This window comes from Chamaea fasciata, unplaced genomic scaffold (genome assembly GCF_029207755.1).
Source record: "Chamaea fasciata isolate MVZ Bird 193981 ecotype frontalis unplaced genomic scaffold, bChaFas1.0.hap1 SCAF_4, whole genome shotgun sequence".
NCBI classification, from domain to species: Eukaryota; Metazoa; Chordata; class Aves; order Passeriformes; family Sylviidae; genus Chamaea; species Chamaea fasciata.
In genome coordinates this window covers 45,398,834-45,526,114 of record NW_027094089.1, presented here as the reverse complement: position 1 = coordinate 45,526,114, position 127,281 = coordinate 45,398,834, and the positions used below count along the sequence as shown (strand labels likewise).

Here is a 127,281-nt window from a genome sequence, read left to right as displayed (position 1 = left end):
GGCAACATGCTAACAGCAGAGTGGCTGAAGAGGTAAAGGGGACACCCCTCTACTGTGTATTTTAGGAAGGTCTCACTACAACATACAGTGAAGGCAACAGGAGCAAAGTAGGGATTGTATTTAGAGGTTTTACAACATTTGTGATTTATACTAAGATTACAATGGTGTGAAATACAGAGGTCCATACTCAGGCAAGGCACATCTACAATGTTCTTAGTGATTGTGTGTCCAACAGGAATTGTCTGAAACTAGATATTGTGTATAGGTGGAGGAAACCAAACAGAAAAATGCAGAAGGATCAAAGATGAACACAAAATCTGCATGTGTTATTGGTTGGTAGTTAGTACAACCTGTATTCTCTTTACTAAAGACAGTCTTTCAAGTCTCAGTGTGGTTATGACACCAACTAAGCCTCTCAGGCATTGTTTCATGCATATTTTCTGCACTTGCTAAGTATTTGTAGTGGTGGTTATTTTCTGTGAGCTCATTTGATCATGGATCTGAGGCATTTGTGTTTGTTTTTCTCCTGTGTATCCAGAACTGTGAAAATTTAGGTATTAATGAAATTCTTAATAAAAAACACAACAGGCTATTCATAATACTGACATGAGATTGCTGATAAGCTGCAGGTTTTTATTCTCTTGACTTCAGTAAGTGTTTGTAAATAGCTTGAATAGTTCTCTCCAGGATAGGTCTGCAGCTGAACAAAACTGCTCTAACATATTAGGCAGTCATCTTGAACAAAGTGTCTTGGGATTTGGGCATGGAGAAGCTAAGTGCTTCAGCACTGGTCACAGTATTTATTGCTCATGTGGCTGGTTTTTCTTAATGAATAGCAGTTTAACAAATTTTGAATAATACAGTTGAAAATATAATTTGTTAAGTCAAATAATTTGTGATGTATTTGTAGACTGAGATTTCTGATAGAATGCTAAGGCAACTCAATGAGGCTCAGGTTATCAAGTGTTGCATTCTAATGTAAAAGTTTAGTATATTCTGTTTGCTTGAGTGATATATACATTTTTCTTGTGAGGCTTACATATGGGTTAAAATATGGAGATCTTTTCAAGTGAGCATTTTTGCACATAAAATGAAGAATAACTGGTAAATGCACAATAATACGTTTTGTGTGTCCAAATGTCTTGACTTAGGCTAATGTTTAGCAATTTTTTACAATAGCACTTCAGTTATACATGGAAAACTACATTAATCAGGATATAAAACTGTACCAGAAACAAAAAGATGCTGACAGTGCTAGGAAGTGTTATACCCCATGAATTTTTGTAAGTGTCCTGAATAGGGAGAATTCATTGTAGCCTGTTCTTAATGGCTGGGATGACATTGATATGCACTAAATCATAGAGAATAACTATTAATAACTATAACAAGAATAACTATTAAATGCGATGATTTTTTCATTACAGGAAGGTATTTTTGGTGTTAGTGTAAAAAGAAGCACAGGTGTACTTAGAAACTGTTTGAACTTTTTGGCTATTGTAACTATGATGGAGCAGTTTTCCTGGATAAATGGAGTTTTCAGAGAATTTTGACAGTTCCCCTGGATGCTTTCTTATCACAGTCAGACTCAACATCTTCTGGTCTGTGCTGAAGTGAAGCCAAGTTGTTGACATTCTGCATACTAAGTTTGACAGGTAATAGTACCTTCCAGCTCTGCAAACCAGTTAACTACCAGATTAATGACAGGACTGTAATTCAGATACCATCTTAGGAGTTTCTACTGTGCTAACAAATGGGATTTACAAATGGGAGAGCAGGGGAACAAGTCTGAGCATTGACTAATTCCATGTCTGCTGCTGGAAGGATGGCTTGGTCTTTTTTTTGAGCACTTCAGGCAATAATGAGAAAAAAGAGCAAAATGAAATTGGTCTTTCTCTCTGACAAAGGAATCAGCAACCCCCTGTGATTGTTAGAGTGGAGGGCCTTGAATAAATACTCCTACTTGGAGAGTCTAAGGAAGTGAGAATCTGCAATGAAAAATTCTTTGTATTTGAGGTAAGTGTCTCAGTCTGTACTACAGTGGGCAGTGAGCAGGCACTGACATCATGATCTCACAATGACTAACAGCTGGTTGTGAATTCTTTTTTTATAAGCTTAACTGTTCACTGAATGCTTCCAGAATCCTAATGTGTTGACAGGTTTTTGGACATTATAATTCAAAACAAATGCTTTTTTTGTTTTGCAAGGCTGTGACATAATACATCAGATAACACTAATGGGCATTTGGAATGCACTTAGGAACTGTTATGTCTGGTATGTGGAAGGGCCTCTAGAAAATAGACTCTAAAAGATATGTTTTTTAAGAGCTAGAATGAGTACAGCTCTGCAATTAAAAAATTCAAGGCTTTGCAACAGCAGTGGTAGCTCCAAGAAGAGCTCAGTAGCAGTGTCTAAGCCCATATCTTCTACTCACCTGGAGACACCTGTACTGTAATTTTAGTAGTGGGGTCGTTTTTGTATTGACAGAAAGTCAGCAGGAGAGAGCAATTTTAGTTAGTAGGCTTGATCTCTAATTCCTGCTAATATTCCTAACTCCTGTCCTAGGCCTGCTTGGTCTACAATAACTCACTATAACTACTGCACTTTTTTTTGCTCAGGAAGGTCTAAACATCCATGTTCATAAATGAAGATGCTTAAAAATCAAATATCCTTTCCTTAAACTCAGGATCAGAAAAGTACCAAGGCTTGGACCCTCACAGCAGGCCCAGTAATACCATTCTGACATCCCCTTCTCGATGTTTATCCATTTCATTCATCATGTATAGTTTCCTTGCAATGCCACAGAGCAATGTTAAATTATAAAATTAGTAAATTATTTGAATGAGAAAGCTTCTTGCACTACATGATTCGTAGTGTACAGGTGTAAGAATGATACAGTCATGTAAGAAGTGTTTTGCATAACACAGGTGATGTTACATTGCATAACACAGGTGATGTTACACTTCCAAAACCAAATTGCATGTTCCATCAGTACTGCAGGGAAGACTGGAGTATAGTTACAAGACTCTGACATACTGTCTTCTGCAATGTTGATATGTCATGTCATGCTTTTGGTGCCGCACTCACTGTCAGAAGTTTCGAGACTGTCAGAATTTCCATGAAACTAATATGACATTGTTTATAGCTTTTGCATGACACTGGAAAATTAAGGAATGTTTTCATAATATGTGTTGTGTGGCCCAAGAGGAAGTCCAGCTGCATTTCAGTCCAGCCAGCTCTCCCTGCCTGAGCAGGGAGACAAGAGCAGAGAATATTGGAGAGAACTCTTGAATGGCAAAAGTATGAAACTAAAATTTCTGTACAGAGATGCAAACTTAACAATGTGTCATTTGTATTTTCATAACTTTAACAGAGAGAAGTAAGGTGAAAGTCCATATAGAGATATTTCTGATGTGTTTATTGACCTTATGAGTTTATCTAACATGAAGTGAACAGATAAGGACAGGTCTTTGGTACTTCAAATGACAGAAAAAATATAAAAACTTCAGGTTGTGTTCAATAAGCTGCATCACATGCCTGTGTCCTGTTTTGTATTCCAAAACTATGGCATTCTTTTCAAGAATGAGACTCTCAACTGTAAAAGTTAAGAGGCGTGCCTTGGTTATTCATTAACGCCAGACTCAGCCAAGGAAATTTCCTTGTTAGTATGTGCCATGATCTGAAATTAACAGGCAACACCACAGTATCAAACAGTTTTGTTTGGTTTTGGTTTTATTTTGTTTTGTTTTTCATTTGAATCATTTATCTAACTTTTACTTGAAGGAAAACTTACTGATCTTTTTTATTCTTAAAGCTGTCCTGTAAGACAGCAGGTAGTGAAGTGAGCCGAAAGGTTCCTTCTGTTCTTTTGAGGTGGATTGTTACACCCTAAAAATTCATGTTATGTAAAATGTCTTTTGGGACATTCAACACTTTACTGAAAGCTACAAGATCAAGATTGAGTAAGTAATCCCATTTATAATTTCTTTTGGCAGGCATCCAGAGGCAAAGAAGGAATTCATAGCTCACAGATTACACAGAACACAGGAACACAGAGGGAACATAGAGTCTTTGTTTCTGCTGGGAAAAAAAATCAAACCAGCAAAGACTTTCTTCAGTTTTGATGGTCATTTTCTGAGGGTAGCTATGTCCCTGCCTGCAGCTGGTGTTGGAAACGCTGAAATAAAAGAAAGCAAAGATAAAATTCACCCTTAAAAACAAGTCAGCTACTCCATTCCCTGATCTTCATGTCATCCATCATTGTGCTTTGTGCAGTCTTACATTGATATTGAACAAGCAATTTTTTTTTTTTCTCCCCTAAGATGAAAATTCTTGCTGTAGCTTATAATTGTTCTGGTGGTTGGAAGATATGAGTGTAAACCAGGGCACTATTATGCTGCACTGAGAATGTAGATTTCACAAGTGAGTGAGCTTCAGCTTCAAATGTGCTTATAAGCAAATCAGGTTTTGATTTAGTCAGGATCAGTATTATATACTGAAGTAATTACTCAGTAGGATCTTTTTCGCAGAGAGAAATATTTTTAATATTACAAAGCTGTTTGTGTCAATGACTCAGCTCCCAGTGATTCATACTCTACACTCACATTTCACTTAGTTTTCACATCCTGAAGTTCTGGGTCTTGAGATGACACTTTTACATAGCTGGAAGATTTATCACAATGCAGGACAAAAATAAGCCCATTTGTTTTTTTGCCTTGGCCTGCCAAAATCCACTCCCTCCTGCTCAGTACTTAGCTATGTGAAACTTGGTGATAAGGAGCTCCACCTCTGATTTTGTGACAAGTTTTGCATAATTCTATTATTGTCACTTAAGTGAACAGATAAAGGAAGTAATCCATCCCAAATGGACTGCAGTTTAGGTTGGATATGATCAAAAAAGATAATGAGAAAATGGAAACAGGATGAATGATTACTAGTGTAAGGCAATAGGCACCATGCTTAGTAGTATGCAAATATTAAGCCAATTGGTATCATTAATAGAACACTTTTTTCAGATGCACATTTTGTCTCACAAATTCATGCTGAATGGAGTTGCAATCCTTGGGCATTTCAACAGGAAACTGCTCAGGAGTTAGCAGGACTGGCTAATCTTGGAAATGTATCCAGCAATGAGATGTTTTGATTTTGAGGAGGCATTGTCTAAATCAGGAAAAGAAGGGAGTTTTAGAAAATGTGGCAGACAAAACAGAGAAACAAAAGTAATCAGTAAATCTGAAATCCCTATGAAATGAAACCTATGAAATCCCCATCTACTATATTAAAACATGTATGACAGATGTTCAAAACACCTGTTACCAAAAAGAAACGTCCACAAAGTCAGAATGCTACTGAGTGTATCATAAGAATCAGTATAAGGGACTGTAAGGCTGAGAGGGCTTTTTCTGACACTGTAGCAGAATTAAATCTGTAGCAACCAATAATCGTAAATTGAACAGGTCATGAATGTAGCAGTATGATAAAGTTTACTTCGTGCCAGGTCTCTTTCATGCAGAAATGTCATTATTTGAGCTGCACTCACAAAGGTTTCACAGCATGTTGACAGCAAGACTTTCCAGTACAATGTGTAAGAGCAGACCAAAGAGCAGTTTGCAGAGTGTTGGCACACTGTGCTTCACAGCTGTGCAGTCCACGTGTGCCATCAGCATGCCTGGAGTAGTCACTTAATTTTTGTTATGGACTGTACAAAAATACAAAGCCGTGACTTTGGTTTGCAGAGTGCTTACCCAGTCCCTGTTCCCTTAAAGACTATAAAGAGTACCTATAAAGATGAAGGATTACAGAAGTCACCATGGGAAACAGATAACTGGATTTGGGCTTAGTCCCTTCTTCACTGAATCATTTCCTTCACTTTTGTAAAAGGGCAAAGTTGGAAGGGAAGAGGGCAGGACTCATCTTCCCTGCTAAGACTGGGCTGTGAAGGGCATTTGCCTTGTGGCAGCACATCATTGTATAGCCTCAGACCTTTTTGGGGATAATACTGCTGGTCAGCCATCGGTAGGGCTTGTCCTGTTGGTGAGTGTGATGAGGATTTTGGGTAGTAGAATGTCCCACTGAGCCAAGACAGCTGAAGGTTAATGGACTGGAAAAATTAGAGCATGAAATTTGCTCACTGTCTTAACACTTGCAAGGATTGTCATCCCAGCTGCTGCTGCAAGTGAGCAACACACAAAAGGAGGCTCAGCATGGCTGGCTGTGAGACCACACATGCATGCAGCTGAATGGGGCAGCTGGTTTTTTCATGTGACTAAATTGCGGGAATATCTTAGAAACTTACTAAGCCTTGTACCACACAACTTTATTTAAAGATGATGAAGGTTATTTCATCATTAATTCATACCTAACATGAAAGCCAGGAAAGATATTCCAGGATTTTTCTTTCTAGGAAATTTTGGGGGCACTGATTATTCCTTTTTGATTATATTTAATAAAATTTTATTAGATATTATATTAGTTAGCATACATCTGCAGAGATGCAGCACATACACAATGCAGCCTCAGACTGGTTGGGGTTAATGTTGCTATCCTGTCGGGGCTTGTCCTGTGTGTGAGGGTCCTGAGGTTTTGAGATAGTATGGTCCCACTTAGCCAAGTCAGTGTCTGTTTGATATATATTACACTAAGGACAAAATAAATAGTGAAGTTTTGTTGATACCTAAACCTAAAACAGATGCATTTGACAGGATTTCTTTCTGGTTTTTCTGTGGAGTTCTCTCACTGAATGTCACAAATGTTTTCTGCAGTTCTAAGGCTGAGAAGGTAGAGACTTCGTGCGTGGAAGTTTAATGCTATGAGATAAAATCTTCTCTCGTAGGCTTGGAAGCATCCATAAATATGCCCTTTTGCCTTCACAATACACAAGATTGTAATGGAGTAGCCATTACCACCAACTAGGGTGGCTTACATGGGTGCCAGTGCAAACCTGGTACTCCATTTTTCCTGTCTTCTCAACATGCAGTGAAGCCACCTTGACCTTGTAAGCTAATTGCTTTGATGACATATGCCCAGATGATCCACTGGAATATTACCTTCCACCCTCAAAATGTATAAAACCAGCTGGTCATTCCAGTCAAACCTTAGAAAAATCATACCAGATTATAAATCTGCTGATGAGGTTGATGGATCATTTGAGCATCCAAGAGCAGACATCTTGGTATCACTCCTACCCTGTGGTGACAACCACCTGATGTTCTTTGTTTAGCTGTGGCCACTTGTCTAGCACTTCAGATAATGGTTAAACCCCAACCCACAGCCTCCCTCCTTCCCCCACATAATACATATGAAGTTGAGTGTGTTGTTCTCACAAAAACAAAATCATTCTAGGTTTTGGGGGGTGTGACTGCATGAACTTTTCAGAGCAACAAATTCTGTGGGTACACCTAAGGTGTCTTCCCTGACAGCTCTCTCTAGAGAAATTAGGAAGAGGTGAAGGAAACATTATGAAGATTTATGGGAATGTACATCTTCTCAGCAATATTTAAGACTGATGGCAGCGAAATAACAGTTCATAAAAGTGCTTTTTCTTATGCTGTTTCCACAGTTGTACAGAATAGACACCAGTGTCAAGGGATCAACAGTAGAAGAAGAACTGCTGGCTGGAAGTCAAAACTAGTTAGATTCAGGCCGAAGTAAGGCATGAATTTTTAACAATAAAGCCAGTTAATACCTGGAAATCACACTTGCTCAGAGATGCCTCATCTCCAGCATTGGAGGTTTGTTGAAAAGCAGTGCAGAAATACTCATGCAGGAGGTACAGATGCAGAAATTGCTGAGTATGTTTCTCTGAACTTTAAGGAATTCTGTTTCTGTCCTCAGAAGCTCTGTGAGAAGTCATTAATAAAACACTTCCTCAGTATGATATACCTCTCCTTAAAGTTATTACCCTCAGATCAAATACTAGCAAACCCAAACAAATTAAACCCATACTTGCTGACTCACATTCTGGTTGATGCTTTCTGATATCTGAGATAGGGTACTACTGTCATGTTTGGAGGGGTAAACAGTGCACAAAAATGGGAACATACTGAAAGAGTGAAGTGGTGAGATGAGTCAGTTTAGTAAGCCAAACAAGGATAAAACAATTCACTTACTTATTTGATAGGGCTGGTTTTATGTCACCTTAACTCTGTGATGAAGCTGGTTAAACAAACATCTATGGTGTTGGAAGAGGTGCAGCAAGCACAGAAGAGCGGAGAGAGAAGTAGGGCAGCTGGATAATTTAACCACTGTCTTCAGCAGTAGCTCAAATTATAGTTCGTGTGTACTGCACCTTAACCTGGACAGCTGCTTTTTTTAAGCAGACAAGGTAGCCACTTGAATACACTTCCTCTTACCTTGTGGAAAAAATGAGTTAGAGCTGGTGTTATTTTTGTTACTATTTATTGTTTGTATTGTATTGGTGCCTCATGGGCCATCTTATGTGACTGTCTATTACTTGGAATTATTTCTGCCCCTCCCATATTTGATTTCCTTATGATAGATAAAATGGCTGGTGAGTTCCATCCCTTAATTCTGGCAAGATGGAACATATGTAAGGCTTTCCAAATGACACAGTATTTAGACACTACAATGATGGGATGAAGTGTAAACACATAAACAGTTAGGGAAAACAGAATTGCTCCTGGAATTATCTGAGTCTCAGATAGGAAAAAATAGTTGATCCGTAACCAGGATCATTTCTTAAGCCCCCAGACAGCTGCATGGCAGGAATGTGAGAGGGCCCAAAAGTGACAAACAGCAGACCAAGAAAAGCAGAGAGGCGGGAGCTTCTCAAGCAAACTTCATCATTGAAGTAAAGGCACCACTGAGACAAGCTTTTGGGTTCTCCATTTTTGGAGAATCAGTAAGATCCAAAGTAACTTACTCTAATTTCTTTTGTTTTGAGAAGGGCTTGAACCAAAAGCCTGAGTACAGGCTTACAAATACAAAGAGTATTTTCACGTTTAAATTATGCTGTGACCTCATTTTAGACCTGAACTAAGCACCATACATGAGTGATAGGGTGGCTTACAGAGAGAGAGCAACTTTGCAATTACATATAAAAAGTCCCCGGACACGTATAATATCCATAATTTGTATTTGATCTCTAGCAGACAAACAATTTTTTTTTAGAATTATCCTCAAATCATGAAACTCTCAATCTCTAACACATAGGTGTAACTACCAGGTAAATCAGGAAGGCAGTAATACATAAAGACCTTTCACCATAGATGAAGGCAGAAAAATTAAGTAATGCTTAGTCCCTATCTGTCATTTCCCTATTTGATTTTTTTCTTTTGTATTCTTGTATTTTCAGGTAGTGTGTCATTGTTCTCTATGACAGCAGGTATAGATTGTCTAAGTGCATGCCAAATAATTTCAGTCTGCATGAAAGCTTCTCTCTTAGCCTAAATCAATTGCAAGTATATATTTTTCTTTCTATGCTTTGCATTAAAGAGCACCTGAAAGGTTATGGTAGAGATTAGATCCTAGGTTAATAAAAGATATTGTCATATCATTTAAACTAGCCTGAAATGGATTTTTTTTTCTGAACTTAAGTTCTTCAATAATATTTAAAGTTCTGAATGGAGTACTGTATTACTGTTTAAAAAAACGATGTTTTACCTAAAGAAGAGCATCTGTGGGATAGGTAAATATTTGGCTGAAAAATGATGTAGGGACACATTCAGGTATGGTCCATTGTTCTCAATATAGGTGTCATTTTAGCTGATGCTACCTCCCATTAGACACCCATTTTCAAATTGTTTTTCAAATGCTGCACTCTGAAAGCACAAACCAACTAAGTTAAAACAAACTGAGAGGCAAAGCCCCTTCTCTCGAACTCTTACATGTTCCACCTTAGCCTTCTCAACAAGATGGTTTGAAAGCACCCTGCCCCACTAATGTATTTATTTTCTGTTTTCATAACATTTTCACTTCACAGGTTTTTAGAAAATGAACAATTTTACATTCACAAATCCTCACAGTTAGGTAGTGTTAATATTCTCAGAGTGTGTGTGTATGTGTGTACATATATATATATACAAAAATAAAATTGTGGACAAATTCAAGCAGATATTGTCGCAATGAGGATAGCTGCAACAAACCTTTAGGTCCTCTGACTTCAGGGCAAGAAAATAATTAGGAGAGGGAACGACTGTTGGCACTAGAAAAAGAACACATTAACAACGAATAAAAGAAAATAGGGACGGTGCCCCAAAACCAAGTGCACAGTAGCCAAGAGAATTCTGTCGGGGTAACCAACTGAAGACCCAGAACTAGGAAAAATATGACAATACATAGGGTAGATCTGATGGCAAGGGTCCAATCAAAAACTCAGTCTAGGAACATAACCCTATTGGTACAACATAACTGACCATAACATAAAACCATAAACTTACATGGAACAACTTCATTAATATGCAAAATCCTATGAACCTTTCCTACTTGCCACAACTAGAAAGGGGTTTCCCACAGTTTAGAGTTGCTTCAGCTTGGCCAACTCCCACATCACATGGTAATGGAGCTTATCTTTTAAAACTCAGTGACAAAGTTATAAGATCAGAGAACCATTAATAATGAAAAAGATCTCTAAGATCACTGAATCCAGCTGTTAACCCAGCACCACCATGCTCAGCACTACACCACTACAAACATCACATCTATGTGTTTTTTGAACACTTCCAGGATGGTGATTCCACTTCTTCCATGGGCATTCTGTTTCAATGTTTAACAATGCTTTTCGTGAAGAAATTTTTTCCAATATCCAACCTAATCCTCCCCTAGCACAGCCATTTCTTCTTGTCCTGCCACTGGTTGCAAGGGAGAAGAGACTCCCTTCAGGCAGCTGCAGTGCATGATGAGGTCTCCCCTGAGTGTCCTCAAGGCTAAACACCCCCAGCTCCCTCAGCTGCTTCTCATAGGACTTCTGCTCCAGACCCTTTGCCAGGTCTGTTCCCCTGCTCTGGACTTGCTCAATGGCTTCCTTGTAGTGAGGAGCCCAGAACCAGAGACAGCACTCAAGGTGTGGCCTCACCAGTGCCCAGTGCAGGAGGACAGTCTCTGCACTGCTCCTGCTGGCCACACTGTTGCTGATACGGACCAGGATGCTGTTGGTCTTCTTGGCCATGTCTGGCTCATGTTCAGGCACTGTTCACCAGCACCCCCAGATCCTTTCCTGACAGGCAGCTTTCCAGCCACTCTGCCCCAGCCTGTAGTGCTGCATGAGGTTGTGACACAAGGGTGCTTCACCTTGTTGAACCCCCTTGAACCAGCTTTGCCTCCCCACTTCAGAATGAAAATTTGCACTGAGTATAAGACTACTTATCATGGGCTAAATGATACTTCAGATTCACATCTGTCATTGCTCCAAGCAAGGGCTACCTCAATGAGCTAACTCTTTACTTAAAACAGCCTGCTGAAGAGCATTCTCAGCTAGTATCAAACTGCACCAACACTTACCAGAGATACACAGAATGAAATGGCTTTATTTTTTTGTTGTTGCTCTTGTTAACAAATTATTAATCTCAAATACCATGCTACCATTGTTTCTTTGTTGATGCCCTTTCCCTCCAGCCCATGTAGGAAATAGAAGGCACAATTCTTTCCATTCGGACTGTACAGTTTATAGCACCTTTGAGAAGAAAATTTCTTCTCCTTCAAGCTTTGGATTTGCTCTTATAACTCAAAGTGGCTTTCTGTTTTCTGTGCTCAGTTTTTTTCAGTCCTACCTGTTAATTCTAAATTAACACTGTACCAACTACCATTTCATAGAAGAAGTAGCAGTTAAGCCTATGTGCAGTTCAGATTTCTAAATGTATTTGCATAATTATAAGATATAAAGGTACTCCCATGCACAATTATCAAACCTTCCTTGATTTCATTGTAAGATAATTATTTGATCTACCGAGATATCTTAGGAAATCCCCTTCTAAGGCTGCCAATTTTGCCTGTCAAGCTTTGCTGCAGATGTTAGCTGAGATGTTTTGGTCCTTTACTTTGCACATAGTGATTGAGAAGATGTGCCATAAATAAGTACAAGAATGGGAATAAGACAGTTTTGTGCACTTGTCTTTTACTCTTTTTTTTTTTTTTCTTTTTTTTTTTTTTTCTTTTTTTTTTTTTTTTTTTTTTTTTTTGGTGGTGGTGGTGGAAAGGAAAGAACAGGAAAGGTACTGACTTAATTAAGATAAATAGGTAGCTCTGAGCATAATGGCAATTTCACTGTTGGCCACAGGACTGGCTTTGCACTAAAAGGCCTTCTTTCAACTGAAGTCTGTACATTTAGATTTCATCAGGAGAAGTACTTTCTGGTGCAACTGGCTTGTAGTATTTTCATGCAAATGACACAGAGTATAAAACTGGATCCAAACTATAAGATCATCAGGCAGATTTGGTGTCGCAAACAGATTGCAAAGAATAATAATCATCAATGACAGGAACGAGCTGATTTCTTCCCACGTTGTGTAACACTTTTATGCAATATTCTTCCTCTTAGCATGTGATTTCTTCCCACATTTTGCACTGCTTTTCTGCAACATTCTTCCTCTTAACATGATGCTTTTTTTTCCAGAGATTTTTCCACTAATATGATACATTACAAAATAAAGAGAAGCTACATTGATATATGGTCAAAAGTTCCATTTAAGGAGATTAAAGGCCCTGAATGCAACTAGACACATTTTTTTTACTAAGAAAAAAACATGGACTTTGTATTTTTAACCCAACCATTATTTTAGTGTTGTGACTCATGACTTCAATTAAAATGGGACAAAATATATACACAGATGTATTTAACCAGGTCTTCATCTTTAAAGTGCAAAAGATAGATGATTTGTAGCATAGTGTGTTTGGGAAAACTGCAGCAGCTTGGAAATTGTCCCAGTTATGGACTTTCTACATTCTGAGTTTTGTAATGGCTCGTGTATACACACATTTGTGATTTTAATAGCAGCACAGCTCACCTAATGGTAAAGTTAGCTGTGGTCTGAAAAAATACAGATTTTTTCAAACTGTTAAGTCTCATTCAACATGATTTCCAAAGAAGACAGGTGAGGAACTTGAAATTTACAGACTATTGATATGTCAGTTATTATTATTTGTCTAACTTTTTTTCAACACTTTTTTATTCAGACTCTACTATGTGGCTTCTGCTGATGGTTTATATCTGGTCAGTTTGACAACATAGTTGTGTATCTGGAGAAGAGCTCCTTTTGAAAACAGTTATGAGTTTGATTCAGGAAAGGTTGGTCAGGAATTAGCAACACCCAAAGGAACAAGAAGGCAAACATTTGTATAATTTGTATGTATTCTCTCTTTAAGCCATAGTTATGGGAATGTTGTAAGCGCAGAAGGTGAGGCACAAAGAGATGATAGATCCTGCACAGGTATGCACCTCTGATTTGGACATCACAGCAAACTCTGCAGAAAGTTGCAGCATTTCTTAGGCCTTTGCTAAGATGGAAAATCTCAAAAAAAGAAGTAAAAATGTGATTTTAATTTTGAAATATTTGTTGTAATAAGAATATTTACTAAAATAAAACAAAGCAATGAAGGTATATACAAACATCTGGTCTTTTAGTCCAATAACTTGACATAAAACCTTCATTCACCTAGGAAGAAAATAACAGGGTGGTAATTCATAAATGAAGAAAAAATTGAAGCTTGCTGTCACCCTTCCTAAGATCATAGATGCTCTTTATTACCTGCAAATAATACTGCAAGATTCATCACAGCACACTGTTTGCCAGATACAAAAGACCACAGATGAAGATCACACAGTTGACTGTTCAGGATTTACAGAACAGCATAGTGAACGACTCCTCTGCTGAGGCACTCAGCTAAAAATATTTCTTTCCAGTGGAAGTACCCTTTTCTGATTTTGTACTGTGCAAAAAGCTGCTTCAGTAGAGGAGTGCACTTGACATCTCTCTTTTACCAAAAATCAGTACAATAAAAAAATTTAACACCAATGTAGCAAAAGAAACATTCTTTATTTGACACCAGAAGCATGAGGGGATATTTCCTTTGAAATACCATGCATCCTGAGTACAGAAAAGGTTCCTGTGTATATGCTATATTTTAGATACTATAGATAGGTTTTTCAGAAGAAATATATATATGAAAACCACTTCCCCAGAGTCATTACCATATATTTCTTCCCACTGGCAGATGTGTTCTCTTGTCCCAGGTGTCCCTTCAGTGGTCTCCAGTGGCTGGTGGTCCCAAAGTTATAATTGACTGCCTTATGAACCATCGTAAATTAGGAGAAAGGTTGGCATAACTGGACTAGTTCATTAACTTGCAAGTCCTTAGATCAATGAAGTATAGTTTCTTATTCCTTTCTTTGGTTTATGTTTATTGTAGTTTTAATTGTGTGGTTCCACGGGTTAATGATCTTGCAAAATGATCGTTATACTAACTCAGCAGGTGCAAACAATTCCTCCATCTCTCCCATATTCTTTCCTGTGTTGTGGTGGGGAAGTCATATAACAAAATAGTTTGAAATGTTGTCACTGTCCATGCAACTACTCTACAGTTTCTCTGCTTGAAGCGTATATAGCAACATGTCTCGACATGAGAAATATCATAGGAAACTCTGTGATCATCTATGGAACTTGAGCGAGCTGGACAATCTGCCGTTAGAATCAAAGATGTTTTATGTATCTGTGTCTGCAGAATCACAGGCTTCTGTCCAGTACACCTGCATGCACAGTATTAGAAAATAATTCTTTGCTTCTTGCAGACACCAGTATAATGTAGTTTTCATTAACCTCTCTTTTCTTGAAAAGTCCATGACATGTGTTGATACTTGCACATTTGTGACCAACAACTTTTAGAGTTTCCATGTGGAAAATCTCAATCTGAACCAGAAACTAATCTGAACCAGTTTGTCCTCTGTGAGGACTGCTCTGCTTACAAAACTCCAAGAAACACCCATTTGTGACAGGCCGCTGTTGGCTACAGCTAAATGATTTGATGGCCAGTCAGCACAGTAGGACTGCCTCACTATCAATCTTTGTGTAATGCAGGGTCACGGGACCTCAGAGAGTGAACAAAAAGCCCTTATCTTTTCTGTTTGAACTTTCAGTTCATTACCAGAAGTTAACAAGAATGTCAGTCCCCAAAACCCCTGACACCCAGACGCTTGCATTCCTCAGAATAGGGAGGGAATTACACAATACTGGCTATTTTCTAAACCCAATGCCAGCCCAATGCTGACCTACCTGGTCTCCAACAGCTGCAGATGATCTCTTACTCTCAGAGGACATGGGAGGATCACACAAAAAATACTAGACAGAGCATTTTTGTAAGCACATAGTGAGTAAAACAGTAGAAAGAAAAGATAGTTTCTCTTGATGTCTAATTTTAAAAGGCTGTACCCTGTTTTTAAGTGCAGCGGTCTCCTGCTTGAATAGCAATATATTTTAAAGCTATTTTTCACACCAAATAGGGCTTTTGTGAAACTTGCTGTGCTCCAAATCAAAAGGAAATGCCATAGAATGTTTCCAGAAATATTATTGTTGAATTATTGTGAAAAGAAAGACCTTTAACTAGAGCAGGTACAAACAGAAATGATCCAAGAATACTAACATTTTGTGTTAATTCCCATTTATTTCTTAGGTTACATCAACTACTTGAACTTTCTGCTGGATCAGAGGGAAGTAAAACACAGGACATAAGTTTAAAACAAGGCTGTCCAAGAAGACAGATGACTCTGGGTCATACTCCAGCATTAATTTCTGCTGTGTCCTTGGGTAAGTCAAACAGAATGATTAATCCCAACCAGCTGTTGTTGCAATAATACCTAATTAAAACTAATTGTGTAAAGTACTAATGAAAAGGGGGATTATTCACATGTATTTGAGTTGAGTTGTATGCTCCTCTGCAGACATGGCCCTCTCTCAATTTACTACAGAAGAAAACTATGGGCTCACTTAGATGTTTAGCTTGTGCCTTCTTCAGATATCAGTAACATGAATCTAGGTATTAGTTTTCTTTAAGTTCTAGTTTAGACTTTATTATTTCTAAACTCGTATGTTTAAAACCTAGTTATTCTTCTCTTCATCTTGTCTTCTACAGCTAAGTGTTTAGCTCTTTGGAGATGAGACTGTCCCTCAGTGAGTGCATGCAGTACCACACAAAATAGAATTTCTGGGGGGTTAAAGCACTACTGTAAGATAAACAGTATTAGCAACCCCTTCTCTGACTCTTGTAATGGGTGATATTTGACTTGCAGGCTGTAGTCCTGTGGTTACAATATGGTCTAAGCTTTTGCTTCAATCAGGAACTGAGTTTATTTACTGGTGAAGGTGACTAAAAAGTAAATAATCAGAAAGAAAGGCTCAAAAAACACATTTAGATCAGCTCTTTCTCTTTTTTAATTTTATTTAATCCCTTGAGTTTGAAATAATGTAGTACTCACAGACACAGTAGCTCTCAACTGGCTCTTGACTCTGATGAAGGTTTCACCTCATGTTGACAGAATAGGTGGATTCCAGCACCTCTTTAGATCCAGGGCAGGAACATGATTAGAAATTTGTTTTTTGAACAAACTTCTATTTGCAGATCTCTTCCTGAAGTACTTACTATTTTGAATGTCACAGAGAAGGGAGAGTATCTTCCTGCTCTGTCTGCTATCAACTCTGAGATCAGCAGGGCCTTGGTCACCACTAGCTGTGGGGAAAGACCATATAACTGCAATAAGTTGTCCATATAAAGGATGTATATGTGCTCTGGCATAAACACAAGACATCTTGTGGGAACATATCTACCCTCAGAACAGCCACTGGAGTTCCATCAGCTAGCACAGTCACCTCTGGTTTAGGACAGTCCTGTTTTAGGACAGTGGCAGGATAGAGGAATGCAGTGCATTCTTTAGAGCCTTCAGTGGGGATGGATATTTCTTGGGGAAGAGAGAAACTTCATGAAAATTAAATATTTTTATGAAGTTTCTCTCTTCAGTTTGTTGCCTGAAGAACACCTGCACAGATGTTTACATCTGCTTTTGCAGTGGGGCCCACACAGAGAAAAGTGCAAGGTGAGCAAGGTTTTGTGTGCCCCAGCAGCAGATGCACTATTCTGGCACTGCCACTGCCCAGCAGTCCAGACAGCAAGGAGTTGCATCCCAATTTTGATTTATTATCTTTGTCACTTCTTCCTGTGTAGAGTATTGCATAATAAACATTAGGATCTTTAGAGCAAGGGCTAGCTTTTCATTCTTGGTCAGTGTGACATCCATGACTGTGGCATTCCTATCCATACCTGAAGTTTCTATACATTACTCACAATGTAAATAGTAACTAAGAACAGTAAGTGACATGTGTGTGCCAGCAGCAGAGATTTTAAAGGTGTTTATGTCTGTAGTTCATAAAGAACTGTGGAATCCTCCCTCTTTAAATAGCACTTTATAAATCTCAAGTCATATACTTTTCAAAATTTTACCCATTTTTAAAAAATATTTTGGAGTTTTAGCTATGAATGATGGCAGCATTCTTATCCTGAACTGATCTGTAGATAAGAGTCTGAGTATTATAGAGCTTGGGGGGTAAGTTATGGGATAAGAATTAAGGATACCATGCACTGCATGGTCAGCTGATGCCACTCTGACAATGATGACCCTTGAACCCTGCAGCAGTCCATGACATAAACCTGATGTAAGCCATGGATGACCAAGACACCTCCAATCCTGCAGCTGCAGTCCTTAGGTACTCCTCTGTCAGACGAGTTGTGTCCCAGGTTTGCTTGTATGCCAGATGGAGTGGAAACCCAGTATCCATGAACTCACAATGACAAGAGTCTGCATTGAGCCAGCCCCTCTTTGACTGTGAGCCAGTGCTGGTGCAGAACAGGAAGACATAAATTTATTCAAGAAAGGAAAAAGAACTGAAGGATCCTAAGCTTAAATTTATTCAGAGGACATAGACCTGGCAGTGAGTTAGGACTTACAGGTGTCTTTGGTCCTGCCCCAGTCCTTGTAGCAGCAAAAAATGAAGACACCATTGCTCAGATTATTTATATGGAAAACATAATTGGATACATTTCTTTTTTTTTTTTTAAAGTGTTCTGACAGAATAATGTAATGGCTGGAAGGAGGAGGTCACATTGCCCAGTCTCAATAGCAGTTATTACATGAGGAGCAGAGAAGTATGGGCTACTTTTTCTTAACTGTTAGTTTCAAAAAGCAGCTTTTTGTGTAAAATCAACAGCAATGATGAATGAGCTGAATAGCTCAATATCATAATGGATGCTGCTATACAAATTATGAAAATATGCTTGTTCTTAGAATTACAAGGAGTCCCAGGAACTTTAAGGTCCCTTTCAATCCAAGTCATTCTATGATTCTGTGAACACAAGATAATAGCAAAAAACCCCCAATATTATGACCAGTCTCCTTAAGTGGTTCCATGACACTAGACAAAAATGTGTAGGCCTGTTTATTATTCTTATCCCCAAAGTCCGTCTGCTATCATTTACTTGTTCTCTAACAATTTACATGGTCACTTCAAACAAAGACCCTTGAACAATCAGGATACAAGTGTGAAGCTCCACTTACAGCTTGGGCTCAGACAGTTCTTCAGTAAGTTCTAGATTATTTACCCCATTGTTTCAATGGGAACCTTTAACTCTGCTGCTAGTAAAGCAGCAGAGAAAGGAAAGATCCAGAAAGTTCAGTGAAGCCAGTTCAAAAGTGCGGCTGTGCTAGGTGGCCTAGATGAGGCAGAACAAAGAGAGCTTTAGTAGGAGACAGGATGGAAGAAACTGTAGTTCTTAAAAATAAATCTGTATACCTCAAGAAACAAGTTATGTATTTTTAGCGTATTGGTTCCATCTGTCCATAAAGGGCAAAATTCAGGTGAAAGTATATAGCACACTTATAATAGCTTCAGGCATTATTGAAACTGCCATAATAAGGGCAAAATTTACTTGACTGAGTAAATTGCAAGCACCACACCAACCACACGTGAAAGTAAGATGCAGCAATGCTTCCTTAACTTTGGAGAGCATGAAGAAACTGGAGCTGACCACACTCCTGGTTTTGCCTTGCAATACAGTGTATTTCTTGGGCTCTTTAGTGCCAGGGGTGCCACCTTTGTGCATTATACTAGCTTCTGCTCCTTTATTGCCACACTAGGAGCATATTTTTTGCCCAGTAGAAGTGAAGGTTGGGGCAAAGCTTCCTGAGGCTCTGTTTGCCAGCAAGGCCTTCAGTACTACTAAAATTGATGCCAAATAAAGGAATGTTGCCCGTGAAGTACCAAAACCAATATATCATGACTTGTCAATAGACAAGGACAAATACCACTTTAAATGTATTTTATTAACAGAAATACATATATTAGTGAAAAAAGAGATCCATGGACAGAATCTTCTATCAAACTAAAAAAAGGAAAATTACCTTTTCTCAAAGGCAACTTGCTATATTTGTACAGTTTCTTTTATTTGTACAGTACACAGTTGTAACCTAGAATTTTATGAAGCATTAATTATAATATGAAAATTTGAAACCACTGTTCTTGATGCTGAGTTCTTGTAACATTCCTGGATTAGTCCTACCAAGATTAAAGAAAAACCTGCTAATTTTTGAGCACAATCATGACAATTTTCTAGTAGAAACTAGTTGCTAAGTTCTGGGGAATGATTTGATTTTTGTCTTCCTGGAAGGTCTCAACTTGGACAAGCTCAAAAAATATTCCATCTACTCTCTCTTATAAAGCTGCACTTCAGTGAACTTTGGAAAGGAATACATTTGGCAAATGCAGTTTGATGCTTTTGCTAGTACATGCAGCGGTGACCATTGCATGCTGGTATTTTTGATGATGGCTTGGTATGTTTGTGTTGTTTTGCCATGAAACTAAGGCAAGACATTGCAGTTCTACCTTACTCTATTGTTGATAAAATGGGAAGATGAAAATAGGAACAAAGAAGCCCAGGGATTTGGGGATTTCCTATGTCGGGTGGCTGGGTCTGTGAGAAGAGTGGAATTACTATCTTTAAGTAATATCTTTCTTCACTATCCATGCTGAATCACTGTGCAAGTGCTCCTATTGCTCAGTGCCAGGTAGCTTTAGAAGTCCTTCACCAGGGCAAAGAGAATCATAGAAGACAGGTTTACATTTAATGAAAGATTACTGATGGAAGGGTTTGCACTTATACTACAAACTAGCTTTCAAAGTGATTTACAGTAAAGCTTGTGCAGAATACTACTTTTGAGTGCAGCTGTCACAGAGAAGGATGATGGTATTGGTTCTGGACTTAACAGCTGGACTGTTAAGCAAAATTTAACCAACTGCTGATCTCCCTGGCTGACATGAAGAAAAGTAATTTAGTCTGGAGTCAATTAATCTCATTTACACCTGGGTGAAGTAAATTAATGCATTTGAGTTTCCTTTCTCTGAATTGCTAAAAAAAATGTAAAAAACCCGCCAAACCTTAATTGTATCACCTTAAGAAGTCCACTGAACTTTGCTTTTAAACTATACTTTCAGCAAAACGTAAAATTGCCTCCCTGTATAGTTGTGAGAATAAATTATTGTTCCTAAACTGCTTGCAGGTTGAAAAGGTATGAAAAAGGGAACAGTTAATGTTAACATTTAGGAAAAGAAGAGCAGAAGGAGGAAAAGGTCACAGGTAAAATCCATGTATGCTTTTTACTGTTTCTTCATCCAATATAGCATAGCAGTCTCTTCAGAACAAGGAGGCCAGGCACATAAAAACAATACCGAGACACTTCTGGCAGGATTTGCAGTGCAGGCCAGTACTGCAGCAATATCTGCTCATGGATCTTGAGGATCATCTCTCATCATATGGAAAATGCACACGAGAGTGGGGATTGATGTATAAGTGAAGGAAGAGAAGGCTGTTCATTTGTTTGCTATTGCATAACATGGGCTTGGGCAGTATTCTTCCCAGACTTTCTTGACTACACCCTGGTAGCTGGGAACACTTTCATGTGGAACAGTTATGAAATACTGTGGCTGATGTAGTTCTGATAAGAAGCTGTAGCAACATTTATAAACTGCTGAGCTCTATAGATAGTAATACACTTGGTAACAGGAAATGGGACATGGTTGCTTCACCTGTGCAATTAGTGAAGCAAGTCTCTGCATGTTCATACACTCTTATAAAACATGAACTGGATAGAAAGACCCTACTGGCACTTGGGGTTATCAAAATGCCATGGAGATAGTAAAGTGTAAGAAGGCACTGGGCAAAATTAAAGAGCTCAGAATGCATTGCCTTCTTACAGTCAAATTCTCTAATACCTGTATTGCTGTGTAAATAATTACAGCACTGAAAATGTTGACTGTTGGTATGAATGGTATACATTATTCTCAAGTTACGATTGCTTTTAGCATCCATAGAGAAAGGTTTTCATTTTCTAAAATGCCAGTCACATTAAGGAGCTTTACGAATGCTGGGCGTCTGCCTACAATCAAAGCCAAATAAAGCAAAATAAATGTAAAATAATTGAGAGAAATTAAAATCTTAGTCACAGCATCTTGTGTCAAAGTTGTGCTCATGTCCCGCAGAAAACAGATGCCATTTACTTTTTCCCAAGCACTGAGTTAAATGGCTTGTAAATAGCATTTTCCCAGCTCTCTCTCCCCTCTGCCAGATCCAAGGAATTTAATCTGATTGGAAAAAAAATCCATGGTCTCACTGGCCATAAACTCCAGATAAATATGGTCAGGTTTTGTTTAATCACTACCAAATTCCACACCATTTGAATTCATGTGATCTGACAGTGATTAAAATTAGCTTCTTTTCTAAGAGTTAAGACTTCAAAACATGTTGCATAAATAGGATCATCTTACTTTTAGGAAGTTTTGTCAAAAACCTACTGTGTATATGGAAGGGGAAGGCAATGGAGAGTTAGCACTAGATTATCACTCACCATCTGCTGGAAGAGCTTAGCACACAGTGGAAGACCAAGACTGAGCAAAAAATTTGATAAGTTTCTAAAATCTTTAAAGGTATTACTCTAAAGGCACTGAGACTACATAATTTCAGGACTTGTGGTTAATATTTGTAATGGGGAAAAGCTTCTGTGAAGTGACAGCAAGTGTGATATTGCTGATGGAAAACCACTGCCCTAACAACATGAATAGAAACAAAACCCTACTCCTCTCTGAACTGGCTGCAAATAAGTACAACATTTTAGTCCTGTCTGTTGTGCAAAAAGGAGGTTTTTCTAGATCTCATGTACCTAAAAATACAGAATAAAAAAATTAAGTCAAATAGATGGATATAAATTAGAAGAAAAAGTTGGAAAAACATGTTGAACCTTGGGGAAGGAGGAAGAGGTTTGCTTTCTGCTCTATGTATTGCTGATAGCATGATTGTCACTGTGTGCATTTTAATCACAGCCATTAGAGATACACAAGTGTTGCTGCAGATATTCTCAGTTAAGTTCTTAGCTAATAATGACTTCTACTGTTGCCTTTCGTTACATATCAGCAGAAATATATTATTCTGTGGACCAAACATTCCTGCACATTGCTGTGCCAGCTGGCAACTAATTCATTTCAGTGAGAAATCGAACTTGCAAAACACGATCAGGGTGTCTCTCTTTGGTAAGCTACACACACAATGCTTATTCCAAGCTAGGCACACACAGTATGCCACAAAACCACACAGCACATAGGAATGTTTCCAAACACTCTTGTCACCTATTTTTCTGTACCATCTTCTTAAAACATATTCTGGTAACTGTCAAGGTTTATGAAGGCCTGCCTGCATGTGTCTGACTTGACACCCTTTTTCTGCTGCTGATCCAGGCTGAACCATTTTTTTTTCTGGTTGATTTTTTTTTTTTTTTAAAAATAATAATAATAACATCACCTTTTTGTTTTGCTTTACCACAATATAATTTCATCCTCTTTTTTGTTATGGGGTCCCTCTTCTCAGATATGTGAGATCTTTTCTCCTTTACAGCAAATTTAAAGCAAAAGTGATAATAAAAGGAAAACTGCTTTATCTTTCCAGGAGAGAATTTTTTTCCATGCAGGCACTTCAGAAGACAGATCTCTCAGCTACAGACCTCCTTAGAAACCCTGCCTTGCAGTAGATTAAGGCTGGGATGGTGAAGAAGCTGGAACAAGCTACATGTGCTGAGAATGGTCTAAGCAGACCTGCAGCATGTAGAAACATGCCAGAAGGCTTTCTGGACTTCAGCTAGTCTTCCAGGACTACATACTTGGAGAGTTTACCACTGCCATGATCTTTGTGGGGGGTTTTTTGTTGTTGTTGTTCATTTGTTTGGTTTTGGGTTTGGTTTGGTTTAGTTTGGTTTGGTTTTTTTTTCTTGGTCTACATCTATGGTAAACAATCTCAAACCTGTATTTTAAGTATGACTTACCATGTACTTCATTTTACTGTCATTTTTTATCACTAAGGTGGGAGTGCCTTAATTAGCTCTCTTTAGAAGTTAAGAGCCTGGAAGGCATCTCAAATAGGAAATAAGAGAGATGAAGTTGGATTGAAATGAACGAATTACTCATTAAACAAAGTTTAGGAAGGTGTAGACTCCTGACTATGGAACACATAGCACTAACCAACTGGACTGCTGGAAATTTTGACATCAATCTATAGTGAGTAGTGAGAGCACAAGAGTCTATGTGCTGTGTCAGTAAATGCACATGTAAGGTTCTAAAAGTGAGCGTTGGAACAAGGGAAGTGCTTGGACAGCAGGGTCACTGAGAAGATGTAGGTCTTGTGGTTCTTCTGCCTCTGAATATCAAGATAGGTCTTTGAACACCTGGTTCCTCATTCCTGTATCACTATTCCAGGCATTTACATTAAACACAGCAAACAAACTATGCCAAGTCTCTTAAAGACTTTTGGAGCACTCAGTCTCATGTTGTAAACTAGGCGTCTCCTTCCCTCTTACTTCAAGATCATTTCAGCCCATTTCTCCAGGAATAGATCTCCTTCAGCTGTATAATGGGAATGATCTTCTGAAGGGAGAGAAAGAGGGGCAAAGTCAGAGCAGAGTGTCCACTACAGATATGGGGTGGGGCAGCACAGCCAGAGTGCAGGGTGGAGGAAGGCCCTTTGAAGTCTGATAGGCACTCTTCTCTTACACACACATGTGAAAGGATGAGGTTCATAAAAAAGAGAATCACAGATTCACGGATTCAATTAGGAGAAGTGCATAGCATACAAAAATGAGGAGAGTATTCAGGGAGCATTTACTTTGCTCAGGGACATCCAGATATTAAGTGTACTGAAGCCAAAAGTCGAATCCATAGACAGTAATCTATATATGACACAGCAAAAAATGTGTGGCATTTGCAATATCAATGTCACCTCTCATATTACCTCTCTGCTTTGGAGATGTTCTTATGGAGCCTTTTGCCACTGAATATGAGCCCAGTTCTTGGGTGGAAAGGGTTTGTAACGCGGTATCCATTGTGGTTCCAAAGAGGATACAACATGTCTCTGAATCTCTCTGTACAATAGACAGATCTGGTGCTTTACAAGACTGGGAAAGATGGCTGTTTGAACAGATTCCCATTCAGAAAAAAATGGGTGGATCAGAAAAAGTAAGAGAAGTGCAGCAAGTTTTGGAACTATAGGGGGAAAGTGTGTAAGATATGACTATCAGAAAATAACTGTAGTATTTAGATACTAAACAAAGAAACAATATACTAGAATAAAATTATTCGTCATTTTAGTGTCTTGAAAAACAAGCCTCAAGTCATTGGAACTGGCAGATAGGAACCATCTAATGTTACCAACTTTCTTAGAAAGTATAACAAAGAGATTCTCTTCCAATGAAAACATTTTGCAAATCGCTTCCGTAACCCTCAGAATCAGAAAGCAGCTTAAGACTGTTGTAACAAATGTTTAGTATTCTCCATGTCCTGAAGCCATTTTTTGCTGTTTACAAAGCTCTGTAAAGTTGCTGAGGATCATTTCACTGTTCTACCAATGCATCCACTGAAACTCCCTTTACTTCTAAGTTGGTAACAAACAGAACTCAATAATGTGTCCAATGAAAAGGGACACGGAGGTTAATCCTTGTTTTTAAGGAGAGCATGATTTAAAATTAAGTCCTGATTTAGCAGCATCTTAGAAAGTGATGTTGTACCTCAAATAGAAAAATAAATTTGTAATTGTTGAATCATTTGTATTTCTGGGCACATGGCAACAGCTTGCATTCCTATTTGCCAAAATTATCACAGCAAAATTGATTCAGCTACTGTGCTTAAATATGTGCTTTATGCTCAGGTATTTTACATTTGTTGCATTGCTCTGGAGGGACTATGAATTGGATTTCTATACATGAAATGAACATCTCTGTACTCCATGGTATTAAAATTAAATGTTTTAGTTGTAACCTTATTTTCCCTTATTTATCGCCCTGTCTTTGTTTATTGCCTTTGCAGCATCATGGTTAAAATCTGACAAGAAGATGCTTGAGGTAAAGTCCGATCTCTTTGTAGCACCACAGAGTACGCAACATACTTAGAGTAGAAGTGAAATGAAATTATAATAAAAATCTAGAAGATTTTGCATGAAAGCAGCTAAGATTTTATCATAGTAAACATTTTAAAATTACATTAATTGGAAATTGCAGCACTGAGAATGATTTTCCTAGCCCTTAGAAATGTGGGTAAAAATTACACTATATACTGATATTCACTTTGTCAAATGAAATAATCTGTTAGCAAAAATTCCATTTTGTAAGTATAGGTAAAGTAGAAAAAGATAAATGTAAGTTAATTCAGCATGATCAGATGTGAAACACCATATATTTCAAATACCACAGTGTGATTCAGAAGAGCAAAAAAAGGTTTTGTTATGTTTGAGTCTTTGCAAAAAGGGGTGCACTGAGGTTTTTTTAAAACCTCGTAACGTTTCTAGGATAAATAATGAAAATTTCAATATTTTCTTGCATATGCAGCATGGACTTACTTTAATATATGGAAGTGGGTCTTTTTAATGTTGGGCCAGGCTTTATGCTGGTATTGGTGAATGTAGTTCAATTACAGTCAGAGTTAAATACCAGGATACCAAAAAAAGCATCCTGGGGTTCATTCTGAAGAGCAGTGCCAGCAGGTTTAGGGAGGTGACCCTGCCCCTCTACTCAGCCCTGGTGAGGCCTCACCTGGAATGCTGTGTCCAGTTCTGGGCTCCTCAGTAAAAGAGAGACATGGAGCTCCAGAGCAGGTCCAGCAGAGGACTAAGAAGGTGATTAAGCAACTGAAGCATCTCTCTTATGAGGAAAGACTGGGAGAGTTGGGCCTGTTCAGCCTCAAGAAGAGATGACTGAGAGGGGACCTCATCAAGTATTTGAAGGGAGGGTGTCAAGAAGCTGGATCCAGGTCCTTCTTGGTGGTGCCAAGCAATAGGACAAGGGGTAGTGGGAATAAATGAAGAATATGAGGAAAGTCTTCTTCACTGTGTAGGTAACCATGTATTGCAGCATGCTTCCCAGAGAGGTTGTGGAGTCTCCCCCACTGGACATACTCAAGAACCATCTGGAGTCAATCCTATGCCATGTGCTGCATATGACCCTGCTTGAACAGGGAGCTTGGAACAAATGACACACTGTGGTCCCTCCCAACCTGACGCATTCTGTGATTGTGTGAACTGTCAGTGCATTGCATCAGTATGCAGTCAGCTTTGGGACACCAATTATGACAATTGCTGACATGTTGCTTACTCTTTTGTTTTAGCAATACTTTGTCATGGGCTACATATTTATGCATAATAGCATGTATGAACATATATTACCAACCTATACATTCCTTAACCCAAGTGCTGATATCTGTCCTTTAAATAAGAAGGTATTTACAAAAGTGGTAAAATATAGCGAAATAATTTATTTTGCATTTCCCAGAATAAGATAAATGCTGTGGAAGTATTCAATCATAATTTAACATTTGTTAATTAATTGGTTTTGTCTGTCACATCTTTTTCACATTTCCTTGATATTTAACTCTCTCCATACAAGGTAAAATACCTGCAGGCAAAGGTACAGAAGAATATTCAGGAGTACTTTTGCTAGAGCCTGAAGGCTAACACAGCTACAACCTTTAAGTACCTAAGTGTAGACTTGTACCACTGTGCCAAACTCTGCCTGTAGGACTCTGGTGGCCTGTACTCTCACCCATTTAAGTTTCCCTAAAGATTCTCAAAGAAGTTGCATTCAGACCTTTTGTGATATGCCTGCTCCTCATGAAAGGTCTGACACCTGCTTCTTATTCCCCAGGGATGGAGAGAAGCACTGTGGTCAATACATCCCAAGTTCTTTGGCCACACAGCCCTCTAACCAAAGAGTCATTTGCTGCGTAAAGTGACTGAATCAGCCAGAGTAGTTTTTCTTTTAACCTTCAGAAAAGCTGATTACTTCATGCCAAGCATAGCTGTATTGCCCAATGAGAATTTGTTTACCAGCCCCACTCTCACAAGTAGGTAACTGTGAAAAGACTCAGCGGTGAATAAGTTTCTGCTGGAAATAGTCTGGAGTTTCTTTCAAAACCACACCTGTCCATGTGATACAAGCCTCTTGAGTGAGCTGCCTGCTCTCTCATGGCATTGAAAACAGAATCTCACAGCCCAATGAAAAGCAAGGTAAGGCCATATTGAGCACATATGCAAGTAAGGAAATTACTTTAGACTGCAGAGAAACATTGCTGATTTAACCACATCTAATGCTTGTATTTTCTCACACACACAAAACATTTGATGCTTGAGTAGTATTTCTATTTGCTTGAAAGGGAAAAAGAATGAAAGGGCATAGGAAAGGTTACTAGGAGGGGATGCATAAAATATTTCTGATTCAACTGTGATGAAGTCAGCTGAAGACAAAATGCCTACTGATTTTCGCCAGTGCCCAGGACCTTAGGGTTGTGACACACAGAAACAGAATACAGCCTTTCCATATTCAAACTTACAACAATTATATGCCTGAAAAAACCCTTTAACTGTAATAAAAACCAGAACAAGTCACTAAGAAATGGATGAGAAGATATAATCTTGTAATAGTCCCTTGGAGTCCTTGGAGGGTGCAGTAATTTGTAGACTCGTTTCCTACTTATCAAAATCAACTGTCACACCTTACACTGACACCATGCGTTTGGAATACATGATGCAATGCAATGATGGCTCACGATGACGAGCATGCAGGATTAACCTGTTTCCTGCATTACAGCTGATCCACCCAGTTATGACTCACTGGTAAAGGGCTGAACTTTTTGTCCTTAGGCAAAGGGCACAGCAGCTGTGTCTCCCAGACACAGTGCCAATGCTGTCATGACAGTCTCCAAGTGCACTCAAGATAAGACTGATCCAAGAGCAGTTTTTTCGTACCACAGGGATTTTTGGCACAGACAGACAAGTAGAAGGCTTGCAGACAAGCAAGACAGACAGATCAAAAACCCTGTGGCTTTCACTTTTGCAGTCCGGGCTGAGGTCTCAAACTGAAATGAAGCTGGGGAAATTACTCAATCATTTGTTTGTTCACTTTTGTCAGTATCTGAAACAGATCACACTTCTGAACAAGGTGAAATTTTGATTGATCCTGCAGCTGTTCCCACCGTTTCATCCTTGATGTCCAAATTGGTATCACTAACCTTAACACAACAACAACAACCAGCTGCTTATACTTCTGTTCCTGGCAAGACTCTGCTCTTACAAATGTAAGCAGGGCTGACGGCAGAGACTGGTGGTTGCTAAGACCAGTTGATTCCAGAAGCAGGTGAGTCAACATTCCATTTCAGGGGCATCCCTCTGGAGAGCATTCTACCATGTATCCATACCAAATCACATGAATTCCTATCTGTACATCTTTATATTACAGTCACTCTCTGGGTCAACATGAAAACTGAACTGAAGAACTCCTGAGTAAACCAGAATCACTATCTGAAATGACCCTGATGCTAAGAGCTCTAGTAACCCCCATCTCCTCTACTGCTGAGCAGTCCCCAACATGAAACCAGTTCACACAACACCTAACAACTTAGTATTTACAACAAACTAAAACAGGTTCTGCTTAGAGAAAGGAAAATGTGCATAGAATTTGTTAATTCACTATTTAAAAAACAAGAGTTTTTCCAGAGCTGACTCCATTGTAAAAAAAAATCAAAGTTCAGCCTTCTTTCTCACCTTGTCCCCCTGATAATTAGAATATTCCTTTGCAAAGAAATTTAGAAGAACATTAACTTGTAATGATTTTGTGATGGGCTTAAATAGTAACTGAAACTCGATAATTTCCTAAGCAGTCTCCCCCACATTTTTAAGGAATAACTCCTGTCAAGAACAATGTAACAACACAACTAAGGACGATCTTTCCTTTGCAAAGAACAGGAAAATGCTATGGAAATACTGAATGTTTTTAGAAACAGAAACTCAGATAGCATTGTTTATATTGGTTATCTAGAGAGAAACTGAAAACTCAGGTTTCAAACCGTGCCTGTCTAGACTCAATGTATATTAGTCTTAGGACCCACTTTACAGCTGCTTAACGGTGAAAGTGGTAATTAAATAACCACAGCAGAAATACAAATGACCAACAACACAGGAAACTTGGCAGATCAGGCATCTCAAGTCACTCTGATTGCTTCTAACTGGATGCACATCCCTGTGCAAAGCCAGAGTCTGCAACTGCTGTGGAAAACGGGCATAGGTCAGAATATATGATCCCTGTGAGCTGGGTAAGGAACATCTGAGGCACCAACTGCAAACATTCTGCATGAAGGACCCCACTATTTCAGCTAGTCTTGGCTCACCACACCCTATGCACCTCCCAGACACGCAGGAGTAGCTACTGAAGTAGTGACCTATCAGCCCAGTTCAGCACACAAATGTGAAAATGGCTCTGCATATCCTGAGAAAAACAGTTCTTTTGTTCTGGAAAAAAACCCCATTTATCTGTTTGAAATAGCAGGTCTGGACTATGCTATAAATACATAACACAATTTGGGACAGCAGAACTTCTCAGGTGCAGCGGCCTGTTACTTGCAACTCCCTTGAAGAAATGCAAGTACAGCTTTTGCAGGATGTATACCTCTATAAGATGTGGTAAATAAGAGGTGTTCCCAAAAAAGAGTTGGGAAAATTTGCTCAATGTGGTTGTGAAATATATTTGCACAGCAACTTTTATCATGTTCCTGTGACCTTTATTATTGAGCTTAGTTTCACAAAATAAAGGAACTGGGATATCAGAAAGCATTATTGTAAGATGGAGGAGCAGCAATAACCGCTAAATGAGAACTCTGGAATCATTCATATCTGATTGAAATATTGTGTTAACAACTATTTGAAAACAACTGTTTCTAAACGACTTCAGGAATAGCATTTAAAGTAACTTTTTAAAACAGTATTCTTAAAGTGCCAGACAAATTTTCCTCTTGACATTTTTAGCCATGTATTTTTGTCTTTAGGTTATATTGTCCTCAGGTTCTTTCAGCAGCACACAGGTAGAAATTGAACAAGTCAAGATGTCCCTTTCAAACAGTGCTATGAATCTGTGACTCTCTGATGAGAACCAAGTACATGGCTAGAACAGATGTCTCAGTGCATTCTGGCTACTTACACATAAAGTTTCTGTCCATCTGCAGTCTGCACCTCCACTCATATTATGGGAAACTGCATGCAAATACTCACAGATATCAGAAGGCATATCCCACTACTCCATAAAAGAGTGCAGAGTGATTCGTGGAGGCTTGACAATTCTGTAGTGGCTGAGAAAGATTCAAATACAACTCATATCTTCACAGCCATTTGGGAAAGAGGCATTCCTCAGGGATGCCTCTGATGAAGCTAATAGTGTGTGCTGTAATTCCAGCCCTTGAGACATGAGTAGGAAATCCTGTGAGATATCTTGGACTGTATTCAGTCACAAATTATCTTGTTGTCAGTGTATTAAGGTGGACTTCAGAAATTGCCAGGCACTCAGCTTGCAGGCAGGGCTGAGCCTGATTTTAAGACAGGTATCTTTCTGAAGCACTGATTCCCTCCACCCTCTAAGCTTCGATAAGTAATGACCAAAACATGTTTACAATTTTGCTCACCTATCTGGCCAAGGTGGTTTTGCTTCCAGGCAGTCATGGCTGCAGTAGAAAGAAAAGACTGTGAGCTTTCCAGCTGCTTCTGGACCCGCTTTGCCTGAGCTCAGGAACTACCTCCAACCCTAGCCACCATTTTTGTACCATGGTGCCAGTGTCAGGGCCCAAGAGTTTCTTAAGATTAATCTCGGTGTCAGTATCCATAGATCCATTTAAATGTATTATATGTGTCTATATACATTCTTGGAGCATCAAATACTTACTTGTTCTTGGAAGCAACAAACATTACCTTTAGATATAGTGTCCCATTCAGTCTTTGAAGCAACAAACATTAGTTTTAAATATAGTGTCCCATTCAGTCACAAAACATCACTATTTAGCTCACTTCTGTGGCTGGATTTGGTTCCCTGGATTTCACCCTTTCTGGCTTCTACTCTTGGCTTACAAAAACACTCATGTTTTTGATCCCCAAGGGGGTTCTCTGACTGCAATTTCTATTTTGTTGCTCTCTTACCAAATTCCTTACCCCAGTTCAAGCCCTTGATGCATGTCTTTGGTTCCTAAGTCCCAAACAACCTGCTCCTCATTGAATCCACTAAGATTTGGGAATGTGATCTTGGCTATCCTTGCTTGGGTAAACAAGAATGCAACAGTTTTGCAGTAAAAAAGGTTGAGAGATGCAAAGAACCCTGAGTGTCTGCTTGGGTCTAGCAGGTGGAAAAAGAAACTTGATTACATATCTCTAAGGATAGTATACCTTTAACTTGCACTGAGCATTTTTACTTTCCAAGAAGATTTGCATTGATGAAAACTCAGAAACTCTCCTGCTTAGTCTTGTAAACTCTAATGAATGCTTACTCTTCTGAAAATCATGAAATATGTAGCTATCTAATCAATTTGCAATTTTGCTTGATTTTTTTCCTTATCTTTATAAAACTGAGATATCCATAGAAGATATTGGTCGTTAGGAGGTGATGTCGATGGCCAGTAGAGTTCCATGAATAAAACAATAAATTATAGTCTAAGTGAAAAGTCCAGGCACAATGTGCATCCAACTCGACAGTTAACAGTAAGTATTATTTTAAGATACTTATGAAAAAAAATCCAACTGTATTCTCAAAACTATTAATGAAAAATGTAAATTTAAAACATTACCTAAACAGATAAAATGTAAATGTAAATTACATTCTTCTTCCCTCTCTATGCTTGTACTCAATATATCTCTAACGTGTTTTTTGGTTAAAAACATAATTATGTATTGATATATATTCTGCTCAGCATGTGAAATTCCATGTACATACTGTTGTCAGATGAAGAATTATTTGCTCAGCTGGTGGGAAAATACAATGCTTATGCTGCAAAACCAGTAGCCAATGGAACCACACAATGCTTATTCTGCAGGATCATGTTAAACAGTAATCAAGAAGAGGTGCAAAATAATGAAGTTACTTCTAGTTTGGGAAGTAACTGCAGTTTATCCAGCAGTCAGCTATAACTTTGGGGTTAATGACCACCAGAGGAAATCCTGGGACTTAAGAACATATGTGCACATGGGAGGAAACATTTAATAATAATAATAATTTCAGGAAAATAATTATCACATTTATGTTTATTCCAGGAAAATCAAATAATATTATGTAAAATTCAGTATAAAAGCAAGAGCTTTTCTATACTTAGCTAAACTGGTGGAGATATCCTGTGTGCATCCAATGCCGTAATAAAGAATGCCTGCTTCTTAATGCTACATTGCTACAAAAAAGTTTTATTTTACTGATTTTTCTTTAGTAATAACACCTGCAACAGATTTTGTTCTTAAAAGGAATCTGTTTGCTTAACATTCCTTAGAGGTATGACTTTTAAAACACCAGAAAAGAGAGATTATTTTTGAAGCAAAGCTAGCCCCCAATGTGAGAAGACTTAGAGCTTTAAAAAAACCCCAAACAACTTTGAGCCTATAATTTATATATCTCTATCTCTATCTATATCATCTCTTTAGAAGGGAAACAAAGCTGGTGAAGAGTCTGGAACACAAGTCCTGAGGGATGTTTAGCAGCCTGGAGAAAAGGAGAGACCTTGTCACTCTACAACTCCCTGAAAGGAGGGTGTAGCCAGATGGGGGTCAGCCTCTTCTCCCAGGCAACCACGGACAGGATGAGACAACAGGGTTTCTTAAGCTGTGCCAAGGCAGGTTTAGGACATTAGGAACAAGTTCTTCACAGAAAGAGTGGTTGGGCATTGGAATGGGCTGCCCGGAGAGCTTGGTAGAGTGTGAAGTCCCTTGTGCCATTAAAGGAATTTCCAACTGCCTTGCCCTGGAAAAGTGAAGATTACCCCTCCCAGTTGTGACAAAAGGCTTTGCCCCCATGGCTCCTTGCAAACATTGTGCAATCTTCTCTTTGGGTTTTGCAAGTCGATCACCCCCTCCACGGTATCCCCTTTCCCTGTTTCCCCGTTGGCTACGGAACTTGGTGTCCAGTTCCTCTCTTCCCTATGGTCACTTGCCCCTGCCCTGCCCTCTTTGAATCACCCACGAATCTAAGACACTACATAACTGAGAGAAACCACATGATCTCTCTCTTTGGCTCCGGATTTCACCTTTGGCACATGGAATAAAGGCTTGCTGGAAATAGATTTGGGGCTGGGAGCCTTCTGCCTCTCTGCTGAGCTAGCCTTGTAACGTGTGGTTCTGTGAGCTTGAATTGCTGCCTGAATTCTTCTCAAGCAGTTTCTCTACTTGAGAGGCTGACTGGAATCTAGAAAGGTTGTAGCTGCACTCCGAAAAAGACACATTGTTACAACAGAGTCACTGTCCCTGGAGGTGTTTAAGGAAACACTGGACATGGCACTGAGTGCCACAGTTGAGTTTTCAAGGTGGTGTTTGGTCAGAGGTTGGATTTGATCATCTCAAAGGTCTTTTCCAATCTAGCTGATTCTGTGATTCTGTGAAAAAAATAGAGATATAGATAGATTTACTGTTTCCTTTTGTACTTCAGATATGAAAAATATAATAACTATCACACGTTTTCAATCAGATGCTCTCACTCTTGATCACCATCCTCTTCTTCTCATACCACCACACAGGGAGAGATTCCTGGCCATCGTCCTTGGCCTGTGGGTCCACAATAATCAAACTACTGTGGCCAGATGGTTTTGTTTTCCAGGAGGTAAGGGTAGCACGATATGCCCCAGAAGGAGCATATAATTTGCTTTTGGGACATTTTTTAAAAAATAAAAATACATTGGTGTGTAGACATGACAATTTTGTGACAGTCTGTATATTGAAAAATAACGTCTTTTCATCTCAGAGGGATAATCCTTATTCTGCCAAGTTCAAAATAAAAATGGAGACAGGAAGAGGTAAAGGAACAAAAAGGAAGCAGATGAAAATTGAAAAAAAATTAACTGTTACTGTTTACTTATAATGAAGTCCCATTGTTCTTGCTCATTGATAACTGTAAATTAAAAGGAGAAACTCTGGAGGATATAACAGAGGACAAGCCAGAGGAAACATTTGGAGATGGGCCTTGGAGAACAAACCCTTACAAAATGTGGCTGCTGAAGTAAATAAGAATTTTGAAGGAGAGTCAGGAAAGAGCAGTAAAGAAATGGAAAATAATTCAGAGCATATAAAGGAAAAAGGTTGAAAAAGCCTGTATGAATGAGCAAGGACTCCTTATCAAAATCAAGTATAAAATGGAATCTTACAAGAGATGGGATCAGCAGCTGAGAAGGAATACAGACACACTTTCTGAGCACAGAGGAAAAGCCACCGTCCATTTGGAGTTGAGTCTGATGAAGAACGCGAAGGATGGTGAAGTACCCTGTAGCAAATAAATATCATAGAAAATGTAGGACGACTGCTTAAGCAGGGCAGATACCTGGTGACAAAGGACATGGATAAAACTGAATTACTCAGTGCCGATCTTCAGTGGAGAAGGACCAGATTAGGAAACATTGAATGGTACTGGACACATAGGAGACCATTCCACCTGATAGATGCACATGAGTGCTGGAGCAGTGGGCCTCTCCTGATTGTATTTGACACATCAGCAGACTATGAGAGGTTCCTGAGGACTACGAGAAAGCAAACACCCCTCCTGTTTCCCAGCAGGGTCACAAGTTACAGCCATAAAACTACAGGCTGGTTAGCCTCACCTCAGTCCCTAGGAAGGTGATGGATCAACTATCCTGGAAACCATTTCTAAACAAACAAAGAACAATAAATTGATTGGGAGTAGTTGTCATGGACTTATGTAGTGGGAACCAACCTTCTATGTAGCCTTCTATGACCAGATGACTAGTTTGGTGAATAAGGGGTGGTAACTGGAAGTTGTGAATCTGAACTTCAGGAAGGTTTTTACCACTGTGTCCCACAATATCTTCATTGACAAAATGACAAGGAATAAACCAGATGAGGGTGTGGTGAAGTAAACTGAAAGCTGGTTTGGGCAGCCAGGCTCCAAGCATTGTGATCAGTGGCTGGAACTCCTGCTGGAGGCCAGTCACTACTGGAATGCATCAAGTGTCAAAAGTGGGGCCAGTGCGGTTTGAACCCTCAGAAAGTTTGCAAATGATACAGAACTGGGAGGTGTGGCTGATAACATACATAGGTGGATTGAACTTCAGAGGGATTTTGACAGTCTGGAGGGATAGGCTGACAAGAACTACATGGAATTCAAGGAAGAACATTCCAAGTCCTACATCTGGGGAGAAACAACCCAAGGCAGCAGTACACACTTCTCAGGTTTTTCTTCCCAAGATTCAGGTGGTTAAGAGTCTTTTGCCCTCTAAAAGACCCAAGCCAGATGCAAGAACGAAACGGAATCTTCAAGGTCTTGTTTTTCAAGGTTTCTCATGTTGTTTGTTATTTCTTATCTCACAATTTTCTCTGTGCCCAGCTGAGGTCTGTTCAGCAGCTTGGACACAAGACGACTCCCCCATTATGGGAGGTCGCTGCCTTCTTATACAGATAATTACGTATCTCTTACTTACAATTATGGGCCAATACCTATCACCTATACTAAAAGGGTCACCTCTACTCTGACCCAATTTCCTTGAACTACTTTGTGCCACCGTCACAATAGAAGATGGAGGCCAAGGAGAACAAGAAGAACTCAGGGCACTGCCCTACATCCTCCATCTTGTTCCCCATGCACCTACATACTAAGAACCCCAAAACTACAAAATTTTTCACCCTGTGATAAACTACACTACTGTCTATCACACCTTTGTGACTTGCAATTTCTCTCTCAGTGTTGGAAGTTTTTTCCCACAGACTCAAGTTAAAGACTGTGTCTTCCTGGGCTCTGTGCCAGGGTCTACAACCCCCCTGTACCAATCCCAGACCCCCCTGTACAGATCTCAAACCCTCTTGCTCGGGTCCCAGACCTCTCTGCCAAGGTCTGTGGCCTTCCAGGGCGCCCAAAGGGATGCCCTGGACTCCAACACACACTGAGGGCAAACTGTCTGGAGGGCAGCTTTGCAGGGAAGAACGTGGAGGTGCTGGCGGACACAAAGTTGACCATAAGCACAATGCACCCTTTAGACAAAGAAGGCCAACATCATCCTGGCTTTCATTGTTATGTGCACTGTCACTACAGGTAGTAGCATGGAAATAGACCAGCTGAAGGACACAAAGATGACAGATATTGAAGCATCTGACATATGAGGAGTGACAAAAAAGATGGGATTGCTCAACCTGAAGAAGGCCCAGGGAAATGTTACCAATGTGCACAACTTACTAAAGCAGCAAGTTGGAATAAATGATTTCCAGACGTCTATTTCAAACCCAACTATTCTGAGATTCTCCAAAATTATTTATGGTTTTCTAATGTAACTATTCTCCAAGTACTCCACAATTTATTGCTGAGGGCATAAGCATAGTTATTTCCAACAGCAGTACTTGGCAGTTTTAGAGGTTAATCAGCCTGGATCAATTTGTCAAGAAAAATACATGTCCCTGAAACATTACTGTTTGAGTTTTTAGAAAAAAAAACTGATTTCATGTTCTATTACAAAAATTGTTCTGAAGATCAAAAGTACTGAGGCTTTGTTCCTTTCAGATTTGTTCTTTGAGGTTTCACTGCTACCTGTACCTTTAACTTTTTGAACCGTTGGGCATAAGAGTTCTGGTCTCTAATTTTTCTGGTGTTCAGTTTTTGGAGACACAGTACCAGACAAGACAAAGACTGTGTTATGGCTAACCTATAGCTACATTTGTTAAACCTTACAAGCACTTCACATTTAGAGACCAGATAGCTTGTTACTGCCAAATAAAGAGGATACTGGCAGAACTGTCTCTTTGTGCTCTCTCTCTCTTGCCTCTCCTAGACAGGCATTTATATCTACAAGTGCTCTAGGACTTAGATAATGTTGTGAACTCACTTAGGCATGGAGGCTAACAAGCAGAGAGCAATTGCATAGATTTCTGTATCAAATCCAACAAATAACTGCATACTTTTTTTATAATCTAAACTTTTAAACAAAAGGAAGATGCAAGGCAGAGTATTTATATAATAACAAACGCACAGAGCTGTAATACACACATTTCTTTGATTTATTTAAAAGAAAAGGAACAGAAGTGGTTTTTTAGTAAATGAAGACAGATGTCTCAGAACTTAAATTACTAAAACCAAGTTTCAAAGACACACAATCCTTAGCAAAGTTTAAATCCTTCCCTTTATAATAAGGTATTTTACAAAGCAGTTTCAGAGTGCAGATGCATTGATGGATCTAATCATTAAGCAAAGAGAAAACTTTCACTCTCTGTCCCCTTATTTTTATATTTTCATAAGGAAAATTACACATAACGAAGAGAAAGGAAATTCATCCTTACCTTCTATTTGCCCAGATCGTCAGTGACACCATTCTAAACAGAAACAGTAACAGTAAAGTGAACTGGAAAATATATACTTGGAAACACTAATACAAATTCTGAAATAGCATTTCAACAGATTTTAAAGAGAATTTTAACTGTAATCCAGGAGACAAACTGTCTTGCCATATGAGGATGGAGACTTAGATCAATTTTCCCTTTGCAAAGCTTATGTAAGCAATGGTTTTCAACAGAAGCTGATGGTTGAGAAGAAAACTGGGAGGTCTGTATAGGGTTAAAACCTTTCATAGATACGCCACTAAGAGAAACTAGTGGTTTTGGTTTCCACAGCCTTCTCAGCATTAATACCAGTATCACTACAGGTTAATCCACTATTGTTCCTTTGTTAACTAATTATATTTACCTGTTTTTATCAGTTCAAAATTACATGAGTGTTTCTATTGCATCATTTTTGTTGTTGGAACAAGTCTCATATCTAGGCCACCAAGGACCTTTATGATGGAGATTTCTATTAAATTAATCTTGTACAGTCTTCAACACTCAAACACTGTTAAAAATTAATCAATATTTTGGCAAAATATTGATTGAATGAACCAAGAACAGCAGCTTTATAGCACACGGGAGGACTAATTTTGTTTTTAATTTAAACATAGTACACATTTGCATAAAGTCCCAAGCACTTGATTAAAACACCAGGGTGTATCATGCCCCAAGGCATAATGAGGCACCTTTGAGCAGGCACATTTGCCCTACTTGAAGAACACTGCTCTCTGTGAATTGTTGCACTTCACACTTACAGAGGGAGGACCAAGTGTACATGCCCTGCTACTGAACTGTCACAACTCCAGGCAGCCCCACGCTTCAGGCAACCTTTACTCTTTGCTCCCCCACTGATCTTAATATACCTGCTGAAAGAATCCATCTGGCAGCAAATTTGACTAGAGAAGTTGCTCAGGTTGAAGGCTTTATCATGCCTAATTTTCCTCCACTGCAATCCTGAAAGTACATTGAAGATTGTGGTTTTTAACCATACATCAACTTGAACACTGAGTGCTGCAGCTTTTTACCTTAAACACCTCATGAGAGAATTCCTCCTCCCCACACAACAGAGGGCAGAACGACATCACAAAGAGCATGGCAAAAAGGTGGATCCTTTTCCAGACAAATTTATACTAGTTCGGCGTTTTCCTGTGGAACATTGCTTGAGGACTGCTCATTCATCAGTATGGCTGGCTGAATTATAGGAGTCAGTACTTTTATTAGTTTTATTTATGAAGAAGCCTCAGCAAAGTTTGTTTGCATGCAGCCATTAACCCTACCTGTTGCACAATAAACAGCCGCTCAACCTAATCTCCCAGGCAAACACCTTCTAGGACAAAAAAATAAGCTTTACTGCTTCAGTTAAATAAACTGTGATTATTTGTTTTACCGATTACTGGAGACAGGCCTTCAGTCTTCCTCAATTCCCTGCACTGTCACATTTTAAGCCAAGATACTCTTTTGCATAGGCTGTTTCTGCCTTAGAAGAGAGATGCAAGCCACCCAGGTAAGGGTTATTATATGAGCTGTATTTTAACAATTCCTATGTATCAGCTCTGAATTCTCTGACTCAACTAGTCTTGTGACTGTGCCAACATTGAGCATGGCAGTTCAAAACATGGCTAAAAAATGCCTATAAAGCTCATTAAGGCAATCTTAAATCAATATAAATGTGATCATTAGACTCTAAATGCAGGAACAAATAGGGAAAAAACCTGCCACTTTCAGTTACAAATGACATACAAACACAATAGGGGAATTTGAAAATTAAGGTAATTTGTTTTACTTGAAAAGTTATTTTTAAGGAAGTTAAAATAAAAAATCACTGAAGCCAGTGAAAAGGCATGTTGCTGGCCCCATGATTTATTTATGAGGAAACTAAGAGTAACCAGGAACTAACAGACTACACAGGCAGTGTTCGCACTAGAATGGACTGATACCTCACCTGTTTTTACCAGTTATTAGTAACTTTTTACTTTTAGTCTTAAATTATACTTTTAATTTGGACAATTCCACACCAGGCAAGATCATATCTTTTCTGACAGTAAGTTCCCTTTAAATTCCTGTATCTTTACTTCTCACGTACAACTAGAGCTAACTTGAAACCCAATTCTTTCTACAGTTATTGTGTCTAGAATACTTTTCAGAACCACAATTGAGTTCTTAGAAGAATTTATGAACACTCCTTTACCTACATTAATAAGAGACAGCTGTGGAGGAAAAAAAACCTATTAGAGAACATGCATACACTGCAATGTTCAGCTTGTGTTATTGGTCAAGACTCCTGAGAAAAAGTATACCTTCTCATGTAGAGGTAAACATAGACTTTTATGTAAGGCTATGCTTATTCTGGCAAGCTCAACATGCAGGCACAGCCAGTCAAGTCGTTTATCCTCCCACAGCATACCCCAGATTAATGGGGTTAAATTTAAAACAGTTAATGCAATGCATGTTTGCCTATTACACAATAAGCAAAAAAACCAAACAAACAAAAAACCAAAAAAAACCCCAACCAACCAACCAAAAAACCCCACAAAAAAACCCAAAAAACCCCAAAATCAAAACAAAACCCCAAAAAGATAAATTGATATTTCTGACCCCAGATCAAAAATGCTGAGCTGTAAAAGAGAGCAGAAGTGTGGGGAGGTTTCTGTATATGAACCCTCTCAAAAACGGAGCTACATCACAGTAAAAGGAATTGCCATAAACACTGTAATGAAATAAAGGCAAGAATAGCTGGCTCAGAGGATTAGTAATGAGCAACTGACTCTTTCATTAACTGGGCACTAATTCAAACGTAGCAAAGGCGGGTGGTAGTCACCAAGTTGCTTTAGCACTGCTTAGGCTTCACAGATGGCAGTATGACTGCTGAAATTGCCCCAGTCCTTGGGAGCAGCCGCCCTGACTCACAGTGTTCAGAACTGCCAGCAATTTACAGGTGCACACCTGTGCTAGAAATAGCAATCCCATCCTGCAGCATTCAACATCGCCACGAAAGTGTTTGGACTCTAAGGAAATTAAGAAAAATAACACAGGCCATGCAGCCCTATAGCAGTCCCCCATACTAGATCTCAGAATCACAGAGCAGTTAGTCTTGGAAGACGCCTCTGGAGATCATCCCGTTCAATCCCACTGCCAAGGCAGGGTCACCATCAACAGGTGAACCAGGAACAAGTGCCGGTGGGTTTGGAATGTCTCGGGACAAGTAGACTTCATGACCTCCTTGCGTGGCCTGTTCCAGTGCTCTACCTGTGTGTAAAGTTGTTTCTCACGTTGAGAGGAACTTCTTGGTGGAACTTCTGATATAGTTTATGGCCATGTTCCCTGTCCTGTCGCTGGGCTTGTCCAAAAAGACTCTGGCACTTTGGTCTTGGCACCCGCATTTGAGATATTTATATGCATTAATGAGATTCCCCTCTCAGTCTTCTCTTTTCCAGACTGAACGCGTCCAGCTCCCACAGTCCCTCCTCAGAGATGCTCGGCAACACCGGCAGTATCCGGCTGCCCCCGATCCCCGCCTCCGTGGACAAGGGGCTGCGGTGTCCTCAGCGGCCAACACCAAAGTTGGACGACACGCACCCAGCGCCCCCGCCGCGCCCGCACGCCACCCCGGCGGGGGGACCGGGCGGGGCGGCGACACCCGCCCCCCGCCTGCCGCCGCGGCCCCGCACCTCCCTCGGCAGCCCGAGCGGGACGGACCCAAGGTCAGGCGGCGGCGGCGGCGGCGGCGGCGGGCAGGGGGCCGGGCCGGTAACGGATGTGCCCGCCCGCCCCGCCTCCTGCGCTGACAGAAAGGCGGAGGCGGCTCTGTGCGCTAGCGGCTGCCGTGCGCAGGCCGGTGCGGAGCAGCAGCGGCGCCTCCGGAGCCGCCCCAGAGCCCGCCCGCAGCAACCGCCGCCCGCGTCGCCCTCCTCTCGCTCCGCTCCGCCGCCGGCTTCTGCCCGGGCCACTGCGCCCCCCGGGGATGGCGGTGCTGGCCCTGGCCTCGGAGGGACTCGCCATCTTCGGGCTCATCCTCTTCGTCGTGCTCTGGCTCATGCACTTCATGTCCATCATCTACACGTAAGCGCTGGGGTGCTGGGATGGCGCCGGCGTTGTTCCGTCACCCACCCGCCATCGCAGCGGGCCCCGTCCGCCGCGCCGCTTCCGCCCCTGGCCGCCGGCTCCCCTGCCCCTGGGTGTCAGCCCAGGGTGCCTCCCCTGCCCCTGGGTGTCAGCCCGCCTGCCTCCCTGCGGTGTGGCTCCCGCAGACCCCGCCGAGAGACCGGGGGGTCGGCCTGGCCGTGCTCAGGGCACAGCTGTGTCCCTGCCGTCGTGCTTCGGGTAAAAACCGTCCTCTGGGTTTCTGCCTCCTGGTCTGGGCAGTGGTCTTTGGTCCGTTGTCCTTAGTGCTGCCGGGGAAGGCTTGGTGTTAGTTGTGAGCTGGTATACACCTGTAAAGTGTGGCTTTCCCGGTGATAGTGGGAGGTCGGGGTGTACAGGGCTTATAAAAATGTATGATATTTGACTGCAATGGCTCTACACCAGAACAAGTGAAAGAGCACAGTACTCTGTGCCAACCATAAGCACACTTCTTTTTTTGTATTGAGAAATAATGATAGTACTATTAAAAGAAGTATAAGTAGTGAGTCAGGTCCTTCTTGGATAAGTCTAAGTAGAAATGCCTTTAGAGTTTGTGAGCAGTGTTTGCATTTTAGTGACTGATAAAGCAGATAGAATCTGGCAGAGGAATTTTCTGTGGGTATGTGGGGAAAGGATTAAGAATGCATCTCTTTGTAGATAGTTGTTTTGCTCTCTTAAGTGAAAGGCCACTCTTGCATCCTGGCTAGGATTAGAAAATACCTGAATTTCTGTTTGCTTTACTTCTGCTTATCTGTTTTCCTTTCTTGCTGCTCTACTGCATCTGATAGGTACCTTTGATAAACCTCAGCCCCTACTGAAAGCAAAGCTCACAGAATGGGTCAGGTTGGAAAAGGACCACAGTGGATCATCTGGTCCAACCATCCCTGTCCAGCCATTAAATCCTAAAGCCTACGGCACAGGACTGTGTCCAGGCAGTCCTTGAATATCTCCAGTGAGGGAGACTCCGCAGCCTCTCTGAGCAACCTGTTCTACTGCTCAGTCGCCTGCACAGTAAAGAAGTCCTTCCTCATATTCAGGTGGCACTTCCTGTGCATCAGTTTCCACCTTTTGTCCTATTGCTTGGCACTACTGAGAAGGGCCTGGCTCCATCCTCTTGACACCCTCCCTTCAGATACTCGTTTACATTGATGTGGTCCCCTCTCAGTCGTCTATTTGCAACACTGAGCAGGCCCAGCTCCCTCAGCCTTTCCTCATATGAGAAGTGCTCCAGTCCCTTAATCATCTTCAGAGTTCTCTGCCGGACACTCTTTTTTGTCTCTCTTTTACTAAGGAGCCCAGAACTGGACACAGCATTCCAGGTGAGGCCCCACCAGGGCTGAGTAGAGGGGCAGGATCACCTCCCTAAACCTGCTGGCAATGAATGCTCTTCAGAATGCAGCCCAGGATGTCACTGGCCTTCTTGGCCACCAGGGCACACTGCTGGCTCATGGAGAGCTTGCTGTCCACCAGAACCCCCAGGTCCATCTGGACAGAGCTGCTTCCCAGCAGGTCACCCCCAGCCTGTGCTGGTGCCTGGGGTTGTTCCTCCCCAGGTGCAGGACTCTGCATTTGCCTCTGCTGAATGTCAGAAGGTTCCTCTCTGCCCATCTCTCCAGCCTGTTGAGGTCCTTCTGAAGGGCTGCACAGCCCTCTGGGGTATCAGCCACTCCTCCCAGCTTTGTGTTGCCGGTGAAATTGCTGAGGAGGCCTCTGCCCCTTCACCCAAGTCATTGATGGGTAAGTTAAACAAGACTGGGCCCACTATTGAACCTTGGGAGGCACCACCACAGACAGGCCTCCAACTAGAGCCTGTGCCACTGATTATGACCCTCTGGGATCTGCTGTTCAGCTGGTTCTCAATCCACTTCACTCCTCATGCAGTCCTCACTTTCTGAATTGAATTTATGGATACCAAAGATTTGCTTCTGTTTCCTTATTTGTTTGCCTGTTGTTATGATTTTCTTTATTTGTTTTTTAGTATGAAATCACTAATAAGCTCTAATAGTTTTATTTTCTTCTACTGTAGTTCAGTTATCCTTAGATCTTATATTCACTTGGATAATTAACTTCTTTCTTGAAAACTACCTGTATGGATTACCTTGGACACAAATGGCAGGGTTTCAGTCCTGGGGGACAGGAATGGTGCTTAGTAGGGGAAGAGACTACTTTGGGCATGGCTGATTTTGGTCAGCTTTAAAGCTAATTAAAACAGTCCATTGCATGCTTAAGTCTCATCCAGTCAAGTGAGCGTGTGTGGTGCTACTGCTCATAACTCTTTTATGAATAAGTGCCAACTGAAATGGGCAGGAGACATGAATAAGGAAGATGTGCAAGACTATGAACAGGAGGCAGAAGGATGAGGTATACTAAGACGTGTGAGAAGAAAGAACAGAGAAGAGCTAGAGGGAAGAGTACGCTTTTGGGCAGTCGATGCTTCAGGAGCTACCCCCTCAAAGGGATTGCCTCCTGTGGAGGCAGCACTGGAGCAGGGACACTCCTGAGTGCACTTTGGGCTGCAGGTAAGGCACTCCTGAAGGGACTGTAACCTGTGGGCAGTCCATGCTGGGGTTGCAGCCCCATGGCTGACTCTCCCCTGAGGAGATGGCAGCCCACGGCAGGCCCACACTGGGGCACAGACTCAATCCAACCTGTACATATAAGGCACTTCTGAGCAGTTACACTTGCTAGAGCAGAGTAACAGTTTAAGATGCAACCATCTGTAGAAGAAAATGAGTAAAAAGTAAGACGTGGCAGAAAAACCATTATGTGCTGACCCTTGCCTCCTGTGTCATCTTGCTTGAAGGGTTGGGGAGGGACTGAGTTTAAGGAACCATGCAAATGAGCAGTTCAGATAGAAGGGTAAAGGGGAAAATGTTTCTTACTGAAGGAGATCCTGGGGATGGAGGACAAAAGGTACTTCCCAGAAAGTTAGTTAGTTTGTCTTTTTTTCCTCAATACCCAATTGATAATTACTTGCCTGATCATTGCCAGCAATTTACATAGAATTGCCTGAGTTGAGGCAGTTTTGTCTGTGACAGTAATTGGTGGGGAATGCAGGCAGCAGTTGGACCCGGTGTGGCCTGCACCTAGAGTGTTTGTGGTGGTGTGAAATCTGGAAAGAGTTGTATTTTTTGTTAATGGGAATTTGTGTTACAAGTGCATGTATAAGTTGTGTGTTAACAGGTGGAAAACTTTTCAGTTGTGGAGGGGGTGAGTAAGAGCTGGGATGATCCAGTCTCAGCTTCTGAGGCCCCTGGTCTGCTTCCAGCAGGGCTCTTGAATTGCCATCTCAGTAGGGCCAGAGTCAGAAACTACCTTTGACAGGGTAATGGGGTGATGGCAGTAGGGGTATTTAAGCATTCAGTGCAAAACGATGGCCCGTGGTTGGAGGTGGGCAGCTGGTAGCACTGAGGTGACCCAACTGCAAACTGTTCTGGGTTCACAGGCGGTTGTGGAGAAGCTACCCTGGTTATGGTGATTCAGCAGATCTGAGGAAAAAGGACCACACCTTTCCATACTGTGACCACACAGCTGCCCTTTGAAGTGAAAATAAAGTGGTGGACACCATCCCAGGCAGCAGTGCAGCACGGGCAGTGGTGCTGGGAAACAGTAGCTGATGGGGTGTAGCTGACAGCTGGAGAGGGCACTGTGCTGGTGAATTTGGAACATGTTCCACTTGTTACCATTGCCCTGTGCAAGGGAGGAGGGCTGGGAGGTTGTCTAATGGAGCTGTATGTGGAGGAATGGCCTGGTCCCACAGGGAAGATAGTCCTTTGGGATGGTGAAGGAGGTGATCAACTGTATCCGGTTTGAATGCTGGAGCATGTTTACGGGGAAGGCGCTCCAAATGAAAGATGATTGCTGGTATTATGGCCTGAAAACTCTGGTGACTAGACACTGTTACTAGTGCCCTTCATCTCACAGAGACTAGTTTTATCTTGGATGGCAGACACAGCACCTGTTCGGAGACCCCTGAGATAGGAAAGGGTCTTCACTTATGGACAGAAACTGCATTTTATGGCAGAGGATGGAGTATTAGAATAGAATTAGGTGATATTTGGCGTATGCTGAATAACACATTTTTCCTATTACAGACAGTAAAAAAGAAAGATGAAGCTAATTAGTCTTCCTGTTTTCTCCTTACAGACAGTATTGTTGGTTTAATTTTTTTAAAGTCATTGAGGTACTGCTTGTACTCCATCTGCACTGTGTCTAGCCATGCTGTGTTGGTGAGTTGGAAGGTCCCATCTGTGCCACTGGAGTAGTAAGATATTCCTGTAACATGTCAGTAAAGCTGTTGTGGACTGAACAGTCATTCTTCTGTGGTTTCCCATTGATATTTAAGAAATTTGATTTAGCAAAACACTTAGAACATGTGAATTAAGTAGGTAAATGAAGTTATCCAAGTAAGCATTTTTCGTCTTGAAATGCTTTCAGCAGTTGTTGAGATTAAGATCAAGACAGTATTTCTTTTGCATTGGTTTATGCTGTAATTGCATTCAAACTTGTAGGGTTTGGAAATCTAAGGTACGGTTCTTCCATACGGGATTTGCAAAATCTGGTTCTTGCCACTTCTTTCTTCTACTTTGAATGGGTTTGAAACACAGAAACATTTAGGTTGGAAAATACCTTCAAGATCATTGATTCCAACCTTTGACTGATGACCATTTTGTCAATTAAGCCTTAACACCAAATGCTGTGTCCATTTCTTGAATATCCCTGGGGAAGACAACTCCACAACCTCCTTGGGCAGTCCATTCCAATACTTGACAACCCTTTCCATGAAGAAATTCTTCTTGATACCCAACCTGAACTTCCCCTTACAGAGCTTGAAACCATTTCCACTTGTCCTGTCAGTGGTTGCCTAGAAGACACTGACCCCCGACTGGCAACATCCTCCTTTCAGAGAATTGTAGAGAGCAATAAGATCTCCCCTGAGCCTCCTTTTCTCCAGTCTGGACAACCCCAGCTCTCTCAGCTGCTTTTTCACAGGACTTACTCTCTAGACCCTTCTTCAGCTTTGTTGCCCTTCTCTAGACAAGCTCCAGCACCTCAATGTCTTCCTTGTTGTGAGAGGCCCAAAACTGAACAGAGGATTCACGCTGTGGCCTCACCAGTGCCCAGTAAGGAGGGACAATCACTGCCCTTGTCCTGTTGGTTATGCTATTTCTGATATAAGCTAGGATTCCGTTTGCCTTCTTGGCCTCCTGGAAACATGCCAAGCTCATGTGCAGGCAGGTGTTGATCAGGACCTCCAGGTCCCTTTCTGATGGGCAGCTTTCCAGCTGCTCTGCCCTCAGTGTGTAGCACTGCATGGGGTTGTTTGACTCCAGAGAAGGACCCAGGAGTTCACCTTGTTGAACCAGTGTCATGGCTTAAGCCCAGACAGAAATTAAGCACCACAGCAGCTCACTTTTACCCCCCCCCCCCATCACTTCTACCTTGGTGGAACACCACCTCACAATTGATCCTGGCCTATCGATCTAGATCCCTCTCCAGAGTCTTCCCACTCTCCAGCAAACCAACACTACTGGTCGATTTAGTGTCATTGTCAACAACATACTGTTCCCCTTATCTGGGTCCTCAGTAAAGATATTAAAGACATTAGATAATGTTTGGTCACTCTCTTAAACTATTTATATGTCTTTCTGTCTTTGTTTATCTGGTCAAAAATCTGAACTCATGTGAAGTCACATTCTGGCTTAGAGTCTTCATTGTTCTTGTCCCACTTGACAGTGGCAATTCTAATTATGGCACTTAATGGAAATCACTTTAAGGCGGTTGATATTGAGGTTGCTCATTTTCTTGGTTCCCAGGTGTAAGTGGGAAAGGTAGTGTGTGTCACTTAACTGATAAACATTCTGCTGGTTTTAGACAAATTATTTTAACAAGTTTTTAGTTATAGTAGTCAATTAAGAAATAATGAATTCTGCATTTTTGTGGTATTTGGGTGTAACTGGGCCTTGTCTGCTGAGTGAAAATCAAGGCTTTTCAGAAACACATAAAGGTAAAAAAAAAACCTAGATGAAACTGCAGTTAAAGTAATTAATAGCCTTATTGTGTGTATGGTCACAAGGAGGGAATTCAGTTTGCACAGATGCATAAAACTCAGGTTTTCTGAGGTGCTTCTGCAACTGTTGAAAAACTTCTTAAACAAGGCTTCCAAACCTAAGCAAAAATCTCCACGTAGCAGATGTTTAACTTCTGCTTTTTTTTTAAATGTGAAGTTAATATTTTGGTTAATAATCTCTTATTGCATAGTAATTGTGACAGTTCTTAATTTTATTTCTCTTGGGCCTGTTTGTATCGTCAACCCTATTTTTTCCTGTTTGACCACTTCTTTCTCAGTCTATAATTTGTGTCCAGGTTTATCCTGCTCTAATCTCCCTGCTTCTCATTGTCATCTCATTTTCACCTTGTGTGTTGGTAGGACTGTCTCCTCTTTTGGACTTCCTTATATTTTTCAGTATCTGGCAATAGATTGGGTAAGATAGCTGTTAAGAGCAGCAGTAGCTACTCAGCCATGACTGAGTTGCATTTTCTTTGATTTGTGGAACTGCTGCAGACACATCTTGTTGCAGATAGGAGCCAGGTAGGTTCTAGTGTATATCTAATTTAAAAGGCAATATTTAGAGAACTCTTCTGTTATTATCAAGTGTTGCCAGGCATAAGTGAACAAACACTTTGGTAGACTTTGATGAAGATAATCCAACTACTTTATGAGGTGAGAGGTACCCTTGCCTCCTGTTGATAACCATACTCAGAGAACTGCAAAGTGTGATTGTACTGGAGCTTCTCCAGGAAGTGGCTGGAAGATGTCTAGCAGATGCAGAATGCCATGTCTGGTTTTGGGTATGTGACTTAAATGAACCTTTATTCAACTTGAACAAGTTACACTTACACATGTTTTATGCAGGTTGTCTTCTTCAAGGTAAGTAGTTTTTCCAGTGTTGTAGCTGATGACAAGGATGATGCAAAGTGTTGGTGACTCTAATAACAAACAGATGGTTATCTGTGATCTTGTATGTGTGGAACAAAGTAAATTCATGATCTGATTAGCGGTGTCTTTTTACAAAAGTACTTTGAGGGTTAAAAACAAGCAAAAGAAATACTTAAGTGTTTGACCATAAATTGGGACACTGGAGAAGCAGAAAAAGCCGGAAAGTTATCTGAGGCTTCTGTTTGATCAGAGGTGACATTTTGTCTTCCTGCTTTTTCCCTGAGTAACCCTTTTCTACCATAATCTGTGCACTGATGATGGGCCCTACTCTAAGCAGAAATACCAAAGTGTTTACTGCAAGTGTTACATCCATAAAACTTCATGTCCTATGGGTTTTCAGCAAGCGGATACATTGTAGTGAGGCAAATCTGAAAGATAGCAATGCAAAGATTGGAAATCAAGTACAGTTACTGGGGAGGAACCCAGAAAATTGATAGGGTGTGGGAATGCAGAAGTGAGAATAAAAGGAATGTCCTGAGCTGGAAGGGACCCACAATGATCACTGAAGTCCAGCTCCTGTTTGTGCGCAGGACAGCTCCAAGAGTCACACCATGTGCCTGAGAGTGTTGTGCGAACACTTCTTTAGCTTTGGCAGACTTGATGCTTTGATCACTTCCTTGCAGGGGGTATCTTTTCCTAGTATCCAGCCTAAACCTTCCTTGACCTTCAGGCTATTGCCTCAGTTCCTGTCATTGGTCACCGCAGAGAAGAGATCTGTACTTGCTATTCCTCCTCCCCTCACAGGAAAGTTGTAACTGCAGTGAGCTCTCCCCTCAGTCTCCTCCAGGCCGAACAGCCAAGTGACCTCAGCCACTCCTCCCTCATAAGGCTTCCCCTCCAGACCCTTCATCATCTTAGTTGCCCTCCTTTGGATTATCTCTAATTGCTTTATATCTTTTGGTTTTTTTTAAATATATTGTTGTTCCCAAAACTGGACACAGGACTTGAGGGGAGGCTGCACCAGTGTACTGCAGGGTGGGACAGTGTCCTCTAACAACTTAGAGTCACAGGTGAAAGCCATTTTTTTCAACACTGTGAAGGAAATTGGAGTACTTTAGCTTGAAGCTGAAGCAAATTTTCATAGTTTGCTGTATGCACAGTGCATTGATATGATAATAGTAGCTTGTGATAGAAGATGGAAACTATTGAGGGAGTGCAGTTTGAGATGCATGAAATCATCAGGTATCAATGATTGCCAGGGCCATTTGACATTGTCATTAATAGCATGGAGTATGTGACAGGGTCAGCAAGTTTGCTCATGGTACAGAACTGGAGAGTGTGGCTAATAGACCAGATGAGTTTAGAGAGACCCAGACAGGCTGGATAAATGGTCTGACAGGAAGCTTATGAAGTTCAGCCCAGGAAAATGCTATGTCCTGCACCTGGCAGAAATAACTCCGTGCATCAGCACATGCTGAGCTTGAAAACAGCTTGGCAGAGAAGGACCTGTGAGTGCTGATTGCTGCCAGTCAGTCAATCAAGCATCAGTTTGATTATGAACAGTGGCATACTTTTGGCTATCACTGCGTTGTTAGCAGGTTGAGGAAGGTGATCCATCTGTTCTACACAGCATCAGAAAGGCTGTATCTGGAGTGCAGAGCACTGTTTTGGTCTCCAGCATGAGTCATGGGTATGCTGATGCAAGTCTGGCTTAGGGCTACAGAGATGATGGTGAGACTGCAGCATCCAACAATCAAGGAGGCACTGAGAGTTGGAACTCTGCATGGATGAGGCTCAGAGGGATCCCATTAATGTGTGTGAGTACCTGATTGTTTGGGGAAGTGAAGGTTGTGAGGTCCAAGACTCATCTCAGTGGTGCTTTGTGACAAGACGAAAAGCAACAAGGACAAATTCAAGAGAAGGACTGTAATTTTAAAGCTAAAAAGACAGTCATGTCTGAACATTGAAACAGGCTTTCTGGAGAGTTTGTGGAGGCTCTGTCCTTGGAGACAGGAAAAACTGGCTGGTCCTTAGCAACCTAATCTAGTTACCCCATTTAGAGCCAGGCATTTGGAATAGCTGACCTCCAGAGATGCCTTCCAACCTCTGCTGTGTGGTGATTTTTTTTGTGAAAGATGACACTGAGGCAGCTATCTGGACTATTATGGAACAATAGACTAAGAAAGAGGTCTGTGTGGAGCCTGTGAATTTTGTGTGTTGCTTGTTTTAAACAAGTTAAAGTTTACCTGACACCATGTAATCATAAGGCTTAAATTTAGATAATCCTTAGGGGAAGATACGTCTGATAAAAACAGGAGGTGATTTTTTATATACTAAAATTGTGGTTGAATGAGTTTCTGTATTACAAGCTTGATAAATGGGGAACGCTAAACAGTGCAGGACCAGAAATCTAAGAGTGCTTAACAGTGTGGGAGAAAACCAGGAATGTTGAAGACAATTAGGGCAAGCCTGTTTCTTAATAGTGAGAGTCAGGACGATAAGACTCAGACTGTAAACTTTGGGGTAAACATTAAAGGCTTAGTGGCCCTGGATGATTTACCAGAATGCAAGAAACCTAAGCCTAGATTGAAGACTGTCTAATGTTCATGTAAAGGAGAGGACTCATGGCAATCTGGATGGTGTACTTAGATTGAGAAGAGGGAAGATAGTACAATAGATGTGTGTTGATTTTAAAGCCTACTGGTCACATCTCTTAGAGTGGTTTGTGGGGAAGGGGAAGATCGAAGGCTCTAAGATTTGGAGTATTTAAATGGAAATGAAACTGGTTGGATTAGTGGAACTCTTATAGGGCAAAAAAGCATCCAGCTTTGTATGTGAGCTGGAGTGGAAGAAGCTAAATTGTGGGATGGGGAAAAATATAATCTTTCTGTCAACTTTTGTCAGGATACAAAGACTTAAAAGATGTTTAAAGTTGATGCTTTACATGAACTGTTTCCACAAAACCATGAATTTTGATTAGGGTGGATGAGTAGAAAGATAGATGATAAACTACTCTAAAAATTGGAATCTGAAATTTTTGTCCTAGCTGCTCTATGACATGCTAAACATATAAATAGTTTTACTGGTTTACTAGAGCACCCTTCAGTATTTGTATCCATCACTTCCTGAGAATGGCGTAATGCTAAATAATGGTGTCGGAGTTCACTAGGATTTTTAAATTGCGTTTTGACTGAACTAAAATACTGTAGTTTTGACACACTTAATATTGGTTTTACATTTTGCTGAAGACTACTGTTCAAAAGAAATTATTAATTACTTTATTGTGAGAGATGTTTTCCTATAGACTAAGAAAATACTTTCATTTTGCTAATTGCAAGGTGACTAGTTTTGCATTTTCTTATATACATTAGGTGACAATGACCTATGCAAGACTGTATCTTCTCATAAATGGCTTGGGTGAATTCATACCGTGAATCAAATTATTTCAGTTTCAGCATGTATAAAGAAAGTCTTACACTGTTCTTTGGACAGCTAAAGTAGAAAACATTCTTACAAGTGTCAACTTGTAAGATAGCAAGCTGAAGGGATGCTTTGTACTGAGTGAAAGATTAGGGCCTTCTTGGCAGTGCTACTTGCAATGCTTTGCTGAGGAATAGTTTTATTTCTTATAGCAGGTTTTTTGAACACTGGCTTCCACCTTTTTTCGTTAAAGCAGCAAGAAAACTAGCAACCTATCTTTGCCCATTTGTGCTGGTAGCTGTTTTGGTCTGGTTTTGACCACTTGAGTTCCACTATTAGAAACACCTCTTTGTAAACGAAAGGTTGTTTTGTTTTCTTCCCCCTCTGTTGATAGGGCTCATCTTGGATTTGTTAACAGTATAGTCCATGAGGAGAGGAATCTGTAAATGAAATTAACGATTCACTTTATGTTGTTTGCAGTGGTCCTATTCTTATTAAGCACTTGCCTTGATCTTGATTCAGTTTGCCCATGTTGTAATGATTTCCCAGATGACTGCTGCTTTGATTTAATAATGGGTAGTAGGCTACATCTTATTTTATGAAATGGAAGTATCACTTGTCTGGTCATATGCACACATTGTTAAAATATTCAAGCTGATTAAAACCAGGTATTGGTTAATGTACTGAGCTGTTATGGAGCAAATGCTCCAGGTGCTTTATACTGAAATACTTTGAGTTAAAAACTGAGTTAAAATTGAGTTAAAAATTGTTACTTCACACTTCCTTTTAGCATTTTATGAGAGATGACACATATGTTTTGTACCTGCATTGCCAAGAAGATTCTTTTGTGCAGATTGTGTAGTGGTGAGGTCCGTAAATTTTTTTTGACAGTACAAACCAAGTATTGTGGGTTTTTGTAGATGTAAGACAGGTAAAATTTGCCGAGTTTGTTTTTCTGGTTCGTATCTGTTGGAAATGTAAAAAACAAACAAAAAAAAACCAACAAAGCAAACCGTCTGAAATGCAGTCAAACATGATGTTGAGTGTAGAAGTGGTTTTTTAACCGAACATTTTCTTTCAAAGCATTTTTTTTTTAATATAATTGCTTCGTTCAGCATGTGATCTTTTATACAGGAGACATATTCAAGCTTTCCAAGGCATTTGCAGCACCAGGGCAGTGACCCTCTCACTGACAGTTGTGTAGGCCAGACAAGGTTTACAGCTTTTTTATTACCCCAGCTGTGGGTAATATGGTCCCAGACTGTGTGTTCAAACTTGCGTGAATTGGTGTTTGAATGTCTTTCTCAGCAGTATGCTGTTTTGTACTCTGGAAACACTTGTTGCTGAATTGATGAAATAAAAATCAAACTGTCATACTCTGAAAATAAAGAAAAAATGTTGGCATTGAACCTGCCATATGGTTTGTTAATATAGTTTCTCATTAGCCATTAACATAATTCTGTTACTGGCAGTTAACTATTATGGAAGTTTTGAGGGAGAGGAAACCAGAAAAAGATCACAAAAGGAGCAGCCTGGGGTCTGTAGGATGCACATTATGTAATGTTCAGTAAATTATGTTATCATTTAGACTTGTGCCTTATTAAATAATAGAGGCTGAGCTAGTTTAATCTTACCAGATTTTCAAAATAAAAGTCAGAAAACCAAACTGAATAGTCTCAAAATAAAATTGTTCTAAAGCTTTGTGTTTTAGGAACTCCCAAACATTGATGGATTGATCCTTTACTAAAAGATGTCTGCAGTGGTTAGTTTATCTGGCCCAGAGTTATGGCCATCCTCTGGAGATGCTTTCATAAACAAAACACAAATTGTGTTGGATGCAGTAGTTTTCTAAACTTGCATAGTGTTTGTTGCAAGGAGTACCAAAAAACATTTCTGTCTCTATGCCTTAGTGAATCTTGATTTGATGCTCAAGGGGATAATCCAAATGTCTTCCTTCTGCTATACCTTTCTAAACATTTCTGCCATTCTAATCTGCCTTTAGTGAGCATGTGGCTATGTGGCGACTCAGATCAGCAAGCAAGTTTTTTCTGTGGGGTAGTTCCCTGTTTGATCAGCAGGCTGATCCGATTTGTCTTGTGGTGCTGACTGTTTTATAGCCACAGGTGGGCTGAGGGTGTGGGAAAGCAGAAGCAGGGAATAAATTGCTATTTTGATGGCAGACTGCAGATTGTCTACAAGGGAAAACGGTGTGTTTATTTTAATGTTTAGCGTGATGTAGTAATGGATGTGTTGTAGGCAACTTGCTGTGTAAACTCCAGCTTGCTGAATTGTGAACTGTCAAAGATTTGGTCAGTAAAAGGATTCCTATTGCGTCAGGTCCAGCCAGAGCCTATTGTATGGCTGTTTGTTTCTCCTTTTATCCTGAGGGAGTGGGAGGGGAGTAGAAGAGGAAGTGTTCGCTGGCTTTAAGCTGAGGTCTCAAGTGTTTGCTCTTTCTTATTCCTGAAAGATAAGGTCGGAGTTTTTTCTACTTAAAATTGTAAAACATATTTAAAAGCATTTTTAATTCCCCCCCGCTGCCCTCCTGTTTTAGAAAAGACTGTATCAAGTTATGGATTGCATGTACTGAATGTGACTTCATGGTAATACTTCGAAAATACTGGTTAAAGATTTTCAGTAGTGCATGGCGATTTTAAATTTGAAATGGCAAATAGCACTAGATAGGACTTTAACTCTTCTACATTTTTGATTTTTGTCCTTATTCTTAACCACAGATTGAATGCTTCCTTTCCAAAATTGAAAAAGCAAATTGATGTTTGGTTTTTGAAACACTCACCTTCTATAAAACTAACAGTGATCACAGTTGTGGTTCTTTCTTGATCAATTCCAGTTCAAGAGCTTTAATTTGACTTTTTTTTTTTTTAAGTTTTGACTCTTAAGCTTCTTTTAGCTTAACTTTTTTTAAAAAATCATTTCTCTTCCTCTCCACTACCAATTGTGATTTCAGTGCATTACATTGTAAGATCCTTTTCATTTTATCTGGGGAGGTTATGTGTAGTACAGGAGAAAATATGCATTGAAAGTGAATGAAATGTTTTATTTGCCTTGTAGACTCAGCTGGTATGTGATGAAGCACAGTTGTACCATGCTTTTCAACATGAACCCCTAGTATGCAAACAGCAGGATTGCATTTTTTGTTTTCAGTGGTTTTGCAGATGTGCACAAACCTATGACTGTTTTTCTGCTGGCAGACAGCCACACAGTCTCTGCTACAAAGTGCACACCTGAATCATACCTACCATGTTCTTCTTTCAGACTCATCTACTTCCTCCTATCTCTGAGCATTTTATCAAGGTCAAGTGACTTCTTAAATGTTTTTAATTACATTAGCTTTTCCCCTTACGTCCTTTCCTGTTGTCCACACCTGTCTGTTTCTGCTCCTCCCTATTGCTGGATCTGATGGTTGTGTAAGTATTAGGCTCGTTAATGTCCATATGGCTGTTGAATTGGATGCGAGCAGGTGACAAAAGTGGAGGATGGGAAAGAATGTCTGAGAGCAGTGACTGACCAGTGCAGTGGTTTGACCCAGGCCAACAGCTAAGCAAGGGTGCCTGGCACTAGCATATTTCTATAGGCTGATGTCTTCCTTTCAGTCAAGAAAGGTAGAAGAGGGGTATGCCTCAGGTATTACTTCAAGAGTCACTTTTGAACACTGGCAGTGTTTTCTGTTACTCATTAACTCAAGTTAGCTTTTTCTGGCAGATGAGGAGCAACCTATAAGGGAGTGAATGCTGTGAAGGAAAACTGTGATGTTGAGTTAGTTGTGGAACAGTTTTTAGGGGACTGACCCAAATCTATGGTCAGCTCTTCTGGAATCCCGCTGAAGCACGAGATGGAAGGAGACCCTATTCCTTCTCTTCTCCTGTGATCTTGGCAGCGTGTTCAGAGCCCTCTTGAACGTGGTCTGGAGCTTTGTGCAGCCTTCCGTAAGATGCCTGAACTCTAATTTGGCAGAAGACAATCTTATGTGGAAGAAAACAAAAGACAGATTTAACTTTCAGCTGAGTGAGTGATTTGAAGCAGGATTGTATGTGCATCAATACTGGAATGATATCTTCTTTGGCTGGTATGGATGGCAGCACAGGAGAAGGATTACTGGGAGACCTTTGCTGCCTGTTAGGCTGCATGATTATCTTGCTGCATCCTTTCAAGCTTGCTACGTTGAACTGATGAAATTCTAATATTACATGTTGAGTAATAGTTATGTGGTGGGTTATGAATCTCAGTTCACTGTGGGATCAAACAAATGTCAGCACAGGACATCCTTGAAAAAGAGGAGAAATGAGGAAAGAGGGGGTGCCTCTGAGCAGTACCCTGCAGTGCAACTGGTTCAGCTACATTATAAAACTCCTCTCAAGGGGAAGAAAGGTTTAAAACAAGACCAAGGTGTTTTAATTCTTGTTTTAAGAATAATTATTTCCGTTTATGAAGAGATCAGTGCCACAGGTGATTCTGGGTTTCCTGTTTGATCTGTCTTTCAGTTTTCAAATCTCTGACATCTGCAAGGTCCCTAAATAAAGAGTAATAGTGTAGTAGGCCTCCACAGTAATGCAATAGTAGTATTTCTGTGGGCTTAAATTTGAACAGATAAGTATAAGAAATAAGTACTTTATAATAGTATGCTATTCAGCCTTACTTGTATCATTGCAGCGTCCCCTTGTGTTTCTCTGCCTCCATGTTTTGCTTCCTAATGAGATGTACTAGAGCTGTGACAATGATTGCTTACGTATGCCCCATCCCTCTGACCTTCACATGCAGACAAAAACCTGCACATATATATTTATTATCCAAAACGTAATTATATTAATGTATATTTATTATATAATATTATACGTAGGAAAAAATCTTATTCACATAGGAAAATACAGAATCATAGCATAGTTTAGGTTGGAAAAGCTCTCCAAGATGATCAAGTCCAACTGTTGAATAAACTTTTCCTGTGTGGCAGTTTTCAAATACATCTGGGTTCTAGGACATCTGTAACCCTTGTGTCTTTGCTGCAACATGGATCTCAATCCCCTGCCTCCACTGGGCTGGCAGAAGGCCCTCACTAGCATACTGTCCTTTCAATACTGACAGGCTGTCCCCAAGTTTATTTCTAGCATGCCTGATTTTATCCCTTCCCTCTTTAAATTAGTTTAAAGCACTTACAATGAGCCCTGCTAGTACCTATGGAAAAATCCTTTTCTTCTCTTTGAGACAAGTATACCCCAGCAGTTGCCAGCAGGCCATGGTGTCATGTAAACCAACAATGGATCGAGAAACCCAAAATTCTGCTGGTGGCACCAGTTATGGAGCTAGGTATTATATTCTGCTTGATCTTCTTGTGATGTTTCTTCTCTCATCCTTCTTTGTAACTAGAAGGATAGAGTAGAGGAGAAACTATTTGTGTTCTGATCCTGTAACCAGTTGTCCCAAGGACATTATTGTGCATCCATTATTTTACATACAGAAGAAATAGAACTATTTCTCTATAAAAAGTTGTAAGGGTGCTTTCTCGGGGGAAGAAGAGAGCCCGTGGAAAATGCCTTGGGCAACCCCATTCTAAATGCAATAAGCAAGAAACTTATTCACATATTCAAGTATGCAAAAGTTACTAGAAGGCTCCTCGCTCTCTGTGTTGTCATAGGTTAATTTTTGGTGCAAGAATTTTAATATTCTTAATCGTTCTCCCCCATTGGACCCTCCCCTCAGACCCCACCTTAACTCCCCACCCACAGTGGGGTGTATAAGTACTCCTTTCTGACGCTAGACCCCCCTCTTTTGCCTTTGGCCCCTTGTTACTGCCTTGGTGCAGTTCACTCCCACACAGTGGACACCTTATTGTTTGTTGTTTTGTGTTATTAAAATTGGTCCAGTTGTTTTCGAACAACTGGATCAAAGGTGTCTCTCTCTCCATTACATCGCCATGGGGCTGAGTCCCAAGGAAACTCAAAGGGGTCTCATTGTCTGGACTTGGACCCCTTGAGAGTTTGAAAAAGTATTCTTGGTTACTTAATTGTAAAATGATCAGATGACTGTATAAAAAGTTCCCGCTATGAGATACAGGAGCTTTTTTGTTGTCTGCCTGTGACTTCTTATGAAGAACTGTCTTTATACTATTACATTAAGGTTGGTAGGATTTTATGTCTGCTAATATTAGTTTTGGTGAAGCTATGATGCTGTTAACACTTTAATGAATTTAGGGGTTGCCTGTAATACTTTTTAAGATCCTCCAATCTTTTTCAGTTGTATTGAATGCACTGACCAATGTGATATACCAGTAGCAGATTTAATTTTTTTTCTTCTGTGAATAAAGGTACCAGTTTTTGGGAGTGTGTTAACTATATATACATAGTTAAATATATTGTTAAATAGATAGATATATTTCATTATATATATAATATGTAAAGTAAAGAAGGTGTGAGGAGCTAATCCTTTTTGCCTTTCTTTTACCAAGAGGAGAATAATCTCACATTTTCTTGTTCCTGTTCAGAATGAGACCTTATGCCCTCTATTCTATAGCAGACCAAGACTTCACAAAGACCTGTGTGAGATGTTTCAGATCACTAAAAACTCAGAAGAGGCAGGAAAACAAGTCCTTTTCAGAAGTAATGATCTACAACTTTATCTTGATGGCCTGTGAAACCACCGTCCTGTAGGAATGCCGTCAGTGCTTTCTGCGTCTTGTTTTGTCATCCTGCAATATTTAAGTATTTGTTACAAATGTCTCATCAAGATTTACTTACCTCCCTCTAACAGGATAGTTCTTTAATTTAAAGTAGCTGCCAAGGGAAGGTTGACATGAGTGAATAAGGTCTGTTGAGGTTTTTTCAGCCACATTTCAAAGGTGTATGTCTGAGAGACCCAGCAGCTTGTGTATTGCAGCACAGTTTTTGATTTTGCTAGAAGAGGGATGGAGAGGGACTTTTTACAAGGTCATGCAGTGATGAGAGAAGGGGGAGTGGCTTAAAGTTGATGGAGTAGGTTAGATTAGCTATTGGGAAGAAATTATTTACTGTGAGGGAGGTGAGGCACTGGAACAGGTTGCCCAGAGAAGCTGTGGATGCCCCATCCCTGAAAATGTTCAAGGCCAGGTTGAACAGGGCTGTGGGCCACCTGATCTAGTGGAATGTGTCCCTGCCCATGACAGAGCTTTGGAACTAGATTACCTCTAAGGTCTCTTCCTACCCGAGTAATGTTATGGTAATAATCTTGTGCCCTTAATGAGCTGGGGAGAGGAAGTGTTGTCTTGGCTTTTTTTTTTTTGGTTGCATAATTTGGTACAGATTAACAAGAATTCATTCTGAGCAGTGATAACTTGTCAGGATTTTATCTTTGGAGACTTTTTTTTCCTCTGCTGAGAGGAAATCTGGGGGACACAGATTACAGGGAGATCTGATGTTTCTGTGGGTTAATTATTATTGTGATAAGTGACAAAGTTAGAGAAGATTTTGCAGCTGCCTTTTCCATGATGCTGGCTATTGCAACTACAGCTCGTGACACCATTATCATATGTCTGCTTTTTCTTTTTTCTTTCCCTATCTCCATATGCCAGTACCACACTGTATAAAAAATTTCACTACCCAAGGACTGCAGGCTGATTAATCTAATAAACGTGGGTGCAAAAGTGCTTAAATATAACCTATGTTCACACATGTTATCTGAAAGTGTTTACAAACACTGCTCTGCCAGCATCTCAGCAATGTTTCGGAGTTCAAAGGTCATTAGTGGTTTTGACTGCTTTGGACTAATATCAATGCAAAATAACATATATTACCCTATACGTGATATGAACCTTTGAGAAAGGATTGCTTAACTTTATTATTTTGAAATGTATGCATTATACATGCAGAGTAATGTAGAAATTAAGACATTTGTGATCACAATGCATGTCTGAGAGAAGTGAATGAGCATAAGCACAAGTTAGTCCTCGAAAACACCAGCTTCATTTTACCTCTCTTTGAAGACTTTGCTACATATACTGTAGGAGATTCACTTAAAATGTACTTGCATCAACAGTGTTAATGTTGCTTAAATTTAGTCTATTATTTTGACATCCCCATTAAACATCAGCCTGAATTTTGATACTGTAACTTTTCTAATGGTTGGCCTGTTTCCCTGTTAGGTTTTCAATTGTAACTTTAATTCTTTTTCAGAATATGCCACTTCACAAATTTTCGTCAGTGTAAAATTATCTGATTTACTGTTAATTTGCTGTTTGGTAAGTGGACTCTAACAGAGCACCATAGTTACTTTAGTGTCACAATACCTCAGTGCTTTCAGAAGGGCATGCTGGCACTTTTGTGCAGTGTTATGAATAGCATTTGGACTGGGGTCTTACTTAAGGTAGAATGTTAGAGACAGTCTTGGCACTTGCTGTCAAATCTGTACAGTGCTTCAGAGCTGAATAGGTTGTGGTAATGCTGTATATCTTATTTGTGTGTTTTGCAAGGTTTCTCTCTCTTGCGCAGTCTGTAGGCTTCTCTTACAGTAATTCAATCACTCTTGTAATACTGTGCCAGCATGGTTTGTAATATGTTCCCTTGCAAGAGTCTGCGGTTTTTTCACTTTATGCTTATTTACCACACTCCTGCCTCAGCACTGTCTTCACAACTTATTACTCTGTCACTTCCTTCTAGTTTTTCCTGTTTATCATGGCTTTTGTTGCTGTACAAAGCTCTATGCCTTGCTATGCTTTTTTTTTCTCCCTTGCATTATGTACGTTTTGACCCTCCTGGTCAAAGTTGCATCTTGCGACTCTCTTTATTGGTGCTAAAGGCCTTACTTCCTGTTATGTTTCTGAACATTGCTAGGAAAATTTCTGCTTGGGGTAGCTATCTGAATTACTGCTTTTCTTTTTTTTTTCCTTTGGTCTGACTATCCCTTGGCAGTTAAATACTCAGCAAGTCTATTTCAATTTACCTCTGCAGAGCCCAGGCCAGGACTCAAAAACAGCACTAGGATATAATCTGCTTTGTTCTTCTGTCTTTTTGGTCAACCCATTGTTTATTCTCTGTAACATTATGTTTATTATGTCTAGCCGCTGACCTGCCTAAAAGGCAAACATGCTGGCTGGGACTTATTAGGTACCAAATGCCACTGTCTTACTTCAGGAGGAAAAAAAATATCTAGTGATCTACTGGAATATCTTCTCTTACTGGAGCTTCTTTATAGGTCAGTAATATTACTTGGTGAAAGTTTAAGATGACAGTTGATATCATTAGATACACGTTGCAAGAAAATAGCCTTTCAATCTGACAGTTCTTCATGGCAGAGGACTGCAGTATTCGGTATATATGTTAATCTGCAAATTTTATGTTTCTGCAGAAATTGGTCCTTCAGTTACTTGTGTATATGTATTTTTTGATGCAAATTTGTTTGTATACTGGCCCATCGTTACCCAGTGGTTTAACACAGAAGACCAAAAGAAACTACTCTGTGAATCAGAGAGATTTAATGCAGAAAGGTTTGAAATGTACCCAAAAAACATGATTGAAACCAAACGAGGTTAGATGTTGGTGCGAAAAACACTGATATATTTTATTTAATAATAAAAGAAGCAAGGAGAAAGAAGAAAGAGATAGAGAAGGAAGCGTGTGTGAAGGGTGGGGTGACGGCAGGTTAGGTGGAAGCATATCACTCATCTGGGAGTCCTGATGTTGCCTCGTTGTTCCTCTCCATCTCTGGTTTCTTGGTGGTGCGGGTCCCCTGTTGCCACTGTCACACTTGAAAGAGTGCAGAGGTCAGTGGATTAGTTCAGCTTTGGCCAGGGGGGAAGGCCCAGGTTGCCCCCCTTGCAGGGGTCCAGTTTGACACTGTCCCTTACAGCACTGAGGAGCTGTTGCACCATCTGCAGTGCTCTGGGGCAGGTCTGGGGACCCTTTGGGGGGTTTTTGATGGGCCATGACACCCCTCTGCTGTGGGTAAGCTTTTCCTGGGGGAAAGGCCCCTCAGCCGATCTCCTCTGCACAGGGAGCAGGGGCAGTCACAGAGCCTCTGAGCAGAGGCTTTTCCAGTGCACACCCAAAACCTCTCCTGCCTCCACGTTTGGGGTGAGGGTCTGTGCGTGCTTGGCAGCTGAGAGCCCTGGGGCTGCGGGCTCCACTCCAAAGCTGTTAAGCCTGATTCCTGTGAGAATGTATTCTTCTCTCACCAGACCTGAGTTTACTGTATCTTATCTCCATCAGTGGCCAGTTCAGGGCCTCAGTCAGAAGATCTGTTCAGAGTGTGGTGGTCTTCTCTGCGACTTTTGTAATACAGTTTTGCTGTAATAGGCAAAAGTCTTTAATAAGGATGTTTAAGCCATAAATTATAACATTCAGTCTCAATTTTGTGTTGATTTACACAGGAGTGTAGGATTAAACATTCATTTTAGTGAGTTGTGACATTATCTCCAATGCATTTAAATATTCAGTGTGACAGTTAGGGTCGTGGTTTGGTTGTGGACTTGGTAGTGCTGGGTTTACAGTGTGACTTGATGATCTTAAATGTCTTTTTCAAAACACAAACAATTCTGATTCATTAAATACCAGCAACTGTTTGAAATTACATGTAAAAGTTTATCTATGGTTCTGACCCAGCTTGCTGTAAGGATTTTTATACTACAGTTAATTAATCCTGTATCTTGGAGTTGTTAACAGATTGATCAGTAGGATCAACTGTTACCCCTGTGCTTTCAGTTTGCTCTAAATTTTGCTTAACTTGATGCACAAAAAAGCACCTGAGCCTTTTGCTTTTTGCCTTGTTTATAGTAAATTGGTTTTTATGATTATTTTGTTATAATACTAGCAGTTTTAGTGCTGTGATGGGAGGCAGAAAAATCTCGTCTCTGCTGCAGTTTGAAAAAAGGTCATATTCCTGTTGCTCAAAATGCATAGGATAAAATGCATTAATCTGAAATATCAAATAAGTTAAAGCTGAATGTAAACTACTGTCACGATCCGCTCACACAAGCGGGGTTCGTGATGGTTTGTTTTAGGGATCTCAGAGCGCAAAAGACACAGCGGGGGACAAACTCAGTTTATTCAGTCACAAATGCACCTTTATTTAGTGCCAACAAATGCGATAGTGGGGAGAGAAAAGAGGATAGTAAGACAGAAAAAGAGGGAAGGGGATTATAGCTACCAACATGGAGGGATGACTCCTCGAGGCGTGAAGATGCTTCTAGACACGATCTTCTCCAGTGGGGTGATCACAAAAGTGAGCGGGGGTCTCCAGGGTTTTTATAGGTAACGGAAGCGAGGGGCACAGAGCCAAAGCAGGAACCACCTGGTTAAAGGTTGAATGCTCAGGAACAGGCTATAAACCGTACCTTCGTCATGGACAGACCAGTTTGGACAGGTGGCCTGGGCTTGGTGTCTTGTGCCATTGTTCTTGAGTTCCATTCTCATGGGGCTGCATGCCAGTCTCCGAGGCTTGGCAAGCGTTCCATCTCAGCCAGGCCAGGGGCTCCTTTCAGAGTCTGGGGTCTCAGTCCTCAGTCACTGGAGACAGTTGTGAGGCATATCACATCCTTGGACAGACTCTGACAACTACGTGTCATGTTTTTTTTAGGCATTGCCTTTTACATCAGCTGTTGACATCAACTATTAGATAGAAAAACAGCTGTTTTTTCAACAACTGGATTTAATTCTTTTTGCAGCAGTTTTAACTCCTAGGCTTTCCTACTTCTGACTGTATTTTGAATGGCTTTCTCTAGTATATTTTCTTAAGCAGTGTTATATGCTATTTCTCATTACAGACGTCTCCACCTCAATAAGAAAGCCATGGACAAACAGCCATATAGCAAGCTTCCTGGTGTTTCACTTCTAAAGCCATTAAAAGGAGTGGATCCTAACCTGATCAACAACCTAGAAACCTTCTTTGAGCTGGATTATCCGAAAGTATGTATCTTATTTAGTGTCTTTCTTTCCCTCCTATGCCTCAAAAATGAGAAGTCATATGAAAAGCTTGGATGAGAGCTATGCTGCTTGCTTGTCTTGGGTTGTTCTTCCTTCTGCAGAAAATGTGTGATTACATACTTCACATGTTTCAAACAAAATTTATTCATTTTTATAAAGCCGTCTATTGAGGAATATGTCCAAGGTGTGGGGGTGAAACATACTCTACACTCCACTAAGATTTGCTTCATTATTCCTATCGTTGTATTGTGGTGTTTATAGATTTAAGTGTTTTGTAGTGCTGTAAAAGATCACCTGAGAAGCAAGAAATTCTCCTCAGTTGACTACTTCTCTGTAAGAGATCCTCCAATAGAGAACACTTAACTGATAGCCTGAAGCTTTTTGATGGTTCTCACTGATAGCTCATCTAATGAAGAGTTGCTCAGTGATGAGGTAGTGTGCCTCACCAGTTGTTAGTAGGTAGGGTAATCTCTAAGACATGTATTGGTGCTGGGAAGGAAGTAGTTCATAAAAGCTCACATTTGCCGTTAAGCACTGTTTGAATTTGTAATACAAACAATAAGCACTATTAGTGATAAGTGTGTCAGATGCTCTTTGCTCTAAAGACCTTAAAAGAAGTCTGCAAGTGTTTGTTGTATCATTCAGTATTTGAAGTATGCTCCTGTGGATGGGAAAAAGAATACATTTTTTACTGAATTTTGTGGCTGCTGGATTCTGAAATTTGAAATTTAGCTTTAATATAAAAACTCCTCTTTTCTCAGTTCTTCTCAAAACTGTGTCTGATACTGCTGCTCTGATTGTAAAAGGTCAAAGGTTTGTGTAAGATGTACGGCAGGTTTTGTTTGTGTATTCTAACTGAGAACCTTAAACTGACACCTAAGTACCCAGGGTAAAACAATGAAAATCCATAGCACATGGAACTAATCAGGAATTGGGAGTTTGTTCTGTAATGAAACTTTGGGCCTTTTGGAAAGCTTCAGACATGAAGATATCAGTCCTTTCAACTCAACAAAGTGCAATAAAGTGTGGCCAAACACAGTTTAAAGCATACTGGAGGCATGCTATGTATGCCAATATTGCAAACAGTGCAAAGAATCTTCAGCAATATTATAAGCTGTTATATGACCTATAATGAACATCAAACATTATGCAGCTGAAACATTTGACTACTAATAAAATTTGTTTAATAATTCAAAAAAAACCCCAATGGTGTTGGATCATGCTTTACAAGTAGTGTTGGTCCTTAGTTCTGAAAACACATGGATAATAAAATGTTGCTACTCCACATAAATCTGAGTTTCAGATAATAGTAGGTTGTCATATTTTTTCCAAAGAGAGTGAAAATGTACATGTGAATGCTTCAGTTTACTGTAGCACAGATTAGACAGTATGAGCAAGGTCCTCAAACTATCTGAAAAAAGATTTTATAGTTACTGTGCAAAACTACTTTAAGAGATTGACTGCAAAAATTAGAGCAACAGTATTACCTGGTATTCAAAGTTCAGCTATGCAGTGAAAAAATATTATGTAAGATTAATCTGAAACTTTTTAAAGTGAAGCTAAACCTGCAGGGCTAATGATTCTCTTCTGTGATACTCCATGTGTGAAATACTCTTCTCTTGAATCCAGTTATGCTAAAAACTTACATATAATATTTTTATCAGTGAAGAGTTCTGATTGTGCATATTGTAACTTTGCAGAAGTTTTTCTATTCATGTTAAATTCAAGTGAACCTGATGGTAATGTTTGTGTAGATCAACATCTTTGTATTTGTTCTGCCTTTATCAAACATTTTCTAGTTTTTTACTTAGCTGCTATATACCAAGGCTATTTTCTTTTGATTTTTGCTCTTCAAATATTGGAGTCTGAAATATCTGGTTTAATTCTGGTTGAATTTCTTGGAGAATATGGGTATAGAAATATCATTGCTGCTGTGGATTGAAGATAAGTTATGTCTCAGAAAACCAGTTATATTTTACAAATATTATTTAATGTGGAGTAAAAAACTACTTTCTTCAGTTACTTATTTTTATGGCATGCATGCTGTCAAGATTCTACTGAGATGAGAGGACTTGTCTGCTTAATAAAACAATTCTTTTAAAATCTATTTTCCATGCTGTAAGATGGTAGAAATCAAACACTGTGTGCTCCTTAGCCAATTGACTGAGTTTGCATTCTGAGACAGTGATATCTACCTGATAGTTTGTCGTGCTAGAACAAATCTTAACTCCCATTTAAATGACTTTAAATTTCCTCAATTCAAAATTCTGAAAGGAGTGAGAGTAGTTCGGGCTTTTGTGTATGACAATACCATTTTTTAATTGGAAGTTTGTATATATATTTAATTTAATATCTTCTGTTGTATGTAATACCCCCGCACTGAACAAGAACATCAGAAATTTTGATCACAGAGCCAATGGAGAACTTTCAAAATTCAGATTATTTTCACTAAACTACTTAAGCAAAAACTACCTAGGTGAAGTGATAAAATAGTATAAGGGAGAATAAGAACTGTTTTTATTGCTAGTTGGGATTCTTATTTACAGCAGCTACTGCCAGTGTAGGCCAAGAAAATTGTTTGTTGTTGTGATTGAATTTTTCAGTCTTGAACTGTAAAAATGGCTTCTGGGTATCTTGATCAGAAATTTGTATTTTCTGTATATTAGTCTTTGTACTGGAGCTTTAATAGCTCTAATTTTAACAGGGTAAAAAAGTTATATCAAGTAAGAAATCTTTAACAAATTTGCTGTTGCAAAAGCAGAAATACCTTTCTCAAAGCTGTCTCAGTGTTGAGTGATTCTTATTTCTTCACCCATATCACATAGCAACTGCAGTATTTTCCCTTACTGCTTGTTTTTTCATCCATTCTATTAATGAAAATACAGGTATGTTACATATATATATTCCTGAGCTTTGTTGTACATTTAAGTGTACATACATATATATACTGGTCTCTGTGGGTTGTTTTCCAACTCTGTTCTGCATATGTATCTATAAAAGTAAAGGAATGGAAGATGTAGTTCAGAGGTATGCAGTTATAGTGTGTCATAACCTCATTCTTTAATTTTTCAGGTGCTGTCATTTCATTGAATATAATATTGGATTTAAGACTTGTACGTGAACAAAAATGGAAGTGGAAACAAAAATTTTACCTTGTATACCAGAACATTTTATTTCATGACGAATAGAAACACTTCAATAACGACCAAAGTAATGTTCAACAGTAAAGGAGTTCATCAAGATGCACCCTTAGTTCTTTTTTCACAATACTGGGCTGTGCGTTAAAGAACTAGACTCATTTAGCTGTGAAACAACCCCTTTGTTTTTAATTCTATAACAGCACTCTTTATTTCTCTAGCTTACTACGCTATTAAGCTTTATTTCGTAGACCATATAGATATTAGCTGTATGTATGTAAATATATATGTGAGCGTATACATTTTTGTTTTCACTAGTATGAAGTACTACTCTGTGTACAAGATCATGATGATCCAGCTATTGATGTGTGCAAAAAGCTCCTTGGCAAATACCCAAATGTTGATGCTAGACTGTTTATAGGTAAGCAGTACAACTTGAAGGTGGGACTCTGACTAGTAAAATGTCAGGTTTTCAGCTCTGTATAGAATACTCTATGTGAGAGTTGAAGGCTCCACATGTCTATAGAGACTAAAAGAAATAAATTGCTGTCTTGTTCAGCCCGTGTTGGTTCTGTAGTTTAATCACCAGTTTGCAGTAAAACTAAGTTTGTAGCCACAGTCTGTGACCTCAGTCCAAGAAAACTTTAGGTACAATGGTTTCAGTAACCCCGTGCAATTTTTCCTTCTAATTTTAAAACAGCAATCTAAATCCTGTCTTTGCACTGAACTAAATGTGCAGGACATGACTCAAGAGTTGTGGCTGTATTTGAGCTTGAGGTCCTGCAACAGTCCTTTTTCATCTGCTTTGGCTGTTTGTCTCTTTCTTCACTTTATATGGGAATTAGTGGAGGAAAGGGGTATTAGAACAGGGTAGTAAAATGTAGTTCAGATTATTTTTTTTTTCAGATATAAAACAAACTTGACCATGTCTGTCAGCTGGATGTAAAGGAGTGTGTCTCACTTTGTTCTGCTCCTTTTTTATTTTTCTGCTGAAATGACTGTAGAATACAGTCTTCATAGTCTTAAAAAGTAAGAGATAAATAATGTTTACTGTACAAGAATGTAGTGATAAGCTTTATAGTTTTACTGCTCCTTTAATTACATTAATCTTGCTACCCTGCCATTTTAAGGAAGCATTTGAGTATTTTTTCCTTTTATTTTTCCAATTGTAAAATACAGAATTGTAGGTGTACTTAAAATGTAAATGTTTTGTATAAAATTGGACTTTCAGAATTGGTGTGTAAACACTTACTCTTCTTCAGTTCATATATTTAAATATTTTGGATATTGAATCTGAATTCCAAAAACTCCCCATACATTAATTTTGTATGATGTTTGTATTTTTCAGGTGGCAAGAAGGTTGGCATTAATCCCAAGATTAATAACTTAATGCCTGGCTATGAAGTTGCCAAATACGATCTCATATGGATCTGTGATAGTGGAATCAGAGGTAGGTGTGTATGTGCCAGCTGTTAAACTGTGCTTATTCACTGTAATCAAGCAGATTTTGGAGGCTATTTTAACTGAGAATATAAGCAGAACTTTAATTTAATTTAATTAAAGTTAAAAGTCTGAAAAAATGTTTTTGTGGAATGAAGGATTAACCTCTAGTTAAAGGAGAAAATACCTTTAAGAATAATCTTCAGACTGTTTCCACTTTATTTGTAGTTAATCATAATAATTGTTAAGCACTAATATTATTTTTCTGAAACTGTTCATATAAAATAAGATGCATCAAAGCATATGTACTCTTGGTACTGGTAATAAATGAGAATTAGGGTCTTGCTGCAGTAATCTGCTAATGAATTGCTCCATCAAGTGTCATTTTTTCATTTGTCACTTAGTAACACCAGACACACTGACAGATATGGCCAATCAAATGACTGAAAAAGTGGGCTTGGTCCATGGGCTTCCCTATGTTGCAGACAGACAGGGTTTTGCTGCTACCCTTGAACAGGTGAGTGCAGTGTTGAGGTGGGGGCATTCTGTTTTTGGGGGGGTTTTTTCTTGCAAAACCTTGGTGAGTGCAAGCTGTATTGTGCCTCTTGTACTTCGTGAGTGACGAAATGTTTATTTTTAGCTGCAGTCACACTTCAAACTCAGGATAACTAGAACAACTTCTAAATGCTCCAAAATTCCTCTGTAGTGCTCTACAATAAATATTTAAGCTCTAAAATATTTAAGTTTACAATATGAACAATAAAGATTACAGGATACACATTTTGGATTTTATGTTTGTAATTACTAAAAAACTAAAGAATTGAACTGACGAATGCTTTCTAGTGCTTAGTCAGAAAGGACTAATTAATTCTATTTTGATATCTGAAAAGGCATACAAAAATGGCCATGACAAGTCAAAGCTAAGTCCAACTCACACAGTATCTTATTTCCAGCAGGATTTACAAGCAGAACCTTTGAGGAAAGTAGAACAAAAGCAAGGCTTATATCCTGTTTTCCTGTAATACTGCCTCAGTGTTTTGAAATTTTCAGCTGAGAGACTACCTGAGCAGGAAACAGACTTGTATATTTGCTAATCCTTAATATAATAGTGTTTTAGTAAGAACAGATTTCTTAAGTGAACTTTTCCATTCTTTTTTTGAGTCCATGTAATTTTTTAACACCTTTAATTTTCTTTACCAGGAAATTGCATAGATCTATTTGTTACAGGATCTTTATCTGGTTTACCCTGCCTCTTGTTCTGTAGTGCTATTTCATGTCTCATAATAATTGTAGTGAAAGAGAAAGTAAGAAGTTGATTGCTTTTCACCATCTTCATATTACTCATTTTGTCCTATTCTCCCCTTTCTTCTTTCTCAGTAAGTTTTCTTTGGTAGAAGGAAGAGTTTGAGTTTGCTTTTTTGTTCCTTGTGTCTCAAGGCATGTAATTTAATCAATTGTTATTTAGAGCTGACCTGTATAAGGCATTTTGGCCCCAAAGTTAACTGATAGGGATGAAAGACAGAAATGTGGGACATGAAAGTGTGGTGAAATTCAGTACTCGTTGCTCTAAATGAGGGATGCTTTTGTGCTGATTTTTTTTTCCTTTTTTCCCCTTTTTTTAATGATACAAAGTCTGAATTTTCTCTTACAAGAGTAAAACAGAGACCTGTAGCACAAATTTCCTAGTACTGCTATTTGTTAAAGCAGGAATTACAACTCCTGCTTCTGGATTCCTGGAAGTGCTTTTTGCTTGCTGATCCAGCGTACTGCAAGATGAGTATGCCTTTTCTTGAATGAGCTATTGTACCAGTCTGAAGGCAGTCTACACTAAATAATAGTGAGAGGCACTAGCACTCATTCCCTCTGCTGTTTTGTAGGTCATTCCTAGTTGCTTCTGAATCTTGTAAAAGGATTTGCTCACAATCTTAAGTAGCTTGCAAGTGTGCAAAGTAAACAAATTTCCCATGCTTCCCTAGAATCATATAGTAAGTTTCTAAGAACATGTATGCAGGAATAGAGTTAGTTTTCACAAGAGGAAAGAGAACATGTCTGTCAGTTATCGCCACATAATGTATTAATCTTAGCAATTAATGTGTGACTTAATGGATCTTTAATACATATATGCCCTGAGAAAAACCTCAATAAATTAGAAATTAAATACAAAATGAAGTGCAGTAGTTCAATATGTGGATTTAAAACTTGCTTATAGATTTGGAAAAACACAGCCAGTATCAGCAATAGATTCCTCAGTTTTGATGATACACTAGGTTTTTCCAAATACACCATTATAAATGGCCACATCTAGTGTTTTTTACCCTCCATATGTTTTCAGAGGAAAAATTTAGCAGTGTAGTACTTACATCCAGAGCTTTAAATGCCTTCTGTACTTTTGGCAGGTCTATTTTGGAACTTCACATCCAAGGTCATATATTTCGGCAAACTTAACTGGCTTTAAGTGCGTAACAGGAATGTCATGCTTGATGAGGAAGGATGTCTTGGACCAAGCTGGAGGACTGATAGCTTTTGCACAGTATATTGCTGAAGATTATTTCATGGCCAAAGCTATAGCTGACCGGTAAGATGAGTCTGAAATAAGCTTATGACTTTAGGTGCAGTTTAAATGTTTATTTTTGTTAGTTTTTGGGGTTTTTTAAACACATGGCACATACTGTAAGTATAGGTGTTCCATACTGTAAGTATAGGTGTTCCATACTGTAAGTATAGGTGTTCCATACTGTAAGTATAGGCGTTCATGTCAGCTTCACATATATATAGCAAACAAGCTAATGACATGTGCTTTGTCATATCAGTGTAAGTCTTGTAGAAATATTTAAGCCATATCATTGTCAATTCCTTTATAGAAAAGTTTCAGAACTTGGTTTAAGTATTTGGGTTTTTTTCCAAAGAAGAGTCTGGATAAAATAGTTCTTTTAAATACCTTTACCCATTGTAATAATAGGGTACATATGCCAAAGAAACTTTGAAGCCTAATAAAATTCTTGTTTGTTTGTTGTCTAGTTGGTTTTTGCATCTCTTATTTGCACATTTTTATAATAACAAATTCCTTGTTCAGGGGCTGGAAATTTGCAATGGCTACACAAGTTGCAATGCAAAACTCTGGTTCATATTCTATTTCTCAGTTTCAGTCCAGAATGATCAGGTAAGATTTTGATCTTTACTTTGTTTCCCACCCATCCCTGCCCCCTTCTTCTGATGGGATCAACCTGATAATGGAGAGGGAATACGTTTCCCCAGCTAATTTGATCTAATGCCCACTGTGCTGAAGTTGAGTGCACAGCTTGATGCATGCTTCTTTGTTTGTGTGGGGAGAGAGGCACCGACTTTCCCCAGAAGAATGACTGTTACAAGTATTAAAAAAAATTAAAACACTCCTGCCCTTAGTACTTTTTAAATGCTATCCATAGCATCTTTGAAAGGGAGGCTTTTTTTGCAGTATTTTATTTGGAGGTGTTAATTAAATGAGATTAGCATTTTAGAAAATACCATGGTGGCTCATTTGGTGAGGCGGGGGAGGAGGAGGTAATGAATAATGCAAAGTCAAAACTGATTTGTTTGTCTTTTCTAGGTGGGCCAAACTACGAATTAATATGTTGCCTGCCACAATAATTTGTGAGCCAATCTCAGAGTGCTTTGTTGCCAGTCTAGTTATTGGATGGGCAGCTCATCATGTGTTTAGATGGGATATAATGGTATTTTTCGTGTGTCACTGCTTGGCATGGTTTATATTTGACTACATTCAACTAAAAGGTGTTCAGGTATGGAATTTTATTTTCCGGGAGGTTACTAAAATTACTATTGCCACGTTGACTTAAGCAAAAAGCTAAGCTTTATTGCAACCATAAAATAATTCTCTTGACATGCAGGAAATAACAGGTCCAATCCTGTTACTTCTTGGTCTTCCACCTTCAGTTACAGTATCATGAAAAGAAGGAAGTTGTTTTGGTCGTAATTTTGTATTCTGTAAAACTCTGCACTTGCCTCTGATTAGGCTCTGAAAATTTATCTGTCCCCTTAATTAATATTCATGTTTCAAATCTGCTCTACATGGGCATATGCAGAAATTTTAGGCTCTTTTGACAGTACAAGAATAGAAGCTTTGTGGGATTTTATTTTGGGGGTGGGGGGTTATTATTTTATTTTAGTGTCACTTTGTCTAATATTTGTTGAGATGTACATGCGTACATTTGTCACTTCATTTTGTTAACAGTGGGCAAGGAGAACAGCTGTAACCTACTTCCAAGGCCTCATAAAACTTTTAATATAGAAAGGTGCCACAAATGAGAACAGCATTTTTTTCTTCTAATGCTGTAGAAAATATTTTATATGGGTAATTGTATCTTGAACCATAAAATATTTTTGATTTTTAATGAAGGATGCTATTGATGTATAAATCTGCATAGTAAGCTTTATAAAACATTTTTAAAGGGTTTTAAATGACTTTCAAATTTCTCTTGAGTTATCAGTATGATTAAATACCTTGTTTTTTATTATTTCTAGGGTGGTGCTCTGTGTTTTTCAAAATTTGATTATGCAGTAGCTTGGTTCATCAGAGAATCCATGACAATTTATATTTTCCTATCTGCTTTGTGGGACCCCACAATTAGCTGGAGAACAGGGCGCTACAGGTTACGTTGTGGAGGCACTGCAGAAGAAATTATTGATGTATAGGCACACATTTGTAACTGTGAATGTCAAAAAGAGAAGGGGGAAAGAAAAGTATTATAAGTTGTTTATATACTTCCAAGAAAATCTACCTTCAGTAGTTTTATTACTTGTATGTTTGGTATCTGTTCTTCACTTTATTTTTGCATGGCATTTGCATCTGTGAAAATACATATGTAGTCTTGGCCAAATGGTACCTTCCTTCTGTGTACAAATAAAAATAGGGAGAATTGGTCCTGACATCTGCTTTCTATTTAAATGCTCTGCAGTAGACTTTTTTTTAAAAAAAAGCCTCCAGGATATGAACAGCTTCCTACTCCTTGGTGTGCTATGCTGGCAAATCTAGGGTTCACAGCTATTTTCCAGCTGGATTGCACAAGGCTGTACCTAGAAAAATCACAGAGGTACAGCTGTTTTTTGTTTTATCCCACTAAATTGAGCTAGTAACGGGACTTTGGGAGAGAAGCTCTGAAATGTTTTATGCCTACCTCTTGTAGTTGCTGCAGAACAGTATGAATAGAAAGACTAAACCGCTTTGCAAAAACAAACTAAAGACTGTAGTCTTGTGTTTATATGTATATAGGGAATATTTTAATCATTGCAGTAATCAAAAGTGGACTAAGTTTGATAAGAATGAGTTGGAAGGATTTACTGGTCAGACATGTATTATGGGCATCTTTTGGCCAAGTCTGATCTGGTTCTGTCTTGAACCTGGTAAAGCACTGTGCTGTAACTAGCCAAGGTGATCCCCTCAGTACTTCCATCTTTTTTTAAGGGGTGTTTGTTTTCCCCTGTGAGTGAATGCTTTCATGGTGGGGGGTGGGGGGTGTTGGGTGTGTGTGTGGGACATTGTAGGGAGTAGAAGGGAGCAGAAATACATTTCAGAAACATTTCACACATGAGCTATTTTCTTACACAATGTCTTAAGAATGTAATTTCGTGATGCAGGTATTTAATATCTTTGTAAAGTGAACATACATACCTATACTAGTCATAATTAAGTATTCAATTGCAGTAGATATTGTGAATATATTGAAAGGCCAGGTGAGTTTGCTGTTACTGATTAAAACTGTAGTCTTAATTTAGTTATCAAACTAAGTTTACTCTTGACTGTTTGCCTGTTAGTCTAGCCTTTAAATTGGACTTTGGTATTCCAGTGGTATGACTAAAAGGACTAGATTATAATGCATGACATGGTTTTCCTCTTTCCATTCCCTGTAACTTGGTTTTCAACCTCATTGTGAAATTTCCTAGTTTGTAGTGAACTGGACTTGTTTTCTTTGAACATGTTTTGATTTAAAAAGACACAGCAAAGCTAGAGAAGACTGTTGCATAAGCCTTTTGTTTTCATAATTGTATTTATGCTGCTTTACTTTTTGTCATATGGAGTAGCATATTGTCACCATGAAGGTGAACTGCTAACTACAAGGTTATGTCAACAAAGCAGCTTTAAAAGTTGGATGATGATGTGTAGCATATTAGCAATAATGACATGTATTTATAAAAATGGACTCTTTACCTTACTGAGCCAATCCCTTACCCATCGTATGCTACACAAGTGTAATACTTAGATATTTGTTGTAAAACATACTCTGGGCCAAGATGCTTCATCCTCCTTAATGTCTCTTTTGCCTTATGGTAACGTGGAACTTTCTAGTGGGCATTTCTCTTTGAACAAAGGCTTGTGATGCATGCTTCATTCTTTTCATGTGAATCAGGAAGAAGCACTTTTCCTGAGGAAAGTTTTACACTGAAACATAGTCTATTCTAACAAAAACATTCTTCTATTAATACTGTGTTTGACATAGTTCGATTTTACTGACAATGTTTGTATCTTCATTTGTTTCATGAAGTTTGATGCCATTCATTGCACTGCTAAAGTGAAGCTTGGCTTGCTACTTAGCTTTATGCTGATTTCTATGCAGGCAATGGAACAGAACCAAAAAAAAAAAAGCTGAACAGACTTTTGTTTAAAAAACTAGGTGGGGATAATTGTTCAACAGGTGCTTTGGTATTAGTAGAGCCATCTTTGGCTATGAAAAATAAAGCTTCCCTTAAGCAAATGGTTTCATTTGAGTATTGTTTGGTTGATGATGAAATGGAAACCAACAGTGTCAAATGTTGTAGACAATGCTGCAACAGAACTTTTAAAAGTTATAAACAGCTGATGTAAAGTTATGTTCATCTAAAGCTGTGTAGAATAATACACCATGTTTATTTAAAATAATTGTCTTGTTTTTTCCTTTATTTAAAAATAAATTTTGAATACAATCTGTTTGGAGTACTTTTTTTCTTTCTTCAGTGGTGCTTTAATGTGACTGCTTTAAGTGTTTATGGCAGTTTTGTTTTATTTCTAATTAATCTTCACACCAGTAAAGGGGTGTGCCTTTCAGGTTTTTTTACAACTACACCATTTTTTTTGGATTTTATATTTGACTGAAAATAACTCACGTGCTAAACTGATTTTGAATTATCCTTAATTTTTTAAAATAACTTCAGTGTACAAAAATTTTACAGGAGAACAGCGTAGTTCCATATCTATTGTAACTAGCCTAGATTTGGATTTTAGAGATGATACCTTTGCCACAAAACCTGTTGACATTGAGAAGTAATGTCGATCCTTTGCTTTCAGGTACACTAAGTCAAAAGGACTCTGAAGTTGCTCTGCCGTCTAACTTGGCTTTTTTTGTCTCTTCCCTATCATTTGTGAAGATCATGTGAAACTTAGTTAGAGGCTCTGTTTCTGAAAGAGTTGTTGGAATCCTTCATGCATAGCATAAACAAACACCACTGGAATCACTTGCAAGCTATTTATAGAAACTTAAATATTCCTGAGCGTATTTTGTGTTCAGTACATTTGCAGCCACACAGCACAATACTTAAATCCTCTTTCTTTGGTCCTTTTATTACTTTCCTACCTACTGTTGAATAACATTGTCATTTTATTCTGTATTTTCAGTTCAAGTCTTTCTTCCTTGAATTCCTTTTGCCACTCTCCTGTTTCCTGCTGAGTGCTGGCTACCTGCATTTCCTCTCAAGTCTGTTTTGACAGCTGGAAAAGCTTGTGTCTAACCAGCTGTTTTCACTGGTGAAATGACTTTTGAAAGCTGTTTCATTAATCTTAAAACTTATAAGCCTCACACCTAATTTCTGATCTTAATTTTAGGATGGGTTTGAGCTCCAGCTGTTCTTGGATTGAATGACTTCCCCAACAGCTGTGATACTAATGATGGCTATTGAGGCTAAGGAAGACTGAATTTAATATGGCAGTAGATACACTTTAAATAGTGTTTTAATAGTTATATGGAAAGATTTCAGCTTCTATAGTGTCTATGTTTGTATAAGTAACACTTAGAAGAAAGAATGGCATTGTATAAAATGATAGTAATTTCAAATTTAATCCATCTTTTGGGTTTGAGAATGTGTTAGTTTTGAACTAATGACCATATTATACTGAATGGTTGGATATTCAGCGTGAATGCACAGATTTACATAAGGTTTTTTTTACCTTCTAAACTAAAATCTGTGTCATAGGCAGTACTTAGTGTTATAATGCAGTTACCTGGGCAGATGAGAAGTTCCCTCCACAAAGTCATCTCTGCTTTTGTGTTGACTTTGGAAAATACATGCAAGATTCTTGTGTTAGTGTTGTAAAAACTGCACTGTAATTGAAATCAGGGTCCTGGGATGTGCTTTAAAAAAAAAAAAAACAAAAAAAAAACCAAAAAAGCAAAAAACAAAAAACCCCCCCAAACAAACAACCCCCCCCCCCGAAACACAACAAATGAACAAGAACCCCCCCACCAAACAAGACCAAGGCAAAAACCATCACAACCAAAGAAACCAGCAACCACAGAGCCAAAACCTGCTGACTTTGTGCATCCTATTGATTCTGAGCCTTTAGAGTTGAACTGCTTGAAATGTTTTTACCTGTTCTGTGCTGCACAAACCAATTTCAATTGCCAGCTACCCCACAGTTGAGAATAAGTGATAATTCTTATGGTCAAATTAACCACATCCTGCTTTTTTTTTTTTTTTTTTTTTTTTTTTTTTTTTTTTTTTTTTTTGGCAGGCCTCTAAATGCTTCTTTGTAGCAATTTCTAAAGGCAGGTGGCCGAGTTTTCAGTTTTAAATCCTACCTGGATTCAGTGTCCTGTTCTCCCTACAAATCCAATACTAAGTGTAAGTGTATACCAGCCAGTCTTGTGGATCCTAAGGCTTTGCTGATGTTCAGCCATGCTTTTGCAAGGTTGTGTCCAGTGGGTTTCCTTTTCAAAGGCAAGTTCTAGGTTAGTGTTCTTCAAATGTTCTAATCATAGTGAAGGCATCCAGAGTGTATCTGTGTCTTGGTTTAGATAGACAGGTATCTGCCAGGGAGGGTTGGAGTCTCCCTTAAAATGTAAGCTCTTCTCTCTCTTTTCTAAATTATTATAAATTTGCAATTAAAAGGTTGTCAGACAGATTTTGGGAATAGGTATTGCAGTTCTTTATTAGGGATATAAAAATACAGATGTTGTAGTACAGAAGAATAAGCAAACAAATAAACAAGATATCTTAGAAAACCTTGACAGAGTCAGAAATACAACCTGACACCCTGTTGGTCAGGGTGTTGGAAGCAGTCCAAAGTAAGCCCTCCTGGAGTGGCAGATGTGGTTCTGTTGGAGTCGAGATGGTCCCGTTGAAGAAAAAGGGTCCAGTAATGGTGAGATGGGTCTGGTCTTCCTCCAGGGATCCGGTGGAAAAACTGGATACTTAGTGGGACTGTGGGTCCTTTTTATCTAGGTTAAGATGGTTTGGCTCCTCCTCCCTGTGTGGAGCAGCTTACAATAGTGCAGTGTAATGTGTCATGTCATTGATGAGCTCTCAATGGTCCATTAGCAGAAGACATTCCTATGGAAGTAGTGAAATAATGAAGAGAGATAAGTAGCACTCCACCATCTGATAAGTGACACTGACCCATTTGGGCAAAGAGAAGCAATTCTGCTCCACCCAGATGGAATAGAATAATATGCTCTTTACAAAACCCATGACAATCTGAAAGGACAAATGTCTAACAACTCTTTTAAGTGGAAGGTGTTTGGACTGCCCATCTTCACACTTAGCGGAGGTTAAAATAACTAGCCAGCTTAATCCTGTATCCTAAGAGACTGAAAAAAGTAAAGTATTTCCAATGATTTCCAACACCGCTTTTAGAATGCTTTATTTTTTAAATTCTCGTCAGATCAAGAGTAGACTGCTGCTTATGTGTGGTTTGTGCTTCTGGGGAGAATATGTTTCTGCTTGATCTGAATGAGGTAAAATGTTTTTTGCCTAATTGTTGGTGTTAATGCAGATGCTCAGTTAAGAAATGCAGACCTGGGAGCACTGCACTGGAAGTGTATGGATTGCTGCTTCTTTCTGTTTCATCTCTCCACACATTCCGCCAATACTTCTATTCCAGTTTCAGACAGGAAGGGAGAGCCTCAGCTAAAACCCCATGTGCCAGCTGGAACTAATGGCCATTTTATATGTAGCCAATTTGTGGGTGGATGGGAGAGGTCAGGCTCATGTGCCTGTGCGGGAGGCTGACACATTCACTGGGAGCACAAAGCTAGAGCTTTCAAAAGAAATCTCTTAACAAGGTTTTGACATGAAGTGAATTATTATTCTTGACTTTGTCTTTCCATCCTCTGGGCCGATGTTAAACTTAGTTCTACTCACAGGGTGGAAGTGAGCTCAAGCCAATTTAAAGCTTTGCTAGCCCTCCCCGCTGCTTTTACTGTATGATGAATAGCTTTTCTTTTAAGGCTTGCCTGATGCCTGTAAGAGTGTATTTTTACATGTTGAGCAGTAACTTATTTTTGGTAGGAATAACTTTGCCTTTTTTCTGATACCAAAACACAGAGAGGTGCTGAGACAACAGCAGGCCTGTAGGGTACACATGTAAAAAGTAGTAACACATTCAAAAGTGACTCCCTAACCCTACAGAGATGAGAAAACGAAAGAAACTATGAAGCCTTTGGGGGAATCTGTACATATAATTTTTAGTTTTCTATTGCATGTACACACAATATGTAGGTAAAGGTATATGTGCATACATTTTTATGTATGAACTTGTATTTATATATATATATATATACTAATGCCAAAAAACCCTTGTAAAAAGCCTTGAATTTTACAAACCTATTCTTTCTGTAAGTGGACCATGTAGGTAAATTAATGATTTGCTAGTATAAAAGGCCAGCAGCACAAAGTTAAATAAATCATTAGTCACTGGGTCTAGTATCCAGTTCCATTTCATGTCTCAGTAAGCAAACAGAGGAAACTCAAAACCTGTAATTTTCTTCCTGGACTTTTTACTTATTAGCTTGAACAATGTTATATCCATCTCGGCTTTTGTATCTTCCACTAAGAATTCAGAAACGCTGCTTCCTTAGCTGGTAGCCCTCCAAATTTGAGCAGGAAAAGGCACATACTTTTGTCACTTACCTCCTTTCTGTTCAGTTTCATTGGTTTCTGCTCCTCCCTTTTGGGGCAACTGTTTTGTTCCTAAGGGTTTTTATAAAAGGGTCTTCCCAAGGAGAGAAACGTGGGAAAGAGAAATACCTGCAATGAGAGGTAGAACTAGTGAATGCAGTGTTAAATTTACTTGTGACTAATGCTGAAGAATGAAGTTCGGGCAAATCTGGCCACTTTTGCAACATACTGGGTAACAAGAATAAAAGAGGTGAAACTTCAGAGAGATACTTTAAATTTTAAGGATCCTTGCTCAGAGAGAGGCTGGAGACCTCTGAGATATTCCAGAAGGCTAGGTATATAGAATAAGCCTGTTACCATGAATTTTATGGGGGTTTCTGTTAAAGAGCATGATCTGTTTGAGGGTTATATTGTATGGCTGGAAAAGGAGGAAAGTGTTTCAGCAGGGATTGCAGCCCACTCTGCAAGACATGGCAATTTCCACCTCTTGTCTCTGGATTACAGACCTCTGAAAGGCTGCCTTATTTTGGTTTCCCGTGTTTTGAGGCATTCGGCTTGCCCTCCTACCAATGATTCGTAGAATAGGCACAACTTGTCACTTTTGGGTCATTGGCTCAGTGGGGGGGGAGCGCCAGCTGGAGCAAGCAGATTTGGACATGTTTGGGAATGTATGCAGCCACGGACTTTATGTGAGATGAGAATGTTAAGCCATAGATGGTGTGATGTGGTGATGACTGTACCATGAAGGGTCTCTGCTGTAGCTATGGGACTGAAGTGTTTAAAAGCTGACAGTGTACCTAGCAGGAAGAAGACAGATATTAGGAGTGTTGCTCTGTGAGTGGTATGAACCACTCACCACTACAGTGGTGGTGCGAACTAGGAACCCTCTTACTAGAGCTTAACATCTCAGGCTTAAAATGTTGGTGTGCTTTAGGCATCCTCCTGCAGTGATAAGTGAACATGAATGTGAAGCGTATCTTGTCTGTATGCAGACTGACACAAACAATGATCTCATCACAGTGCGTCAGCAATGCACTACCTCTGCTAGGAGTCAACAGTCATATTTGACATTCATATCTTTATGTGTGTACATAAAAACAATCTTTCTGCAGTCAGAATATATCTGCATAATATTTTTGTGCTTTGCCTGTCGAACAGATTCCTTTTGTATGCAACAGGTGGTGACTAAAGAGATTATTTTGTTCAGTTTAAAAACATAGCTGAAATGAACATCAGAAGTAAAATCTGGCATTTCCAGCTTTCTGTCCAGTGATTAACAGAGAAGCTGGTGCATTTTTGCCTCATGCAGTCTGTTACTGTTGAACAGTAGACTCATTCTTTATGAACATATAAAATCATAAACCAAGTCTGTACAGCACGAAGGACTGCATTGGTTCGTGCAGTCTGTCTCAAGGCTGGTTTTTGTGGGATCACAGCAAAGTAGCCTATGGCCAGCAGTAGACTTATGCCAAGAGACCATGTACCCATTGGGTTTTCAATTTCAAAATGCTACAGGGTATCCAGAGAAAATGGCCCTTCAAGTCCTTCAAATGTCTGGCATGGGTGGTGATAGCTGTTTTGCAGGATCACAGAAGCCAGTTTTCTGGCCACAAAATTTTTTTGCATTGCATGAGTAGGTAGCATTTCCTGCTGTTGTTTCAAGCCTAAACACAGATTATATCCTAAAGGAAAGTATCTTGGAGAATAAAGGAGTCCTTTTAACTAAAGTGTTTTCCTCCTCCAAAATCTGATAGTTTTCCCTTTGAAAAACATCATGGACTTTGTCTAATTTATAACTCCCAACATCATGGGGTATTTTTCCCCTTGTAGGCTGTGAAATGTTTTGAGCTTCTCAGTCCCCAGGAAGCTGATGTTGTCATAAATAGGCTGAACACAGGTTTCTTCGGTTTTGTAGGTGAGAGATAGCAAGTGTTTGAAGGGACTGAAGCTCTGCCATTTTAATGCTCTGCTGCCTTCATCTGGTTTGCACTGCAGCCACTTCTGATGTCCACTGCACCTGTGAGAGCCATTTGCTCCCATTGCAATACTGCAATCAGTGGATAAATGTGTTTCCTGTTGTCAAGGGAAATTTACCATCTCCTCCCTGCTGTTAGGCGTGTAAAAAATCAGAGAACATTAGAGGGCATGCTGAGTTCCAGGCTAGAGAACCTTATCTCCGTGTACCACAGTGTGCAGATGGGGTAAGTCTGATACACTGATGCTTGGCAGTCACTTTTTGGGAAACGGTTCCTTCAAGGTGATAATAAAAGGGGGGGGGAAAGGTGTTTGCTTAGCATTTCTTTAGAGAAAAAAAAAAAAAGGTTTGAAAAGTCTTGCTGTAGTATTCCTGTTAAAAACCAGGATTATTTAGGATATGTGTGTTCCTACACATATCCTGAATAGTATTTCCAGTTTCTGGGCTCTTCTCCACACTTAGCTGAAACCTGTTGTTTTGCAGGGAGAAAGATCCTTCACTACCCACTTGAGTTTGAGGAGAAGGTGGAAGTGCTTAACGCCTTCTTTGTCTCAGTCTTTAGTGGAAATATGGCTTATCCTCGGGACAGCTGTCCATCTGGATTGGTAGATGGTGTCAGGGAGCAGAATGGTCCCCTTGTTATCCAGGTGGAAGCAGTCAGAGAACTGCTGAGCTACTTGGATATTCATAAATCTATGGGGCCAGATGACCCCATAGATTTATGCCCATAGATGGCATCATCCATCCCAGGGTGATGAGGAGCTGGCAGATGAACTTGCGAAGCTGTTCTCCGTGTTTTACCATCAGTCCTGGCTCACTGTCAGGCTCACTTTACCTAACCAGTCATCTGGTGAGGTTCCAGATGACTGGAAGCTGGCCAATGTGACACCCATCACTAAAAGGGTGGGAAGGAGGATCCTGGTAATTATAGGCCAGTTAGCTTGACCTCAGTACCCAGTAAGGTTATTAAACAGTTTTTATTGAGTGTCATCATGCAGCGCTTACAGGATGGCCAGGGTACCAGACCCAGCCAGCATGGATTTAGGAGGGGTAGGTCATGTTTGACCAACCTAGTCTCCTTCTATGACCAGGTGACCTGCCTGGTGGATGCAGGAAGGGCTGTGGATGTTGTCTATTTGGACTTCAGCAGGGCCTTTGACACTGTCTCCCACAGCATACTCCTGGAAAAGCTGGCAGCCTGGGGCTTGGACAGGAGCACTCTGCTGGGTTAGGAACTGGCTGCATCGCCAGGCCCAGAGAGTGGTGGTGAGTGGTGCTGCAGCCACCTGGCAGCCAGTCACCAGTGGTGTCCCTCAGGGGTCTGTGCTGGGGCCAGTTCTGTTCAGTACTCCTCATTATGACATGGATGAGGGTATTGAGGCTTTCATTAGTAAATTTGCAGACAACATTAAGCTGGGAGCATGTGTCGATCTGTTGGAAGGGAGGAGGGCTCTGCAGAGACCTGGAATGGTTAGATGGATGGACAGAGTCCAACAAGAAGAAGTTTAATAAGTCCAAGTGTCGAGTCCTGCATTTTGGCCACAGTAAACCCCTGCAGTGTTATAGGCTGGGGTGCTGTTGCTGGACAGTGCCCAGGAGGAAAGGGACTTGGGGGTTCTGGTGACAGCAGCTGAACATGAGCCGGCAGTGTGCCCAGGTGGCCAAGAAGGCCAATGGCATCCTGGCCTACATCAGGAATAGTGTGGCCAGCAGGAGCAGGGAGGCCATTCTTCCCCTGTACTGGGCACTGGTGAGGCCACACCTTGAGTGATGTGTCCAGTTCTGGGCCGTTCAGTTTAGGAAGGACGCTGAGATTCTTGAGCACGTCCAGAGGAGAAAACAAGGCTGGTGAGGGGCTTGGAACACAAACCCTATGAGGAACGACTGAGGGAGCTGGGGGTGTTTAGCCTGAAGAAAAGGAGACTCAGAGGTGACCTAATCACTCTCTACAACCTCCTGAAAGATGACTGTGGTCAGTTGGGGGTAGGTCTCTTTTCTCCAGACAGCAACTGACAGATTGAGAGGATATGGTCTTAAGCTGCATCAAGGAAAATATAGATTGGATGTTAGGAAAAAGTCTTTTATGGGAAGAGTGATAAAGTACTGGAATGATCTGCCTGGGGAAGTGGTGGAGTCACCATCCCTGGATGTGTTTAAAGAAAGACTGGATGTGGCACTCAGTGCCATGGTTTAGTTGAGGTGTTAGGGCTGGGTTGGACTCAGTGATCTTGAAGATCTCTTCCAACCTAGTGATTCTGTGATTCCATGACTAAATCACAGATGTCCATTTTCCATTGTGTGCCCAGCTGATTGAGCCATAAGGTTTTTTCCTGTGTGGCGTGCTTAAGTCCTTTTGTGATGAGCTCAGTTTGTTCAGTTACTATGTCTGTGTCCTTTAGAAGTAGTCTACAGATATCCATAAGTCCACAGACAATGAATCAGAAGACACTACTCTAAGAAAACTTTATGTGACAAAGAAATTTCTACTTACAGACAGACAGCATCTGTGCTACCACAAGGATCTCCTCAGTAAAAGTGGGTATTGGATTTTCAGTAGACGATTGGTAATCACTACTGCTTCAAAGAGCACCCAACAGCCCACTACAAGCATTCTTGCAGTACAGGAACTTCTTTCCCCCCAGTCCATTCAAGACTGGATGTGTGAGCTGGTTGCTCAGGACTGGGTCCAGGTGGATTTTGAGCATGGAAAAGACTCTCTGGCCATCCTGTGCATCCACTCTCACAGCAAAAGTATCTTGGAAAGTTCAAAAGCAATCTCCTGTGTTTCAGTTTGTGCCCATTGTCTCTAAACCTGGCACTGTGCGCCACTGAGAGAAGTCTGTCTCCATCTCCTTCACTCTCATCAGGTATTTGTACATGCAGACAAGATGCTCTTGAACTTTCTCTTCTCCACACTGAGCAGTTCCTGCTCTCTCAGCTTCTCCTCATATGTCATATTATTCAGGTCCTTCATTGTAATTTTGGCATTCCCACGGATTTGCTCGAGTTGCGACCTCACCAGTGCTGAGTAGTGGTGAAGGATCCCATTCCTCAACCAGCTGTCATCACTCCTTTCTGTGCAGCCCTAGACTTCTCTGTGGAAAGGGCACACTGCTGGCTAAAGTTCAACTTGGTCTCAACCAGGACCTTCAAATCCTTTTCTACTATGCACCTTTCCAGATTGTCAGCCCCCAGGCTCCAGCTGTACCCTTCTAGGTTCAGGATGTTAAACTCCTCCTTGCTCAACTTCATGATGTTCCTGTTGGGCCATTTCTCCAGCCAGACCAGGTCCCTCTGGATGACAGCATGACCTCCTGGCTATCATGTGTACATCAGCATGGTGTAAAAAGGGGGCATGAATCTGAAGTTCTTTTACTTCAGTATAAATATGAATAAAATTCTATTAATCTAAACCAAAAGCAAAATATATCCTTCTCTGTCTGAAATGGAAACAATGCAAATGGATTACTGATGGTAAGAATTGGCTGTGACTACTGGCTGCATCACTAATTCCTGAAATAACTGGGTGAAAGAAAGAGAATAAATGAGTTTTGTTAATCCCTGTTATATCTAGCACAGACTCTGAGTGCCTTAATTGCATATATGAGTCATCTTGTCTGGGTTAGGGAATCAACAACTTGTCCTTCTCAATAACCATTCCTCTTTTCCCAATGCCTTCAGTCGCTCTGCCAGGTTTCCCCTTCACCTGCCCAATCTTTCCAGGGCCAGTATCTTACTTCTAGGTTTCCTACTGCTATTTTCTTACCTCCAGGTTTTCTCTCTCTGCTCTTCCTTCCCATTTCTTCCCTCCCAGCCAAGTACAGATCCAAGCTGCTGCTCCTTGTCCAACCACACATCCATGGGAGTGAGGTGCGTTTCCTCATCCCTTTGCCTGGTGCAGGGACTGACATGGTTCTCTCCACCTTTGCTCTTCTCCATTTCTAGAAGGTACCAGTTCACACAGAACAGCCTACCATGGGTGTGTTGCAGGTGTGCACCCTTCTGGAGGACTTGGATGTGGAATGAACCTGCTCCTTCTGGAGGACGAATGCAGAGGCAGCCGTGGTGCCTTGATGGTCACCATCCTGCTGGCCGCCAGTCAGTCTGTCCCACTGCTTCCATGCGTGGAGGATTGTAAACACTGGGAATGGGCAGCACACGTGGTGGGTGTACCATGGCTTTTCGCTGACCTTAGGGTGCCTCCAGGATCTGTACCCATTGAACCCATTGCTTAAAACCTTCTAAGTGTGGTCAGGGACTGCTGGAATGGGGTCCTGGATGCTCCACAGATGCTTTGAAGCAGTGATGAAGCCAAGCTGGAGGATAAAACAAAGGATTGTCTTCTGTGTTGTGTTTTTCCTGGCTATCCTGGCATCCAGAAAGATGGTGCAAGGAGATTGTAGTGTGTCCAGCACCTATGTCCCTGAGAAGTGCATCTCTGTTGGCTTAGGCAAACAAAAGTGCTGGTCCTCCAGTGGTCATGGGCTCCTGAGCTTGACAAGGTACTGCAAATTGTAAGCCTTGAAACACATCCTTCCCAGCAGAAAATTGAGCATCTGCCACTATCCAGGCAAAGGTGCATTTGGGCACAGGCTGTGGAAGTCAGACAGTTACTGAATGCTCCTCCATTGTGCTGGCTGCAGGGATAAACCCTTTGCAAGTCTGTTCCAGCAAACTAAAGCCAGTCACAAAGGAAGGGAAGAAGTCGGGTTTGGGTCTGGGGGAGTTTTGGGGTTGATTTTTTTGTTTGTGTATTGCTTTAAAGTTCGAAGATCTCAGTGAAGGGTTTGGGTGGCTGGCAGAGGGAAGCAACTGCAGCGGTCAACACCAGTATAAGCTGCAGCAGGCTCACACCCTCAGACAGCAATACTTTTAATGGCTTAGCACAGATTTCAGTGCACATGCTGGGTTTTGCATGTTGGGTTAAGTGATTTAGATGTTATGACTGGCCATTGAAGCAGCAGCTTAGTTATAAAATGTATTAAGCTGTGGGAATTTGAGTTGTGTGTTGGATTAGTTTTAGCTTTAAGCTAGCTAAGCAACATTACCCTGTACATATTTTGTCTATATGGAATATATACACTTTCAAGCTAAATATATTTACTTTCCTATTAATAATTAATTTGTATTCTTTAGGAGGATATATTTTAAATAAATTCAAATATACATAAAATGTGATTGCTTGATCATAGGTGTTGCTTGTAAATATATATTAAAAAAAAGAAAATGTGGTCTTAATTTCCTCCCTATTAGTTTATATTAAAGATATGACCATTTTTTTTTAGTAAATGAAAAAAAAAGATTTCCTTGCTTACCTGTGTGCTGTCTCGGTGTGTTTGCATTCCTACTTACTAAAAGGACCTCTTGTTCAAACACAGTATTCTTTCAGCGGGGTACCAGATATTACAGAAATAAAAACAAACCAATTTTCAGCTTAAAATTTTTTTACCAGGTGGTACATCCTATTCCTGAGAAGCTTTATTATTTATCTAGCAGCGACAGGGTTGGATTCCTCATTGTTGTCATTTGTTCCAGTTTGAAAGAGAGGGAAAGAGCATAAAATGCTGCAATTTTGAAATCTAGTACCTTCCACTCTCTTTATTCTTATTTGACCGACATAATAGTATATAAGGCAGAGAATGTGTCCTCTTTATGTCTCGTTTGAATGGCTCTAGTGGTACTTGCAGCAGTGTTATTTGGAATTAGGGGGTTTTTGGCTATTACTACTTTTTCCTAACCGATATCTTATGGAAACTAACCTTTCTAGGGTCTCTTTTTTTGCAACTGTCTTCTCTAGATTTACATCACTCTATGTGTGTACCTTAGACTTGCTCTCTCAGGCTATTTTCCCTGCTCAGGAAAGAGCACGAAGTTTTGTGTCTATACTGACAAAATAATGCACAGGAAGTAACATATGCTGGAGTCAGACAAAGTCTCTGGACATTGCCATAGGACAAGGTGAACATTTTTTTCTTGGGAACACATGTAGCAAAATCGTATACACCTGCTATGGCACTGCATTCATGCCTGGGACAAGGGACAGTGAGAAAACCTTGCTGTGGTATTTGCTGTGTACCCATGGAAGTGGCTGCACCCTCCAAGAGCAGGGACCAGGCTCAGGACCTTGAGGCTTCATTGTAGTGCAAGTAAATGCTGTGAAGACCCAGAGCCCCTGGTGTGCATCATCACAACCCATGAGGTGTAATTTCCTCCTATCTCCAATCTAGAACCATAGCCTGAGCCAATGCAGACTGAAGGTGAGTGCTTTTAACCCATGCCATGTACTAAGCTGGGTTTTTTTCTAGACTGTTATTAGTATTATTTTTATTCTGAGTATTTACTCATGATCCCCATGAAAGGATTTTGAATTAGCTTTTGAACTTAGATGTACTTTGCCGATAGCACTGTTCTCTTGTCTATTTCTTGCATTGTTTCTCTGGTGACTGAACAGCTCTGTGATGTAAGATCTTTGGAAAGCCTGCTCTGGTATCACTGCATGCTGTTGTTTTTCTCATTAGCAGTCCTTTCCCCATTCAACCAAGAGCACAGCCCTGATGCTGTGTGTGCTTTTGCTCCACTTTTGGGAAGTGGAGCCTGTGGAACATGTGGTGCTGTGATCTCTGGTGATTCTGGGGACATTGGAGTCTTATGAGATGAGCTGTTGCCTAAAAATTTTGCTGAATCTGGAGTTCAGACAGAGCCAACTGTCTTGTATTCACACAGAGGGCAGGACCCTGGGAGTAAATGTTGGGAGCAACTAATATCCTTTTATCGGAGAGTACCCTGTTTCTTATTCTGTGTGCCCAGCTACCCTGTGGCTAGCTCTGATCATCTGGGGGCATGAAACAGGGACCTCTGCGGCCTTCACAGCTACCAGTAGTGCTGCACTGCCCGGGGCCGCATTTGTGGTGCAGCATGCTCCCAAAAACAGGTACCCACTCTCCAGAGACCTCCGTGAATGGCCCTCTCATACCAAGGGGAGTAAAACTGTTAGTGACACTCACGACAATTCTCTTCACTTTTTCATGCTTTTGGAAGTCTCTGCTGTGAGGTCAGATGGGAAAAACCAGCAACCTCTCCTCACAGCAAATGGTGCTGTGGCGCTGCACAGCAGTGCTGGTTTTTCAATTGGCACATGGTGAATACCGCAGAGGTTTGTTTTTCCTGCTCTTTTTTTTTCTTCTTTACAAAAAGGATGAAGGTAATGCAGTTTCCAGAATGTGAGGCTGTCTGAAACATACTGAAGAGAATTATGCTTGTAGCAATGATCCAAGATTTGTCAGTGCTGCCACTTAGGAGAAGCACGTGAACAACATCCTCTGCCCAGCTACTCTTGTAGTGTACACATTACTCATCCCCTTGTCGTCTGGATAGGAAATAGCAATACTTAGCAGCTTAATCCAACCCATTGCCAGATAACACATCTGTTTTGTGCAAGTCCAGTTCCTCTAAAGCTCAATTTGTCTCCTGAGAAGTGACAAGAACTTGTAATCTCTGATGCTGGAGAGAAGGTTCACACCCCTCTGGAGCTGATGATCAGCTTGCAGGTTTTCTCAGACACTTTAGACTTACATTTTGGAGCATGAAAACTGCAAATGCTAAAAGAAATATCAAATTATCAGCACCAGGAGAGACAGTGTTTAAGCACAGACTGGATGTCAGGTGTAGCTGTGTGAAGCAAATATTTCCCATGTATGTTCTCCGAAGATATCAAAGGGACTGGCACCTGGAGGGCAACATGAATATTTCCCGTGTATGTACTCCCAAGGTATCAATGGGTCTGGCACCTCATATCCCAGGAAACTGCTGACTATCCAAAGCGGGTTAAAGACCAGTAAACTCACATGCACCTGAGCCATCTGCACTTACAGTTAGCAATGCTGTGAGATAGACCTTGTGTCAGTGCGCAAATGCGTTGCTGGCCCATCCCTGATTTACCTTCTGAACACTTGTCAAGGTTCTAGCAATAAGTTTTACAACCCCCACAACAGCCAGCCATTACAAACAGGCTAATATTTGCTCAATATTGGAGTTTTTTACTGTCACAGTAGACTGTTTTAGCTGCACAGCAAGGCAAAATGGCTAAGCTTAAACCCCCTCCATTGTAAAGGCCTGATAAAATAGTGGGAGGTCAGATCTGAGGCTCCAGTATAAAATAAAATAACTCTCTAAGCAGTGCGCCTGACTGATGTAAATTGGTGCAAGTCTGTGGTTGGTCATCATTGTTGACTGTTGGATTTTTGTTTCACCAGCAGCACTGAATGATTTCACCTTGCTGAATAGTGCAGAATGGAAAAGAAGAGAGAAAAGCACCAACACAGTCTTTTTGAGAAGGGAAGCAGCCTGCACAGGCATATCTTTAGTGCTATTTGTCTTGAAATGCTCCTTGGCCTCTTTCTACCACAGCTTTGCAGTGTGGTGAGTCATAAATTAAAGCTTTGTGCAAGGAGTAAAAGTAGTGTGGAATATTCAGGCATGGAAGCTACCTGCAGCATGATTCCTCGAGCTGAGATAATTTTAGAAGGAAATTGTTTCAAAAAAATGTTTCTACTTATGCACTGAAAAAAAAAGTGGCAGAAAGGAAAGAGTGAAAAAAAAGGCTTCTGAATCCTGGGAACTTCTGCATTAAGTCAGATTTGCATGAAATCAGATCTGCATGAAATCAGTCAAAAAATTCTGGATTGCAGCCCAAAAGGAAACTCTTACATAATGGTGCATAGCAATGACCTGGGACAGGCCTGTGGAACAAGGCTTAACAATTCTGTATGGTAGAGGGGCTTTTCATTAAAAAACTTCCTGAGATGCATCATGTGCAAAGCCAAAATATCTCTGGCTGTGGTTGTACTGTGGATTTTGTTCAGCTTTTGCTATACAAAAAACCTGGGCACATTGCAAGCAGATCTTGGGAATTCTTGCTCCTATCTCTTCCACACTGTAAATAGTCACACAGTTGACAGTTTTAGCTGTCACCATGTGAAAACTGGCCCTTTAGTTTGTGCTGCAAATGGTGAGGGAGGGGTTGTTTTCTCTTGATGCCCACTCTGGACCAGACCACTTCAGGCAGACACAGCTAGGGTCCATCAAACAGCCTAGTTTTTGTTGCAGAAAGGCCTCTGTGGAACCAAATGAGCTGTAAAGGGACAGGCAGGCAGCACATCTTTGCAAACTGCTCTCATATATTCATATGTCATAGCTTGCTTGCTTGCGGGAAATGGTTGCAGAAAACAATTGTAGGTGGTACAGTTTTCTAATGGTGCAACCATCGTAACATTGGTGACCTGGGAGGCCTTAGTATGGAAATGGAATATTAGTATTTTTATCTGTATGTCGAATCACAGTTGTGTTTTTGCCAGTTTGTAAGAGAGGAGATACTTCAGCCTCCTTGCAGTTTTTTCTTCCCAAGATTTCCTCCTGTGAGGTAATGAGCATGCATATAAATCGATGCAGTAAGTAATTTAACAAATATTTTCACTTTAAAAGAGAAGCAAAAACCTATCTATTTTGGAGAGGAGTTGACAAAGCTGCTATTTTCTAGAAGCCCTGAAATTTCCTATTTTCCTCACCTCCCTCCAAAACTCCAAGTAAAGACAAAGCACAAAAGGAAAGCTTCCTGGCCCTGAGGAGTTATAAAAATGTATCTGGGAAGGTCTAGATAGAATTTTGACTGAGAGTGCAGAAAGTTGCAGTTCTGAAAACACCTTGGAGACCTGCTGGCCGGTGGCTGAGGATGACCAGTGTGAAGGGTAGGAGTAATATGCAGAGGGTGGACCTTGCAGAATGGGCAAAACCAGTGGGAGAAAGCGCTGGCATGGGGAGCACTTCCTACAGCGCAGCTGGCACCGTGCTTTCCCAAGAAGAGGAAGAAGTGGGCTACAGCCCTCAAACCCAGGTTGCAAACACCATTGATCCCTTTGACTACCAGCTTCCAAACTTCCTGCCTAGGAGTCATTGTGCTCTTCTGGTAAACGCAAAAAATAAGGCCTTTTTTTTATCTATGAGGTTTTCTGAGGCTGTTCAGAGGCCTCTGTGCTGTGGGGCTCAGCGGCCAGGATGGCTGGAAGTCACTTCCCAGTGGGGCAAGGGTCCAGTCTATGCCCCAAGGCATTAGGGGCACCATGCACAGCAGGCACTGACCCTCCTACATAGAGAAAGGACTGGCAGCTTTGGCAGCTTTGGCTCATTGACAGTCTCCTACAGAGGTCCAGAGTGTGTGACACTGCATGCTGTCATGTCATCTTGTGGCATGTGCTAGAGGAAGGTAACTACAACATGCACATTTGTCTTCTTGAACTTCTTAATATTTTGGATCTGCTGGAAGTTTTTGCTGGTTTCGCTGTTTTAATTGAATAAAAGTACCGGGGCATGGGCAAATTACAAATTATGTGGTGTTTGGTAATTGCCAATGGCATGAGCTAGTTGTCCCTGGGCTTGCCCTTCAGAGGGTGGTCCTTGGATAGATCCAGCATGCTCTCCAAGTTACTGACTCTTCTGCAGAGAGGTGCCTGAAATTCTTGGAAATGCAGCAGGACTTCAGAGCACTCACTGCAGCCATCTGTTACTGAAAGCTCAACCCTGGTGTAACAATCTGAGAGACATGTTCTTTTTTCTTCCAGGACCTGCCTATCCTTGTGCTGCATTTAACACTTTTCTCTGACTTTTAGATTGTCTTTCTGTTTCTTCTGTCTGTGTTATAATGTTTCTTCTTAATTTTAAGACTATTTGAGATCTTCTAACTGTTTAACATCTAAAAATTCTGGAGGCAATATACCTTCTAACTATATCTAAAGACAAATGCTTATGTATATCCACATATAGATAATAAATTTTGGGTATTTTAAGAACAGATAAAGCACCATTCATGCAAAATAAGTCTTTAAAAAGAGCTTCATCTTTTTTTAGTGGTCCAAATTATGCGACAAAGAGGTCTCTATCATTAGTCTGTTGTAAACTTTTTCCTGTCAAAATGTTCGCATCAACTGTTTCCTTAGGGTAGCTTGCGCAGTTCCTGGGCCTTTCTTTGAATACATCACTGAACACTGATTTCCCCTCTTTTACTTTCCCTCTCTTCTTCCTCTATTTTCCTTGATCTTCACAAAAGTCCTTCCTCTTCCACAAGTATGGGAACAGTTCAGACATGGCTTATTCCTCAGAAAGCACTGCATGACACCACAAGGGAAAGGGAACTTTGTTTATTTTTGTATATTTTGGTGGGATTTTTTAATTTTCATTTTCTCATTGTCCAAGAAGCATTTGGATGATGCTTTCAGGTACACAGTGTAATTCTTGAGGATAATCCAGTGCAGGGCTAGAAGGTGGACTTGATGCCAAGGACCATGTCCAGATGGCTTTTGAATATCTCCAAGGATAGAGTCTCCAACACCTGTCTGAGCAACCTGCACTAGCATTCAATCACTCTTACAGTGAAAAGTCTTTCTTGATGTTCAGGCTGAATCTCCTGTGTTTCATTCATTGCCTCCACTCCTGTCACTGGGCACTGATGGAATAAGCCAAGCTCCATCCTCTTTCCCCCCCCGTAGGTATTTGTACCTACATTTGTACATTGCTAAGGTCCCTCCTGAGCCTGCTCTTCTTCATAATGCAGTCTCTGCTCTCTCAGCCTTACCTTACAGATGAAATGCTTCAGGCCCTTTGTCATTTTTCTGGACTTACTCCAGTATATCCACATCTCCTATACAGGAAGCCCAGAAAGGAAAAGTAAAGAAACCTGAATGGGAAACCATCAAAAGAATAAACCAACTGAGAGAGCAGCTGGGGTTCGATATGGTACTTGGTGCCATGGTTTAGTTGAGATATTAGAGATGATCTTAAAGGCCCATCCAACCTAGTGATTCTGTGATTTTTCTCCTTTCAGTTCAGTGAGGGGGATTCAGCTGTGTGAGTTTTTCATTTTCGTTTCAATCTGCCTCTCTGCTGAACTCAGTTAAACATTGCATGTTTCATTTTCTGTGCACTTTTACGATTCTGGTTGCCAGTAAATGTCAGGTTGTGGTTTCTGAGTCATTCTGCACTGCACTGGTGGTTTTCTACCTACCAGGCCAGCAGAAAATGAATCAGTGGAAGAAACCTATTGCTCAAGGGCTTCAAGGGCTCCACTTGCCGGGCATAGGTCTCTGCCTCTATCAGAAAACCTGGAAGCTTTGGAAATGAAAGCAAATTGAAAACCACTACTGTAATGTTGCTCCACTAATTCTAAACAAATGAATGCTGCCATATCCAAGCACCAGCACTCACCATCAAAATGCAAAACAAAATATCCCTTCACTTGTCCTCATCCTGAGCAGAAAACTATTGGGGGGGGAGGGCGCCAGCCGTGTTCCACCGCTGGGACAGGGTCTGTACCTTGGTCTTTCTTCACTAGCAGTGGGAATAACACTGGAGAAAAGATGTAGGTGAATGTTTGTTTGGTTTCCTGATGTACTGAAACACACCTGAAATACAGAAGTTTTTTGACTGGAGGAAGTAGCTTAGTATGTAAAAGGAGTAATTTGATTTTTGGTTTGCTGTATATCTTGCTCACAGTGAGGAACCCCATTCATGGATCAGGCCTTCCAAGTGGCTGGCACAGAGCAAAGAGAGTGTCTGAGGCAAACCTAGGTGTTTTCCTTCTCCTGCACATCCTGCCCAAATGCAGGCTCTCACTCTTGTGGAGCACCCGTAAAATTGCAGGTGAAATAGGATACTATCTCTGCAATTAGCTGTTGCAGCTGCATTGACTCAGCTAACAGCCTGGCTGCAGCTGTAAGCCTCTTGTGAAGGCTACCATAGCACACCTAGCAGGGGACACAGCTGAGCAGTTGTAGCCAATTTTATACTTCAAGGGATGAGTTTCAAGTCACCTCATTGAAACCACTCATTCCCTTTTTAACCATCACCTGTCTTGCAGAACAGGGCTGCCCAGAGCAGCAAGGCTCCCTATCAGTACAGCAGCTACCTTACTGAGGTGCACACTAAATTTACTCCTGTTTAAAGCTGAATCCTACACCTTCAGGCTTGGTCCTGGCCTGCTTGGACTAACTCTAGTATATTTGATAGTGCTTGAGAACTGGAATGTTCTGAACTGAGTGTAAACCAAAGTTTCATGTAATTTTGATTTTGTGGTTTTAAGGAAGTGTTATGTCTGTTTCATAATGTCAGTGTGTGAGTTCTGTACTGATTTACTTATGTGATGTTTTAAATCATATCTCTTTTTTAATCTGCAGTGACTTGGAATAGAAGAAGGGCTTAGATCTTGTGAGATGAGATGCCAAAGGGGAAGTTGAAAATGCCACATCTGATGTCTGAAAAAATGGAACTCACAGGACTGTAGACATAATTTCCTTCGGGGAGAAAAGAAAAGCCTCAGGAAAAAATCTATCTTTTGTAGCTGATATCTCAATTTGAAAATCTGTTTCTGGGCATTATGTCTAACATGTTCCATACAAAATTGATTGAGTGGTAGCTAATTTGGTAATTTTGTGACCACAGATGTCATTTGTTTCCTTTCAGGAAAGTGCTTGCCCTCAGTGCTGCACATTTGCCTTTACATGGTCAGGAATGCATTTGCAGGCAGCTGTAATAATGGTTTTAATGACTGCCCTTTGTCTAATTCAAGAACAACTGTTTTTGTCTAAGCAGAATTTACACATTTTCATTATGTTCCTTTAGAAAACACCATATATGTGTTGGATTAGATGTCTCACACACACCTACAAACACACGAATTTCCCCCCTCCCCCAATATAAACAAACAAACCAAAAAACAGAGGCTGACAATGAAGCCAGCTTGGGCTGCATGCTGAATGCCTTTTGCTTGTTTGCATGTACTTGCTGGAGGAGGATGATCTGCTTTGTGTGCTCTGGAGTGGCAATGCTACAGTGCCATTTACAACAGGACAATCCAGGATTGCGGATTTTAAAACATACAAACACATGTTAAAGCATAGTTCTAAACTTGAGGTTTAAAACTATGTCATTTGACAGTTCAAAAATAATCTTCAGATCTCAGACTTGCATCAGCATAGAGATGCCTACATATCCTTATGTTCAATAAAACTGTGTATGGTTTTTAGTTCAGCAAGCATTGTAATTCCCTGAATTCATTCTCTTAGTGAAAGGCTCTCATCTGAAGGGTGTACTTGAGTCTTGGCCAGAGAGGCACAACAGCATTCAGCATTCCCTTTCTTCAGCGAGTGTTGTGGGAGGTAGTTCAAAGGAGAAGACAAGGACTGTCTCATGAGAGCATAAAGTGATTGTCTTTTCATTGCACTCTGATATTTTCATAGTACTGGGTTTATTCCTGACGTACATAGCACCACTGGTGCAGCCCACTGATATTCTGGATGACTGTGCTGTGGTTCTGTTGAGTTTATGGCTCAGTGTACTGTTTTCCTTAATTTTTGTAATAGATGTACTGTATAAAATTCGTGTATTAAAATTGTATGTGGAAAATTTTACACTGGAATTAAAAAAAAACTGGATTCTTGGAGACAGTCCGAGGGCGTCTCCAAGAATTCCAAAGTCTTTTTTTAGCTTGGAGGTGCCACCACGGCATTTGCAACATAACAGAAGAGATAACGTGAAAATGGCTCATTAATCACGGGCGGGCCACATCTTTGCAGCCACTCAAGGATCTGATATTGATAGGGAGGGAAACTAGCAGATGATTTCATCCAAGTGCCCCAACAGAAAATTCAGAGACTCTTTTTTAGACTTTTCTTCAGGAAACCCTTTCAAAAACATCCCTCGGGGGATGAAGGACATTTCGGCGGTTGTGCTATTTCCATGATGTCATGTTTTGGGCGAATTCGTGTTCTTTGCAGCAGTCGTGTTTTTGGCTCAGGGCAGAAAAATGGTATAAAGCTCCTACCCTGAGATTCTGAATTCATGGCAATACCTGAGAACACCGTTGTTGCTGCTGGGTGGTCCACTGTCCTAGAGTGACGTTGTGAGGTTTGTATCCCCAATTGTCTGTTGAGTCTCTGTTAGATATTGCCCTGAGTGCCTTTGGTGTTGGGTCTGGGAGCAGGGGGAAGAGAGAAGCGTGCAGTTTGTTTTCAGAAACTTTCCTCCACCGGCTGGCCTTAAGAGTCAGATTCAGCAACACATGGCGAGGAACGAAAAGTTTGTGGGGTTTGTTTTGTTTTGTTTTGGTTTTGTTTTTTTTTGTTTTTGTTTTTGTTTTTTTTTTTTTTTTTTGGTTTTTTGTTTTTTTTTGCTTCAGGAGTTAGTTAGCAAGTTAAGCAGCAGCTAGCAAAGGAACAGAAGCTTCACTTTTTTTCCTCTCCTCCTGCTTTTTTTTTCCTTTTTTTTCTTTCCTTATTCCCCCCCCCCCCCCCCCCCCCCCCCGTCTTTCCTTGAAACTGTTAAAATCTCTCTAGACAAAGAACTCGAAAAAGTGCCGTGGAGGCCCGCACCTAGAACCCACCAAGTTCCATCATGCGCAGCGTGTCCCAGCGCCAGAAGGACTGAGACAGAACAACCACCTCCAACAAAGACTACTTTTCTAATCCTGTCATCTCTCCAGAGCAGCATGAAGTTCTTGTCATTTGGTATTGTCGAATTTATTGTGCTGGGGAGTGCTTTGTCTGTTTAATAAACAAGGTTCTTTCCACTTCTCTCAGAAAAGGTTTTTCTCTCAGAAAAGGTTTTTTTCTTCCCTGAACCAGTTAAAAAAAGAAAAAGAAAGCCCCCTTAAAAAGTTTCCTCCCAAAAAATCTACCTTAAACTTCTACATCCACCCAACATTTGATCAATGTTGTCCTGATTTATCATGGGGTTTTCAAAATTGATTTTTGAAAATTGCTAAATAAATCTTTGGATTTTAAATTGGCTCGGGATTGTTTATAACATTTTTTTTTTCCACATATTAAGAGTTTCAAGATGGTTTATCCTGTAGTTGCAAGAAAACATGATAGGTCTATCTGATACTACTTGGAAGGATTAACTTGAGAGTAAGGTGAAGTGGATTGCAAAGTGGAATATAAAGTGTAGAGTGGAGAGAGGCTGGTGTGTAAGGGGGAATATGTAATAGATGCAGTGTATAAATTCGTGTATTAAAATATTATATGTGGTAAAGTTATACATTGTAACTAAAACTTGGATTCTCGGAAGCAACTCAAGGACGTCTCCAAAATTCTAAAGTCCATTGTTCAGCTGTGAAAACCACAAAATTTGCAACAGAAACGGTGAAGCTGGAGATGGGCTGTTAACCAAGGGTGGACCACACTTCACAGCTACTCAAGAATCTGATATCAATCTTGGTGGAGGATCCGGGAGATGAGTACATCAAGTGCCCCAAAGAGAAGATTTGGGGGGACTTTTGGAACGTCTTCATTTCACCAGGAAATTCTTTCAAAACCTCACTTGGAAATAAAAGAATACATGAATATTTGGATTTTTCAACGGACATTGCCTCCAGGCAGAAAAACTGTATAAAAACCGTACCCTGAGACCCAGCATTTGTTGGCAAGATTGGAAGGCGCCTTTGCTGCTGTTTCACTGCCCACCCAACATTTAATGATGTTGTCCTGATTTATTGTGGCATTTCAAAATTGATCTCAGAAATTGCTAATTAAATTATTTGATTTTTGGATTGGCTCTTAATCATTTATAACAGAAAAGAAGTTTGCAATAATGCTACAGGATATAAGATTCAGTGAAAAGGTGCAGCATCCTGAAGCTGTGATGATGTGACTTGAAGTGGTGAAATGGTCACTATAGCTGAGCTTCATTAGCTGAATAGCCAGAGAACAGGGGTGGATGGGGGGCATGGAGGTGTATATATGTGTTTGGTACAAGAGCTTACACTAGGGGTGACTTTCCTGCAGATGAATTGGCTAACTGATCTTAAGGCTCAAACTACATTTTGCACTCATTATGTACTTGGGACAGAAATATCATAACATGTTTGCACAGGCTGCAGTATTTCCTTTTTTTCCACACCTGGATTGCACAACTATTCAGATTCATTCACTTTGCAGTTTCATTAAACCCTTTCTTCACCTTTAAGATTCTGGTTGAACAATGACTGCTGATCTAAAGTAATTATTCCCAGATCTGCCTCCTCTAACCTTTGACATGATCCAGGTTGTGATTGCCACCAGAGCCTTTTGCAGCATGCTAGATGTTCATGCCACTGTAGGCTTTTTTTTGTGATGGCAGGGACTTTGGTCTCCCCTGTGCTGGAGTCTCCCTGCCATTCATGTGCTCCCTCCTTGTCTGCAGGTTTTATTCTGTAGCCCCCCAAAATATCATCTGCTGGTGCTTATGTTTGCCTGCTGCTCCTCTGAGGACTCAGCTCCAGAACAGAGGCATTGTCTTGGTGACGTTAAGACTCAAACTGTGTGTTCTACTCATTATGAAAGAAATCTAGTATCTTCTGCTGAAAGCCATTTTTATCTCAACAAGATACTTTCAGTACAAGTCAGTCGGTTCCCTTTTTTCCTTTAAGTGTTAACATTGTCACCTATTGCTGTTGTGTGAGCAGCTTCTTTCCATACCGCTAGCAAGGGTTAATATAATTCATGTACAGCTGGCAAAGGTTAATTCATATGAATTACCCTTTAATTCAAGTTGCAGGATTTAGGCCTTATTTGCGTTGCCTGCTTTTTAAGTATTACTGGAGTTCAGAGGAGAATCACAGGAGGTTTTTTAGCTGGCTATCAATGGAAAGTTTGGGTCTAATTTCCACCAGCTAATCTAGGTCTTTCCAAGATGAGTCACCACTGAAGCCATGGACTTTTGAACATCATAATCTCACACAGATTTTTCTGCAATGACTGATGAGTCACTATCAGTTAATGGAAATCTAGGCATGCTGACCAGGCTTACAAGGGAAATTAGGCCCTTGGGTTTTCTGGGACCTAGAGGATCCTTTAATGACTTGTGGTTGTCGCAGGAGGCAAGTGTGTGCTGAAGAAGAAGCAGGAGAGGCTGAAAGAGGCACAGAGCAATCTTAGGGGTAAATCCATTTTTGGAAGGCAGTCTACCAGAGAGGCCAGTTGATGGTGGAGATGGTTTACAGTTTTAATAACATTTGCAAAGGAGTTGAGACTCTCATGTTTTAAAACCAGAGGGCAACTGAGGACCATACAGCTCATCACTCACTCTCCCTTGCCCCCTTGTTGGCAAGAATTGGAAATAAAATTCCAATCTAAACCTCACATCGCACAACTTCAGGCCATTCCTTCAGGTCCTGTCACTGTCACGAGAGAGGAGAGATCAGTGTTTGCCCCTCAGAAGAGAGCTGTAACTGCAATGAGGTCTCCCCTCCATCTCTTCTCACGACCAAATCACCTCAGCCACTCCTGATATGGCTTCCCGTCCAGAACCTTCACTTTCCTTGTGGCTCTACTTTAGACATTCTCTAACAGCTCACTGTCTTTTTTGTATTGTGGCACCCAAAACTGCCCCCAGCACTCAAGGTGAGGCCACCCCAGTGCAGAGCAGAGCAGGACAATCCCCTCCCTTGCCTGGCTGTGATGCTGTGCCTGATGTGCCCCAGGACAGGGTTGGCCCTCCTGGCTGCCAGGGCACTGCTGACTGGTGTTCATCTTCAGCCAGGACTCCCATGTCCCTTTCGTGCACTCGTTTCTGCTTTCCAGCCTGTCATTCGTTTGTCTGTCTGTACATCCAGGTTTGCTCTATCCCCAGGTGCAGAATCCAGCACTTTCCCTTGTTGAATTTCATATGGTTGGTGCCTGCCCAAGCCCTCTCATTTGTCAAGGTCTCTCTTCAGGGCCTCCCTGCCTTTGAGGAAGTCAACAGCTCCTCCCAGTTTTGTATCATCTGTGAACTTGCTCAGTATCCCTTGCAGTCCTGTGTCCAAGCCATTTATGAAGGTGCTGAACAGCACAGGGCTGAGAATGGAGCCCTGTAGAACCCTCCTAGTGACAGGTCACCAGTCTGATGTCACCCCATTCACTGTGACCCTTTGTGCCTGACCCCTGAGCCAGCTGCTCACCCATCACATAATTTGTTTATCCAGCCACGTGCTGGATGGTTTGTCCAGAAGGATTCAGTAAGAGACAGCATCAAAAGCTTTACTGAAATCCAAAAAGATTACAACAGCTGGTTTCCCCTGATCAGCTAGTTGGGTTACCTTGTCATGAAAGAAAATCAGGTTTGACAAGCAGGACTTTCCCCTCATGAAGCCGTGCTGGCTGTGACCAGTGACTGTGTTGCTCTTCAGGTGTTTTCCAGTACTTTCCAGAATAATCTCTCCACAACTTTACCAGGCACTGAAGTGAGACTGAGAGGGCTGTAGTTTCCAGGGTCATCCTTCTTGCCCTTCTTGAAAATTTGGACAATGTTAACCAGATTCTGCTGGAGTCCAGGGCATTCATTTGGGCACCCTGGGAGGCTACAGACCTCGGCGGAGAGGTCTGGGACCCAAGCAAGAGGGTTTGAGATCTGTACAGGGGGATCTGGAATCTGTACAGGGGGGTTGTAGACCCTGGCACAGAGCCCAGAGACACGCAGCCTTTGACTTCAGTCCATGGAAAAAAGCTTCTAACACTGAGAGAAGAATTACAAGTCACAAAGATGTGACAGACAGTAGTGTAGTGTGTCACAGGGTGGAAAATTTTGTAGTTTTAGGATTCTTAGTATGTAGGTGCATGGGGAACGGATGGAGAATTTAGGGTGTTGCCCTGAGTTCTTCCTTCTTCTCCCCTGGCCTCCATCTTCTGGTGACGGTGGCACAAAGTAGTTTAAGGAGATTGGATCAGAGTAGACTTGACCCCTTTAGTATAGGTATTAGGCATTGGCACATAATTGTAAATAAGATACACAGTTATCTGTACAAAAGGCAGCGACCTCCCATCTCGGGGGGAGTCGTCCTGTGTCTGAGCAGCTGTGAACATCTCAGCCGGGCACAGAGAAAATTGTAAGATAAGAAAATAATAAACAACGCGAGAAACCAAAGAGAAAAAGACCTTGAAGACTCCACTTTTTTCTCGCGTCTGGCTTGGGGCCTTCAGAGGGCAAAAAAGGCTCACTCGAACCACCACCTGAATCTCGGGAAAAGAAAACCAACACTGAGAATTGGGGTCCCTGGGTGGGCACTTCAGTGGAGAAGAAACCCGAGAATTGGCATCCCTGGGTGGGCATTTCAGTGGAGAAGAAACCCCGAGAAGATTCCAATCAGCTGGGACACCTCTGAATTTCCAAAGCTGTTCAAAAATCACTGAGAGAGGCCTCATAGGAACATCAGCCAGTTCTTAGAGTACTATTGGATGGATCCCATTATGCACCATAGACTTACAGGGATTCAGCTGGAGCAGCAGATCCCACAGTGGTTCAAGGTTGGCCAGGAGTTCATCTTTCAGCCATGGTCCTCCAGCTCAGGCCACTGCAGTTCCCAGAGTCTGTCACTGGTGTTGAAGAAAAAAGCAAAGAAATAATTAAACTGCCCTGTCTGTGTCCAGGTTTACAACATGACCATCCTCATCCTGTAATGGGTTGATGTAATTTCTGTACTGACTTTTCCTATTAATATATTTGAAAAAACTGTTTTTATTGTTCTCCCCAGTTGAGAGCTATTGACTAGCTACAACTTCAGTTGAGCTTTGGTTTCATGAATTTTATTCTTACAGTAGCAAAAAAATCTCCGTATTCCTCCCATGTCACCTGGCCTTGCTTCCACTGGCCATACACCTGCTGGTTTTGCCATAGCTTCACAAGAAGATCCCTATTCTGGCAAGCTGGCCTTCTGCATTGACTTCTTGACTTCCGGCATTTGGGAATTGCCACTCCTATGCCCTTAGGTGGTGATGTTTGAAAAGTGAGCAGCACTGATGGACCTGTGCACAGGCAAGAACATTGTCCCAGGGGACTTTACTCACTAGTGCCATGAGCAGCCTAAAGTTTGTTCTCCTCAAGCCCAGAGCTGACGCTTTGCTGGCACTTCCTGACAACAACTGGATGCACTGTGAAGGGTCTATGACTACCCATCCTGGCACACCTCTCTCAGGACTCATCTCAGCAGGTTTGCTTATCCTAGTGATGGCATATCTCTGGAACTGGGCCAAAGCTTCTGCTTCCTCTTCCTTGTTCCTCATGCTGTGTGTGTTGGTATAGAAGGGTTTCAGGTGTGGTTCATTGCAGCTGTCACCTTGTGGAGCCAATTGAAGCATCTCACCAGCATTTTGTCCCTCAAATTTTGGTGCACCAGTCTGCTGCATATCACTGGCAAAACTGTTTCTTTTCCCATTCCCCCTTCCAATATAGTTTAAAGGTCTAACAATCAGCACTGCTAATGTCTGTAAAAAAGGGTTTTCCCCTTCTGAGAAAGGTGCACCCCATCAACTGTTGATGCACTGTTGTAGATCACTCCACGATCAAAACACTGAACAGTCCTTCATTTAGGATAAGCTTAGCAACAGACAAGACATCAGTGTGTTTTCAGCATCGTTTTCACTCTGAATCCAAAACAGAGCACTGCAGAAGTTATTGAGGAGAAAATTAACTCTATCCCAGCTGAATCCAGGACAGCCCCCCAGGGAGGAAGCTTTGGCTTTGCAAGTTACTTTATCCCACACCTCTATTTCTTCCAGAAGATTCTGCCCCATGGCATGGTGCCTACTTTCAGAGACTAAGCTTGCTGCATGTCAAAGCCCTGACTTCATCCTCCCCTACAGCAGGGGAGGGCTACTCACATACAAGCAGCAGTAAGAACAGTCCTGCAGGGGGGCTTGTCATGGACAGGCAGCTGTTAGCCTGTGCTTCTGGATCTTTCATCTGTGGCTGTGGACTTTGCTATCATTACCGAACCATTTAGCCAAGCCTGCCATCAGATCCTTACAAATATCCCATTCAACAGCTGTCCTGCACTCTGGGGCTTGCCAGTTCCTCTAGTCATGACAAAAGACCGGCACCTGATGTGTTAACAACTGTGGTCTGCGGCCTTTTTTTCAGGCAAGTCATTGTTAGCTACAGGCATCTTTTCTCCATTTATGGTGAGCTGAGAGAGTCTTTATCCTCTCCCCACCTTGTCAGCTGCTGACATCTGCCTTTTGCAAGACTGCTTTCTGCTCTCAATGTTCACCTGTGCAGGGAACAGAAAAGCAGGGTGATGCTTTCATGAAGATGCTTCCACAGATATAAGGAGGATTTTCAGCCCTTGCAGAAGTGGACATCTGCATTTATTATTTATCTAACACTGGCCTTGGAAATGAAGCACTCCCAGCAGTTCAAATGGCACAGAGTTTATCTCTGTGTTTCTTCCAGGAGGCAGGACTTACAGTCTGATCTGAACACCTAGGGGCAGAAGTGTCTGGTTACAGGTATCAGGCAAAACCATTAGAGCACTCCAGAAGCAATGCAGGTGTGATGAATCTTGCATGAGCATATTTGCTCTTTGCCCATAACCCTCTGCAGTTTCAGGAGGGAGGAATTTTTAGTTGAGGACAAAATGTGAAGTGAGAAAATCCTTATGCATCGAAGGCAAGTACAGATCATGAATCCAAACTACATAAAGGTGAAAAACTATCTTTCGACATAAAGTGAGACTAAAATAGGTAATATTTATAAAGCTTGCAGGAGTAAATTCTTGGTGAAATTATGAGACCATGATCAGCCTGAGCAAGGCAGAATTTTATTTCACCTGTTGTGATATCAAACAATCACAAAGTGAAATTATTGTCATATCAGACCAACACTATGTTAGTCTGAGCATTTTCTGCACCCAGGAACACACAGCCCCTCTTCTGGACTGTGGGAAGTCTTCCTCCAAAATCCACACTTGATCAGACAACGTATTTGCACAACTATCCTTCCACTCCTCAACTTACAACCACATTCGATACAAGGCCATTCCTTAGATAAACTTGACCCATCCATTGGCTATTTTTATAAAATCTTGAATATTAAATGGGAGCCATTGTGAAATGCAGCCAAACCTGCAGCTGGGGTAACTCTGGACAAGGGTGTGTGGACCACATGTAGAAGGCAGAGAGACGACTGCAATGGCTGTGTATGGCGTAAAACTGTCTTGTCAGGCTACTCTGGACCACTGGGATTTCCTACAGGCTTTTCTTGAGATTCTCTTCCACAAGGAGATCCTCTTCCTTATGCAATAATCCCTGGGTTTGGTTTTTTTTTTTCCCCAGCTGGATAGACTTCACTGTATCAGTATCAGGCATAACCTTGTGTTACTCCAGAGAAATATTTATTTTCTCCTCTGCCTCTCTAACCCACAGTTCTCATTGATTTTTTTTTCTACCTTTTTTTTCCACTTCTGGGCAAACAGCAGCATACCTGATTCTGCTGATTTGCTCTTCCACTACTGTATTTCCATGCTAACTTTTTTGTGTGATGTTGTTTGAAGGCAGCATACATCTGTTTCTTGCTGGCTGTATCGCCCAGATCACACTTAAAAGATTTTGGCTCTCTTTTTAATGGTATTTTCCTTACTAAAGTAATACTATTTTAAATAAGAAAAGCCATACCAGAAGCCTGAGTATTATGAACCTAGACCATGTGCAAGTTATCAACAGCTGATTAAGACCTTGCTGTTTCTGACATTGAGCACAGGAATGAAAAATGTTTATTGCCAACATTTGTGTGGAATCAGTGAATATAAGTCAGACTGCTGTGAATGTTAAGAGAACACACGCCGCCTGTGACAAGAATGTCCTTGTGTAATGTCCTTTTATTACAGGCCAAGCTAATAACATATTATCCCATGTTTCTATCAGCTAAATGCATGCACACAAATCCTTGCCTTCCATCTGTTGGTCTCCATGAAAATTTATGGAGACAGGACAGGACACTGCTGAGGATCACTGCTCCCCCTGCATTCCATACCTTTTCCCACCATTCTTACCTCACACAGAACCCCTCCATCCATCCACTCCCCTTAATGTCACCTCCTTTTTCTCCTCTACCTTCTTCTGCATCTTGTTTCGGAAACAGGGCTGAGGGCCTGCAAGAGCAGTGCTCAAGATGTGAGTCATACAAGTGATATTTGTGCTTGGTACTACCAGGCTCCTGGGGACACAGGAGTGTCTGGCCCCAAACACACCTCACAGACAAGGCCCAACCTCTGCACCAGCCCTGGACAGCTCAGGGCACTGAGCAACTTCTGTTTATTTTGCCCTGTCTCTCTCCCTGATGCATACCATCATCACAGTTTTGCAACTGGCTGCAGATCCAGCAGCAGTGCTGTGGGGAGATGAACAGGGGCTCTGAAACTCGTGTGTATTTCTTTTGAGTGGGTGCTCTGGAACCCTGTTGCTGCCATTATGTTGTATGACCATCTGCTCCTCCCTCCACTAGTTCTCTGAGCCTTGTTCACCCACATCTGAGGGTCAGAAGATGGGAAAAAAACAAGACAAATAGGTGTTTGGGGTTTTTTATTGCTGGGCTGTCTCTCTGTAAGTATTGCTCCAGCATGTAATGAAATAGGAAATCTGTTGAACTCTTTAGGAAACTCTTCAGGAAATCTGCTTTACTCTTTATTTTTCCCACAGTGGGGGTTTTCAGCATCTTATTTGGTTGTGAGAAAAAAGTCCTTCTTTAATACAAAAATAGATGATGGCAAGTCCACATACAGAGAGCTGCAACAGTCAGCACACAGCAGTGTTGAAAACAGGAAATTCAGCATCCTTTTAAGCAGGTGAAACATTTTTAAACAATCTGAAAATATGTGCAAATCCTATTTCCTCTTTTCTCCAGATGATTAACTTCTCACCATGGATAATGAGTTTCCCTACAATTTCTGGTAGAGATGCCTTTTTCCCTTACTTAAGTAGCACTCTTTGTGGATTGCCATGTTCCCTTTGCTTTGGTGATGCAACTCAGTGGATGAGCAATTACTTCTTGGCACGGCACAGGAAAGACTCACCTGGTAAAGGATTTACCTGATGCAGTCTAGTTGACTTAATGGAAAAAGGAATTGCTGCACTTTGACAACACCTCTTCCTCCTCACTGTATTTTTTTCTCAGCACCAGAATTTTGCAGACACCTCTGGGCAGCTCTGTACTGGCTTGACACCTCCCTGGAATGACTCAATGCAAGGCTCAGTACCATGGGTGTGGGACGATGCAGCCTGGCAGAATTAGGGAAGGTGCTGTCACCCATCTTCAATTCTTGGTGTGTCTGCAGCTCAATAAATAGTCTGTTTTGCTTCCAAGAGCATGCTACCAAATAAAGATTGGCAGCTTGAAGAACTCTCCAAGAAAAGCAGCAAAAGTTAATCCTTTTTGATCTCTGAGTTAGCCATGATGTTGAACAAATTTCCAGGCGGGCCCCCTGGTGTATTTGTAGGATGAGGAAGCCTGGAGGTCAGCAGTCTCTCTTAGCACCAAAAGATCAGGACTGTTACTGGTGGCACAGCTCAAGTAGCATCACCCATCTGAAACAGTAACATTGAGGCCCCAGGCTGACCTAATTTCAACTCTTCTGGGACATTGCTAGTGCTTAGATGATTTCCTCTGGTTATTGGACTGCAGGAAGCTAAGTAGCAGGAAACATCCATGCCATGCCTTGAAGGCACACAGCACTCAGCTGTAGGACAATTCTGTGCTTTCATACTCGACCCCAGATGTCAGCAACCATTTTTAGTGTGTCTTGGGTTTGTGCCCTGTGCAAGACAAAATTTGGCCAGCTGATCTGTCCACACATGGGAAGCTTATGTCATTGCAGTGATGTGTAGGCAGAGAAGTAGGATGGTAGGGGAAAAAAGTGGATTGGTGTGAAGAGGGTTTTGGCTGTTTGCAGGGCTGCAGCTGACCAGGGCAGAGATGGGTACAAAGTGGCTTTTAGCAACCTCCTGTGCCCATCCCTGCAGCTTCTCTGCAGCAAGATCTGAAGCCATTGTGTGTCTGGCCTGTACAACAGCATTTCTTCTGGGGGCAACACCCATGCATCCTTCCCCAACACACCAACCATTTGAGAAGCAGTACCATGAGCAAGTTTCCATGTGAAAGCGTGATATCTCAGTGCCTGTCCTTCAGCCCTGAATATCCTGGGAGTTAGCCTCCTGTTTCCCTCAGCTCTGCTTATTGGAGGGCTCCCTTCCTCAAGCAACCTGCAAGCTCTGGTTCTGTCCTGTGCTAGGAGAGAAACCTCTCACTTGCACAAACACAGCTTGTACAAGCAGTCCTTATGAAAAAATGTGGCAGACTCAGGTTTAGAGGTTTGAGTAGGAATGTCAGTAAAATTGCTTGATTAAAAAAGCTGCCTAAACCAATCCTGAAAGCCTCACTGTGCTTTAGTTTAGTTCTTTTGTCTGGAAAATATTTCTTAACATCTACTTAGAGATGCTGAAGTTCACATTTTTTGCAGATTTTTTCCATTTTGGTTAGACTTCACCATTTGTGGTTTTATGTACTGGAGGCTGAAGAGCAGTGTGGTGTAGGAGGGAAGAGTGCGGAAGTGATTTTAAGCAGCAAGGCAGAAATTTGGTGATGTTGCAGCGTTCTCAATGGCTCCAGGCATATCATCATGTGTTGTCTACTACTTCTGCATCCTCTTGTTTGTGTCCAGGGGACACATTAGAGCTGTGTGTTCCAGCTGTGCAGTGTTTTTTCAGTGGGATGCCTTCACCAGTGCAAGTCTGAATGACCATAATTAGTATTTGTACTTTGATTAGTCACTGAGGATATTTTTCAGCTCTTTTCTGCTCCAGCTTGGGCTTTGTGCTGGTGTGGCCCTTGTGGGCTGCAAAAGGATAAAAGTCACAGAACAGTTTTGGCAGGCTACCAGCTAAAGGCCTTGTGATTAAAATCATGTCAAAGGCAGCAGCTGAAGTCAGTCAGTAGTAGTTCTGCTGAAGCAGGAAGATCATATGACAGAGGGAGGGAGAGAGAGAGAAAAAAAAAAGAAATAAGAAAAAACAGTTACATCGAAACTCTTGTCCAAGTAAGGGAATTTTCCTGCCTGTCTCTGTTTCACTCCTTCTCCACCTTTCCTGTTGCACAAATATTGAACTTTTGTCCCTTCCTTAAAGCAGACTTCGGGGGTTTTTTTCCAGCAAAGCTACCAAGATTTTTACGATGTGATTACCTTGTAGGCTATTGTCCTGGGGTCACAAACCAGGTGGTGTCCAAACCAGGACAGCTATTCATCCCAAGTCATCTTCCCTACTGACAGGTGTTTTGAAGAAGTTTTCCATAGAAACTTTGTACTATAGCTAAAGTGTCTTTTTCCAAGTAATTCCAAAACAGCAGCACCCTGGCAGACATTGTGTCAGGGCTGTGCAATAACTACCACACGGGAACAGTGTCATGTGAGCACTGCCGTTTCATCACTTACATAGCTATTTCCTTGCCAGTAAGAAGACCCCTGGCCTGCTCCTTTACTACCGTGAAGTACAACCTTCAAACAAACACATGCTCAGCTGGAGATCAGGCTGGGAGGAGTCAGAGCTTGGGGCTCATTTAGTCTCTGTACATTACAGGAGAGAGGGGAAAAATGCACCAGACTCTGAAAAGTCAGATGGAGGTTTGATTCTGCCTCCATTAGTCAGTTCTGAGGTGTTGTCCTTCTTTCCCAACCAAGATACCAGAAGGTTTGGATGTGTGAGTAGGGGTTGCTCTCATAAAACACATCCTAGAAAAGGACATGCAGCGCTCCTGGCATGCCTGTGCCTCTTCTCACAGCCTGCTTCTTTGCTAGCACAATGGCACCAAGTGTTTACCTGATGGCCTGCACTTGTCTTTGTTCAAGTACTTTTTATGGAAACACCTTTTAACCCCCCAAGTGCCTTTTGAACAATTGACAGAATCCTATTGCTGGGCTCCCTATTGAGTGCAGTGATACTGGTGAACTAAAACCACAGTTGGAGACAGAAGCTTTGGCCAAGAGGAACTTCAGTGTTGACTTCACGCATGAAGTACTGCCAGGAACACAGTACGTCTTAGAAGCTACCATTTGGAAAAATAAGTACTAGACCATGTGATCCTATTGTGGAAACACTGTGTTACTGTAGCTTAAAAACAAGAAGCTTGGAACAAAATAGAAGACGAATTTCTGCAGAGATGTCAATCCTGCCTTTGATTCAGAATGGTTGGAAGTGTTGGAGGAAGGGAAGGGAAGGGAAGGGAAGGGAAGGGAAGGGAAGGGAAGGGAAGGGAAGGGAAGGGAAGGGAAGGGAAGGGAAGGGAAGGGAAGGGAAGGGAAGGGAAGGGAAGGGAAGGGAAGGGAAGGGAAGGGAAGGGAAGGGAAGGGAAGGGAAGGGAAGGGAAGGGAAGGGAAGGGAAGGGAAGGGAAGGGAAGGGAAGGGAAGGGAAGGGAAGGGAAGGGAAGGGAAGGGAATATATTGTCCACCACTCTAGAGAATCTAACTCTAGCAAACCCACGTGTGTTGCAGTTACTAAATAGCGGCTAGTTTCTGTTTGCTCTTTTTCCAAACACCTGGTACACAATCCCCTTGGTCGGTACCCTCCTTTACAATGAGCTACCCAGATCTGATTACAGTAAACACACTTGAAATGAACAAAGGCAAAACATTCACACTCTGGTTCAATGCAACTTACCTGCTCCCGTCAATTCATTCATGGTTACGTTGTAATCTGATCCTGAGGTCTCCAGGAGATGAGGAAACTTTCCACTCTGGAGTGTGGTTTTTTTTGTTTGGTTTTTTTTTTTTTTTTTTATGTTCCACCTTCTTCACTCTTGATGCGTGGGTCCAGCATTTTTTCAGCGGTTCTGATTGCTGTATCTGTAGTGAGAAGGACAGTAAAAGGACCTTCCCAATGAGGTGACAGAGGGAGTTCCCTCCAAGTCCTAACCAGGACTTCATCTTCCGGTTTTATCCTGTGGATAGCAAATCCCAAGGGAGCACTTTGGGGAATCAGTCCCCTTTTCCGAAGGTCCTACAAATTCTTAGTTATTGTGATTAAATACGGTTGAATTTGGGTATCCTCTATCTGAGGATGCCCTACAGGCATTCCATGCTTATATGGCATCCCATAAAGCATTTCAAATGGTGACAATCCTGTATCAGAGCGGGGCATGGTTCTAATGTTTAAGAGAGCTCTATAATCAATTTTGAAAGCTGTGCCTTTAAAGTCTGGTTTATTCTTTTTACCTGTCCTGAACATTGAGGATGCCGTGGGGTGTGAAACTGCCATCGAATGCCTAAGGCTTCTGCCATTTGTTTGATAATTTTGGAAGTTAAATGTATCCCCTGATCAGAATCGATGTTATCAACTATCCCATAGCGAGGGATAATTTCTTCCAATAGTGCTTTTGACACTACTTGAACTGTGGCCCTTGTCTTGGGGAAGGCTTCCACCCAGTGGGTCAATTTGTCTACGATTACTAACAGAAATTTGTACCTCCTCACCTTAGGTAAATCAGTGAAATCGACCTGAATCCTTTCAAACGGGCGATAGGCAACTGGACGGCTTCCTAAAGCTGTTTGTCTGGATCTGGCTCGTTTTACTTTCTGGCAGATCACACACCCGTATACCTCTTGTTTTGCTAATTCGTAGATCCCTTTACAACCGAAAAACTTTAAAAATTGTTCTGCTAGGGCTTGTGCCCCCAATGTGTTTGCTGGTGTAACCTTTTTAGAATTTTTCTGGTGTATTCCTTAGATACCAATTCCCTTCCATCAGGCAATTTCCATTTCCCTTCCTCTAGCTTACCTCCTATTTTCTTGAATCCTTCAATCTCTTTTTCGGAAGGTTGTGGGGGATATTCTGGGATCCCTTCTTTCTCTACCTCGGCTATACTTACTGTAAGTAAGGCAGCTCTTTTTGCCTCCATGTCAGCCAGGTTGTTTCCTCTGACCTGGAATTGCATACCCACCTGGTGTCCTTTAACATGGACGATTGAGATTGCTTCTGGTTCTCTGATAGCTTCTAGGATCTGTCTTATTATTTCTCCATGTATCAATCCTCGCCCTCAAGTATTGATCAAACCTCTTTCTTCCCAAATTCTTCTGAAAGTATGGACCACCCCATATGAATATTTTGAATCAGTGTAAACCATGCCTCCTTTTCCTTTTAATCTTTTGAATGCTTTGAGCAGAGCATATAATTCGCATGCTTGAGCAGACCAATTAGAATTTAGAGATCCCGATTCCACCACCCCTCCAGATCTGCCATCTATTATGGCATATCCTGATTTTCGTTTTCCCTCAACCATCCTAGATGATCCATCTATAAACCATTTTCCCCCTTCTTCTAATTCTTCTTCTCCCAGATCTGGTCTTACCTTTGTTTGTAGCTCTACCATTTCGATGCAGTTGTGTGAGTTACCTTCCAATGCTTCCCTGTACAAAAACTGGGCTGGATTCTGAGCAGTCATTGTTCTCAGCTCCAAGCCATGGGAGTGCACCAGGATAGCCCCATATTTCAGGAGCCTGGCATCTGTAAGCCACTTGTCTGCTTTTTGTTGCAGAATGCTCCTCACAGTATGTGGTGTATAAACAGTCAGGGGGGGCCCAAAAGTTACCTTCTTGGCTTCTTCCACAAGCAAGGCTACTGCTACAATAGCTTGCAAACATGTGGGCCACCCCCTGCTTACCGGGTCCAGAAGCTTAGAAACATATCCTACTGGCTTCTTGGTCCCAGCCCAGTCCTGGGTTAGGACACCATGGGCAGTGTGATTACTGACATCTACAAACAATTGAAACTATCTTTTTACATTGGGCAAACTTAACACCGGGGCAGTGGTTAAAGCCTCCTTTAATTTTTCAAATTGTACTTCATCTTGTTCAGTCCATTTTACCCTATCAGTGTTTAATCTTTCATATAGAAACTTCACCTTTTCACTGTATCCTTCAATCCATTGTCTACAGTAGCCTAGAAGTCCCAGTAACTGCCTAATTTCTCTTTTGGTGCTTTGAGAGGGCAAAGCAATGATTCCAGCTATTCTTTCAGGATCTAATTTCTTTTTCCCCTTTGATATCCAGTGTCCCAAGTACTCTACCTCAGATTCCGTGAATTGAAGTTTTGCCTTTGACACCTTTAATCCCTTTTCCCCTAGGAAGTTTAGCAATGAGATAGTGCATTGTCTTACCTCATTCTCCCTGGGGCCAACCACCAGTAAGTCATCAACACACTGTAACAATTTTGTTCCTCCTACAGGCTGAAATTGACTTAGTAACTGTTCCAGAGCCTGACCAAAGAGGAGTTTACAAATCCCTAAGGTAAAGAAATCTAAGTTGCTGTTTTCTATTTGTCTCAGGGTCCTCCCATTGAAAGGCAAAATAGTCTGGACTTTCCTCAGCCAGAGGACAGGACCAAAAAGCATCCTTTAAATCTATGACACTATACCACACATCCTCAGGAGAGACCCTGTTTAAAAGGATATAGGGGTTGGCCACTACGGGAAACCTTGTTTTTGTTCTCTCATTCACTGCCCCGAGGTCCCCGGTAATTCCCATCTGTTTTCTTTAACTACCAGGATGGGCGTATTGTGCCTTGACATACAAGGCTTCAAGGTTCCCTTGTTAATTAGGCCATTTACTACTTGTTTCAATCCCCTCCTCCCTTCCAAAGGTATAGGGTACTGTTTAACCCTTGTGGGTTCTTCAGGTCTTTTTATTTCAATGGAAATTGGTTCAATATCCAGCCTCCCCTTGAGAATACCAAACCTTTTGATCAATCTGCTCCTCGTCCTGTGCAGTAAGCTTATATAAGCTCACCACCAACTGTGAGTCCCTCACAGTCAAATTAATTCCCAGAGCAATGATCATGTCTCTTCCCAACAAATTGTAATCAGCTTCCTCTACCAGAAGCGAGTCTCCCACACAGGTTTTATTCTCAGATTCCATTTTTACATTTTTAATCAGGGGTACCTTGAACGGATCTCCTTTAGCACCTATGACTAACATTTTTTCTTGACTTTTATCACAACCTGGGGTCAATTCCTGCACAGTACTTCGTTCTGCCCCTGTGTCTACTAAAAATGTTATTATTTTTTTCTGGGGACCTACCTTTAACTTTACCAAGGGCTCATTCGATGTCTTGGTCCCCAAAATGAAAAGTCCCTGACACCCCTAATCTTCTTGAAAAACCTTTTCATCCTTTATTCTTTTTCTGCAATCCTTCTTTAGGTGCTCCTTCTTATTGCAGTAAAAACATTCAGGGGGCTCCCTTTTTGACTTCGAATCCTTATCTGAAGGATTTGTGGTTTTTCTCTGCGTTGTTCTTACCTTATCTCGGTAACGTTTTTGGTTTTGCACCTCCTTTACAGCTGCTACCAATAGCTTAGCCTGTACCTTTTGGTTTTCTTCATCCCTCCTCATGTATATCTTTTGGGCTTCCCTTAGTAATTCCTGCAATGTTTTCTCCTGCCAATTATCCATTTTCTCCAATTTCCTCCTTCTGTCTCCCCAAGATTTTGCAACGAATTGTGATTTAACAACACTTCCCCGATAGGGGAATTGGGATCCGTTCCGGAATAAACCTTCCTCGGTCTGAGAACTCCATTCCGGACTTTGGTAAGGCCATTTCAGGTTTCCGGGAGTACCCTGGGGGTTGCTGCGATCCCAGGCTCATCCCAGTCTCGGATCCCTGCTTGTCGGATCATGTCCCTTTCCTCGGGGTTAAACAGTGATCTTAAAATGGACATAAGATTCTCAAAAGTATAAATGCTACCTCCCAGAAAATCATCTAATCTTTCAGCCACCCCAAACAGATCATCCAACAGCCTGCCCATTTCCTTCTTGAAAGCCCTTATATCTCTGGTATTAATTGGAACACTTACGAATCAAATAATTCCTGGGGCTGTGGGCACTTCCCTTAAAGGAAAGAGATAGTGCTTTTCTTCCTCATTCTCCCTCCTCTCCTCGCTTGCTTGCTTCACCTTTCATGGGGTTCTGCTTGCTGGGGGAAAATCCACCGGGGCCGGTTTCTGGGCCCCCGTGGGTTGTGTGGCTGGTGGGGGAGGTAAAAGCGGCTGAGGGGTTATCAGAGATTGTGCCAAGGGAGGTGATACTTCCGATGGTTGCGAGGTAAACAAAGGGGGGGTTCGAGGAGGCTTGTGGGAATTGTAGTCCCAGAGCCTGCCTATGTTGTGCCTCTAGGGTTTGAGGAGGCAGCGCCGGGGGTTTTGGTGTGACCTCCAGGGTCGTGAGAAGAGGTGTCCGATTAGATGTGTCAGGAGGTAGGGGCAAAAGTGGGGGAGGCAATACAGGTATTGTTTTAGAGTCCTGTGGTGTAAGGTATGCAAGGTTTTTGGTCCGATCCTGCGACCGGGACGCTTGTTGACGGACCTTGCGCCGGCTCGGGCTAAGTCAAAGGTCGCAGAGGTGCTGAGGGGGTCGCCTGAGCCGGTACAGGCGGCAGCGTGGGTATCAAGTATGGAGGTGGGAGATAGTCGAGGGGGGGTCCCATGTGTCACTTGGAGCCGAGACTCCCTTTTTAGACCTTATAGCAAACAATCCTGTCCTAGATCCTGCCCATAATTTTTGCATATTCCTTTTTCTCATGGTCCTGCGGTTCTTTATTAGCTACATAGTTACATAAAGCCCTGCAGATCCATTTTTCAAATGTGCCAAACATGGGCCAAATTACTTGATTCCTTACTTCTTTCCTTCCCCAAACCTCCATGCAATAATAAATTATTCTTTCCTTTGACTTACCTTTTCTCTTAGAACAATCTTCCCAATGTTCTAACATCCACCCCCAGTGGGCTTTTCCCGTGGGATCTCGAGAGACTTACTCTCCTGCTCTAAAACAGTTTCTTTCTGAAACTTACACTTTTTCTGTCCCATTTTCCAAGGGCAGTGTACCTTTTCAGAGATGTTTTCTTAGCTTTTCACTAAGAGCCGATTTCCTCTCCAAGGTGTTTCCACACACACCGGGTCCCACTTTTTGAGCTGGTTTACTTGCCCTTTCAGTGAGCTGAACTGAGGGCTTTTTCCACCAGCGATGGTCCTCCCCCTTGTGTCCTGGGCTCTTACCAAGCCCGTAGCCAAAAGGTTTACCAATTTCCCGAACTCAAAGGAACATAACCTTCCCTTTTAGCTTTCCTGTGATCGGTCCCCTGGATTCCCCTTGAATCCAGGTTTTCTGAGCAAAATGAGTTTTCCCAATTCGCTTCCCTGTTTGCTGACCAAGTCCCTCGTGGGAGATTGGAAATGCAGCGCGCAGGTCCACACTTGGTTTGTGACAAAGTCATGTCTCACTCACTCACCCAATCACACTCACTCAAGCCGCAATACTTACAGCTATTTTCTTGCATGGAGTCTTCATGCATGGAGAATTTTACGAGTGAAAGTTTTAGCCACGGCTCCGAAGGACCTTCCCTGGTCCTTCCCGAGTTCCCTGATATTTCTGGATCCAGAAACTTATTTTTTCGTGGCGTTCAGCCTAAATTTGTTCATGATACAATAGGTACCACAGGGTTTCCCGTTTTGCGGGGGCCGCTGAAAAAAATCAGCAGAGGTGCCTTCCCACGCAAAGGGGTTCCTTAGCACCGATATTGTGTCCGAGTCATGGCACCAATTTGTTATAAATGATCAGAGGCATTTTCCAAAATCAAAGATTTATTTAACAAATTTGAAAAGCAATTTCAGGAAACACCACGATAAACTCGGACAACATCGATCGAATATTGGGTGGACAGTCCGGGAGCAGCAAAGGGTGCGTCTCCAGAGTACTGCCCACAAATTCGGGGTCTCAGGGTAGGTGTTTTATACCATTTTTCTACCCTGAGGCATAAACAGGACGGTAACAAAGAACCCGAAGAACATGACATCATGTACATAACATAATCATGGAAATGTCTGGTATCCCACAAGGGGTATCTGAAAGAGTTTCCTGAGAAATTGAAAAGATGTCTGAATGAAAAGTCTCCGAATCTTCTGTCAGAAGGTTTCTGCCGCCCTCCACCCAGACTGGTATTGGATCTCCTGATGAACTGTGAAGATGTGGTCAGCCCATGATTAATGGGTCATTTCCCGGTTATCTCTCTGGCAGATGTCGTAGTAACACCTTTGGACTGTGAAAAGACTGTGGTATGCAAAGAGATGCCCTGGAACTGTTTCCAGGATTTCAGGGCTTTTACATTCCACTGCAAAGTTTAATACACACAATTTTAATCCATGAATTTAATACTATGTATCTATTACAATTTATTACAATGTGGTCTGTCAGTAAATCTTCTTCTTGGTTATATATTTTTATTGAAGTGATTCACAAGCAGGTAGATGATTCATGTCAGTTGTGGGCATGACTCAAAGGAAACAGAAATGGTTTCAAGCAAAAAGATAGAGAGGCTTACAAGCTTAGCAACAGTGCCACTTTCCAGACTTATTTGGTCAGAGGTTAACTTGCATCAGGTTTTTGACTGCAGCAGAAAATCTTTGGGGTAGCTAATGTCCCCTCATGTTTTAAAGCACACATGCTTTATAGCAACCAGTCTAAACAGGACTAAATATTTAGAAGTCAATAACCCAGATTATCAGCAATAACTCAGGCAAGCAAATGTTTCTGCCTGTAATATTTCTGATCTTCCTACCTGTATGGTTTTTCTCAGTATTGTTATGTGCCAGATTTTAACTTCCTATTTGTAAGGCATGCAATACAAAACAGATTATAAGGCCAAAAGTTTGAGATTTTGCGAGGCCAAAAAATGTAAATTATTTTGTTGACAGAAAATACCTGGTCTTTCCAAAATGGTTTACTGATTTGTTCAAGACCCCTTTTCTTGAGTCCCAATTCATCATTGTGAAGAGATTTTTTGAAATTGTAAAGGACAGAAAAAGAAAAAAGAGAGTAACTGTGAGAGAACCAAGAGGATACACCACAGGGTTTAGCACACATTTCTGTCTCCTCCTCTTTCTGTTTTTGCACTTACTTGCTTTGCTTGCTTCCCACACACACCTCTGTAATAGATATACTGTATTAAATTCGTGTATCAAAAATTGTGTGTATTAAACTTTGCAGTGGAATGTAAAAACCCTGAAATCCTGGAAACAGTTCCAGGGCATCTCTTTACATTCCACAATCTTTTCACAGTCCAAAGGTGTTACCTCGACATCTGCCAGAGAGATAACCAGGAAATGACCCATTAATCATGGGCTGACCACATCTTCACAGCTCATCAGGAGATCCAATACCAGTCTGGGTGGAGGGCAGCAGGAACCTTCCAACAGAAGATTCGGAGACTTTTCATTCAGACATCTTTTCAATTTCTCAGGAAACTCTTTCAGATATCCCTTGTGGACCCCAGACATTTCCATGATTATGTTATGTACATGATGTCATGTTCTTCGGGTTCTTTGTTACCGTCCTGTTTATGCCTCAGGGTAGAAAAATGGTATAAAACACCTACCCTGAGACCCCGAATTTGTGGGCAGTACTCTGGAGACGCACCCTTTGCTGCTCCCGGACTGTCCACCCAATATTCGATCGATGTTGTCCGAGTTTATCGTGGTGTTTCCTGAAATTGCTTTTCAAATTTGTTAAATAAATCTTTGATTTTGGAAAATGCCTCTGATCATTTATAACACCTCCTTTCACAAACATGAGTTCCAGGATAAGAACAAGAGATTTTTTTTTATTAGGTTGTGCTTGAAAACTGGGTTGGGAGGGAAAGATCAGGCTTTTTCTTCATAAATACAAACATAAAACACCTGATTTATCCTGGTGAAAACAGAAGTTGAAAGAACAAGAAGGCTTGGGAGAAAATGGGTAGTAACCTTCATGATTACTTGACCTATTTAATGTACATACTTCAGTGCTTTCTGGAGCTTCCTGGCTTCTTCCCCATCACTTCTCTTCTGTAAGCATCATTTCCTGGATGGACACAACAGGGAGCAGGGTCTGGACAGGGTGGAAGGCTGAATTTGCTAACCTGGGAAGGAGAAAAAAGGGGGAAGGTGTGGTAGAAGCAATGCCAAGGTCCCTTGGATCCCTTTGTACTGCCAGCTGGGCAGACACCCCTCCATGGCACTCTTGTCTTGCCCCCAGTGATGCTCCTGGGACCAAGGCAGTAAAGAGGACAGTTTTCAGGTGACAGATGTGGAAGAGGGGATGCAGCATCTCAGAGCACACAGGTCTCCTCATCATCAGAAAGGTGGAATACCCTCTCTGCCACAGGGCCTGGACTAGCCCACATATTTTAATTTTCCTTCTGAGGACACCAGTCCAGGCTCTGTTGTGTGAAAAAGAGCTGGTAAGTGTTCAGAGCTCAACACAGTTATCCCTATTGAAGGTTTAGTGGCTACCAGAACAAGAGAGCAAATATGACACAGGCCAAACAATGCCAGCCTGACCCCAAATGTTCTCTGCAGCACACAGCCAGGGCCCCCAGGGCTGCCAGGACACTCAAGTCCTCTGTTTCTCCAGCATCTGTTCAGCTCAAGCATTTATGCAGCACAGCTGCTTTTGCTTTCTCAGGCAGAGATGTGGTATGCATCCTTATTGCTCTTTCTTGCCTGTAAATGAAGTGCTGTGGAGAACCAAAAGAACAATACAGCTGGAAGCCTTGTCCCATGGCTGTGTCTGTGAGGAGGTGCCCAGCAAGCTTGGATACATGTGGTGGGGGCATAGGCAACTTCCTGGTTCAGTCCCTGGGCACGCTGACTCCAGCTGGCCTCTTTGCCTACCTGGCATGCCCCTGGTGGCCATGCCTACTTGTGGCAAAGCAGCCGTCCTTCCTCTGCCTTCTCTGCACAGATTTCTCACAGAGCACACCTTTCCCCTGTCCCTGCAAGCCATCAGGGTATCCTCCTGCAATGCAGGGATCAGTGAAAGACCAAGATCTGTGAAGGGCAATGACTTTGCAATTGGTTAGACCCACTTGAGGCAGTTCAGTTTCAGGTAGATTTCAGCTCTGTGATAAAAACCCCACAGACTTCTACACAGCTTGTCTTTTGCTGGAGATAGTACAGTGTTGGGAGTTAGGTTTGTTCCTTCTTTCTCTAAAGAATTTTTTCCCCATAAGTTACCAAGGAAACCAAGTGTTGGATACTTGAGAGTACCTAACCGATACAAAGAGGTGGACAAAGTGGGAAGGGAGAGATAATGCAAGTAAAAGACAGAGCTTAAAGCAGCTGCGGGCTCTTCTTTTTCCAGTGTTCAGAGAAAGAGAGAACGGCTGTTGCTGGCTGGAAGAGTTTCACTGTGACCAAAGAGATCCAGTCCTGAAAAATCTACTATCACCGGTTCGGCCTGAATCCTGAGTTTTCTCTGCTACCCACGGGAGCTGGGCCGGCCCTGCCTCGCCTTCGGCTTCTTCGGCGCTGCTCCTCTTGCTACAGTGTGACCCTGCACCCCCTGCGCTGCCAGGCCATCCTGCCCCTGCCTGCTGGGACATCCTGCCATCCCAGCTACCAGCCCGGGACTTTTCCACTGTTTCAGCTTGGTGCTCTGAGGATCCTGCAGGGACACCGAAACCAAACTGCCCTGGGTTTTGTGAAACAAAGCCCTCAAGGTTCTTGGTACTGTTTTCATTTGTTATTAATGCTGTAGTTGTTTGGTGGGTTTTTTTTGTGTTTGTTTGCTTTGTAATACATACTAGTAAAGAACTGCTATTCCTATTTCCCAAATCTTTGCCTAAGAGCCTCTGATTGTAATTTATAATTGAAAAAGAAAAAAAAAAGGGTAGAGGGGGAGGTTTACACTCTCCATTCCAAAGAAAACTGCAGTGTGGTTTTTTTTTTATTACCTGGCAGATACCTGTCTTCCCAAACCAAGACAGATTTTGGTGCCCTATGTGGGGCTTGAGGGCACTGAGAAAAGAAAAGGGAAGAGAAATAGTGGTTCTTAACTAACCTAGTACTTTCTTTTGTGTGCCTTGGATATTAAAACCTCATTAGGCAGCATCATTTGGTCTATCTTGCCCTGGTTTGGATGGCATGTGGTTGTCACTGTATTCCTTCTATTTGCAGGCCCTTATCTAAACATGGGCCCTATAACTAAGGCATCCAGTTTATTTTATGGCTTAATAAGGTGAAGAACTCATGGATTTTTAAGTTCCTCTGGAAAGCAGGCGCATGGATTCAGGGCTATCGTACACTAACTGTGTGTTTTTGGAGTTACTTTAACAATGGTACCTACTGTGAGGAAATTACACCAGGGGAGTTTTTTTCCCAACCTTTTACCCACCTCTTTAGGTCTGCCCCACCAGTTTTTGAAAGGTTTAAGTCCTCTCTGAATGCTAATGATATCATACAATGGCTAGTGCTGCTAATAAGCATATTCTATTTAGCATTCAGAGATAAGGGAAGATTGACCTGGATAACCACCCTGATACCTACCCCACAGAATAGGGATGATACTCCAGAGCCTGACTCTGTCCTGCAGCCTGCCTCAGAAAAGACCCACCCGGATTGGGTTGAGGTTCTGGTAAAAGAGATGCATGAGATGGGCCAGATGCTGAAGGAGTACATTTCCCCAGCTCATGAAAAACCCTCCCCCTGCCCCGAGAAGGCAGAGACTGATGGTGCAGCAGTGGAACCCACAGACGTTACAACTGTCCAGGTTCCAGCTGAACCACAAGGGCAGCCACAGCCAGCAGCATCCGCCCCTGTGGAAACAAGGAAGTGTAAAGTGAAATCGTCAGATCCTGGTATTAAGGATAAGAAAGGAGGGTCCTCACAATCCACAGAAGAGCCACAGGTTGAGATCATCACTGAGTCCCTGTCGTATGAAAGTCTACGTAATCTGCAAAAAGCTATTGTACGACGAGGACGTGAGGCTTATACAGCCTGGCTACTTCGAGTCTGGGACCTTATGGGTACAGGCGTACAACTAGATAGTGCTGAAGCAAGGAATTTGGGATCCTTGACCCAGGTATAAATCAGGTATTTGTAAGAGAGCAAAGGCCCCTTTCCCTTTGGGAACGACTTCTAATGAGTGTGAGAGAGAGATTTGTCCACAGAGACAGAATGCAAGAGCACAACAATAGAATGCGATTTAAGACCCTTGAGGAAGGAATCCAACAGTTGAGAGAAGTGGCAGTATTGAAAGTACTTTTTGGGAGGACCAGACAGCATGATAATGACCCTGACACGGTTAGATGCACAGGGCACATGTTGTGCAATCTGGCAACTCATGGACCATCCCAATACGCCACATTCATCGCAACAATTAATGCCGAGGATAACCAAGAGACAGTGGGTTCTGTTGCCAACAAGCTCAGAAATTATGAAAGTATAATCAGTGGCCCAATGCAGGCTCATGTCTCTGCGGTGGTGAAGGAGCTCAAAGAGGAGATGAGGGAAATGAGAGAGGAGATGAGAAGGAACAGTTCCCATGTAGCACCGGTGCGAATCACAGGTCCCAGAATCAGAGCCCAACATTCCCCAGTGAGAGAGAGAGGGTACACCCCTCGAGCTGACCTGTGGTTTTATCTGCGGGACCATGGGGAGGACATGGGAGTGTGGCATGAGAAACCCACTTCTGTCCTGGCAGCACGGGTACGTGAGCTCAAAGAGTGAAACACTAACAGAGGGAGTTCCACTAGAATGAAGGTAGCCTCAGCCTCCCATGAGCAAGCTGCCAGGTATTACGGAGGTAGGAATGCTGTGTCATATTCCCTTGAAGGAACCTCTACCATGTATGTCCAAGAAGGGAATAATAACCAGTGCTAGAGGGGCCCTGCCTCTAGCCAGGAAGAGGCACGGGAAAATCGGGGTTTTTGGACTGTGTGGATTTGATGGCCTGGCACATCAGAGCCACAAAAATATGAAGCTTTGGTAGATACTGGGTTGCAGTGTACTCTAATGCCATCAGGACATGTGGGGGCAGAACCGATTTCCATTGCCGGGGTGACGGGGGGATCACAGGAATTGACTTTTGTTGAAGCCAAGGTGAGCCTGATCATGAAAGAATGGCAGAAACTTCTGATTGTGACCGGCCCAGAGGCTCCATGTATTCTGGGCATAGACTTCCTCAGGAATGGCTATTATAAAGACCCTAAAAGACTCAGATGGGCTTTTAGAATAGCTGCCGTGGAGACAGAGAACATTAAGCAGTTGAACACCTTGCCGAGACTATCAGAGAACCCATCTGCAGTGGGACTCCTGAAGGTAGAAGAACAACAAGTACCTGTTGCCACCTTGATGGTGCACCGTCGGCAGTATCGGACAAATCGAGATGCCGTGATCCCCATCCACAAGATGATCCGTGAGCTGGAAAGCCAAAGGGTGGTCAGCAAAACCCACTCACCCTTCAACAGCCCCATCTGGCCTGTGCGCAAGTCTGATGGAGAATGGAGACAGACTATAGACTATCGTGCATTGAATGAAGTGACTCCACCGCTGAGCGCTGCTGTGCCGGACATGCTGGAACTCCAGTACGAGCTAAAGTCCAAGGCAGTGAGGTGGTATGCCACTATTGACATTGCCAATGCATTTTTCTCCCTTCCTCTAGCTGCAGAATGCAGGCCTCAGTTTGCTTTCACCTGGAGGGGCGTGTAGTACACCTGGAACCGGCTGCCCCAAGAGTAGAAACACAGCCCCACCATCTGCCATGGGCTGATCCAAGCTGCAGTGGAAAAGGGTGAGGCTCCAAAACATCTACAGTACATTAATGACATCATTGTAAGAAAGAAGACTGCAGCTGAAGTGTTTGAGAAAGAAAAAAGATCATCCAGATTCTCCTGGAAGCCAGTTTTGCCATCAAAAAAAGCAAAGTCAAGGGACCTGCTCGAGAGATCCAGTTCCTGGGAGTAAAGTGGCAAAATGAACGGCGGCAGATTCCCACTGAGGTCATCAACAAGATCACAGCAATGTCTCCACCGACCAGCAAAAAGGAAACACAAGCTTTCCTAAAAGCCATAGGTTTTTGGAAGATGCACATTCCTGAATACAGTCAGATCGTGAGCCCTCTCTACCTGGTTACCCGCAAGAAGGAGAGTTTCCACTGGGACCCTGAACAGCAACACACCTTTGCCCAGATCAAGCAGGAGATTGCTCATGCAGTAGCCCTTGGTCCAGTCAGGACGGGACTAGATGTGAAGAATGCCCTTTACTCTGCAGCCGGGAACAACGGTTTGTCCTAGAGCCTTTGGCAGAGGGTGCCTGGGGAGACCTGAGGCCGACCACTGAGATTCTGGAGTCGAAGTTACAGAAAATCTGAAGCCAACTACACTCCCACAGAGAAGGAGATCTTGGCCGCCTAAGAAAGAGTTCAAGCCACCTCAGAAGTGATTGGCACAGAAGCACAACTCCTCTTGTCACCCCGACTACCAGTGCTGGGGTGGATGTTTAAAGGAAAGGCTCCCTCCACCCACCATGCCGCCGACGCCTCATGGAGCAAATGGACTGCCCTCATCACACAGCGTGCCCGTATTGGAAACCCAAATTGCCCTGGGATTTTGGAGATAATTACAAACTGGTTGGAAGGAGAAAACTTTGGTCTCACAGACGAAGAAGAGCAGAAACAAGTGACAAGAGCTGAGGAAGCTCCTCCGTACAACCAACTGCCAGCAGAAGAAACACACTACGCTCTTTTCACTGACGGTTCCTGTCGCCTCATGGGAATGAACCGTAAGTGGAAAGCAGCCATATGGAGCCCCACACGACAAGTTGCAGAAGCCACTGAAGGAGAAGGGAGATCAAGTCAGCTTGCTGAACTCAAAGCTGTTCAATTAGCCCTTGACATTGCTGAAAGAGAGAAGTGGCCAAAGCTCTACCTCTACACTGATTCGTGAATGGTAGCCAATGCTCTGTGGGGCTGGCTGGAAAAGTAAAAAAGGCCAACTGGCAGCGCAGAAGAAAACCAGTCTGGGCTGCTGATGAATAGAAGGACATTGCCACTCGTGTAGAGAAGCTGCCTGTGAAGGTCCGCCATGTAGATGCCCATGTTCCCAAGAGTTGGGCTAATGAAGAACATCGAAACAACAAGGAAGTAGATCAGGCTGCCAAGATAGAGGTGTCAAAAATAGATTTAAATTGGCAACACAAGGAAGAGTTGTTCCTGGCTCGATGGGCCCATGATGCCTCAGGTCATCAGGGCAGAGATGCCACCTATAAGTGGGCCCGAGACCGAGGGGTGGATTTAACCATGGACAGTATTTCTCAGGTTATCCATGACTGTAAGACATGTGCTGCAATCAAGAAAGCCAAGCGGGTGAAACCCTTATGGTATAGTGGGCGGTGGTCCAAATATAAATGTGGGGAAGCCTGGCAGATTGACTACATCACCCTTCCCCAAACCCGCCAGGGAAAGCGCTATGTGCTAACTATAGTGGAAGCCACCACTGGTTGGTTGGAGACCTACCCTGTGCCTCATGCTACTGCCCGGAACACCATCCTAGGCTTGAAAAAACAAGTCCTGTGGAGACATGGCACCCCTAAGAAAATCAAATCAGACAATGAGACCCATTTCAAGAATAGTCTGGGCTAGAGAACATGGCATTGAGTGGGTGTGCCATATTCCTTATCATGCACCAGCGGCCAGAAAAGTTGAACAGTGCAATGGCCTGCTTAAAACTACCTTGAAGACACTGGGTGGAAGAACCTTCAAGAATTAGGATATTAATTTAGCGAAGGCCACCTGGTTGGTGAACACTCGAGGTTCCACCAACCGAGCAAGTCCTACCCAATCTGAGCCCTTGCAAACGACAGAGGGAGATAAAGTTCCAGTGGTACACATGAGAGGTATGCTGAGAAAAACTGTTTGGATTAATCCTGCCTCCAGCAAAGACAATCCCATCCGTGGGGTTGTCTTCGCTCAGGGACCAGGTTGCACCTGGTGAGTGATGCAAAGGATGGAGAGACCCGATGCATACCTCAAGGAGACCTTGTTATGGGGTGAACTACCCGTGACAATGTGGCTGTATCCATATTTGCATATATATATATATATATATATATATATATATATATATATTAACAGTTAAAACTCAATGTAATATGTTAGTATGCGAAAAAAAATTCGAGGTGGATAATGCTGGAGGTTAGGTTTGTTCCTTCTTTCTCTAAAGAATTTTTCCCCATAAGTTACCAAGGAAACCAAGTGTTGGATACTTGAGAGTACTTAACCGATACAAAGAGGTGGACAAAGTGGGAAGGGAGAGATAATGCAAGTAAAAGACAGAACTTAAAGCAGCTGCGGGCTCTTCTTTTTCCAGTGTTCAAAGAAAGAGAGAATGGCTGTTGCTGGCTAGAAGAGTTTCACTGTGGTCAAAGAGATCCAGTCCTGGGAAATCTACTATCACCGGTTCGGCCTGAATCCTGAGTTTTCTCTGCTACCCGCGGGAGCTGGGCCGGCCCTGCCTCACCTTCGGCTTCTTCGGCGCTACTCCTCTTGCTACAGTGTGACCCTGCACCCCCTGCGCTGCCAGGCCATCCTGCCCCTGCCTGCCGGGACACCCTGCCATCCCAGCTCCCAGCCTGGGACTTTTCCACTGTTTCAGCTTGGTGCTCTGAGAATCCTGCAGGAACACCGAAACCAAACTGCCCTGGGTTTTGTGAAACAAAGCCCTCAAGGTTCTTGGTACTGTTTTCATTTGTTATTAATGCTGTAGTTGTTTGGTGGGTTTTTTTGTGTTTGTTTGCTTTGTAAGACATACTAGTAAAGAACTGCTATTCCTATTTCCCAAATCTTTGCCTAAGAGCCTCTGATTGTAATTTATAATTGAAAAAGAAAAAAAAAAGGGGTAGAGGGGGAGGTTTACACTCTCCATTCCAAAGGAAACTGCAGTGTGTTTTTTTTTTTTTATTACCTGGCAGATACCTGTCTTCCCAAACCAAGACATACAGTATTTTGTGTGTCACTTTCACAACAGCTTTAGCATCAGCTGTATAAATCCAGACCCTGTAAACAGTAGACAACAATTTTCATCATCCGTGCTGAAAAACAACTAAAAAGAGATTGATCTTTTCCTCCTGAACCATTTTTATCAACGGATTTTCAGCAGGACTCACTTCTTTTTTCTGTTGCATGCAAATTCAGGGGAACTCCACATCTTGCCCCTTCTAAACTTTGCCTATGTAAACAGATTACCTTACACAGTTTTTGAAATACTTTATGCCAAATTATGTTAAGATGAAGAAAGCAGAGGGGTGACTGAGAGAATTTTTGGTCCTTGATTTATTTTGAGTGTTCTTTTACACTTACAGCTGCTAATGCATGTTACATCTGTGTTATTGCTTGTTGCAGATGTTGGCCCAGCTGAGAGAAGAAAGTGCACACTTAAGCCACAAAAGTAATATGTTTCATGGGAAAGGACAAAACAGTCATCTCCAAATTGGCTACGCTGCTGTGGCTGAGACCTCATTAGGAGAAACAACTATCTCTGTGCAGAGAGGGAGGTTAGGAGGACTCTTCTCTGTTCAGCAAAACAGCTAAGGACAGGCTCAACATTGTTCCCATAAATTGCTCTACTAAGCCAGCTGCCATTACCATGACCCCTCCTTTACTTAAATGTGCCAATAAACACATCTTCCACTTTGTAGTTGAAAG

General features: G+C 41.4%; 1 protein-coding gene and 1 long non-coding RNA gene across 4 annotated transcripts; one reads left to right on the top strand and one right to left on the bottom strand.

Annotated features, from left to right (window-relative positions):
* Positions 1-41,721: 41,721 nt before the first annotated feature.
* On the top strand, positions 41,722-75,794 carry UGCG (UDP-glucose ceramide glucosyltransferase). Of its 2 annotated transcripts, none has more exons than XM_066181433.1 (9): positions 41,722-41,946; positions 64,110-64,251; positions 67,725-67,827; positions 68,755-68,856; positions 69,251-69,363; positions 71,243-71,421; positions 71,920-72,006; positions 72,433-72,622; positions 73,365-75,794. In XM_066181433.1, the coding sequence occupies exons 1-9, from the start codon at positions 41,849-41,851 to the stop codon at positions 73,533-73,535; spliced, it is 1,185 nt and encodes a 394-aa protein (XP_066037530.1). In that variant the 5' UTR covers positions 41,722-41,848; the 3' UTR covers positions 73,536-75,794. The 2 variants fall into 2 exon arrangements, with proteins under 2 accessions (XP_066037530.1, XP_066037531.1); XM_066181434.1 differs by lacking the exon at positions 41,722-41,946 and adding an exon at positions 67,342-67,479 and having other exon boundaries at positions 64,194-64,251.
* A 2,239-nt stretch (positions 75,795-78,033) lies between these two features.
* LOC136288897 (uncharacterized) lies at positions 78,034-114,830 on the bottom strand. 2 transcript variants are annotated; one of them, XR_010720637.1, is made up of 5 exons: positions 114,626-114,830; positions 110,440-110,624; positions 102,224-102,332; positions 79,998-80,114; positions 78,034-78,419 (listed from the first exon to the last, which is right to left on the bottom strand). It is a non-coding gene; the product is annotated as an uncharacterized lncRNA (long non-coding RNA). The 2 variants fall into 2 exon arrangements; XR_010720636.1 differs by lacking the exons at positions 78,034-78,419; positions 79,998-80,114; positions 102,224-102,332 and adding an exon at positions 106,216-108,728.
* Between the last annotated feature and the right edge of the window lie 12,451 nt (positions 114,831-127,281).

What these genes read in the sequence shown, in the direction of transcription:
- UGCG (XM_066181433.1), top strand. Translation starts at nt 41,849, where the DNA reads ATGGCGGTGCTGGCCCTGGCCTCGGAGGGACTCGCCATCTTCGGGCTC. An exon ending in TTGAGCTGGATTATCCGAAA is followed by an intron (nt 64,252 to 67,724) that starts GTATGTATCTTA and finishes TGTTTTCACTAG; the next exon opens with TATGAAGTACTACTCTGTGT. An exon ending in TTTCAGTCCAGAATGATCAG is followed by an intron (nt 72,007 to 72,432) that starts GTAAGATTTTGA and finishes TGTCTTTTCTAG; the next exon opens with GTGGGCCAAACTACGAATTA.